The following is a 143644-nucleotide window of genomic DNA, read 5'->3' on the forward strand; positions in this document are numbered from 1 at the left end:
TTTCCTTTTTAATTTGGATTCTTTAGGATTTCTTGATAGATTATGATTTATGCTTTTGGATGCCTATATAAGCACCCTTATGCTTTGTACTAGAATCAGTTTATCATATCAAATTTAATAAAAATTAGAGATTTTTCTCTCTTTCTCTGGTGGATTCCAGAATTATGTCATTTAGAGTTTATCGCTTGTAAACCCTGTTACTTCCGACTCCGTCAGGTGGTATCAGAGCAGGTCTTTTCTGTCTCTTTTATTTATCTTTGTAGCAATGGTTGATGAACATGCTCCAATTACAAGAGCGGATTTGGATGCCCTTACCGCTCAGATGACTACTGCCATGAACGCTCAAGTGGCAGCCATGAATGCTCAAATGGTAGAATTTCGTAGGTTGTTGGAAGGAACGAACAACAACAACAACAAAGGCAGGGAAAGACAACGTACTAGAGCTCCACATGGTGGTGGAGGTGATATTAATTATGATTTCGAGGATCTCATAACCAAGGCTGATATTTCTTACTTTTCTGGTCACATGAGCGCGGAGGATTTTTTGGATTGGCAGGTTGAAGTGGATAGATTCTTTGAGATCATGGAGGTTCCAGAACACAAGCAGGCTAAGATGGTTTCTTGGAAGTTGAAAAAAGATGCTGCTTATTGGTGGGATAAGTTGCAGAGCTCTCGTCACAGGTAAGGAAAAGAGCGTGTTCGGACATAGCGCAAGATGAAAGGTCTTCTTAGTGAAAAATTTCTACCTAGAGATTTTTCGATCAAGAATTACCCTCTTAAGGTTTTTGAAGAGTTTTGTTTGCCCATTGAGATTAATATTTTATCTGAAGAAAAGCTAGAAAATTTTCTAATGGAAGAAGCTCCACAAGAAATCATCCATGATGATTAAGAAGATGTTAAAGATGAAATTGTTCATGAAGACATGGTTATTAGTAATGAAGAAGTCTTGAAGCCTGAACTAAATCTTTGAGAACTAGATGTCATTCAAGAATGCAACCATAAGAGCCAAGAAGAATCTACTAACGGTTGCTTATGAAAGCCAAAATGCATATGACAGACTCATCTATGGTGTTGAGTTTCATGATTGTGCCATCAGAATATGCAGAAGATCCGGCCAATAATCCACATGTTCAATTGTTTAATTTTTTCTCGGGTCTTTTATCTACCTATTCTTGTCCTTTATTCAAGAGGAACTCGAGGGCGAGTTCTTTCATAGTAGAGGAGAATGATGTAGGACGAGAATGGGCCCAATTTAGCCGGAAAACCATAAAAACAAATAAGCGGCGTAGAATCAAGAATAGTGGTTGGAAAATAGGTAATTCACGCGCAATAAGGTTATTAGCCGCTGAAATATTCAAGAAGATTTGGTTTTGGATCTTTCGGGTTTCTCGTATGAAAAGTCAGGTTTTGATTGTGAATCAGATTTGATCTCTAGAATGTCTGTTTGAGACGCATGATACCTTTCTGGAATGGGAACGACGAGATCTTCAAGACTCACTTAAGTGAGCCCTTACAGATTTAGGCCAAAATATATAGTTTTAATTATCCGATTCGGGATTTAATATTTGTAGGCTTGTCTTACATTTGTTTTACGATTCTTTTTATTTTAGGTTTTTAGTTTCCTTTTTAATTTGGATTCTTTAGGATTTCTTGATAGATTATGATTTAGGGTTTTGGATGCCTATATAAGCACCATTATGTTTTGTACTAGAATCAGTTTATCATATTAAATTTAATAAAAATTAGAGATTTTTCTCTCTTTCTCTGGTGGATTTTAGAACTATGTCTTTTAGAGTTTATCGCTTGTAAACCCTGTTACTTCCGACTGCGTCACTCATTTTAACACCTATCAAGAGTGCCAAAACTCTATCTTTTGTCTGTATCTTTCTCCTCTCTTCATTTCTCCTTCTAGCTCTCTTAACCATGAATCTCTCATCAATTGAATTTCTACTTCTTCCTTGTATTTGATCTAAATTTATATGCCCAATAGTAGATAGATTTTTTTTTTGGGTAACTAATTAGGGATTAGAGTCCTAATTTGCAATATCAATTCTTTCATCACTCAAAAGCCTAAGAGAGCGATCTTTAGATTATTCTTCCCCTACCAAAACCGAACTGGATCTTCACCTTCTCGTAGGGTCATCGTCCTTTCATATATGAATCGAATTTGCATTTGAAATAAATTAATCCCAAAAAGTGAACCCCGAACACCATCTTCTCCTCTCAATTATGAATCGAAATTGCATTTCAAAGAAATTCTTTTGTTACATGAAAACTATTCCCTTTTGCATGGGTATAGCCAGAAGGGTTCTTGGCAATTTGGATCATACCATTCGCTAATAGCTGAGAATCACAAAAATTTTAGTCACAACCTCCCACATATAAAAAGGAGACTTATGTCACTCACTACAAAAAAAAATTGCAATAGCCACGGCGCCTTGCCGTAGCGAAAAGCTATTTTGCCGTAGCAAAAAAGCATTTGCGACGGCTCTGCGACGGCAAAGCTTCCGTCGCCGTTGGTGGCGTCGCCAATATCTTTTGCCACGGCATTTTGCCGTAGCAGACCACTTTTGCGACGGCAAAGAGTTTTGCGACACTTACTCTGCGACGGTTTTATGCTACCCCTAATGCCGTCGCCATTACAAAATATACTACGGCAAATTGCCGTCGCAGCATAATTAATATTAAGATAATTATATTACTTCCCGCCAAAATTTGTTTCCTACTAAATTTTTTTCCCGCCAAATTGTTTCCCGCCAATTTTTTTTTGCTGCCAAACTAATTTGCTTCCCGCCAATTTTTCAATAGGAAATTTTACTACGGTCTCGTTGCCGTAGCTTCGGTGTGGTGTTATATAGAAAAATATTCTTGGCTACCGCAATTCACTGATGTTAGTAGCTAACCAATATTTTTTTTTAACAAAACCTGTATTTTTGCAATATCCAAAAATGGGATAAAAATATCATGAATACACAACACATATATTGTTCATTAGCTCATCTATTTCATTGCAATGTAATTAAATTGTTGCAGTGTCAGTATAGGTAATTAGAAGAAGTACAAATTAAGTTATATATGCCCAAAATCAAGTTCCTAATGAAGACAACTAAGAGTAACACTTAACAAAAATATGCAATAACATATTGAAACTCAGCCCATTGCTCTATCACTGCTTGAATCTGGATTCCTTTCTTCTCCTACAGACTCTCTCCGAATTTCATGCATGGTCACTAGTTGCATCTGGAACCTAAGACATCAAAAAAAAAAATTAAATATATCATGTATGGCTTTGCATATCACCCTTTTTCAATGTCACACCGTAACCCAATTTCAATAATGAACATCGCAGGTTACACCATTCTTTATAATCATATTACAAAGAGAATGGCAGTATGAGAGGAAATTTCAAACCAAGTGTCATCAAAGCTAGTGTTTCTTTTACAAGTTGATACTAGTATGTATATTCATCATTGATAAATTAATAAAGGTATATATATGTGAACAACAACAACGGGCAAACAGATGCTAACAAATATTGGCAATAATGTATCACTTGAAACAATTGTAGGACTGAGGACACAGACATCCAACACATGAAAAAGATAAGGGTTACCTGCAATTCCCCAAAAAACAAAATTCATGCAAGCTAGCTGAGTTCCTGTAGAAAAGAAAAAGAAACAAGCAAACTTTCCATCATTGCCAATTTTTTTATAACATCATTCAAGCATTAGGCATATAACTAATCTAATTAAAATTGAAATAACAAATAGAGGAAGATCCATAATGCTTTAATGAATGCACTAGTACACACTAAGAAGAACAAGTGAATAAGAATATTTACCTGTTCCCCCACCTAGCACGCAGCTCTAGAATTGCAATGATTGACTTATGGCATGGCAACAGAGATAATGAGAGATCCTGCAAGTATGAAGGGGCGTCTTCTTCCCATTTTCAAAGAGCAGTTGTCACTCCAAATACCACCGCAGGGTTGAACCTTAAAAAAACAATAAATTAAACAAATTAAGATAGAAGAGGTACAAGTACAATTGATAAATATCAATATCAGCATCAAAATAAACCCAAGTCCAGATAAAAAGAACACAACATATTAGTATGCAATGAGGACATTAACAACTGTATGAATGACAATCACAGCATATAGATGAATAACTAGTTCCCCAAAGTCATCACGTTATGCAGTAAATCCACTGATACGAGCACAAAAGAGGTGGTGAATTACAGCAAAGGCTACATATTCTCTCCTTATTCGTTTTATACATCCACAAAAGAGTCAGAATCGGAATGAAGTGAAGTTGCAACCTGAATTAAGTTGAACTTTTCTTGCAGTCTATATTAGTGTAGATTATGCAAGAAGTCATTATAAATCAGACTAGGTATAACCAAAATAAAAGCAAGATCCTATCTAATTTTTCTGAAGCAGATTGCAGTTTCTATAATTTCAAGTAAAATTGAATTCAGAAAAATGAGAGTTCATGAAGTCAAATTCTCAAACTCATATCGTTTGCTCACCAATTACTCAATTGAAAACCCTAAAATCACTTCAAATTCAAACTGACCCACAAATTGAGCACAAAACTTTCTAATTCAAGCCTTCAATTTACAAAACAATGTTTATATGAGAGATAGAACTTTCTAACCTTTTCAGTTAAAATAATGTCACTTCCTAGCTTTAGACTCAATGTCTCAGGATTTCCAGCCCTCTCCTTTCCTTGCAAGAAGATTGTTCCCAAATAAATGCTAATTACGTCATTGCCAATAGGCCTTGAACTGTTCAAAGCACAAGATATCACTATATAATCAGTAATTTATATATTCAAGACCTCAAACATATATAAATTCCTCATCCAACACATCCAGCACTAAATCAAGTAAACCATGAATCAAAAACTCAAACAGTATTCACCCCAAATAAGCTTACCTTATACACAGCTGATCCCTGCAATTCCCAAAAACAACAAAGCTGCAGGAAAAATGAAAGTAGGAAGAGACTACAGCAAACATTCTGTTATGCTGCAGCTTAGAATATATTGATCTCACATCACAATAGCGAAGACAATAACGAACAAGAACAAAACAGATAACTCTAATGCATTTGTAAATGAAAAGAAAAAGTAGTAACCCTTAGCATCCATTCCACTATGAAATCCAAAAATAAACAAATGACACAATTATCCATGGCATCTACCCCAAGTAAATAAGCACTAAGCAGAATCCCTAACAACTGATATTATAACTAATGACATACTTCAAGGTGGTGTTTGTTACGTGGGACTATTATCACCCACATTATTTTCTATAATAGTCTAGGACTCTTCTAACCTGGGATATGTTATGTTAATATCTGACCCATGTTTGGTACTGCTTAGGACTAAAGAGCAGAATAGTCAAAATAGTCTTATCCCATGTTTGTTTGTGTATTGGACTAAAAGTTGGTAATTTGCAGACATGAACAATTTTATGAGTTTGTGAGAAGAAAAGAAATTGGAATGAGAAAGCTGAAGACAAATCCAGAAATTGTATCCCTTACGTGACCAGTTACAGTGACATGGTCAGTTACGTGACCAGTTACTTGGTCAGTGACATGGTCAGTTACTTGACCAGTGACATGGTCAGTTACTTGACCAGTGACATGGTCAGTTACTTGACCAGTTACAGTTACTTGGTCAGTGACATGGTCAGTGACATGGTCAGTTACTTGGTCAGTGACATGGTCAGTTACTTGGTCAGTGACATGGTCAGTTACTTGGTCAGTGACATGGTCAGTTACGTGACCAGTTACATGACCAGTTACAGTTACTTGGTCAGTGACATGGTCAGTTACCTGGTCAATTACGTGACCAGTTACATGACCAGTTACATGACCAGTTACAGGTACTTGACCCAGAATTGATCAACATCCAAAATCAATGAAAACAAACAACCAAATAAGAAGATAAAAACACAGACGTTGTTGAAAGAAAGAAAAAACCCAGAATTGATCAACATTCAATTGAGTCCTCTAATCTCATTTAATTGAGTCCTCATGTGTGCCAAACGTGGGATGAGTCTTATTTTCTTACATAAGTTACTCCAATCCAGTCCAATCCCATGTAACAAACATAGCCCAAAAGTATAAACAGAAAAGCTAGTAAAAACAGAAACAAAATGAAGAAATTATACCATGAAATTAGATTGCTAGCAAGGTAAATATGCAGTTCCCCAACTTTAGATAACAGAATTCTCGTACAAGTCAAGCTTTAGATAACCACCGTCTTTTCCTTGTTTTCTTCCACACCAGAATTGTTTACCACTACCCTGTTCAGGAACCCCCAAAAAAAAAAAGGAAAGAAGAAATGCTTAATCACCACACAGAAAACAGAAAAAGTACAATTATAATAGAATCAACCACTAAACCTGAACCAAAGTATTACAATTAAGGAGTTACAATAGCCCATGGACAACGTATTAAAAAAAGAGATTATACAGACATTAGCCCATCGACACGAAAAAGAAAAAAAATGTGCAATTTGGGAAACCAAATTAGTTAAATGGAGAAGAACAGAGGGGTTACCTGGAACCATAATTGCTCAAATACCTGCAAATTTCAAAGAAAACCACAGGAAAAAATCAATTAGGTAGGAAACTCCATGGTATCTGGGTTTTTCATGTGAATCTAAATTCTTCAGTTACATAATCTCTGAAATGCCGCTTAGTGTCTTCTTTGGCAACGTGGTTCTTGACAGCTTTGAGAAGGTGGCGGTATGCCTTAGCAACTTGCAAAGCTTCAGCATTCATTTCCAACAACTCTCTAGCTTATACAACCTCTTCTATTTCTCCACCCTGCATCATCAATTGAGGGGTTTCTCATCATGAATGGGCATACTCATAAGTCAATTTTGAAAACTCCACGGTAACAACAGATAAACGAAAACCAATTCATAAAACACAGACTCTAATTTTGAGAAAGGCGAATACGAAAGTTAAAAATCAACAAAAACATTACTCAAATCTACAGGAGGAGAAAAACAACAGAAGAAGCAGAACCATTAGCAAAATTACACAACCAACAGATGCATACAGATGCTATAAGACATTAAGAGCTTAATTCGAAAAGAAGGGTTATGGGTGCCAATGAAACAAGATTGAAACTTGACTAGAGTCTAGAATCCAACAGTTCAAGCACAATGAATCATAAAAAGGGTTGAATTTCACAAAAACTCACAGAAATTAAATTAAAGCATGAAACTTTCTATGTTATCTAATTGAAAACTGCGAATTGCAAATCAAACGTATCAATTAAAGTTTGAAAGGGTTGAAATTTCATACCAACGAAGAGCGATTTAGGGCTAGATGTGAGAGAGGCTGAGAGAGAAGGCTTTGGGGGTTTTCTTTTGGTTCGGAAAGATCTGGTTTCAGTCTTCAGAGCAGCCGCGCGCGCAGAGAGAAAGAGAGAGCAAGAGCTACTGAGCGATGAAGAAGCTGAAGCCGCCGGTTCCGATCTGGTTCTGAGCCGCTGAGACAAAGTGATATGTATAAGAGAGAGAGAGAGAACGACAACAACTGAGCCGCTGAGCGAGAGAGAGAGAGGACTGAGCGGAGAGACTGAACACGGAGGACCAGCGACGGGAAGTTCTGATCCGATCTGCTTCAGTGAGATCGAGAACAGAGAGAAAGAGAAAGAGGGATGCGGTAGAGAACAGGGATTGAGAGAAATAGGCTAGGGTTTTTTTATGAGAAAATAGATTTAATAAGAGAATTGGGCTCGTAGTTGTTCTCTAGTTGCGACGGCATTTTAGACGCAGTCGCCAAGCATTGGAAGTTTGCGACTGCAAACGTTCGCCGAAGATAAATATTAAAGTTTGGCTACCCCATTGCCACGGCGTAGCAACTCAGTCGCAAGTTTTACGACGGCGTAATTTTGCCGAAGCAAAAAGTCAATTTTTTGCGACGGCAAAAGGGTGCCGACGCGAAACGGGGTAGCCGTTGCAATTATTTTTTGTAGTGACTAGATCAAATGGTACTGTGTTATCGGCTATTTTTTTTAGGACACAAAACAAGAGTCATTACTTAAGTAACATGATCAGATGCTGCTCTTATAAATGTAATAGCCAAGTTGATAAAAATCACTTGCTTTGGAATAAAAAAATAAATGTAACAAACCTTAAGACCTCCCACATACGAAGAGGAGACTAATGTCATGAGACCAAATGATACTTTGATATCGACTATTTTTGTAGGACACAAAACAAGAGTCATTATTTAAGTAATTAACATGATCAGATGCTGCTCTTATAATGTAGTAGCCAAGTTGATAAAAATCACTTGCTCAGAAATATTAAAAATTATTGTAACAAAAACTCGTAGACTCAGAATCCGGCCATATACTTACGTGCGAGGAAGATATAACTCTCAATATAAAATTTTAAACAAAGCTCAACTTAGGTCCCAGGCTTTAACACAAGAATGACCTAGATTCCAGAACTGAATCCAGACGATTACGAGCCCTGAAACCCAACCAAAACAAATTTTACCCAAGCTCACTATATATTTTGTAAAACACTGGCAGAATTTTTTCACCTAACAACCTGCAGCCGTCGTCATCAATTCTCGGTCTTAGACCACCGTCGTCATCAATCCTCGAACAAGACCAATACAATCTTCATCGGTTCCGCCACCAGCACCATAACTCGTTTTGAGTTAAAGAGCCGAGGAAAGCCTAAACCCTAAAGAACAGAGGCCTAAATTTAGGGGTTTAGCCATTGTATCCGGCCCGCTCTTTATTTGTCATATCTCTTCTATTTTAAGTTTGGCAACAATTTCTCCTATCCACAAACCAACAATTTTTGCTTACAAAACAGTGCTAACCTCATCGTTCATCAACATGACTCAGCCATATTGCTCCCAATGCTCCTTGCAATTACAACCAAATAATTGATTATTTCATAGTCCGGCAATAAATTTAGAATACAATGGACTACTGTGACCGTATGTATAAAGTAATATTCTTGTAAATAATTGAACCTTGTATTCAAATCGTGTTTTAATTTAGGAATCTTGATCAGACCACCAAGGTACCCAATGAATATGTACAAGTACACAACTAGGGCACCAACTTCCAGTTTGTCGTGGGGACAAAAGAAACTCTAAGATACAGTGGAAATTAAACAGTTTAAAATGGCAAGTTGATATTTCTCAGAACGAAATAGATTATGAAGGTTCATCTAGTCTGCGGTTATCAGTAGTTTATACATACGTAAAATAATTTTCTAGCTAGCTATGACCCCACATTACCCTTATAAATTGGAGGAACGTAGCCTCACCAAAGCATGAAAAACTCATCGATCTACTCGATCCATCTCCCTTAGGCCTTCATTCTCTGTGCTCTCCGCCCTCCGCTCTCCACTATTCTTAGCTAAAACACAGAAATGGCTGAGAGGATTAGTCCAGTGCTTATCAACCATAGGCCTTTTGAACCCAACGGTACCATCATCAACTCCCATCACTCATCCTTCCTGGACCAAAACCCTAATGTCGACACCATTGTGGCTGTTGATGATATAGAAATCCCCACAGTTGATTTCTCTGTGCTATTCTCTGATGATCTTGAAAAAAGATCCAAGGCCATTGAAAACATTGGCCATGTCTGCGAGGACTTTGGCTTCTTCTATGTATGTTACTTTGTTTGGTTTTCATCTTGCTAGTTAAATATTTTACTACTATTTATATATTAATATACCGTAACGCTAGCCACCTCTTCTTCCCAATAGCTTTGTATGAGAGGATGCGTTAAAGATGCCAGAACAAATTTTGAAACTTCTAATATCAAATAACTAATATGAAAATCTCTATCGTTTTCACTTGATTGCAAATGTTTACAATAATTATATGCTCTTTAATTAATCTCTCCCTGAACTTCAAGTTTCTCTTTTTTGGATGTAATCATATATGTTTCACATGTCGATCCATATATATGCACTAGTATTAATTGGACGGTTTCAATGTTTTCGATCAGCTGGTAAATCATGGCGTGTCAGAGAAGGTATTTGAGAGTGTTTTCAAAGGAATATCTGACTTCTTCAATCCAACGGAAATCGAGGACCGAAAGCAGTATGAGAAAAAGAACCCAACAGATAGAATCCGATGGGGACTTCGATCTTCTCCTGGGGAGAATAGAGAATATCTTAAGGTGATTGCACATCCTGAGTACCACTGTCCTACTAAACCAGCTGGTTTCAGGTATAAAATCACTATACATGATTACCTGTGCTTCTTCTAATTGTCTTTCATGGTGTTGGGGTTCATATGTATACACAAATCTAACTGCTATGTTCAGACTTCAGATGGGCATATAAATAATTATGGTGATTCATGTCGTGTTTGTCTACATGCAGTGAGGCTATGGAAGAATATTTCAAAAGACTGAGAATTATAGTAGATGGTTTGGGAAAGGCATTTTCAAAAGCCATGGGATTTGAAGAATGCTACATAGAAAAAGCTTTTAAGCTTGACTCGGGGTTCGATATGTCTGCGATGAACTTATACCCACCCAATTTCAGATCAAAAGGTTCAATTGGTGTGCCTAACCATACTGATCCTGGCTTCTTTGTTTCACTCATTCAAGACGTGAATAGTGGACTGCAAATACTATCCCATAAGGGAGACTGGATCAATGTTAACATGCCCCCTAATGCCATTTTCATAAACCTTGGGGATCATCTTGAGGTACATTATTTATTTATATGCTAGCCCGAGATATATAACTTCACATAATATATATTTTGTGCATGCCTATATAATTTGTATATGCATACTTATCGTAGTTCAGAGGGATAGATGCACGTACTTTGTAGGGGTTTAACCCTACATGCACGTGATTGGATCGATGATTTGAAATTACCCTAATTAATTAAGTCTCCTTCTAATGAGTATCATACTGTTGTGAAAAATCATCCAAATCTACTTTTGTAGTAAACAAATACTTAATAATAAACAAATGACTAAGCGATTATTGATTTAATTCATTTTAGATGATCTCCCTACCTTCAGGTGACCATAAAACGAACGTACAGTTTTTAATTTTGGATATGTGGACATCTTTCTTAATCTTTTCAAAAGAGAGTGATCCCTCATACTAAAGGTACTTATTAGTTGTTTATTGCTATAGATCTTAACAAATGGGAAGTACAAGAGCCATGTTCATCGTGTTGTTGTGGACAACAACAAAGTGAAGAGGATCTCAGTGGCCACACTCCATGGACCTTCGTTGGACTCGTTTGTGTCTCCGGCACCAGAGTTTGTTGATGAGTCTCACCAACCTATATATCGTGGAATGACTTACAAGCAATCTTTGGAGGTTAACGGCGGCGACGAGATAGATGTTCAATCGAGTCTTGAACAAATTCGGATAGAATAATATGTTGAAACCATCTGATATTAATTAAGTTGTATGTAATAGTCATGGAATAGTGGCGTACGTTGCAGTCAAATTATTGTGTGGGAATAAAGTCAACGAACTATAGTCCTTGGTACAGCCCAACTGATTATTGAAGGATGGAAACATAAGTCGATATTAAGATATGACATTTGATCATTTTCATTGTAATAAAATATAAAGTGGTTGATTACATGTAATTGCTTCTTTGTATTTGAATGAAAATAAAAGTGTGAGAATTGGAGTACTGGTGTCGTACATTAGAAAAATATAATTTTGCATAACAACTTACAAAGATTTTTTTTTTTTTTTGAATCAAAGAAATAACTCTTATATCAAAAGCCCTTAACTGGGCAGGTTACAATCGTAAGCAAGAAGCTCCAGAATGCTCTGGAGCCCTATCAAACCAGACCATATTTGGCCTGTCTTTATAAGCTATATTGGCTAGTCTATGAGCCACATGATTACATGTTCTAGGAGCAAAAACAATGGATACATTAGGCAGTATGTCATCAATTAAGCCTCATTCTGCTATGAAAGCATGATTGGAATTAAGTATATCATTTGTTGCCGCTTGACAATCAGTTTCGACTATTACATGCTCCAGCTGAAGGGTTCGTACCAGCTTTAGGCCTTCTTTCAGAGCTAAGAGCTCCACATGTTTGGCTGATGCAGCATTTGACGTCTGCAGTGCGAAGGCTGCCTTGAACTGTCCAGTCTCATCACGAAGGACTCCTCCCAGGCCCCCAACTGTACTACTAGGTAGGAAACTCCCATCGACATTTAGTTTCCACTTACCATGAGGTGCTGGTTTCCAGGTTTGCTTCGTCCTGGCTTGCTTAGGCTTTGTCTCAACCTCTCTTGCACTTTGAAATTCCTTCAACCAAGTTGTTGAACTCAAAAGGATGTCCGATGCAGTTTGACAAGTACCATTCCACAGCTTATTATTTCTGTTTTTCCATAACGCCCACAACACCATGAGAAGACGCTCAAACCGATCTTGTGGGAGATGTATAGCATGGTCTAGAATCCATTCCTTGAAATTAATAGATGGAAGTAGACTACGCTCCAAGTTGAGTGTGCAGCACTCAATATGTTCTTTGCAATCGGACATTGACAGAAGACATGTGCATGGTCTTCGAAGCTACATTGACATAGAAGACAACTTAGCTCTCCGGTGTATCCTTTGGTACTGAGTTTTGCTCTTGTAGGCAACAAGTTGTTGCAAGCCCTCCATAGCAAATTTGTACCTTGCCTGGCACCTGTGCTTTCCATAAACGCTTCCAAAGCTCTTTGAAAGGATCCCCTGAAGATGTGGAAACTACAACATTTTGAAGAACACTAGTTCTAGCCACCCAATAAGCAGACCTAACAGAATATAGGCCTCTCTTTTCTGGCCCCCAATACACGGTGTCCTGCAGCACCCTATGACTTAAGGGAATACGTACATAGAATCTGCGCTGCCACCTCCGGGTGAAAAATGCTCCCAATGAGTGCGGTCTTCCATTGCCTTGACTCTGCCTCAATGAGATCCGATACCGACAGTTGGGTACATGCCGTAGGCTTTTGAATGAGGTACTGAGGACAATTAGGCACCCAACGGTCATGCCATATATTAACCTGTTTTCCATCCCCAATTCTCCAGTGAACACCGGCCTTGAGTGTTGGTCTGCGGTCTGCCCTGGATAATACTCCGCCAAGAAAATGAGGGAGAGTCCCCCAACTCAGCCTCCCAAAAGGAACATTGTGGAAAATATTTTGCCTTGTATAATTTAGCAATTAAAGAATCTGGATTTGTGATTAATCTCCATCCCTGCTTGGCAAGCATAGCTAAGTAATAAGCATAAATATTTTTAAAGCCCATACCTCCTTCCTGCTTTGTGAGACAAAGTCTTTCCCAGCTTCTCCAGTGAATCTTATTCCGATCATTTGTGTCTCCCCAAAAGAAAGAGGCACATAGTTGGTGTATGTCATCACATAATCCCTTAGGCAACAGGTAGCAATTCATGGCGTATGTAGGCATAATTTGTGCCACTGCCTTAATGAGGATTTCCTTGCAGGCCGAACTAAGAATTTTAGTTTTCCAACTCACTAACTTTTTGGTGAGTCTCTCCTTGATGTATGCAAAGATAGCTATCTTGGATTTTCCAACTTGGATTTTTGTGTCTCCCCAAAAGATAGCCGAACTAAGAAGACCTAAGTATCTGTCATGTTCTTTCACACATTTAACTCCCAATAGAGAAACAAGTTCTAGTTGAGTGTCCTGAGCAACATTATTACTTAAGACAACACTGCTTTTCTGAAAGTTTACTTTCTGACCTGATGCTTTCTCATATATGTCAAGAATCCTCTTGTATTGGGAACATTCCTCCCTAGTAGCCGTCCCAAATAAAATATTATCATCTGCAAAGAAAAGATGATGAAGTGTAGGAGCTTGTGAACACATAGTAAGTCCCTGAATGACATTATTGTTCACTACTTTGGAAATCAAAGCAGATAATCCCTCACTACAAATGATGAATAGATATGGTGATAACAGATCTCCCTGTCTGATACCCCGAGAGGGAACAATTTGTGAAGTAGGTTCTCCATGCATCAAAATAGAGTATTTTACAGATGTGACACAAGTCATGACCATCTGCATCCATTGCGGAGCAAAACCCAATTTTGTAAGCATAGCTGATAAAAAGGACCATTCCAACCTGTCATAGGCTTTACTGATATCCAACTTTAAAGAAAAGAAACTTGTCTGTTGTTGTCTGAGCTTGTGCATAAAATGAGCAGCCTCTGTAGCAACTAAAGTGTTATCTGAAATGAGTCTTCCCGGAACATAAGCACTTTGTAAAGGGGAAATAATCTCCGAGAGTATCAGCTTCAGCCTATTATCCACCACCTTAGAACTAATTCTGCAAATGACATTGCAGAGTGCAATTGATCTAAAATGAGCAACCACCATCGGGTCTTTGATTTTGGGAATTAAACATAGATGTGTAAAATTCGATTCAGACAACATTTCTCCTTGCTCCAGTAAGGATCTAACTGCAGTACACACATCATGGCTAACAATATTCCAATATTTTTGGAAGAAAAATGGGGACATACCATCAGGACCCAGGCTTTTAGATGGGTGCATCTGGAAAAGGGCTTGTTTAATTTCATCATCAGAGTAGGACTTAGTAAGTTCATCATTCATCGAGGTGGTTACCTTGCTGGAAGTGGCATTTATAATCTCGTCAAGGGCAACACTATTAGTGCTCTCAGTGGAGAAAACCTCCATGTAATACTGCCTAAGCAACCACTGGACTTCCGTAGTAGCAGTCTGCCACTGTCCTAGCTCATCCGTAAGGCCCTTTATGGTATTCTTACTCTTTCTGTTGGTAGCACGGCGATGGAAGAACGCCGAATTTCTGTCGCCGTCCTTGAGCCATAAAACCATAGATCTTTGACGCCAGTATTTTTCTTGCAGGGTAAGCAATCGACTATAACGAACATGGAGTTGCCTCTGTTCCTCAAATTTCTCAATAGAAAAAGGCTGTTTCATAATATCCTGCAATTTCTCCTGGATAATGCTCATCTCGACTTTCTGCTTATCAAAATCAGTTGCCAAGCCATTAATCTCTGTCCTGCATTCTTGATTTTTTGCCCTAACTGCCTTAGTGCATTTCCCGTAGTTGGCCTTGCCCATTCCTGTTGAATAATGGAAGAACACTCTTCTCTGCCATACCAGGCCTCCTAAAAAAGAAACCTCCGAACCCATTTACAGTTAGGAAGCCTCGCTGCACTGACCTCTATCAGCAAAGGACTAGGGTCTGACTCAGATGGAGGTAGGGTGATTACCCGACTAAAAGGGTATCTGCTCTGCCAATGGGTTGTTTGAAATCCCCGATCTAGTCTCTCTTTCGTAAACCTGTTAGACCAAGTAAACAGGGCACCGACAAAACCCATATCAAGAAAACCACAAGCTGACATGGTTTGCCGAAATCTGGCCATAGCTGTAGCAGATCTAGGAGGTCCTCCTGACTTGTCTGCCTGGGACATAATTTCATTAAAATCCCCTGCCATCAACTATGGTAAGGTGCACTGTTGCGCAGCAAGGGTGCAAATAAGAGACCAAGTGCAATCCTTCCCTCCTCGTGCCGCTACTCCATAGATACCAGTAAATCTCCAGAGATCCGTTCCCGGCTTCGCAATCTCCTCATCAATATGATTTGGAGAGTATGTACGTATGTCCACATGTGTATCTTCACTCCAGAATAGAGCAAGTCCCTGGGATTCCTTCTCATGGGGAACACAGAAACCACCTTTGAAACCAAGTCTGCTGGTGAGCAAATCAATGAGATTCTTTCTGGCTAAGGTTTCCAACGGGAAAATTAGACTAGGTTTTCTAGCCTGCACCATATCAATGAGCGCACGTTGTGTCTCTGTGTTTACTATTTGTTGACAGTTCCAAACGAGGACACTACCCTGATGCATTTTGATGGGAGGCGGTGCCGGAAAAGATCCGGCTTTGATGGCTGCGCACAGCTGACTACGGCCTTAGGGTTTTTTTCTTTGCCCGTATAACGACTTCTCTTATAGATCTTGGGTTATGTTGAATGAATTAAAAAGAATAACAACTTACAAAGAATTGAGCCTCTCCACATATTGTTAATTGATTTTAAGTTAGATGCTTAATTTTCTTTATTAACAATCATATAGCTAAACATACGAATACCTTATAGAATGACCCATACTCTTTTTTTATTATTAATATAATGACCCATACGTAGACAATCCCAAATAACATATATGCACCGTGATCAATTATAGTTAAATTGAGATCAAAAGTAGACAACATATATAACTTTTTTTTTTTAGAGGAATTTATTTTTTTTCTGGGGTACAAATTAAATAGTTTGGAGAGATGAAGGCTATCCTACATCTCTGCGCTAAGACAGATCTACAATCTCAACCCTGTAGAACTGATGTGTGGGACACTTTTTGGTGAAAATTTTCTTTCATATTATATATATGTAAGTATTAAGCCCTTTCAAAAAATATGGTAACATAAAGAAAAGGGGCCAGGATCCTAGGACACACAATTTTTTACACTATTTCTATGCCCTTAAGATTTAAAGCATTCAATTGCTCAGATTAATTTTGTGAATAATGTCAGCATAGCGTAAGATGATTGGACAAATGACGTGGCATCAAATTAATTTAAAAAATTAGATTAAACTTTTCTTTTTATAAGAAGCTATAAAAAAAATGCAATTAGATCAACAGAAGAACACGAGTAGAAAAAAAAAGAGTAAAGGAACAATAAAGAACCCTAGCATAGCTCCATCATCTTCTCCAAGGTCCAAGTATTGAAATCAAGACAACCTTTTTTTAGGGAAATGGAATTAAGTTCCAATATATTACGACTTCACAACGTCAAGTTAGAGGGTTTCAAGAAACCACTCATATTACAAGTACAAGCACAATACAAACTGTGCAAAGCAGCCAAATTATTACTAGCCAACAAATCGAAAACCTAAAGAAACTGCTGAAAAGAAAAGAAAATAAATAAAACTTCCCTAACCCTACCTTATCTGAAGATGGAGCCATTGTCTTGAGCATCTTGACGCCTAAGACCCAAATAGTGTACGTCACAACACAACAACACAGAGCATGGTAACATCCTGAAGACAAAATAGGGCTAGAAAAAAACTGACTACCTCCCCAAAAGCCCAATCCAGCCCAAACTAAGTGAAAAGGAAAGAGGAGACCTGATCCAAAACAAGGCCCAGATCACTAGGCTGTAACCATAACCCAGCAAGGCAAAGGCCCAAGCCTACTACCAAAATCCAACTTTCTCACACCAGCCGGACCATACCCACCTCCCCGGAAGGCAACCCCGCCATTCACAGTTCTGGCGGCCTCCATCTCTCCTCCACCATCACTAGGTCCTCCTAGAGTCCGACCGGAACACCTACTTTAAAAAATGATCAACGGAGCTTGGGAACCTCCACCGTCGACTGACCTACACCAGCTCTCAAAGTCGCTCGAGCTCGCACCCTCAACCACAACTATCACCGTCGCGATCGGAGCCTCAACAGACTAAACCGCTAAGCCCTACACCGGAACACCACCATGATCGACTTCTTAGACCCAGATTGGAACAAATCCGGAACTAATTCTCCGCCGCCAAAGCTTGGAACAAACTCAGAAGCCGCACGGACCGGACGAAACTCCACACCTCTTCAGCACCGTCGTCGCACACCACCCAAGAATGCGTCGCAACCTTGCCTGGTCCAGGGAACGAAGCTTCACCATCTCCAGTGACACGAAACCCTGGGTTTCATAAACCGAGGTCGCTCCAAGAAATTCGGAGGCCTCCTGCCTTTTCAATCCCTAAATCAAGACAACTTAATTCCCCAAGAGATTACGGTATTCTATTGTAGCATTTGTGCTCTGGATTGGTTGGAATTTTGACACTTATATTTCATGATTGTGATCATAATGGAGTAGGAGGGTCAACTGGAGAACATTTCCATAGTCTTTTGGGTAATTAATTTCTTAATGAGTTTGGGATCTTCCCTTTCAAAAGATTTGAACCCAACTCTAGGTTGATGATGGATGTTAAGTTCCCAATGGAACTGGAAATTTCATGTAGAAAGATTTAAGGACTCAAGATGGTTCAAACTATACAACCACTCAGGTATCGGAAGATTAAGAAATTTCATGGAGAGATCAATTTCCCTAAGAGACGTGATATTGTGTGGACTCTTGGAAATAGGACCTTGGAACTCGCAACGCTTTAGATGAAGATAAACTAGATTTCTAAGACTAAAAACCCACCTTGGCATCAAAGAATAAAACTTGTTGCAAGAAAGATTGAGGATGGCAAGCGAAGTGAAATTGAAGATAGGTAAACGAGGAATGCTATGAAGTTGACAACCGACCATATGTAATTCTACCAAAGAGGGGAACGTGTTTATCAGTAGTAGTCAATGATCAGATGCTTTTCCAAAAGAAACATATAAACAATAGAATTCCATAGACTCTTGGGTAATTAAGTTATCTTGATTCCAATACTTGGACCTTGGAGAAGACAATGGAGATAGAGCTAGGGTTCTTCATTGTTCCTCTACCTTTTTTTCTAATTGTGTTCTTCTGTTCATCTCATTGCAATTTTTTTTTTTCAATTTTATGGCTTGTTATAAAAAGAAGGATTAAATACTGCTTACTCCCTATACTTATAGGGTTTCGTCGTTTCAGTCCCTAACCTTCGAATTTCACCTAAAAAGTCCTTGAACTCTCAATTTCCTCCCATTTCATCCCTGCTGTCAAGCTCCGTCCAAATTGTCCGTTAAATTGCTGACGTGACATTCCTCACACGCTGAAATGTCTAATTTACCCTCACTTATTATTATTATTATTTTTTTTTTAATTTATTTTTTTTCTTCTCTCTCTCTTTTTTGTTTGGGGAAATAATCATTTACCGGATTTTAGGCTAAAAATTGCCTACTTGCTCCACCAACTGTTTTTTAACCCCATTTACCCAAAACACTCTAAGAGATTATTTCCCCTTTACCCAATTAATTCTTTTTTATTTTTTTTTGAGACTTTTTTGCCCTCTCCTTCTTTTTCACTTAGAGGGAGAAGTCATATCCTCCACCTTGCCGGCCTCCGGTGACCAGTGGCAGGGCGCCGTCGACCGGTGACCGGTGACCGGAATCCGGCGACCGGTGACCGGTGACCGGAATCCGGCGACCGGTCCCTAATAATATCCAGTAACTATATTATTGCCCCCCAGTAATCATAATATTACCTCCCAAAAATCATATTATTGTCGTCCAGTGAATTGTATGAACTCCCAAAACCAAAATGAATACACTACAGGCACAATTGATCAATTTATAATCATATTATTGCCTCCCAATAATCATATTATTGCCCCCCCAATACAAAGTCCAATGTCTCTACTGCCTCCCAATAGACCACCAAAAATGCACCATTTTGTAGGATTCACAGATAATTTGACTTTCATAAACAGAAAACAACAGGTAACTTATCAAAACACCACACTATAGTGATCCTTGTCCCTCATATCAAAGTCTACTGGGGGCCAATAATGTGTCTACTGCCCCCCAAAAAATTACAAATATGGAGTTTTTCTTCAACAGTGTCGTTTCCAGCTGGCGTTCAGTAGCATCCAGACGCAAAACTCACCGGGTTGACTCGGCACCACCGCTTCAAAATTCGTCAGAGTTGAGCTGGACTAAGCAAGAGCCTTGGATTGATCTAATCGGATTTGTTCACCCGCGGCTACTCGGAATTGACTCACTGGAATCTAAGATTGGAAAAATAGAGAAATGACTAGAAAATAACCAATCTGTGTCACTCTGTAAACAAAAAAAATCAGAGAAATCCATCACTCAGCATCAGCCTCGGACATAAAGGAGAGTCAGCTCTGTCGTGGATGGAACCCAGCTCTCCTCCTCTGCTGGTGCGTAGAAGGACGAATCAGAGCAGTGAAGGCTCTCTCTTCACCCACTCGCCCTCGACTCCACTAATTCGAACCAGCGACTCCACTAATTCAAACCAGCGAGTTCGTCACGGCGAGCACATACACGCCTTCCTGGTCGCTGCGATTGGGCTGTTCTTCTTGGAAGTAGTGATGGATTGGTTTGGGGAGATAGAAAGTGCTCGATGAAGAAGCGGACAACTGGAGACAGAGCACTGGAGGTGTAGAGATTGACATGCGTCGGTGGAGCGGAGCGATGGTAGTGGTAGTGGCTATGGTGGTCCTGGTGGTTGTTGAAAAAGGTAGACGACGGAGATGAGAAGCTGGAGCTAGTGGAGGAGGCGAAAGCTGAAGCGGTTCCAGAGGGTGAAAGTGAGCGAAGATCTGGGTAGGTTTGTAATTGTTTGTCATGCTTTGTCTAAAATAGTCTTTTTCCTTTTAAATTGGGTAAATGAGGTTAAAAAACTCTTAGTGGAGCAAGTGGGTAACTTTTAGACTAAAATTGGGTAAGTGGTCACGGCCCCTTTTTGTTTTTGTTTTTTTCTTTTTACCTCTTCTTCTTCCATCTCTCTCCTCCTATGTTTATCCGGGTCGTGTAGGTCTTTGAGGGGGAGGTGGAGAGGGCCGACTAAGGGTTTGGGAGTGGAAGAGGGTTTGGAGTGGAAGATTTCGAGGGTGAGGAAGGAGTTGTGGAGGGAGAAGGAGAGGGGGAGAGCGAAGCGCTCATTCCAGACGGATCGGGTGGAGCCGGAGTCGTTGGATTTGGCGGCGAGGCGGAGGTCGGGGTCGACCTAGAAGACGGTGTAAGGGTTGAGGTCGTCGTTCTTCCGATTGACGTTCTTCAGGTGTTTGGCGAAGACGATCGTGAGGTCGAGATCGGGAGGCTTCGCCGGCAGAGGGCGAGATGAGGCCATGGTAGTGGTGGTGGTTGTGGCGCTAACTTGTGTGGGTGAAGCGCGTGAAGAGGATGGTGATGCCCGGTTTTAGAGAGCTGGAAGAAATGATATTTCAGATTCTCTCCTCCCTTTAATAGCTAAAATTTCAGTTGAAGAAGGAAGAGAGCGAGTCAGAGAGGGAGAGCTGACTCACTGAGTCAACTCGGAAGGAGAAGAAGAAAGATGTTCCAACCCAACAACAACCAGGTGAGTCGTAGCTCTCAAATTTCTCTTCAGTCTGAGAAAATGTGAGAATAGATTGATTAGGTTTATGTAATTCTCACTGTTTCTGTTCTTGAAGAATTTGAAAGAATCGTAGCATTGGGAACTTGATAATTCAAATGCATGTTGTTAATCTCGTCGCCATTGGTTTTTGGCGCGTTGAAATTCGTAGAAGATGAACTTGAATTGTTGTAATCGTTGCTGTAATATGTAATTTTGTGAATTCTGAGTGGTTTTTTGTGACTGGGTTTTCGTGAATTTCCTCTCTTTTGAGCTCTGGAATTTGATTTTTGAGTCGGTTTTTGTTTCGAAGGAAATGGTAGAAAGTTTGATTATTGAAAGATTGACATGCTGATTTTTATGTATTGGTCAGAATGTGAGGTTTGGAAATTGGACTAGGGTTTTGGGATGATGAAGTTATGCAGCTTCACTCTTGGAAGATGTATTACGAATTTGCTGTAGTGCAATTTTCTGTCAAAGTTGTAATTGCTAGATTTAAGTTGTGCATGGTTGACTCTGAATTTTTCGGTAGACATCGTCACTGTGATAGGAAAAAAAAGTTTATAGATGAGTTGATACTTGACAGTTGATTGCTTCTGCGTTGAGTGGAGATTGTTTAGAACTTTGCTTGCTTTTCTGTTTGGTTTGAAGATCCATCAGCACTGATGCAAGTGGATAAAAAAGAAAATAAATAAATTAAAAAAACCCAGAGGAGGATAGAGAGCTGGAAGAAGAAGTTGTTATTAAAAAAAAAAAAAAACAAACAAGAGAGAGAGAGAGAAGAAAATAAATAAATTAAAAAAAAAACTAAGTGAGGGTAAATTAGACATTTCTGCGCGTGAGGAATGTCACGTCAGCAATTTAATGGACAATTTGGACGGAGCTTGACGGCAGGGACAAAATGGGAGGAAATTGAGAGTTCAGGGACCTTTTAGGTGAAATTCGAAGGTCAGGGACTGAAACGATGAAACCCTATAAGTATAGGGAGTAAACAGTAATTAACTCATTTTAAAAACACACATTTTTATTTAGGGGCAAAATTTTGCATTGATAAATTAAATGTTGTTTAAGGAAAACTGAATTGGGTGAGAATTGAGTTGTGCTTTCATTGATAATAGAGGCCTCTTAATATAGAGGATTACAAGCATAGAGATAGAGTTGTATATGGAAATATAATCATACATTGATTGGATATCTCCTAAGATTCTCCGAGAATATCTCTAATATAAACCCTATTTCAACTAGAGCAAGTAACCTCAAGTTTGGGCCAGACACATATTCTCGATTTACTTGAACACTCCCCCTTGTGTCGCCCAAACGTGGTGCTCCTCTAGTTGCCTCATTAAAAACCTTACCGAGTAACAATAACCCAGTGAGACAAAAATAACCTCGGTCGAAGGGGAAAAAGAGCACAACACACCCTTCACGTTTCAAGACCATACATGTAGACATCTCCCCCTGATGTCTGCATCTCCCCCTGATGACTACGGTCATGGGAGTTCAGATAACTTCCGCAAACGATGCTACCAACATGTTCCTTGAAAGTGGAATTTAGGCAATGACGTAGTGAGAAAGCCTGCCACACTGTCCTCATATTGAACCTAGTTCACTTTGATCTTGAGGAGAGTTTGTTGTTGCTGATTATCCTTGGTGTTGTCGCTTTTGATGTAGCCTTGCTTCATTTGTTCAAAACAAGCAGCATTATCCTAAATGCTCGTAGGCTCATCTGTGGTAGACTTCAAACCACAATTTTTCGAACATGCGTAATTATGGATCCAATCCATATACATTCACGAACCACTTCATGAAGAGCAATGATCTCTGCATTGTTCAGAGATATAGCGACTGTTCTGTAGACCTCCAAAATATCGTGGTCTTTACCCATGGTGAACACTTAACCAGTTTGGGAATGACCTTTGTATGGGTCAGAGAGATACCCAATATCAGCAAAACCTTCCAAAACACATGTCGTTTTGGGATGGGGATAATGGACGCAGGCCAGTGTTGGCGACATTCCTGGTGTGTGATGGGTCCAAATCCATCATCTTTCTGTAGGGATAGAACAAGCTCATATCAATCGTACATCTCAAGTATCGAAAGATATCTTTTACACCAATCCAATGACGTCGCATTGGCGCGAAGTTATATCTAGCTAACAAGTTCACTGCAAATGAGATGTCTGGTCTTGTGCATTGAGCTAAGTACAATAATGCGCCTATTGTACTTAACTAGGGCATTTCTGCCCCTAGCGCATCTTCGTCATCATCCTTCGAACGAAGAAAATCCTTTTCAAGATCAAGACTACGAACGATCATGGGGGTGCTTGAAGGCTTGACCTTATAAAAATGCCTAAGCATCTATCAACACGATGCTCAAGTTCCAAACCGAGACATAATCGTGTTCTCCCATAATTGTTCATCTCAAAATCGGATTTCAAGTGTTCAGCGGTTTTCCTTAACTCTTTAAAGGCTTCCAATGAAGATCATGTCCAACATGAACCGCGATAGAATCCGGAACTTGTTATGAAAACGCGCAGGCATATCCCCTCCCAATCAAGTAGTCATCTTAGTGAGCGTTTCAAACTTATTGTAAACGCACTCCGTGGTCTAGAGCCACTTGACTTGGGTAAATGAAGTTCACCATGAACTTTCATGTACATTCCGTATCTAGATCCCCATAGAGATACGTAGTGACTACATTTGTAAGTTGCATGTTCAGTTATTCGGAAACTACCAAACTGACAAGGTAGTGGAGTGCAATGACATCCATTACGAGAGAATATCTCTTATCGTAGTCGATTCCAGGGCGTTTTGCGAGAAGCCTTGCGCCATAAGGCGAGATTGCCATCTCTTTTTCTCATCACGCTTTCTAACGAAGACCCATTAGTCAATACGTTTTATGTTAGGAGGTGTTGGCATCATTGGCTCAAAAAAGCCTTCCTCTTCGTTACAGAATCCATCTTAACCTGGATCGCATTTTTCCATTTAGGCCAAATTTCTCTACGTTGGCATTCATTCATCAACAGAGTGTGGTTTGATGTCATCAGACTCAACAAACTCATGCGCAACTACATCATCAATCATGATGGAGTTTCTATCCCACATCTCATGTATACTAGTGTAATTTTCATAGAGCTCTATATTCTCAGGAATAGGTTCTGACGTTGAGGCGTCCCCTAACGATAACCATAATTCGGAAGATTCTCATGAGATGGATTTTGAGTCTTGATGATCAAAGGATTGGAATGTGCCAAAGTATCCTTCGAACTCACGGGTCTCCCACGCATCCTAGCTGGGGCCATGGCCTATAACGCCAGAGTGCCACTCTCTTTGGCGTTGGCGCCCTGCCTACCTCAGTATAGTGTGGCGCTACATCCTCTCGTAGGGATGTACTTCCTTGCAGGCATATTTGCAGCAAATGTGTGTGATCTCGTCACTTTAACAAGGATCGAGATGAGACATAGTGGGGACAGAGCATGACAAATACTGTCGTTCCTGTTGAACATTCGTGTTCTTATCTTTCTCTAACGACGGGAAGACTGTCTCATCAAAGTGACATCCGCAAATCTAGCGGTAAGGAGATCGCCTTGCAAGAGCATTAAGTGGTGGACGATTGTTGGAGTCTCAAATCCAACTGAGTTGCCCATTCGTCTGTAAGGACCTATCATAGTACGCTGTGGCAGCGCAATTGGCACAGAAATGGCTCACTCAAATGTGCGTAAGTACAAAATACTTGTACCCAGTCACTGGCTGTAACGCAGAGATGCATTGAGTGGCTGTAGGTCGTAGACGAATTAGCATAGCTGCATGCGATATTGCATCACCCCAAGCGGATATAAGGAGATTGGTACTCATTACCAATGTTCGGACTACCATCGTAGTGATTTCTGCTAGACCATTTGGGTGTGTTTATGGGGATGTGATGTCCAACATCAGTCCCATTGCAATAACCATCGAAAGTCTTCGATGTAAACTCTCTAGCTTAGTCAAATACAGCTTAGTCAAATACAATTGACTGAATAAGATGATTCGGGGAGTGAGCCCGTTGTCATATGATATGTGCAAGGAGTGTAGCATACGCAGCATTTACAGGTGGACAATGGCACAACACTTGACCAGCGTGTTTGCGTGTCAACCAACATCATGAGATATTTAAACATCCGCAAATTGGTTGAATCAGTCCACAGAATCCCCACGGACTCTATGTAATAACAAAATGAGTATTTTCATATCCTTTGCATAGGACGGTCTCAGTCCTAGTTTCCCTTAGGAACGGGCTTTGTAAAACGAGCTAAAGGCTTTAGAAGTAACCAATGAGGATTTTGGTTAGGCATAAGCGTCTGAAAGGCTATTTGAAGCAAAGTTGGTGATTGCAACATCACCTGGGGCGTCATCGCCATGATGTACGCTATCCATGATATCATGGATAAGGACTATGCCAGCCCTAGGCTGGTGGTGGAAGGCAGCGACGGCGGTCACACTTAGTCCAGGAATCAACTTTTGATTCATGCTTCATTTCGCTCGAAAAAAATGATGTCCATGTGAAGTCTTTAGTAGACGGATCATCATATCATGACTAGGATGACATATCCTGTCGTGACAAAGCCAATATGTGTCTAAATCCAAGAGATCTTCTCTCAAGACATTATTGGATTTAATAGCTCGAATAGTGACATAGAGTCCACTAGAGAGACACATAAACTTCTCTAAGATGCCCTTTTTGTGAGACCTGGAAATTTCAAGTCTCTTTTGAGTTTCGGCGGATAAGTTTTTAGTTGTTTCCTAATCTTCAACATATCTCTTATGACAATTCTTGCAAAATTTGTTCAACTTCTATATTACTTTTAAATAATTATCTCTTTTCTACAATTTATATTCCTAACATATTATTTTCTAAAGTTTATTATTATCATCCCATATCATTAACCTCTTTTTAGAGAACTCCATCGAGACTAACCTTATTAAGCTCAATTCTCAAAAGTAGTTTTTTAAGAAACAAGCTTTACCTTTTTCTGCCAGAAAACAAAATCTCCCCTTTCTTCTCCTCCTGAAGCTTCTCTTAGACCTGTTTACGTCAGTCAATTTTCATGCCTTAATGCACTTAAATCGAAGCCTCTGATCGAAAAACGTTCTTCATCGAAGTTGTTCATCATCATCTCTTCTATAACATATCCAAAAATTAGTGCGATCAGATCTGTAATGAAGTCTGTACATCGATCTGAGTAGAGGTTGCTCAGAAATCAGCAGATTTCGAGTTTCAGCTTTTCTTTATCCTCTTTCCTTATCAAGATTCCTCAAATTCCTTTGGAAATAATTCTATTATGAGGTATTATCATTGTTCAGTTTATATTTCCTTCTCTTCCTACTGATTTTAGAACTCAATATACTTTATTGAGTATCCTACCCAATGAGGTCCTCTTATTTTACCTTGCATGTTTAAATCGGAAGTGGCATTCCTTGATATATGATTGGGCTTGGCCAAATTTGTCTTGTCTCCATCTTTTCCTGTCAAATTTCATGAGGGAACTCACCCATACGTTTAATTCAGTGGTGAGTGTCTTATTTTCTCTCAACTTTGTTCTTAATGTGGTTAATGATATGATTGGTTTGTTTCTGGTTTTGTATCTATATTCATACAACATGCTCTTGTATTGCTTAGCTTGTATTTGAAATTTGGGTTTATTTGATCAAACTCCCTGAGTTTTATATTAACCTCTTACAGAATCCTTTTTTGAATTGAATTCCTTGCATATCAAAGCCTATTCATGTGCATTTCAATTTGAAAGAGACTCCATTTGCTCTCTCTGAACACATCAAAATTGATTGTGTTTTCATTATGTTTTGTCTCTGGTTAAATAATTGGCAAATATTGTGAATCCTTCACTACAGCTCAATGATGTTATTAAAAGCTAATTATCCAAAGCTTGTTATTTTCAGTCTCATTAAGGAATCTGGAAACCAATTCAGTTTCATTCAATTTCTGACCAGCTGAAATGTTTTGAGCATAACTCTTTCAATTTTCATCCTTTTTACTTGATTCCTTTTGGGATGTATTCAGTACACCTTGAACTTTATTTCTGGAAATTTTAGCTTGATTGGTCAATGTTTACTATGTCTAAACCATCAGACTGTCCAGTTCCAAAATAATCCAGCTTTGTCATCTTTCACTTCCATATAGTTAGTGACACTTGCTTATTTCCGGATTAGGGCCTCCTATAACTCAAAGGAGATCAATGGACGATGGTGTTGCATCGATTATTCACCCAACGCCGCTTAGCTTTGGACTCCAGGTAGGTGGACTCGCCCTAGTTAGTGGTTTTCTATATTGTTTTATAGTTTGAAAATTGGTTTTCTATGATTATTCTTTTTTGAGATAATGAGGGTGACCTGAGAGTGAGAGGAGCATAGCGACTTCCTTGGGCTTCGATCCCCTAAACCTCCGGAGGGGCCATATGGACGGTAGAGTGTCTGACATCCTTTGAGGTGTGGCACTGCTTCTAGGTGATACGGCGTAAGTGGACACTCTCGCTACGCCTTGCCGGTTTAAACAATAGTAATCGTGGTAAGGGTGTAGTTGGCTTTATGATCGGTCGTCAGGTTTGTTAATCGAATATCCAAATTTTTGAGTTTACAGAAAATGTTTTCAATGTGGATTTTATCTATATATGTAGTTTTACTTACTTGCCGGCACCTATGTTTATATATTAGAATTGTTTTCAAACCTAGCTGGGGTTGAGCCCTCTACTGGGCTAGCGAGGACGATTGCTCACCCCTACAACAATTGTGTGATTGCAGGTACTGTGCACGAAGACGGGACAGCTAGGATTGGCGATGGGTGTGGCATGTTTTCTCTCAATTTCGAATTTGTGTATTATCGAAAAGTTGTTCCAATTAACAGGTTTTGGATTGTGGATTCCAAATCCTATTATCTATCTTATGATTCTACCTATTTCATAATTCCTTGTTTGGTAGTAAGTTTATAACAATTGATCAGAACATCTTCTTCAATTATTTTCTGCCGGTTATGTGTTTGCTATGAAGTTATTGATTCAGAAATTGCATGCTAAGTTCCTTTGGTATTCTACGTAACAAGTTATTGTACCAAAAATCTTCTCAATTTCACCTCATTCATATTCACGCTTCTAGCTCGATTTTACCTTCCATTCAAGAGTAATTTCAGTGTCAAATCTTATTTAAACGTCTTGCGTATCTTTAGGAGTGTGGCTGAACTGTCTTTAGCTTATGCTCCTAATAGTTCACGGCACTGTAACGTGACCGATTTGAGGAGGTGCAAATCGGGGCATTACACCTTTGTTCGCAATCGTTAGAGGCATTGCAAAGGAACTCATTTCCGTTCTCTACATGCGTTTTCGTATGGAATCTGTTGGCTATTCATATGTGCGATTTGCCCTAGGAGCGTAGAGAGTTTCTGTGAAAGTAATCAATGTGCCATTTGGCAAGGAGAACTTGAGTTATTCCATGTCCTTGAATTAATACCGATGGCCCAGCCATCGTAGTCACAAAGTCATATGCTCAGAATCAAAATAGAGTCATAATGAAAAGAACTTAAAATTTTATTCATAAGCCAACTGAGTTACATCATTGTCTCTTTGACCAAAGAAAATATAATCCAAAATGCTAGTTAATGCAAAACAATGGTAGTCGTCTAACTTCTTTCGGTAATTCCAAAATAAATGTGACCAGGTGAGTAGAGAGATGTCGGTGGAGTAAGGCTCGCTTAAGTACCACTAATCTCATAACCTTCCTAGACATCACACTTACTTTGGGTGAGCCTACTATGAAGAATGGCTAAACCATCGACATTTACTACTAAAATATATGGCAATTGTCTATTACATCTCTTGAAAAAATAAGGACTTAAACAGAATTGGCAATCTATTGATCCCAACCAGATTTGTAGTCTTTAACCCTTCACTCTAGATCATCTTCTTGATCTTCTTGTTTCACATCATGAGCTTCTCTTGCTTCACAATATGCTTTGTAGGCGGTGACAATTTCTTCACGAGCTCTACAAATGTGTGCCCAATGACCGGATACTCCATATCGAGAACATACATCTCTTCGCTCAAACTTTATTGATTGAGGCGCTTTGAAAGCGTCATTTAGATGTCTCTTAGTGTTGGTGGCGCCACCAACATGGTCAGAGGTGTTGCCTCCCTCTCTCTTTCCACGTTGACCTCTTCGATTTCGTGTTCGTCTATTTTAGCGATTACCTTTCCAAGTAGAGCTATTATATGGACCAGAAAATCCAGAAGTATCCCTAAGGTTAGAGTTTCGCTCTTGGCGCCTTCTCTTAGGGGCGCGACTATAATTGGATTCCGAAATATGCTCTATTTCCACGGATCTCAAATTATAGTTTTTCACAAGGATGTTGTCATGCTTTTCAGCGACATTCATAGCTCCAATGAGCTCATGAAACCTTGTGATCCATCCTGCAGTAACATCAATTCGATAGTTCTTAGCAACCATCAATGCAGAGACGGGGAAGGTAGAGAGAGTCTTCTCAATCAACATCGCATTTGTGATCTCTTTACCACAGAATTCCATTAAGGATTTAATGCGAAGTGCTTCCGAGTTGTAGTCAAGAACTGACTTGAAATCACAGAAGCGGAGGCTATGTCATCTCACTTCTAGGTCAAGAAGCAGGGAGTCATGGATGTTGCCAAATCTTTCTTCAAGTGAGACCCACAGCTTTCTTGGGTCTTCTTCATTCATACACTCGTATTGGAGCGAATCATCCATATGACGAGTCATTAGGATGATGGCTTTCACCTTATTTGCATCTAAGGCTGCTCTATTTGCTTCCATAGCTTGAGCTTGCTCAATAGTTAGCACGTCCTGGCTAGGCTCAAGAATCGTATCTAGGATTCCATCGGCCTTGAGATGCTGGCGGACATCACGAACCCACTTGTGATATTCAGGGCCAGTTTTTCCCAATGGAGCAAAGTCCAATTTGTTCAGGTTACTCATCCTGAAAGACAACAAGAAAAATGGTTAGTTTCGGAGCAGAAAAAGCTACCACGAAAACATATAAAATTTCTTAGCGTAGTCGCTTCCAAGAAATTAGGAATTTCTGAGCCTAATTGCTTCCAAGAAATTCAATTCCAAGAGGTATTGGATTAGATCAAAACAATGACGTAAGTGGTCGATCATAAATTCTCTACAAACTCTAAGTTTGGAGATCTCAACAAGCTCCAAGCTTGGAGTAAGCACGAACCCCCACAGTTCGGCTTAATTAGGTCTCTCCTATGATGACGAAAGGGGGATAGAAGAAGGGAGTTTGTAAGTCCCCGAAAAAAAGAGAAATTGAATTAAAAAACTCTAAAAAAATGGGAACGTTTAGTAAAAAATACCTTGAAATAGGTCGCCGGAAAAAGTGGCCGAAAAGTCTCCGGAAAAATCGTTGACTGGCGTTGACTGGATGTTGATTGTGGACTGATGTGGCGTGGTCCCTTGCTGAAGTGGCGTGGGCCCCTGTGCTGACGTGCCCTAGCTGATTATGTGGCTGCTGGTGTGGTAATCTGACGTGGCTGCTGACTTGGCAGAATCTGATGATGGGCTTGGGCTGTGTCAGTGGGCCTGTTTCTTCCTTCTCCCTTTTTTTTTTTCTTTTCTTCCACTCTTCTTCTGCTAGTCTTCTTTTTGCCTTTCGTTTCCTTGCAGACTTTGACTGAAAAGGTTGAAAACGTGGCCCCCCCCTTCGTGGGCTACTACCCACAGTTTTTTTTTCTTTTCTTCTCTTCTGCTTTTGATCGAGGAAGCCTTTTTCTTCTTGTTTTTTTTTTCTCTTCTGCCTTTGACCGAGAGCGTCTTTTTCTTAAGTTTTTTTTTCTTTTCGCTGGCAGGGGCTAACCAACTATAACGTGCAGAAGCTTTGTGGATGAGACTAACCGGCAGTGAATCGAAGCTAACGCGCACCTTTTTTTTTTTCAAGGGTTTGAGATTTTAGGATTTCAGGGTTAGAAGTTCGTGCTGATAACGTGTTTAAGGAAAACTGAATTGGGTGAGAATTGAGTTGTGCTTTCATTGATAATAGGGGCCTCTTTATATAGAGGATTACAAGCATAGAGATAGAGTTGTACATGGAAACATAATCGTACATTGATTGGATATCTCCTAAGATTCTCCGAGAATATCTCTAATATAAATCCTATTTCAACTAGACCAAGTAACCTCGAGTTTGGGTCAGACACATATTCTGGATTTACTTGAACAAATGTCCATTTATTCAAATTTGAGCTATACCTAACCCAACTTACCTATGAATCTTATAAGATTGCTCATTTACCTATTAAATTATAGGGTCCTTGACCAAAAGCCTCAAAATGAGCCAAAGTTATCCCACTTGCTCTAACAATAGATTTTTATTTCCATTAACCAAATTTAAAGAGAAATGACAACTTTACCCTTCATTAAAAAACTACATGATGCCACTCTAATCTCTCTCCTCCCTCAGATCTGCTCTCTCTCTCTCTCTCTCTCTCTCTCTCTCTCTCTCTCTCTCTCTCTCTCTCTCTCTCTCTCTCACACCAGACGTTGGCTCTCTCTCTCTCTATCCCCGTCGCTCCTTCCTCGTCGGAATTGGACAGACGATGTAACTGGCCAGTTTGCCTCCGTCGTCGTCTCCGTCTCTCTCATCCCTTCAATCTGCACACACTCTCTCTCATCCTCCGATGTAGATCGGAAAACACTCAGTCTCTCTCTCTCTCTCTTCCTCCCTCCCCCACAGCACGACGCCTGCACTGCCGCACCATGGAGGCTCCGGACCTGGAGGACGAGATTGAAGCTTTCTTCCAGTCTGGTTTCAGATGGTTTCGCCTTCGACAACCAAAGATCAAAAATGGAGCCACTGAGTTCGACGTCCAGCACAACACCAGAGGCTTCAGGTTCCGATTCTAAAGAGAGAGAGATGGATAAGAGCTTTTTGGCCTCTCTCTCTCCACCGCTATACCTGCAGCGACTCCGATCGGGTCCTTGATTGGGTCGGGTTTGTTGGTGCTTGACCCAAATCAGTTTCTTTTCCTTTTCTTTTTTTTTTGGTGGTAAAATATGGCAGAAGCCCATAAAGAAAGAAAAAAAGGTTTTATTGGGGCCAATAGACGTCTATTAGGAGGCGATAGATGTCTATTGCCCGGCAATAAATGTTTTAAATTGATGTAATCTCTTCATTTTTTTTTCTTTAATCAAATTTTTATTTGTCTAATTTTAGAAAGATTAGTTTTCATTATGCAAACGAAAGTTCTATTAGGGGGCAATAGATGTCTATTGGGGGGCAATACATGGCTGATAGTCGTCTATTGGGGGCCAATACATGGCTAATCACTACTACAGAAAATGCTTCACACGACACATCTCATACGACGGTAGACTGTTTTCCGTGGTGTGAATCATTTCTCATTATTGAGACGACGGTTGTAAAATTTCCGTCTTCTAATATGAATTCAACCAACGGGTGTTTTTAATGCTGAAATTGTATATTGTTTCAGAAGACGTTTATAAATGGAAGCGTGGTGTGAGTTTAAAATGGTTTTAGGGGTAGCAAGTTTCCCACCACTTAAATTTTCTTAGCATGTAGTGGCGATACAACAGTTAGTTTAAAACCGTGGTATGAATCCATAGATTTGCAAGTGCAACCATGTCCACCGACATTCCCTCCAACATTTCCCGCATTCTCTCCCCCAAAATTCGATTCCCTCTCAGCAGGCAACAAGAGGCGGCAAAACTGAAAATTTTTAAGTGACATTCAGACAACAGATATATGGAAAACCATGGTCTGATGCCTGCATGATAAAATTAATGGCTTATGTGGCTATGTGTCCTAGCGCTGGACAACTACACAATAGCATCTATTCATACCAAACTATTAGAACACTTTAGAAAAGACCAAACTAATGCCCACAGCTATACCCCGACACGGCATTTCTCCACACAGCTGACCCCGACTCTCTCTCTGACTCTCTCGCTCTTCAACTCCACAGCTGACCCCGACTCTCGCTCTTCGACTCCACAGCTGACCCCGACTCTCTCTCTGACTCTCTCGCTCTTCGACTCTCACTCTGGCTCACTCCACAGCTACCCCGACTCACTCCACAATCCTAAACCCTAAATCCACCGCCTGCAAGGTGAAGCCTTCGAAGCCCCAAATCGGAGATTTCTCTTAGAATCCGGTAAGCCCTAAAATTTGGGGTTTCTTGTTTCTCGTCCTCTCGTAATTTTGATTTCACAAATAACACTCTTGATTTCGGGTTCTTTACTTTTGTTTTTAGATTTTGATTAACTGGAGGATTTCGGGTTCTTCAGAAATCACACTTTTGATTTGGGTTTTTTTTTTCGGCTTTTGATTCCCCTTGAAGATTGGAACTTTGAGCCATCACTTGACTGTGTAACTTTGAAGATTTCGGGTTTATACTTTCTGTTTGTCAAGGTGAAGTTGCTTGTAATATGGATTCAGTTCTTTTAATCTGTGGTTATGTAGATTGGGATCTTATTTTGACGTGGATTCACATCGGAGCAGCCTTAGACTTGGATTCACACCGGAGCCCTAAACAATTTCGTCATCTTGAACTTCGATTCACACCTTTGATTCGATTTGTCTCGAACCTGGTAAGTTCTCATCGTCTCATTTACTGTTTTGATTCAATTTTGAATTGGATTTGTCAGCTTTCGCTCTTCTTTACTCATGCCAAAGCTCAAGCTCCTCCTCCAACTCCAGCTCTCTCCGAAGCCTCGACGACTCCGACGACTTTGAAGATGACCTTAATTGATTCGGTAACGCCTCTCTGTTTCTCTTCATTTTCATGTACATAATTTACTTAGATTTTGAGATATTGATCTGAGCTGAGTGATGTATGGGAATTGCAGAGCAAGGTGAAGAGTGATACATCAGCTTTGGAAGCTAGAAATGGAAAAGACATACAGGGAGTGATACATCAGCTTTTCATTATGTAAGTCCTTGCATATAGTTCATATGAAGGGTGTTTTATATGTTATATAATTGGTATAGATGGCATGTTGTCTGCAAAAGCTTGGAGTTTAGATTTCTTTTAACTTTCTTGCCTTGCTGCTACATACAAATACATAATCATAACCTTATTATATAGCTCCTCCTTGTGATTTGCTTAGCTCTACTGCATACATTTTCTGATTTGATTTTATCTGATTTGATTAGATCTTTTTATTGAGTGTGAGAACTGGTAGTGTTGTGTTCTTATAAGTTTCAAAGAGCCAACCCATAATTATGACAAAGAAAGCTGATGTTTTTTGGAATTTTGGGTTACACAACGTGGGAGTGTGCCAATAGCTATCAAGCTTTTTACAGGCATAAACTTGTTAATATCTATCTAAATTTGGTTAAGAAAATGTTCTTTTATTGGATAGTTGATACAGAGGGTCTAAATTTGAGCACAAAGTTAGGATCTCTGTATTGTTGTGGTTTCTGAGTTTCAATTGGATTCTGGTCACTTTAAATTGCTTGGATGTTTTTCCAATAATGTTGAAATCTTCTTGTTTGATATATAGGACGAGATTAAGAACAAGGAAGGTCTTGGTGAACAATGAGGTATGTATCTTCTGATGCAAAATGCATTCCTTAGTTCACCAACGTGCAAAATCCTATGTTAGTATATTTAATTACAAGGAAAAGGTACTGAGTAGCTGTTGTTATCAACTTTTTGTAGAATGAGTATCTTCAAAAGATGAATGCAAATTCTGGCCTATTGTAGTCCAAAGACAAGCTGAAAGAATGAGGTACATGTTTTGATTGTTGTTATTTCTATCTCTGCTACTGGTTTATGTTTCTTTGTAATGCATTGAACTTTAATCTTCTTGTATATACAAATATATATATATATATGCATACTTGTATGAGTATCTTTTGAGCTATAGTCTTATGCGTTCACACTTCTGTGTTCATAGAACTGCTGATTTAATAGCCTTGTGGTCTATATTTTTGATCAGGCAGAAATGTGGTTCAGCAAACTTTGCTTTAAGTTGGATTCTCTTTCTCATTTCCACTTCAGTCCAAAACCTGTTCTTAATCATAAGTTTTATCTATGTTTACGAAAGTTAATTTCTCTCTTTGGTATTTACTTGTTATCTGCTATCTATGGGATTGGTTACTGAGGAAAGGCAGCAATTGCTAATCTCCATCACTTTCATATATTGTGGTCCAGCAAGCCTAAAGCTTCAGGGCTTCATTCTTGTGCACAAAGGCAGCAGCTGCTAATCTCCCCCGCTTCCATAGACTCTAGTTTAGCTAGCCCAAAGCAGCCTATATATATATTTTGTTGGTTTTTTTTAAAAAAAAAACTGAAAAAACTTTCATGGCGTTTTGTAAACGTCATTAAATTTAATTCAATGGCATTTCTGAAACGTCATTGAAAATATTTTAATGACGTTTAATAATGGCATCAAGCTGGGATGTTTCCACTGGATCCTTTCTGGTAGATGTGTGAAGGCTGCCCTTCAGCCATTTCTTTTGGTCACTGACTGTTACTACTTACTTCTGTAACTGGTCCTTGTGTTTTGCTTTTGCTTGTAATTATATTGTTTCTGCCGTCTCTTAAATATAATTATATTGCTCTGTTTATTTCAGCTTTTAAGCAGGGTGGAGTTAGAGCTACTGGTGTGACTTTGGTTATATGGTATGATAGGAGAATATCTGAGCATTTAAGAGACCTTTGTAGCGAAAAGTCACCCTTGATTGATTTACCAAAAGAACATAAACCTGCTCACCTGTAGTTCTAGGTATTCTGTGAACAAATTGAAAAGCCAGGAATTTCTTACTAGTAATAGGTGTTTGGCAAAAGTCACCCTTGATTGATTTACCAATATTGGCCTTGTTTTCCATTAACTTGTTTCTTTAACTGATGGAATACCAAAATGCCAGCAGTACCCGAAGCAATATCTTCACAAAGCGGTATGTATTTTCATCTATATTGCTATGTTAGAACATAACAGTTCTGTGATTATCATTTACCAAAAATGTAGCAGGCAGGTAGTTACATTTCGGGTTTAGTTGCGCACTTGCGCTTAATTATGTAAAAAATTGAATAGTGGAGCATTCATTGACATGTACGTTTTGACTTTTTAGTTCACACTGATGATAATCATAATAATTCTGTTGGGTAAAAATTGATTAGTGTAGTATTCAAGTAGCGCTGCAGTCTGCACTTTTATCAATTATAAGAAGAGCTCCTTAGTTGCTGCTTATTTCTTTCCTTTTCTTTGTTTTCTGTAAGGTAGCTATCTATTTCAGCAAATAATTCTTTGTTCTTTTGGATGGAGTCTGTATAATATATGGTATGTAGTTTGTTTGTGTAATATGCACCTATATATTGTTTCTTTTAGATACAATGCTCTAGAGAGGAGAGAAGCTTGCAAGGGCGGTAAAGAAATAAGCAAGAGAGCTGCCCAATCACAATCAACTGCTAAGGGTACAGCAGCCTTCCAAAGAGCTCATTCCTCTCACAATTCTAGAAGAAATGATGTACCACATTTTGGGAATCAGTTAGTAACATGTCTTTACCTTTTATATTTCTTCCTAAGGATGAAGTCCCAACTAAGCCAAGATTACCATCAAGTCCCTGCCAAAAGCCTGAAATCAGTAATGCCACCACTGATTCCAATTAAAGATGAGCGGGAGAAGCAAGAAAGCATCAATTGTTATATTATTTAGCATGAGAAGAAAAAGAAAACAAGGTGATGAGCTCATGGCCTGTAAAGTATGCTGAAGCTCATGGCCTAGAAGGTCTGAAGTGCAATAGGCTTGAAATTTATGTTTGGGGCTGGCCTGACAATCTTTAAGTACATTTTTGGATGTATTTTGCTATGGGAGTTTATTGGAAATACTCCTTTTGTGCATATAGTATTAGCATTGTCAAATCCATTTGGGTACATTTTTGTGGATTATAACAATATTAGATATATATAGATAAATGACTATTTATTTGGTATTTTGATTCCAGCATTGAATATGAATAATTCTTGTCATTGGACAACAAAATGAAAATATGTCAAGCTGATGAGGTTTATAGGTTAAAATCAGACAAAGTTTTCTATAATTCACACGACGGTTTCTAATGATATCATTGTCTCAAATGTCATGGTACGACGGTTAGAGTTATATGTGTTGTATGAAAGCACATATACACTGAATTAGTCACACCACATTTATGTTGGAAGAACTGTCGTATGTATGCAATTTGCACAACGTCTTAAAAATAAAACTGACTTCTGAACAACAAAGAGACAAGGCTAGAATCCTAAAAACCGTGGTATGAATAGAAGTCACACCACGGCAAATTTCTGTCGACAGCTTGTCGACAGCATGTCGACAGATCTGCCGATCCATCAGACCACGGATTTAGCTACACACCGTCGACCCAATGATCGGTAAACAACGGTTGAAAACCGTCGTGTGACAGCCTTTCATCAGACGACGCCTCGATAGACCACGGAAATGCAAAACGTGAGATGACAGTTTTAAACCGTCGTGTGAAGCTATTTGTGTAGTAGTGAATAGTCGTCTATTGGGGGCAATAGACCTATATTGCCCCTCATAGAGGGTCAATAGATGTCTATTGGAGGCAAAAAACCTTTCCGGTAAAATTTTCAGCAAATTTCGGTGAGCGGCAATCGATGACCGGAATCCGGTAAGAAAGTTGACCGGATTCCCGCGGCCGGTGACCGGGCTCCAACAAAGTCTCATATGGTTTCTCTCTCTTCCATGTTCTCTCTCTCTCTCTCTAAGTAATAAAGGGATGAAGGTAAAATTTTATTAAAAAAAATTAAAAAACAAAAAAAAAATTTAATGAGATATTAGGGAAGACCTTTAGTGAAGACCTAATGAGGTATTATGGAAGACCTCCTTAGAGTGTTTTGAGTAAGAAGGAATAAAAAAAACTTAGTAGGGTTAGTGGGAAAAAAATGGGGTAAATGGACAAAAACCCTAAATTATATTTATTTTGGCTTACTACCCAATTAAGTATTTTTTTAATAGTTTTTTGTTTATTTTTGGGACAATTTTGCCCTCTCTCTTTTTCACTTGCAGAAAGAAGTCATTGGAGACTTCACAGGACTCCGGTGACCAGAGATCGGAATTCAGTGACCGAAGTCCTGCGTCCAGTTTTATTGCCTCCCAATAATACCTAAGAAACTTTCTATTGCCCCCCAATAAAAATATATGGGGTTTTATTAGGGGCTAATAAAAGTCTTCGGTGACTTCTTTGGAGACTTCCGGCAACCTCCAGACCAATGACCGAAGTCCGGCGTTCGGTTTTATTGCCTCCCAATAATTCCAATAAAAATTTATTGGGTTTTATTGGGGGTAATAAAAGTCTTTGTGACCTATAAGATCTCCAACGATCTTTTTGAGGACATCCGGCGACTAGTTACTTGTGATCAGAGTCCACGACTGGTTTTATTGTCCCCCAATAAAAATTTATTAGGTTTTATTGGGGGTAATAAAAGTCTCCGGCGATCTCTTTTAAAAATTCCGGTAGGTTACCGGATTCCAATGTCCGGTTTTATTGCTCCCAAATAATACCCAATAAATTTTTTATTGCCCCCACTAAAAATTTATTGTTTTTTTTTTTTTTTTATAAAAGTCTCCGGCAACCTCTTTGGGAACCTCCGGCCGATGACTGGAGTTCGGCGATTGGATTTTAGGGGCTGACAATCTGAGTCTGGCAACCGGCGACCGGAGTGTTGCGAAGTCTCCAATGACTTTTTAATTATTTGGAGGGCAAACTTGTCTTTTTATCTTTAAATTGGGTAAGTGGACACACCAATCTTTTAGTAAAATAAGTGGACATTTGTTGGGCTCAAATTGGGTAAATGGTCAAGTGCCCATACATAAAAATACACTTTTCTAATATAAGCCTTAATTTTTGTTACTAGGATTTGGATATCAAATTTTTTTTTTGAATAAAATCATATCGATTTGTCATCTAATTGAAGCTAGAATGGTCGTTACATACTCTTCGTCTATCATCTATGGATAGATATGAAGTTATGGTGGTACCACGCGATACATAGAAATAAGTCAACTCATTGAACACTACATGCCTCCCTCTGCCATCTATGGACAGATAAGAAGTTGTGGTGTTACCACGCGATACATAGAAATAGGTTCACTCATTGAATACTCCACGCTCACTTATTAAAAGCAAGCCTATAAACTATGGACCACTATGACATAGTAAATAGGCAAAGTAAAACTTAAATAAAACACAGCCTTAAAAAGACTAGCCCACTCCCTATGAGGGTTAAGATAAGGCCGAAATGCCCTATCCCAACCCCAAAGAGAGCAAGCCAGCCCAATAGCCTAGGCAAGCTTTGCTGCAGCATTGACCCGACGCCCTCAAGACCACATCGAGGGCACCATGCAATTCTTGGAAGTGCCAACATGCTGCACCTCCACTGTAAAGCTGATTTCCAACAAGGACACCTAAACCTGGAAATCCATCACTAAATTTGATCGGAATTAGATTGACGAGGGGAGCCTCGTTTTGAGGGGTTGATCATTCTTGTTCCAACCTTCACCGAAAAACGTCGAGATGTTCCCTAGATCATGTACAGTTGTACGCAGAGGACCACCAAATTCCTTTGTGTTTCCTTGGCAGGGTGCAAATAAGTCTGGTCGGAACATGGCTCGTGGCACTCACCATAGCTTAAAAATCCGCCTCAATCACGAGTGATCCTCATATCGAAGACCATGACTCTTTCGCAAAAAAACAACGAATACTTGAACGATAACTACTTAGGTCGCCATAGATGCCAACGCATGGACTGCACCCAAGAAGTAAAACGACAGTGGTGGTCAGGAGCGGTGAAGCTGATGGGTGGCTAGGATTTAGGGGAGCAGAAGCCATTAGTAATTTTAGACATCACACATGTTGATAAGTCGATGGTGACAATTGCCATGCTTATTCAACCTAAAAAGAGGAAGTAATTTCCAACAAATAACACTTATTAAGGTAAATACCTTATTGAAAAAGATAGAATAAAACAATAAAAAAAATCTGCTAAACAACATATTCACAACCAGCCTTTTTATTACCGTAAGGCAAGTTTAGCTGTTGCTCTGTTACCTGGTTTCCAATTTAGCTAGGTCACCAACTAAGCAAAAATACGAATTACTACTTTCCACGGGCAAATTGAAGGCTGGTCTCCTCTTAACCCAAATCAGAAGACTGACCCAGGTCATGACACAGTAAGACCGGCCTCCAGCATGGCGGAAGACAAAACAACCATGAATAGTAACCTTGATGGTGGTCAAAATGATTCAAAATACCAAATCTTTTAAACTTTATCGAATTTGAAAAGTGAAAACTAATTACAACGAAATGTAGAGAGTGAAGAGTAGATCAGTTTCCATACCTCATGCATTGCAACCTATCACTGGAGCCATAGGAAAACATCAAAAATACATCGGAATGGCCGAAGCTTTCAATTAAGCTTTGATCTCCTCCTACAGTCTACCGGTGTCGGGTTCCACTTCGCGCTATCCATCTAGACCAGTTGCTGCCGATGCTATGCCGGGAATCTGCCAGATGAGGGAGAACCAATTGTAATCGGGTCTGTGTCACAGCTCGGCGGGTTAAAGAAATAGGTCGATGTTGGGTCCTTCCAGACTGATTTTATATTTATATATATCAGATAAGAATTGGTTTACAAAATCTGCATTTTACTTTCTGAGGGGGATGACGAAAGCACAGCCATATAGGGAGATTCGTAAGGTAAATATTTATTAATGTTGCTTTTCATTATTCAAAATTTTGGGAAACAAAATATTTTGCAAAATAAAAGCACCTACAACATACTATTCGAAAAAGTACTAATTCTGTTATTACTTTAGGGAGGTTCTTATTGACGGGTCACTTATAGTAGGGTACTTTTCTTTGGGTTAGGATCCTAGGACACATAATTTTACATAATTTTTTACACTTCTTCTATTGTGTAAATTTTTTTACATAATTTTACACAATCTTTGGTTCATGCTTTACGTCCCCCCCTCCCATTGTATTCAACAATTTCATTAATGAAGGCTTGAGGGCGGCTGCACTTGTTTCTTAATCTTCATCGAAAGATGAAGAAATTTCATGGAGAGATCAATTTCCCTAAGAGACATGATATTGTGTGGACTCCTAGAAATAGGATGATAGGAGCATTTTAATGCGACATTTTGAATGTTATTTTCTCATATTTACTTAGTTATTTTCTTAATTAAATCGAATTTTAATAAAAGTTTCTATTTTTAGGATTTTTTACTAAAGTTTCTATTTTTAGGTACCATGGAGCAAATGGAGCAAAAATGAGCTTAAAAAAGAAAGAGAAGCAAGGAAATGTTCGAAATAGCTAAGGTAAGGCACAAAGGCTGCAAAAATTAGCTGAAACGAAGAAATGAAGTTTTCCTGGTCCAGCCAGGAAATCCTGTTCAAAATAGGAAACTTTGTCAAAGCAAGACTCCTGAGTCAACTAGGAAGCATGGTCGGAAAAATGAAGAAAAATGGTGAAAAGAGAGGAGTCCTGAAGGCACTAGGAGACCACATGGCTTGAAGATGACGCAAGAAAGCTCAAGATTCTTCTAGAATAATTGTGATTTTCGGCAAAAAGGAGGAGACCTAAGTATACTAGGGTTTCTTGGAGGTAAAAGGAGTGAATTTTAAGTGAAATAATTGTTTTTGCCATGAGATATATAAGGGGGTATAAAAAGTGACGTTTTGGGACTAAAAATATGTCCAGATACATTCCTGGAGAATTTCAAGGGATGGCAAAGTGTGTGCAACAAGAAAATGTCCAAAATAAGTCCAGATTCATTGTCTAGATTCATTCCTATTTCCTTGGCCGAAAAATGAAGAGAAAAATCAGATAAATCCTTATAAATTCAGCAAGAATATATTTTTGAAGAATTATGGACTTAATTCACTTAATTTTGGAGGTCTCTGATCGGTTGGATGACACAACAGGGCTGACACGACATTATTTGATTGGTTGAAGCTGTGTGGCATGACCAGATAATTCCTAGGAAATTAAAAGAAGATTCATGAAGCCTTGGTCGTTCCCTATATATAGCACCACTTCACACACCACTTCTCTCATAATTCTACACACCAAAAATTCTCTCCATTATCTAGTCTTCAGAAGCTTTGCGTCTCAACCAAGGAGGAGAAGAAGTCATGCAATACATCAAAATCCTAGCCGCCATCCACCCTTGTATCATCCCTAGAAGATTGCCTGCTTTCAAGGATCTTCAAGTTCTTTGTCTCAAAACTTTGTCATTCATCTTTCACGGTGTATTTCATCCTTTCTTTTGTTTTCCTTTGTTTGATTCGTAGAGTTATGAATTCTAGTTAACATGACATTAAGGGCAAAGTTTAAAGCCCGTTTATATGTATTGAAATAAAGTTGTGATTTCTATGTGTTGATTCCTATGTTGCTTATGTGAGATTGCTTGATTGATTTTGGATTACAGAAAACTTTTGCATGTTTGTGTTCTTTGGTGGCCAACTTAGGATATATATATATATATATATATATATATATATACATATGTGTGTGTGTGTGTGTGCATGTAATTAGAGCTAGATATAGGTAAACAATTCAGCTAATAGTTTTGTGAACCTAAACCATAAGTAGTGAAGGCTTTGGACAAAAGTCGAAATCAATTAAGGAGGATATTGCAAATAGATGAACTTCTTCATACTAGGTTGTGCACTTTGGTTGACATCATTTCTTTGTTCTTCATGCGTTGAATGTGTTCTTGAGTAACTAGCTTTCTAGACTATGATTTCATGTTCAATAGGATTAATTTAGGTGCTTTCACTTAGATTAAACATTCAAGGAAAGTAAAATATGAGAAATAGTTTGCTTATTAACGTTTCACTTGGTCAACTTCTTTCTCATGACATAGAAAATCAACTATAGGAATTGTAATTGGATTTCATTCATATGATTGTGGTTTTGATCTTTGTTCCTTGCGTTTCACCCCTTGTATATGTATTTTACATTTTTATTTTTGTTTCTTTTAATTTTTTATGGGTCTTTCTAAATGTACCCAGCAAATATCTAAATACACCTAACATATTTTTTACACCCATGATATGTATGAGATTTCTAACTGCACCCAAAATATTTTCCTATAATACCCTTTTCTTTTATTAAACCCAGCAATCCTGATCTGATTAATGCTACTGGAAAATTCATTACATTACCTATCACATATATACATGCTACCAGAAATTCATGAACGACAGCAGAATGATAGTTCAAGACTAAGTTTCAAAACTTGCGCTAGGATCTCAATTGTCTAATAATCTCTCTAGGCATAAACTCCATGAGATATCAATACAAGAGCCTAGCTAGCATTAAAAAAGGCCGATGAAAGAGGAACGGGAGAGGATATTAATTGCACCAATGTTTATATACACACTAGCGTCTATGAGGCATCAGTACAAGAGTCTAGCTAGCATTTTATGAAACAATAACCAAATATGTAGATAATTCAAGGGCTTAGTGGGGCGAAAAGAGGCTCAGAAAGAGGAAGACGAGCACAGCTTCCAAGAAATTTACAAACAATTGAGAAAGCAAAAACAAACCTTTCAGAAATTCAAACCCTAAACAAAGAAATTAAACTCCTAAAAGAACTTTGGAAGGAAATTTAAACCAATAAAACTATAAGAGAGATATGTTCAAAGTCTGCGGGTGCAAAAGGGCGAAGGAGACTGAGAAATTCTTGAGTTTGAGACCGGGTATTCATCCGTCATACCAAATCAAGAAGGTGAATATCAACGAAGTTTGGTATTCTTCATCTCAGAAGAACGAGGGAGTTTGCTGGGTGTTTGGTATTCTTTGTCAGGGTGTATGAGTTTTGCTCGGTTTAATTAAAGAAAAGGGTATTATAGAAAAACTTGCTGGGTGTACTTAGAGATTTTATAAATTTGTTGGGTGTAAAAAATTGCTGGGTGTATTTAGATATTTGCTGGGTACATTTAGAAAGACCCTTTTTTATTTATAATCCGAAAATCCCCCCTCTTTACGTTAACTTGTATATATCTTCACTCTTTGTTTTATTTTTGTAAATAATACTTTATATTTATATTAATTCTTTATTTATTTTTGCAATTACAAGTGTACCCTCAATCCCTGGTTTGAACGATCCCTACTTATTCTATACTGACAACTACATTTTGCAGGGTTAAATTGCGCGCTTACTTTTAGCGTATCATAGGACCTTGGAACTCGCAACGCTTTAGATGAAGATAAACTAGATTTCTACGACTAAAAACCCACCTTGGCATCAAAGAATAAAACTTGTTGCAAGAAAGATCGAGGATAGCAAGTGAAGTGAAATTGAAGATAGGTAAATGAGGAATGCTATGAAGTCGACAACCGACCTTCGTAATTCTACCAAAGAGGGGAACATGCCCCCATGAAATTGATCTCTCCATGAAACCCTAAACCAGCCCTTGTTTCAAAAAAAAAAAAAAAATTAAATTCATTCAATGGCTCGAATTAATTTTGTAAATGATGTCAGCATACCAGAAGATGATTGGACAAATGATGTGGCATCAAATTAATTAAAACAAAAAGATTAGATTAAACTTTTCTTTTTAGAGTTAATTACTGTTTACTCCATATACTTATAAGGTTTCATCGTTTCAGTCCCTGACCTTCGAATTTCACCTAAAAGGTCCCTGAACTCTCAATTTCCTCCCATTTCGTCCATGCCGTCAAGCTCCGTCCAAATTGTCCGTTAAATTGCTGACGTGACATTCCTCACGCGCTGAAATGTCTAATTTACCCTCACTTAGTTTTTTTTTTAATTAATTTATTTTCTTCTCTCTCTCTTGTTTGTTTGTTTTTTTTTTTTTTAACCCTCTTCTTCTTCCAGCTCTCTATCCTCCTCTGGGTTTTTTTAATTTATTTATTTTCTTTTTTATCCACTTGCATCAGTGCTGATGGATCTTCAAACCAAACAGAAAAGCAAGCAAAGTTCTAAACAATCTCCACTCAATGCAAAAGCAATCAACTGTCAAGTATCAACTCATCTATAAACTTTTTTTTTCCTATCACAGTGACGGTGTCTACCGAAAAATTCAGAGTCAACCAAGCACAACCTAAATCTGGCAATTACAACTTTGACAGAAAATTGCACTACACCAAATTCATAATACATCTTCCAAGAGTGAAAATGCATAACTTCATCATCCCAAAACCCTAGTCCAATTTCCAAACCTCACATTCTGACCAATACATAAAAATCAGCATGTCAATCTTTCAATAATCAAACTTTCTACCATTTCCTTCGAAACAAAAACCGACTCAAAAATCAAATTCCAGAGCTCAAAAGAGAGGAAAATCACGAAAACCCAGTCACCAAAAACCACTCAGAATTCACAAAATTACATATTACAGCAACGATTACAACAATTCAAGTTCATCTTCTACGAATTTCAACACGCCAAAAACCAATGGCGACGAGATTAACAACATGCATTTGAATTATCAAGTTCCCAATGCTATGATTCTTTCAAATTTTTCAAGAATAGAAACAGTGAGAATTACATAAACCTAATCAATCTGTTCTCACATTTTCTCAGACTGAAGAGAAATTTGAGAGCGACGACTCACCTGGTTGTTGTTGGGTTGGAACATCTTTCTTCTTCTCCTTCCGAGTTGACTCAGTGAGTCAGCTCTCCCTCTCTGACTGGCTCTCTTCCTTCTTCAACTGAAATTTTAGCTATTAAGGGGAGGAGAGAATCTGAAATATCATTTCTTCCAGCTCTCTAAAACTGGGCATCACCATCCTCTTCACGCGCTTCACCCACACAAGTTAGCGCCACAACCACCACCACTACCATGGCCTCATCTCGCCCTCTGCCGCCGAAGCCTCCCTATCTCGACCTCACGATCGTCTCCCCCAAGCACCTGAAGAACATCAACTGGAAGAATGACAACCTCAAGCCCTACGCCGTCTTCTGGGTCGACCCCGACCTCCACCTCGCCACCAAATCCGACGACTCCGGCTCCACCTGATCCGTCTGGAATGAGCGCTTCGCTCTCCCCCTCTCCTTCTCCCTCCACGACTCCTTCCTCACCCTCGAAATCTTCCACTCCAAACCCTTTTCCACTCCCAAACCCTTAGTTGACCCTCTCCACCTCCCCCTCAAAGACCTACACGACCCGAATAAACAGAGGAGGAGAGAGATGGAAGAAGAAGAGGTAAAAAGAAAAAAAAAAAAAAACAAAAAAGAGAGAGAGAAGAAAATAAATAAATTTAAAAAAAATAATAATAATAAAGTGAGGGTAAATTAGACATTTCAGCTCGTGAGGAATGCCACGTCAGCAATTTAATGAACAATTTGGACGAAGTTTGACGGTAGGGACGAAATGGGAAGAAATTGAGAGTTCAGGAACTTTTTAAGTGAAATTCGAAGGTCAGAGACTGAAACGAGGAAACTCTGTAAGCATGGGGAGTAAGCAGTATTTAATCATTTTAAAATATAGCAGGTGTCATTCATTCACTTTCCGCGAGAAACAGAAACGGAGAGGGTTTAGGAGGGTTTATCAGACTCTTCCTCTTCCGCCGATTCGCCGAGCTCTCTCCTTCGGTTGCCCATTCCGCCTATTCTCTCGACGCCCTTCTCGTCGAAGTCCAGGTGGGTCCTCACTCCTCTTAGTTACATGTATGTTAGTTTAGATTGCAGCTTTTTACTATTGAGGAGTGTATGTGGGGTCTAGGTTCTGGTCGCTCAGAATTTGTATGTGGAGAAAGTACCTGGTCACTACCCTTAGATTACTGTTTTCCGTTTCTGAGTTTGCCCTTTTGTGTAGAAATAACTGAAGCATCTGTAATCTCTTTCGAAATTTGATTTATTTTTCATTAAATTTTTGAGCAAGAAATTGATTATAACGCAAAGATGTAATAGATGTAATAGATGAAAAGATGTAATAGATGAAAGTTGGGCATTGGTAAAAGATCAACATTTTGCAAGAACAAGGAAGGTGGGTGTTGATAAAAGATACAACATTTTGCATCAACAAGGAATTTGTTATTATTATTTTCTTTTGGTACAAGGAATTTGTTACTTTTTAAATTATTTTCTGTTCATAATTATCTGTAATTTTAATTGCAATTCAGGGGGAAACAGAATTGTTGACTAAATAGAAAGCCTTAAATAGTAGCTGTAAGAAGTTTCTCTGCCAATCCAGAGAAAAGAGATAGGAAGATGGACAAGGTGAAAATAGAAGAGGTTCAGTCCACTACCAAGAAGCAGCGGATAGCCACTCACACCCACATCAAAGGCCTTGGTCTTGAGGTTTCTCTCTTTCTATTTCTATTTTTTTTGTTCTAGATAGACCGATTAAATCATGAAACGATACTCTTGTCAGTGGCATATTTCAAACTGTCTAAAAAATTCTATCTTTAATTCTTTATCTGCCGTAAAAGTGTTTGCTTTCTTAGGTTTTAAGGTCTGTTTGGTATGCTATGTTTGGTGACGTTCTTCTTAGATTGCCTGTAATATTACGTCTTCATTTTATTTTTTTTATGTTCACTCAATGCAATACTATTTCCTGCTTTACACTAGTACACACTCACACTCCACGTTGGATGCGGGTGTATTTGAAATTAGGGTCATTGCAAGATCAGATTATGTTTTATTGATGGTAGTTAGTAAATGGTTATACTTCTGCCTCCAAAGAAACCTTAAAATAAAGTGGAGAAGTTTATTAGGCTGTCCCTCCATACCCAGTAAAATGATTACCGAAATATTCTGTAGATTACAAATGCAATAGAATAATGGGGGTTTGAATACTTGGGGTTTCCATTGGGTGGGAATTCTAAGGCTGCCTTGGTTGGAACCCTGTGGAAGAGAGATTTGAGAAGAGATTTAAAGGATGGAAGAAAGCATTTTTATCCAGGGCGTTCATTCAAGCATATGGCAGTAGAGCCTTCTTATTATTTGTCTTTATTCTATCCCTGTTAGAGTGGCAAAGAGTTTAGAGAGGATGAAAAAATTTCTCTGTGAGGGAGTTGGAGAAGCCAAGAAGGGCCAGCTAGTTAGGGGATGCAGAATCCAAAAGTAGGGAGAGAGGTGGGAGTTTAATAGCAAGGGAATATTTCTCTGCTGGAGAGTTAGCTTTCGAGATTTTCATTGGAGAGTGATGAAAGTAATTTTGTGTACTGTGAAACTGGCTGGGATGTGAAACTGGTTTTTAAAGGATCAATTAGAATCCCATGGGAGGACACTTCTGCTGAATGAGTTTATCCAAGTGTTTTTAGCGTTTGGTAAAAGGGGAAGAATGAGATTTTGGGATAACTTTTGCACGGGGGACCAACCTATCCATTAATCTTGTCCAAGGCTGTTCAGATTATCAAAATTTCTTAGCAGAATAATAGTATGTATAGCTACACAGCACTTTTCGTCAGAAAGGTGAGGTGAGGTCTGTCATTGTTGGTGTTGCTAGAAAGAATCAGTTTCGTGCGTTCGATAATGAATGAGAGGAGATGGAAGCTACAGTTTACAGGTGCTTTCCCTTGTAAGCATTCTCACAGGTTTTTGATTGATAATAATTCAGATCCAGTTTTCTATCCTGCAACTTTTATCTGGAAAACTAAGGTTCCGCCCACGGTGAGGGTTTTAGGCTTTTGGTGGCTGATGGGAGGATGAAAACTTGCAATTTGATTCCATGGAGGGCAAATTGCTGCTTTTCTCCTCACTTGTCTGTTATGTACAAGATGCTGGGACAAGTTGTTAATAATGTTTTTCTGCATTGTGAAGTTGCTTCTCTTTTATGGCCAAATTTTTGTACTGAGGCTGGGTGAGCTGGGAGAGCCACCTGGAAGTCCTGCTCTTTTATGTTAAGTCCTGCTTTTGGAAAAAGGAAGAGGGACAAATTCTTTGGGGGTTGCAGTCTGTTGGCTATCATTTGGGTGCGTAGATATCATCATCTGCATCCAGCTGTATGTTATGGAACAAGCTTGTACAGTTTGGTTAGGGAATGTAAAGAAATGGAGGGATGTTTCAAAACTACATAGATACACAGGTGAAGGAGCCGTGGAAGAGAGTAATATTCTGGTTAGCTCTTTGGGGATGTGTTTCATTGGCGTTCAAATACTGATTCCTTATGTACCTGCTATTGGAAGGCAGCTAAAGTATAGGGGGTTTTTCTTAATTGGAGGGGGTGATTAGTTGCTTTTGTTATAATTTTCTGATATTTCTGCTGCTGACCTCTTGATCATCAACTGCGTTGTTCTTTTTGTTTATTACAGGTTGTTTCTCTTAAAACAAAAAGGCTGGTTTAATTTCAATAGTGCATAAATCATGAATTTTCTGTTTCTAAGAGGGATCTCAACCTGAATGAGTTACAATCTTTCTGTTCCAGGCCAATGGAAGAGCAGCACCTTGGGCTGCTGGCTTTGTGGGTCAGGGGGAGGCCAGAGAAGCTGCTGGTCTTGTTGTTGATATGATACGGCAGAAGAAGATGGCTGGTAAGGCACTTCTGATGGCTGGACCTCCTGGAACTGGAAAGACAGCACTAGCTCTTGGAATATCCCAGGAGCTTGGCAGTAAGGTAATTCTTACAGTTTTTCTTAGCTATCCATTATTTGATGTTAATTATTAACGCAAGTATTTTTAGGTACTCTGTATTAATGCTTTTATAGTCCTTGAGATAGATGTTTTGTTTTGCTCTGATTTTACATGGTCAATGGTCCTTATTTATAGGTTCCATTCTGCCCGATGGTTGGATCTGAAGTATACTCATCAGAAGTTAAGAAAACTGAGGTTTTAATGGAAAATTTTAGACGAGCTATTGGTCTACGTATCAAGGAAAATAAAGAGGTCTATGAAGGAGAGGCAAGTCTCTAATGATACATTTTGTTTTAGGAATAACTTGATGCGATTTCTAAACTGTAATTTGGTGTGATTATCTTACGTTACTTTGGCTTTTGACTTAGTTGGTTACAGTTCTTGATGCTTTGTTAGTGTCAGTGTAGGTGACAGAACTAACACCAGAAGAGACCGAGAGTGTTACGGGTGGCTACGGTAAAAGCATTAGCCATGTAATCATTGGATTAAAAACTGTCAAAGGAACCAAACAACTGAAGTTGGACCCCACTATTTATGACGCATTGATCAAGGAAAAGGTAAGTTCTCATCGTTAAAATTTTCTTTTGTGTACAAAAGAGGGATAATGTTTTGGGTTTTTGATTTTGTAAACTTGTAATTATTTCAAATTTAATATGAAGCTATTGTCTTTGGGATTTTTGTTCTTTTCATACAATTTTTCTCATACAACATGCAGGTTGCTGTTGGTGATGTCATATACATTGAGGCGAATAGTGGAGCAGTAAAAAGGGTTGGTAGAAGTGATGCTTTTGCCACCGAATTTGATCTGGAAGCAGAAGAGTATGTTCCACTACCAAAAGGAGAGGTTCACAAAAAGAAGGAGATTGTGCAGGTTCGATTCAATCTGAAATGTATTGTTCTTTGTAATGATAGCATAGCAACCTATTTTATTACACTAGTCTTGCAAGGGTTTCTTATTTGATAGCACTTTGACAAGTAAGTTGATCGGTAGATGCTCTCTCTTGCTCTGTCACCCTAGATTGATTGAAAAGGAACATCTGTCATGCTTGCATGATGCAGATGGTTTCCTAATAATATGACTATGTTTACTTAGTTTGATTAATCTAGGAATTGAGTTCTTGAGTCACGCTGAAAAATATACTGATTAAGCACCACCTGTGCAAATTATTTAGGATTTTTGGCCTGATAAGATTGTTAAAATGAACTTTTAACATTCTCTTGGAATAACTTCTGAACTTACTGTATATGGATAGCATTTCATCCTTAATCCACAAATAATATGGTGGCTCTTACCAAGTCTCCCTCATATTCTTCATAATATACATTATGTTCATGCTACACAGTAATATTGCTATATTTAATTTCAGTTTACAGGATTGAATTTTTATTGTTTCATAGTCTTCTCTCTGTTTTTGTTTAGTTCATGTTTACTTATGTATCTCTTTAACAGGATGTAACACTGCATGATCTGGATGCTGCAAATGCACGACCTCAAGGTGGCCAAGACATATTATCTCTAATGGGTCAGATGATGAAACCAAGGAAAACAGAAATTACTGACAAGTTGCGACAGGAAATAAATAAGGTACAGCTTTCTAAATGTGCAGGAGTGTCCACCAAGTTCAGTGTCTTTGTGTGGTAGCTTAAGATAAGGTTTACTGGAGAGAAATGTTCCGTGCAAGATTCTGCAATAAATTTGGAAAAGGCTGTTCTCAAACTCTATGATGTCTGCTAATGAAAGTATTTCTAAGACTTTGACATACTTCCACTTCAAACCAACTACAGCTTTATTCCATCTAATTAATCCCATAGTCAGTCATAAAGCTTTGAGAATCATGTGCTTTCTCTTCTTTACCCATTCCTTTTCATGCTCCAGTTAGCCTCTTCAAATATCCACAATGAATTAAGATACCAAGTATATTGTAATTCAATACAAGTTCTTTCTCAATGATGTGTTAAAAACTTAGAAGTATTTCTCAAGCATATGATGGTTCGCTTGCCATGCTGCTTTGTGTTTAGGGATTTATCCCTCCATTTGGGGTTAATATTCCCCTCAAATAATATTTTGATTAGCTTTAAAATGAAGGAAGAAGGTATGGGTTTCATTTACAGGAAAGTATGATTGATGGCAGGTTGTTAACCGGTATATTGATGAAGGTGTAGCGGAGCTTGTACCTGGGGTTCTGTTCATTGATGAGGTTCTTTTTTTTTTTTTCCAAATCCTTTACAACTATTACATGTTAAAATTACTGACAATTTTAAAACTTGATCAACAGGTACATATGCTGGATATGGAGTGCTTTTCGTACTTGAACCGTGCTTTAGAGAGCTCGTTGTCTCCAATAGTAATATTTGCCACAAACAGAGGAATTTGCAATGTAAGGTATGAAAGTTCAGTTGTCTCATATTAATTAACTTGCAATGTGAGGAATTTCCCTTAATTAACTTGTCTCATATTACCTTTTATGTTCAAGGAAAAGCATATACCAAGGCCATGCCTGTGTTTGAATGCTACAGGCATTGCCTAGATCTCTCAGTATGCTCACTGTTATGGCTTACTTTCTGAACATTGGTCTGTTGCTCTGCAGAGGGACTGATATGGCTAGTCCTCACGGAATACCTGTTGACTTGTTGGATCGGTTGGTGATTATCCGAACTCAGACGTATGGTCCTGAAGAGATGATAAAGGTGGATACAGTTTATTTGCTCCTGTCTTTCTTTTTCTTTCTACACTTACAATTTTTTAAATTTATTTTATTTGGTGTCAAATAATAACTCACTACTTGTTTGAGCCAGATTTTAGCAACCCGTGCACAGGTGGAGGAACTAGTTATAGAGGAGGAGAGTTTGGCTTACCTGGGAGAGATAGGCCAAAAATCATCTTTAAGGTCTGGCATGATTGTTGGATTTGTAACTCTTGAGTTCTTTTCCTCTAAAGGATGCTTACAATATTATATTTTCCTCTAAAGGATGCTTACAATATTATATTTTCCTCAGGCATGCTGTTCAGCTCTTGTCACCTGCGAGCATTGTGGCAAAAATGAATGGCAGAGACAACATCTGCAAGGTAGCTATAACTTTGACAATAATAGGTATGCTTGCAGCGTAACTGTTCATAACAAACTAAGGTGATAATTTGTTTGTTTAATAGGCGGATCTAGAAGAAGTGGATACACTATATCTGGATGCAAAGTCTTCAGCAAAGGTTCTCCAAGAGCAGCAGGAAAAATACATTTCGTAATCAGCACTAGCTGAGCAATGTGTCCGGGTCCCTTCATTGGAGTAGTTTTAGTCGTTGGTATTCCCATTTCCATCCAAACCTAATGTAAATGGTTTCACTTATTGACAATTATGGAATGGATCAATCCAACTACCAAGTGATAGAGTGGGGGGGCTAATGTATGTGAATTTTTAATCTGGATGATAAATTTTTCACAAATTTTAAAATGTGATAATGCTCTATTCGCATCGACTATTTGGTTTTCTGCTGTGCTGGAGACAATTTTCTCTCTAGCCTCACATAAATGAGTAGAGTCAGGAAACACATTCGACCAAAACCAAAGCCTAGTGGCTGGATTTTCGGGGTTACAGCTTTCTTTCTGTTGGCCAGAGCAATAGCTGAAAGCAAGAATCAATAGCAAATACATTAATGCTTGTAGGAATGACATTGATGTTCAGTCAAGCATTGAAAAAATTCTGCTTGAATACTGTTGGTCATAGTTGCCCTGTCGTTGATCTCCCAGTCAAATAGTGTGTTAAAAAAGTCGATCGAACGACCAAACACTTCAAAATGCAGTGCTCGCACAACAGTTCAACATCCAAGTTTATTGTAGTTCACCTCTATCTCCTGATCAAGCGAGATTTTTTTCCGATTTACGACAGTCCTGTTCAGACTAAAGGAAACTATCACATTGACAGTGGAAAAAAACCACTTTCATTGAGGGCAGAGGAGTGTCCACGAGTAGGTATGAAGCGTCCACATGCGGAATGTTCTTGCTTGCTTGTTGGAGTAAGACACTAAATCTCATGCCCAAAATCTATAATAACAAAGATTTATTTGGTACAAGGTTGGAGCACGTACACCATTCTACAATCTGGGAGCAATACGAGGAGCGTCCCATTCTGCCACAATGTGGTCACGCCTTATCTCCTTTAGCGAGCAGCAACCACTTAATGCCATTGTTAGCTCAAGCTCATCACGGAGCATTTGAAGTACTTTCCTTACACCAGCCTCACCGGCAGCAGCTAATGAGAACACCACTGGTCTACCAATCTGAAATGGAAATATAAATAACTGAATCGATACTAGCTTGCATAAGCGAAGGATGAGGGGATCTTTGAGCAACTAACTCTTGATTATGTGTCAGAATAGCAATAGCAGCATAACTATAACTATAAAAGAGACTTCTGCGGTGCAGTTCATGTTCTTTAAAACAAGGGACAGCTAGACTAAAATTTCTAGTTAAGCTCATTATGTGGAAATGTTATGTTATTGTACTGCTTTTACGTTAAATCTAAAAAATGATCCAAAACAGGTCAACTATCAGTTGCAATGTCTTTATATTTCTCTAAGTGCTTTACTTACAAACACACCCGATGCTCCAAGAGCCAAAGCTTTAAAAACATCTGTTCCTCGCCTCACTCCACTATCCAGAAAAACAGGAATTTGACCCTCTGCAGCTTTGACGACCTGTATAGTAAAGCCATTTCCATCAGTATAATGTATTACTACAAGTGTTCCCAAATCCTAACATAGGGTTTAACAGAAAATCAAACTAAGGGAAATACTAAACACTTGTAATGACTGGAACTTCAGGAATGCAAAGAATTGATAAAGGAACTCCTGCCCTTTCATATGTCAATAAAAAAAATTACGGGACATTCATAAGAAATAAATAAATCAATAAAAATCAGAAAGATAAATGAAGCATATATGTACCTCTTCCAAAGCCATAATAGTTGCAGGGACATAATCTAGTTGCCGAGCTCCATGATTGGATACAATTATTCCTGCAGCTCCAGCTTGTATGCATAACCTTGCTGCATTAATTTTAGCACATACATGACAAGTTTGTAACAAGGTATTAGCAATCAAGCACAGAAGTAAGTTTTGGATCGGAGGTTGAGGTTAGCAATGTTTTTACTTACTATCCTCGGCAGTAATTACACCCTTTATCAGAATTGGTAATGTAGTGATAGTCTGAAGCCATTTCACATCCTGTGTACCCATGTGACCCATAAAATATTACAAATTGTTACTTCAGATTGCTACTTCAAATTATCAAATTTTGAAGGAATCATGTTACCTTCCAGCTGAGAGAGCGGTCAATTAGTCCAGCAACATATGATGCTAATCCAGAATCATTGGTCTGCAATTTCATTTACACAATGCTGAATAACTAAGCTAAAATGAAAAGTAACTGCAGATATTTTTATTTGGTCTGATATCAGAAGTAAATGGGTCCAACCTCATCAATCTTTCCAAGATCCAAATTTTCGAAGTTTTTAAATGTCAAACTTGGTGACATGGTAAACCTGTGAAGAACCATTAGACAGCTTTAGGACCTCATTACGTAAAATGAAGTTAAAGAAGATATATCAAACCTTAAAATGATATTTGATTCCATATGGAACATAGAAGCAGTATCATGTACCAAAAGAGCCACATAGTAACAGTAGATATCACATGAAATTCTTTATCTCCACATGATATTCTTAAATTACCGCTCACCTGTTCTTGATATCAGCCTCCCTGCGTCCGAGCCTCGGAGTGTCAGCAGTGAGGACTATTGCCTTGTAACCAGCCCTCTCAGCCCTTCTGACAAGCTGTGTAACCAGATTCCTGTCTTTCAACACCTGAACAATAAGCACAGTATTCATTGGTAAGGCTGATAATAAAAGACAAAAGACAACCATGAAAGCAATCATTTAATAAAATCATTTCAAACTTGAAATGAAAATCCTGGTAGGAACTCCATACAAAATGCTTCAAAAGTAGTCTCGATTCATAAGAAGCACCATTCCACTTGATTGGAAGTCCAGAAACTCAAACTTCATAGTCTATAAAATAATTTTAGTTCATTCATTTGTGATAAGAAAAAATAGCTTTCTAAGGATCTTATGTGAATATAATTATTCCCAAATTCCCAGGATAATTATGCAAGCACTAGAGCTCAAGGTGTTATGTTACAGCAGGGGAATTAATAAGTGAATTTTGGCAAAAACACACATGACAAGAACAAAAGTAAAGTTGCAGAAATTGGTCAGGCATGAACTTTACTCACATAGAGTTGGAACAAGCGAATACCAGGTCCTGTTGAGGCAACTTCTTCAATGCTGGAATTAGCCATAGTGGGCAGTGTCTATAACAAGTTTAAGAATCAGTATCGCATTTAGTTGGATTTTAGTAAGCTAGACATTTAGAGCATTACATATACAACTTCAATGACAAGCCTCAGAACAAGGTTGTCCCCTATAGAGTATTGCACTTTAAAGCCACAAAGTGATAAAGAAAAAAAAACAACATTCAATTGTAGAATAAAAAAATGGGGATGAGTCAAACCATAATTGTGCCAGCTGCAGATGCTGCTCTTGCGGTTGCACACTCTCCTGAATCAGAATTACAGATTTAAATTCAGCTAGCTTTGTCTTACAAACAAAACTACACAAATAGAAGCTTTAGAAGAGTACTGCATCGATTCAACCATATCAAGATACTGAATATGACTTGAAGGGTTTTCTAAGTCAAAAATTTTCATGCAACTTATTTTATAAACAAGTATGTCACAGAAAAACAAAGTAAAACTCTCTTTCCAAAGGGGATTATACCTTCAGGGTGAGCCATCTTCTGCATGCCTGTAGGAGCAATCATGATGGGCATTGAAACTTTGAAGCCCAAAATAGTTGTGCTCAAGTCTATTGTGCTTACATCAATAAGAATTTGAGGTCGAAACCTATTTCATTTGAGTACAAAATATACATCATATCATTTGAGGAAAGAGCTTCAATTGAAACACTCTCTCTGAGCAACTGCACGTCAAATACCATGAGTAGAACTTACAAAATCCTGGAAAATGCAAGTAGATTCTCCTTAAGAGTCCACTGGTCCTCCGCACCTGATGCATAGTAGTCGTAAAGCATCTTCGGCAAATTCTTCTTTGCAATTGCTTCATACTCAGAAACATTGGTTATTTGATCCATCTCTCCAACAGTTTGTTCAACTATGCTATCCCCAGGATCCCTTCAATCTTATCCCTTGAATCCTTAGATATTCTTTCAAATGTAGAGATTTACATAAGTGACAGGAGAATCCTAATCTGTATGTGCATAACGAGATGAAAGGTAATATTTTTCAACGCAAATATTATTGATCAGAGTATTATAATCCACTTCCAACTATTACAAGTGATCCCTAACAAGTTCAGGAGTTTACAATTTGGCAACTTTAACCAGAAACATAAAGAAAAACCAGACAGTTTCTTAGCTTTTCTACAAAGCAAGCTAAAAGTTTTCCACAGCACAAGGGATCATGTTTATCTACTTTTCTTTTTTGATATTGGTATAAAGTTCTCTCTGATCCAAATGAAACATATTAATGAACTGAACAGAGTTGTCATAAGTCAGAGAAGCCTACCCTCTTGAAGTCTTGAACAAGTGAGGAACGGTGATGATGGGTCAATGAGACGCACTCGAGCACTGCCCGGCTAACTGAATCTGAGTACATTCACGGGTCAATGGGTATTATTGATTATTCCTATTCAAGGCACTGCTTGAGTCTGCTCTGTTCCTGATGAAACACACACTTCCAAAGACGTGGGCCACATTCGTGGAGAAAAGTCTAGGACTGTAAATAAATAATGAGACTATCTTAAAAATAAATAAATTAGAGACAACTGCAAAACGTATTAAGCGTCATTTTGTTTTAATACTTGCACGATGCACTTAGAGCAAGTTCACCCGTTGGGTCATCAGATCATCAACTATTCACTTCTTTTTAGTATTAATTTAATCCTCTAGGTCACGAGTACAGTGTATTTCGTGCTCTGGGTCATCCTGTACAGTGTTCTGGGTCACCATGGTGACCTGCACAATATATTTCGTGCCCTCGGTCACGGGCACAGTGTATTTCGTGACCCAGATAATGAAAATATACACTGAAAAACAGTGAATAGTAGGTGACCCGGTGACCCAACAGGTGAACTTGCTCTTATGAACAACTTGTACTTTATTACAAGACTGATTTAATTAGTTCGAGCACGACTTGTTTTCAACAGCTTTATTTTGAGTGAAGGATCTCGTGATAGGAAATAAATTTTGCTTATATTATTATTGTTAAGAGAGTATATTTGTTTATCTAATTTGTTGCGAGTTTAAGGTTGAAGCTCAAAATTGAGGCTCGGGACTCGAACAAGAGCCTGGCAAAAAAGTGACCAGAGGCCTAGTTTGAAGTTTGAACAGATTAAGGAATTTGATCTATTTTCTTAACTTAGGTTGAACGCTTTAGTGCTTGCCTTGGTTTGGCTTGTTTATACTCCTATAATTGACACCCCCCCCATGTAAGAATTTTTGCCCAATGATAATATGATGCAAGCATCGCTAAAAAAAATGGTGCAAGATGTTTGGCGGCAAATCAACTGGCTTCATTGGAGATTGCTTTTTAAATTCACAGAAAACCGATTTTGCACTATCAAAAGTATTTTTGGTATCATTTGGCAAAAACAGTTAATTCTTTTTTTCAATTCTAAAATTAATTTTTGGTGACTTTTAAAGAAACACTTCGAGTGCTTTTGTATGGCAAAAAAAAAAAATTCCACGTGCTTCTAGCAAAATTTCTAAAGAGATGTTATGTAACAAAAGCATTTATAGAAAACAATCTTAAACGAAGCTAATGTCTATGGTCACGGTTAGAGTATGGGTATAAATTGGACCTCTGATTAGGTTACAGTTTCACGAGCTAAATTTCAGTACTAAATAAAAAAAATTGTAAAAGTAAAATGACAATTGGAATTAGTCTACTCATTTCATTTCATAGTCCATTTATATAGGGAGAGAATTACAACGGAAATATCAATTACAATGATGACATTAAATGCTGATTGATCCGTAATTGTGCTGATTGATGGTAATCGCTGATTCATTGATTCCCTCTCCGTCAGTTGCTTTGACGAAGGCACATAATATGTTTTTCCTTTAACACTCCCCCTTGTGCCAAGTCAAAGACGAAATGGTGCATGAGTTGTTGCCTCACTAAAAACCTTGCCAAGTAACAAAAAACCCTAGCAAGATACGCTTTGTCCATGTTAAATTGCCTGACTTTTGGACATACGCAGACTGGTGGATTAGTATTCCACAAACTGGTGTTCTAGTTCAAGGCCTAGACAGAATTGAGTTTTCCCAAGATCCTTCATCTCAAATTCGGATTTCAAGTAGCTCGCGGTTTCTCTTATTTCATCAAGAGTACCTATTATGTTCATATCTTCGACATATACAGCTACAATTGCAAATCCGGAACTTGTTTTATTTATGAATACACAGGGGCATAATTCATCATTCTTATATCCCTTCCCAATCAAGTAGTCACTTAGACAGGTATACCACATCCGCCCGGATTGTTTCAATCTGTAAAGTGAGTGTTTCAACTTAATTGCAAACGCACTCTGTGGTTTAGAGTCACTTGACTTGGGTAATGTAAGGCCATTAGGCGCTTTCATATATATTTCTGAATCAAGATCCCTATAGAGATATGTAGTAACCACATCTATGAGCTGTATTTCCAGTCCTTCAGAAACTACTAAGCTAACTAAGTAGCGGAACGTTATAACGTCCATTACAGGAGAGTATGTCTCCTCGTAGTCAATTCTAGGGCGTTGTGAGAAACCTTGCTCCACAAGGCGAGCCTTGTACCTCAGGACTTCATTCTTCTTATTACGCTTTCTAACAAAGACCCATTTATGTCCTACAGGCTTTACACTTGATAGGGTTAGCACTACCGGACCAAATACCTGTCTTTTTGTCAAAGAATCTAATTCTGCCTGGATTGCTTCTTTCCATTTAGGCCAATATGCTCTTTGTTGACATTCTGCAACAGAGCGTGGTTCGATATCATCGTGCTCTATGATTTCTTGAGCAACAGTGTATGCAAATACATCATCAATGTGTATGGAAGATCTTTCTATCAACTCATACGCACTCTCATAATCCGTTGAGAATTCTTTGTTCTCTGGAATCATTTCAAACATCGGAGCGTCCTCCAGTATTGATTCATGGACATAACTATAATCAGAGACAATCTCATGAGAGAGATTCTCTATATTGATGATTAGTGGATCGGTTTGTGCCTTACTCCCCCTCTTCTTCCTTGGGTGAGTGTCAATCGAACCAAGTGGCCTCCCCCTCTTCCTTTGGGGAGTCACGGCCTCAACCACACCTCCATTAAGTGTGGTTGCAGTGCCTTTATCTGCAGCACCGTGCCCCTTGTTGGGGACTTCTAACCTTGCAGGTGATAGCTGAGCAAGAGAACTTGAATATTTGAGAGAGAAAAATGGAAATTATATATATGAGGCTATTCTATTACAACGCAAAAAGAGAGAGTACACCTCTATTTATACTAAGACAAGAGTCTCTATGTGAAGGACACATGGATAACAGCTGTAGGCCACTAACTGATTAACCATGCATAAACGTAATTAGCAGACCCAACTAATTAGCAACTAATTAAACAGGAAAGTAAGCCTATACTAATTAAACATGAAAAGTAAGCATATATTGTTAACACCTCCCCTCAGCCTGATGGGGAGTCATCAACATCAGGCTGTCACAAAAGTACTGATGCTTGGGTGAGCAAAGACCCTTGGTGAAGAGATCAGCAAGCTGGTCTTTGGAAGAGACAAACTGGAGTTTGATTGAGCCTGCTTTGACTTGTACCCGAGTAAAGTGCACATCAACTTCAATATGTTTGAGCTTGGAATGGTACACAGGATTAGTGGCCAAGGCTAGTGCATAGATATTGTCACAGTGCAAAGTTGGTACCTTACTAAGCACAATATGCAGATTTGTAAGAAGATGAAGCAACCATTGGAGTTCAGAGGTAGTATCAGCCATACTACGATATTCAGCTTCAGTAGATGATCGAGACACTGTAGATTACTTCTTACTACACCATGAAATAGGAGTTCCTTAAAGTAAATCAACAAAACCTGTGGTGGACTTCCTGTCATTGGGATCTCCAGCCCAGTCTGCATCACAGTAGGCATTAAGACTAAGAGAGATAGAGTCATGCACATTCTTTTTGAGCCAGATACCAACATCCATAGTACCCTTGACATATCGGAGTATTCTTTTAGCAGCAATAAGATGATCATCTGTAGGATTATGCATGAATTGACAAACAGAGTTGACACTAAAGGCAATATCTGGTCTGGTGAAAGTAAGGTAATGCAAACAACTCACAATACTTCTAAAGTGAGAAGCCACATGAGGGTCAAGAGGTTTGCATGTGTCCTTCAGTAATTTAACCCCAGATTGACAAGGTGTGAGATGAGTGTTGCAATCATCTAAACCTGCTTTGTGGAGTAAGTCTATAGCATACTTGCGTTGAGAGACAAATAGACCCCCATGTTTCAAAGTGAAGTCTGCTGCTTCATGAGGGCATCATATTCTTCCTGCATTGCACGTTTCCAAACAGGTACTTGCATTGAAATCTTGTATGAACTAGGTTCAAGTTCAGAAGGTTCAGTGCTAGTTGTGGACATAATGGACAGAAAACACTTTTTCTTCACAATTCCTCTTTTGCTCCTGGTTAACATTGGATGATCATTCTCTGTCAAGGTAGATAGGCCAGAAACTGAATGCACAATATTAGCAGCTGATATTTGTTGTGTAGGCCTGGATAGTGAGCAATTAAGAATGATAGACACAGACCCTCCTCCTGGTTGAGAATGAATGCTCAACTCGCCATTATCTTCTGCAAAGTGAATTGCTGTGTTTGAATTTGGATCAAAAGCAGGAACAGTAGAACTAGGAGATGAGGAACAAGGGTTTGCAGGAGATGTGACTAGCACAGGATGATTGTTAATAAATTGACACAATTGAGTGTCCTCAGTAGGTGGAGCAGTACTAGAGCCATGTGCATCATCACATGGAGCTACAACATTGTTGTCAGATTGTAGATTGCTTGCATTGTTAACTAAGAGAGTCAAAAGACTGACCTGGAATAGTTGTTGACGTGTGGGACAAAGATATGGGCAAAGTGGACTGAGCATAAGTAAAGCATGGCATATACCCCATTATCTGTCCATGAGTTTGATTTGATTGCTAAGAAGAAGTGTGAACAGGTCCCTTGTGTACTGTGGTTGAAGCATATGGAAAACAATTCTCTTTAAAGAACACATGTCTAGAGATAATATATTTTCTTGTGGCTAGACTATAGTAAATATATCCCTTGTAACCAGCAGCAAAGCCCAGGAACACACACCTCATTGTTTTAGGTTGTAATTTATTATGACTTGAGGGTGAAAGAAGGGGGTAACAAGTACAACCAAAAACTCTGAGGAGATCAAGAGATGGAACTGTGTAATAGAGCTTCTCAAAAAGAGATTGCATGTTAAGAGTAGGGGTTGGCATTCTGTTTATGAGGAAGGTTGCTATGGCACAAGCATGATACCAAAATTGGGCTGGTAAAGAGGCACTTTGCATTAGTGTAACAACAAATTCTCTAATGTGCCTATTTTTTCTTTCAGAAACACCATTCTAATGTGCCTATTTTTCCTTTCAGAAACACCATTCTGATGTGTTGAATAAGGACAGGCAATTTGATGAATAATTCCATTATGTTCTAGATATTGTGTGAACTTTAGACTCATATATTCTCCCCCACCATCACTCCTTAAACATTTGATTTTAGTAGAGAATTGAGTAGATACCAGTGCACAAAGAGACTGAAAATAGGTGATCACTTCAAATTTATTTTTCATAGGGAATAACCAGGTATATCTAGTACAATCGTCTATGAATAGAACATAGTACTTGAAGCCATCAATGGATAGATGTGGGGAAGGTCCCCAAACATCAGAGTGAACAAGATCAAAAGGCTTCAAACTCCTGGTACTAGAATCAACAAAAGGTAGTTTCTAAAATTTGCCTAATAAGCATGGCTCACACACACTAGAAGTAGAGTCAGGAATGCTCTTTATATTACATTTATTCAGCATGATTCTAACAATTTCATTTGAAGGTTGCCCAAACCTTTGATGCCACAATGAGTTCTTCACCATTGCTCCCACAAAAGCTGATTGTTGATCTAGTTTCTTGGCTGGACTTGAAACTTCACTTTCTGCAGATTGTTGAATTATCAGTGGCAGGTCAAAAGGAATGGGGTATAGCCCTTGTTTACTCAATCCATGGTAGAGGATTTTGCCCAACACCTTGTCCTGTATCACACTCATAAACTCATCAAACCATACTAAGAAATTATTTTGTTTACACAGTTGGTATATAGAGAGTAAATGAGCTGCAAGCTCAGGGATAAGGAGAATATTAATTATTGAGCTTGAGTGATCCCAACAATGCATTTCCAGTGTGAGTAATTTTAAGTTGAGTGTCATTACCAATTTGAACTGCATCAGTAGTAGGATATTGAACAAGGTTGTTAAGGACTTGAGGATCACTAGTCATGTGATTAGTGGCTCCAGTGTAGGTAAGCCAAAATTGAGGAGCATTGGTTGTGGCTGCAAGCATGGCTGTAGCATCAGAGTCATTGTTTTGCTGCTGTTGATTTGGAAACCCAATGATATAGTAACACCTATCAGCTATGTGATTCTTCTTGCCACAAAATTGACAGCAAATACCTCCACTATTAAAACCAGGATCTTGCTGAAAGGTTGAAAGTGATCGACAGGTTCTTGCTCCATGACTAACTCGATTGCAAAGCTGACAGGTGAGAGAATTGCCTGCTGCAAAGTTCCTTGTATTACTGCCACTAGCACCATTTGTATTAAAACCAGTATTGTTGAAGCCAAAGCCAACATTGGTAGCATTTCCAACTTGGTTACCAACTTGACCACCAGATGGGAGTCGAAAACCACCACCATTGTTAAACCTGTTGTTCCCACTATTGTTCTTAAATCTTGCCTGACCTCTTCTAGCAAAGAACCCAGTCATCCCATAAGAATTGTCATTCAGAACATAAGGATTAATGGATGGAAAACCATAGGGTAAAGTACGTATAGGAACATAGGAATGCTGAGTTGGAATAGGGAGGACAGATGTGACTGCTTGAGGGATGAAACCAGGTGGAACCACTGGAGCAACAGATGGAACAGCAACAGCTTGAGTAGCATAGCCTTAAGGTGCAAGAATAGTAGAGCTAGATGGTGAGCTGTGAATCATGCTTTGAACTTGAGACTGATTAGTGGATAAGGTAGGAGCTGCAACAGAAGAAGACATTGTGGATGTATGAGCATTAAGTGAAGTTGTTGCAGGACTGCTTCCAATTCCAAGTGAAGAAGAGGCTTGAGAGTTGTGTTTAGCCACTATTGCAGTAAGAGGTATGGAGCAGTGATTTTCATTCTCTATATCAACTTCCGCTGCCTTTAATAGAGTCTTAAGTTCTCTAAGAGAGCAGCTGACAAATTGAGCTCGAATTACTGTTTTGATAGCTGCAAATTCAATTGGAAGACCTCTAAGAACCATGACCACAATATCTTCATCATCAATAAGTACTCCAACTGTTTCAAGTGCATCCCTAGCAATTTTTTCTTTATCCAGAAAAGTCTCTATGTCATCACTTCCTTTCCTCAAATTTTGAAGATTAGACTTCAACTGCAGTATATTCTACCTATTAGGAGCAGCAAACTTTAGCTTTAGGTTCTCCCACATTTGTTTTGCAGACTTACTCCCTACTGCACAGGTCATAGCTACAGGACTAAGAGTTTGACCTATCATGTTGATGATGCTTTGATCCTGAATTTTCCATGTAATGTATTCCATAGAGGTAACACTAGTGACTCCATCAGAGGCAACAACAAGCTGTGGTGGACAAGGAGTTGTGCCATCCACAAAACCAAAGAGATTCTAACCTCGAAGAAATGACTCCATTCGAAACAACCAGGTAGGGTAATTACTTTCATTCAGTAGAATATTAGGCAAGTACACAGTTGTGTGAGTAGTGGTGGAAGAAGATGAACCAGTGGTAGCCATAGTTAACTTCTTTCACAACCTTTTCTAGATCGTATGAGACTCAGAAATTACTATGCAGAAATCTCAGTGAATACTCAAACACACAGAGCTAGAACATACTTCATCATCAAATTAGGGTTTCAGAGTTCTTCAATTTCAAAAAAATAGCAATAAACGAGTGCTCAAAGTTAAACAAGTATCAAAGTCTCAGATCTCAAGCAAAGTAGTCACAGATCTCAAGCTTAAGCTTCGTAATCAAACTTCATAACCTTCAAAGAAAAACTCAGATCTAGAATGAACTTATCTGAAAGAGACTGCAAAATAGATTGTATATGAGTAGTGATGACTAAAAACTGTATATGAGTAGTGATGACTAAAAACCCCACTGGAAAATGACGCTGGAGGTCAGCCCTAAACGAACCTGGCTCTTTGATACCATGATAGCTGAGCAAGAGAACTTGAATATTTGAGAGAGAAAAATGGAAATTTTATATATGAGGCTATTCTGTTACAACGCAAAAAGAGAGAGTACACCTCTATTTATACTAAGACAAGAGTCTCTATGTGAAGGACACATGGATAACAGTTGTAGGCCACTAACTGATTAACCATGCATAAACGTAATTAGCAGACCCAACTAATTAGCAACTAATTAAACAGGAAAGTAAGCCTATACTAATTAAACAGGAAAAGTAAGCCTATATTGTTAACAGCAGGCACATTTGCAGCTAGTATATGTGATCTCGTCACTTTTGCGATATTAGTAAACGCATCAGGCATCAAATCTGCTACGTTCTAAAGATCGATTATTCTTTTCACTTCAATTTCACATTGTGAAATGCGGGGATCAAAATGAGACAGAGTGGGGACAAACCACGATAATTCCTGTCGTTCCCTTGGAAAATCCTTTTTCCTATCTCCCCCTAATGACGGGAAGACTGTCTCATCAAAGTGACAATCCGCAAATCTAGCGGTAAAGAGATCGCTTGTCAAGAGTTCCAAATAGCGGATAATTGTTGGGGATTCGTATCCAACATAAATACTTAATCGTCTCTGAGGAGCCATTTTGATGCGTTGTGGGGGCGCAATAGGCACATATACTTCGCAACCAAATATTCGTAAGTGTGAAATGTCAGGCTCATATCCAGTTACCAACTGGTATGCAGAAAATGGTTGGCTAGTAGTGAGTCTGAAATGAATAAGTAAAGCTGCGTGTAATATTGCATAACCCCATGTAGATATAGGCAGGTTGGTGAGCATAACCAATGCCCTAACTACCATCTGTAGCCTTTGGATGGTGGTTTCTACGAGACCATTTTGTGTATGCACATGGGGTACAAGATGCTCTACATCGATCCCAATAGACATGCAATATTCATCAAATGCTTTTGATGTAAACTCTCAAGCGTTATCAAGTCTTATAGACTTGATAGGGTGATCAGGGTGGTGAGCCCTTAAACGTATAATCTGTGCTAGGAGTGCAACATTTCTTGTGGACAATAAATCGACATGTGACCAGCGTGTCGAAGCATCTACCAGAACCATAAAGTACTTGAATGGTCCGCATTCTGGATGGATAGGTCCACAAATATCTCCTTGTATCCTTTGTAAGAATGGAATGTTTTGTTTTGTATCTTTAGCATAAGAAGGTCTCGATCCTATTTTTTGCTAAAGAGCAGGCTTTGCAAAACGAGTGATGTACCTTTGAAATAGTCAATGAGGCATAATGGGAGGGAGGTCGTGCTTCTAGTACTTCAGAAGGCAATGACTGCATTTGAGCAGTACTAGGATCGACACCTTGCAGTGTGGCGGATTTTTCTCCCATTTTATTTTTCACTCGAAATAAGGGATGTCCGTGTGAATTCTTTGAAATACGGATCATCATGTTATGATCGGGGTGCCCTAGGCAGTCATGCCAAAGCCTGTATGAGTCAGTGTTCCACATTTCATTGTTGGTGACAGCATAGGATTCAATGATCCGAATCGTAGTGAGGTACAGTCCACTAGATTGACTCATAAGTTTCTCTAAAATGCGTTTCCTTCCACATTTATTAGAGGTAATATAAAGGTATTCAGTTCCATTCTCACAGTGTGTTTTTACATGATAACTGTTGGCACGAATATCTTTGAAACGTAACAAGGTTCGATTAACTCTTGGTGCATACAGAGCGTCTGTGACAATAAATATATCTCATATTCTTTAGAGTATTTCTATTTTTGGTAGAATGATAATCTTTTCATTCAAATAATTTTTCTCTAGATGTATTGCTTTACATCTTTATAGTGTTATTTCGAACCATGTAAATATGTGTAGTAAATAAATTTGAATAAATTCAGTGCTTCAGAATAAAATTTGAAATTTATTAATAAGCCAACGATAATGAAATCAAGGTCTTGTTCTAATTCATCAAATCATTATTGAAATAAACTTCAAGACCAAGCAATAGTCTAATTAAAAATGAGGCATTATGCCTTCACATCTGTCTTTGGAAAATAAATAAAGCAGATCAGTCAAAGTCTGAAGCATCCTTTGACAGAGCAAGTTCCTTGTTGCCATTGGAGTCTGCAATAGTGAGGTTGACATCTGGGTCATGATCTTCTTCTTCCATATAGTGAGCCTCTTGTTCTTTAGACTCCCTATACCTCTTGTAAGTGGCTGCAACTATGCTGCTTGCTTGGCAGTTCTTGTACCAATGCCCAATGACTCCACACCTATAGCATGGTTCATTGCCAACTGTATCCTGTTTGACTGAAGGGTTCTTAGGTGCCCTTTGCACCTTGTTTCCATGACCACTAGGGCCAACACCACCATCTCTGCTCCATACATTGGGAGGGCCTCTACGGCCCATACCACGACCCCCATGTCCCTTGCCACATGGTGTGTTGTTGCCACATGGATAGGGATCAGCACGTCTTAACCCCTTTGCATTGGAGTTTTTTCCACCTTTCATTGTTCCATAATTAGCCTCGGGAATTTTCTCTGTCCCAGTAGGCCTAGCATTGTTGTTCAAGAGAACCTTATTATGCCTCTCAGCCACTTGCAGTAGGCTGATCAACTTATTGAAGGTTGTGATTCTTTTGTTGTCATTGACTTGATACATAAACTCTCGCAAGCATACGAATCGTTGTCAAGTAAGGGAAGTATTAAAACCTTGATTATCGTACCTCGGGGATTAGGTGTTGGATCTAACCGAGGTAATTGACGCTAGAATAACTCAAATGCATACAATGAAAAATAAAAATAAAATAAAGTAAAATAATATTCACAAGGCACCAAGCCTCGGCAATGCTCAGCTTAGCTCACACTAAGCCTAATCAAAGCCACTAACTTGTAGCCCAAATGAGTTATGCACAATGGAATGTAGAATTTTGTTTGGGAGTTTTGAATTGAGAATTAACTAAATTAAATGCAAACTAAAATAAAAGCAAACAACTAATTATCAAGCAAGAAATTAAATTTGGATTTTCAAATTAATGGGAACATGGGGGTGTCGGGTGATTCACACTAACTAGCAAATATCGACGCCAATTTCACAAATGCATGCATTTCCTATATGTGTCGAGTCCCGTATCTAGTACCGGTTAAGGCTACTAAACCAATTATCCTTTCGGTGTATTGATTATGCCGGTTAAGGCCACAATCAACTCTCTAATTTGGGCATTAAGCCGGTTAAGGCCGCAATATCCACAATTAGAGGCCTAGAGAGCAAGATAATAGAGACCCAAGCAAGCTTAGCTACAATTAAGCTAGCTAATGGTCACCGCACTTAAATCCTAGATGCAACAAGACTAATAAGTTGTCAATTTATCAATCTATTAATCACAATTGCCCACAATATAATTTCAAAGGGTGACAAAGCCTAGAAACATGCTTCTAAGGACCAATAAATTCGGATTTAAAGCATACACAATGGAAATTGCATTTATTAAGAGTAAAGCATCAATATTTATACAAGATGAGTTAGGGCTTCACAACCCTAACTCCAAAAATTGAACTACTCACTCATAATTAAAACAAGATTTAACATCAAAACCATGTACAATTAAATTAGATGAGAAGAGAGAGGATAAGCTTTGCTTAATTTCAACGATGCTAGAAAGCAAAGAAAACTAAGCTAGCTTGAATCCTCCTAACTACCCAAGATGAAATTAAGGTCTTGATGATCTTCCTTGATGAAATTTGAGAAGAGCCCAATAATTTAATGTGGAAGAGTGAGTGAAATGGGAGAGTGAGTGAGAGAGTTATGGAAGAGTTGTAATTGGGGGTGGTGTGCGGCTGTAGAGAAGAATAAAGAGAAAATGGATCTGGGGAGAGGAAGGATGAATAATGAGGTGTGCGGCTATTGTAGGGTTGGTCAGAATAGAGAATGATGGGATATATGTATATATATGGAGATAGTGGAGAGAATGGGTGGCTGCTTCTTTCGTAACTAAGAGGAAATGATGGGATAGGGGCTGCCATGTGGCAACATGGGAGTGGGCAAGGGGAAAGAGAGGGATGGCCTGGCACTCTAGCACGTGGTAGCCTTCAATTAACAAGCAAGTAATTAAGGTTTAATTGCAACATGGGGCATTTGGCTGAGCATGATTAATTAATCTCTTAATTAATTATTACAAGGGTTAATTAATTAAATAATTATTTAATACAACTTTTTCTTTGCTTCAATTTTCTTCTTCTTCTTTTTGCTTTTTCCGAGCTCAAACCAATGATTTTCACATATTTGCTTGGGGCATTGACTCCTGACCATTGTTGACTTTTTGTCGATCACTCCAATTAGCTCTATTTTTGCGCAACTTCTTCCGAAATCCATAACTCCACTTATTTACCACAACATAAATAAAAATGGATTAATTACATAATAATTAGTTTGAGGATTAGCTTAATTCTAGTGTTTTAGATATAATTACATGCATATAAATGAATGTAATCACACCCCCACACTTGAACTTTGCTTGTCCCCAAGCAAACTAAATGAAACAAAATCCGAAAATCTACTAACTCACAAACATAAGTAAAATACGGTATTAGCCTTTCCAACCATAACCCTCGGAGAACTAATTATGTATATGACCATGAAGTAGATGTAAGCACAACATAAGATTTTTGAATTTGTAAGGAAATTAAGATGCACATGTGAAAAATACTCAAGTATATGCATGTGTTGACCATGTGTTAAATCAATCCACCATAATCAAATAGGCATATAAAAGACCTGACATAACCCACTAAACTCGCATAGGTTCACTAAGTATTACCACTCAAGTGTTTAGAGGCTATATGTGTTTCACTCAAGCAATTTCACAACATGCACAACCATATGCTTGCTTTTCGACCTCATCTCCGCTAGGTAGCCCACAACATTCAAGATCAAGAGGTCTTTTATTTGGTTGTAATGGGGCTAAGGGCAAGTGGCTAATAGAAATGAAGGATAAGGAAATACAAAGTCCATGTAAGCTGGTGAAGCAACTCTCTCTTATAGAGATTTAAGACTTTTGTTTAATTTCGAATGCTAAGTCACTCACTTTAATCCCGATGTACAACCTACACTACACTATACTATAAACAAAAGTAATACTAGCTAAATATATATATTTTTTTTCAATCACCTTTTCTCTCTCTCTTTTTTTTTTTTGTCATTTCTCCTTTTGAACTTTTTTTTTTTTTTTTGGAACTCTTTCGAAACTTTCTTTTCCATACAAAATCACTCACCCCCACACTTATTCTTTTGTAACCTCACACTTTTGACTTTTTCTTTCTTTTGAAGCACTCAAATATAAAGTCATTCTCTCGAATCGCTTCACCAACTACCATGGAAGGGTAGGATAAAAGTGTATAGGCTAGGTAGGAATTTGTGGTGGTAATGAACAAAAAGGCTAAAAATATAAATAGGCTCAAAGTGGCAATCTAGTGGTAAATATCTTTGGGTACATGCTTCTTTGGCCATGGTGGTATATAGTCCTAATGCCTCAATCCTTTCTATCAAGTCGCAAGCTAAAAGTAGCCTTGAGAGGTCTAAAGCAAGTTCTAGATACGCAATGTCAAGAAATTGTACACACATGAAAGAATAAGTGAATGAACGATGCACACACTATAGATATTAGGCTCAAAAGCTCACAAATAAGGCATGCAAGTTAATCGAATAATCTATATGCTTTTCTAACTATGATGAACGAACCTAACATAGGCTATGTGCACACATATAATCAAGTATAGATCACATATACAATTAATCACAAAACAAATTCAAAGTCCTAGATCATGCTTAATCTATCCACAATCATAACAAGTTAAGTCCATGTCTCGTCATTAGGGTTGGAAAAGGCATTAACCACTAAATTCTAATTACAAAAAGCTAATCTAATCTAATTTTTTTTTTTTGGGCACCCGAGCCCTCAACCCCACACTTAAAACTAACATTGTCCTCAATGTTGTAAAGTGAGCTCGTAAGCTAAAATCCGTGTCGGATTTAGGCATGAGAGTGAAGTCCAGGCGAAGGCACAAGAATTAAGAATGAAAATAAAAATCTAATTGTGGAGAAAAGATGCGAAAACCCCCTTTGTTGACCCTCCATTGCTCACGACCTTCAGAGAAGACAAAAATGAGACACCAACCTCAAGGCACAAGGCCTTGACTTCCTTCTGTATACTCCACAATAGCTCAAGGTGCTCATAAAATGATCGACTCAATTTTGAACATCGAATGTCCTAGAACAATGGGTCACCCAATAGGCCACTTCAAAGAATAAGGACATGGGTCCTTCATTAAGCTCATAGCCTTGATCTCATCAATGCATGACCCAAAATTGTCCTCCATGACCTCCATATAAGAATTGTAGCTCAAAATGTCTCCTTATTATCCACACCTTAAGCACCTCCCAACCTCCCAAAAATGATAAGAAAGAAACTACAACAAACTACCACAAACAAAGAAAACATCACAAGTATTGCTAGGGTTGCCTCCCTAGCGAGCGCTTTGTTTAAGGACTTCATTGCCCGTCCATAGAGTTTTTCATTATTCAAGAAGCATCATCGAGGTCAGTCACCTCATGATGAGAATCAAAAGTGGAGTCATGATATGGTTTAAGCCGGTGCCCATTTACCTTGAAAATTCTCCCATCATTCAAATTTCTTACTTCAATAGCACCATGAGGGAACACTTCCACTACTTCATAGGGTCCACTCCATCTTGATTTTAATTTACCGGGAAAGAGACGGAATTTAGAGTTGTATAGGAGACCCTTCTGTTTCGGCTCAAAGGCCTTCTTCACCAATTTTCTATCGTGTAGCTCCTTTGTCTTCTCCTTAAACAATTTGGCATTTTCATATGCCTCCTCCCGAATTTCCTCTAACTCACAAAGGTCAAGTTTCCGCTTGTCACCACTAGCTTCCGAGTCAAAATTTAAAAATTTGATAGCCCACCAAGCTTTGTACTCAAGTTCAACCGGAAGATGACAATTCTTTCCATAGCACAAACGAAAGGGAGACATGCCAATAGGAGTCTTATATGCGGTCCGATAGGCCCATAAAGCATCATCAAGCTTAATAGCCCAGTCCTTCCTAGAAGAGTTGACCGTCTTTTCCAAAATCCTCTTAATCTCCCTATTTGACACCTCTACTTGACCAGAAGTTTGAGGGTGGTAAGGTGTGGAAACCTTATGCTTGACCCCATATTTCCTCAACAAAGCATCAAAAGTCCGGTTGATAAAATGTGTACCACCATCACTAATAATAATCCTAGGAGTCCTAAATCGAGAGAAAATGTGCTCTTTCAAGAACTTGGTGACTACCTTAGAATCATTCTCCCTTGTGGCCTTGGCTTCAACCCACTTCGAAACATAATCAATCACCACTATGATATATTCATTCCCATGAAATTTTGGAAACGGTCCCATAAAGTCTATGCCCCAACAATCAAAAATCTCAACCTCCATAATGTTGGTGAGAGGCATTTGGTCCTTGGAGGAAATATTCCCAGTCCTCTGGCATCTATCACATTGAAGAACAAAAGAATGACAGTCTCGAAACAAAGTAGGCCAAAAGAAACATGACTGAAGAATCTTAAAAGCTGTCCTCTTCCCACCAAAATGTCCTCCACATAGAGATGAGTGACACGATGCAACAATCTCAGGGGCCTCCCATTGAGGAATACAACGTCTAATCACCTGGTCTTTACCCACCCTCCATGAGTACGGGTCATCCCAAATATATGACCGAGCATCTCTAAGAAACTTCTTCCTGGCCTGTGCATCATAGTTATCTGGAATGAAAGTACAATTGCTAGCCCAATAGTTCACAATGTCTACAAACCAAGGCATCTCAGTGTCTACATGAAATAAGTATTCATCGGGAAAATGCTCAGTCAATGGTATATCAGAAGAGTCTCTGCCAAACTCAAGTCTAGACAAATGATCTGCAACAAGGTTGTCTCGACCCGGCTTATCCTTGATCTCTATATCAAACTCCTGGAGTAATAACACCCAATGAATCAAACGGGGCTTGGCATCCTTCTTGCTCAATAAATATCTCAATGCCGCATGATCCGTGTGGACAATCACCTTACTCCCCAGAAGATAACTCCGAAACTTCTCCAATGCAAAGATAATAGCAAGGAGCTCCTTCTCGGTAGTAGTGTAGTGGACTTGTGCATCATTCAAAGTCCGGGAAGCATAATAAATCACATGGAGTGCTCGCTCAATCCTTTGACCCAAAACAGCTCCTATAGCAAAATCTGAAGCATCACACATCAACTCAAATGGTCTACTCCAATCAAGTGCAATCATGATAGGTGCATGAGTCAACTTCTCCTTAAGTAGCTCAAAAGCCTGTAAGCACTCTGAAGTGAACTCAAATGGCACGTCCTTGCTTAGCAAGTCACACAATGGCTTGGTGATCTGAGAGAAATCCTGAATAAAACGTCTATAAAAGCCTGCATGCCCAAGGAAACTCCTAACCCCTTTCACATTCTTCGGTGGTGGTAAACTAGAAATCAACTCAATTTTCTCCTTATCCACCTCAATGCCACGTGATGATACTACATGCCCTAACACAATACCCTCATCCACCATAAAGTGGCACTTCTCCCAATTGAGGACTAAATTGGTCTCCTCACACCATTCTAGAACAAGGGTTAAGTGTCGAAGACAATCATCAAAAGAATCACCATGAATCGAGAAATCATCCATAAATATCTCCATAAAGCGCTCAGTCATGTCATGGAACAATGCCATCATACACCTCTGGAAAGTGGCGGGTGCATTGCAAAGTCCAAAAAGCATCGTCCTATACGCAAAAGTACCAAATGACCATGTGAAAGTAGTCTTCTCCTAGTCTTCCTTAGCAATAGCAATCTGATTATACCCCGAATATCCATCTAGGAAACAATAATGGCTATGGCCTGCTAATCTCTCCAACATGTGATCAATGAAAGGTAGTGGAAAATGATCTTTCCTTGTCGCTCCATTAAGCTTTCTATAATCAATACAAACCCTCCATCCATTCTGAACTCGTTGTGGCACATCTTCACCCTTCTCATCTTGCACTACTGTAATTCCTCCCTTCTTGGGGACAACCTGAACTGGTGAAACCCACGGTGAATCAGAAATCGGAAAAATAACTCCAACATCTAAAAGCTTAATGATCTCTTTCTTCACTACCTCCATCATGGGAGGATTTAACCTCCTCTGAGCCTCTCGTGTGGGCTTACACCCCTCCTCTAAATAAATGTGATGCTGACACTTGGATGGACTAATGCCTTTGATATCGGCAATGGTCCAACAATAGCTCTCTTATGCTCACGTAACATCCTCAGAAGCTTATCTTCCTCAACTTTACTCAACTTCGACGAGATAATCACAGGTAATGTACTCATCTCTCCTAGAAATGCATATCTCAATGTCGAAGGTAATGACTAGAGGGAGGTAAAGGTAATGAAGGAATAGGTGGTGTACTAGAGGGAGGTAAAGGTAAAACTGGTGTAACACGTCTAGGAACATATGGTCTCAAAGCTTCCAAATGTGCAATAGCCTCAATGTGCTCCTCACTCTCAAATTTAGTTTCACCTTGAGCAATGCAAGTCTCCATGTAATCAGTCGATGGATGCTCAATAAAGTTCTTCCCAACAATATCATCCATAACATCAATCCAAAAACACTCATCAAGATGATATAACAAACTCCTCATAGCGTCGAAAATACAAAACCCAATAGTAGTGTCAAAGACTGTCATGGTGAGTAAACCCTTTTGAACATCAATCTTCACCCCGGCGGTCGCCATAAAAGCTCTACAAAAAATGACAGGTAACTCATCATCATCATCTTCACAAGAAGGAGAGTCCATATCGAGTACTACAAAATCAGTCGGCACATAAAGCTCATCTACCTTGACAAGAACATCCTCCACCACTCCACGAGGGTACTTAATTCTCCTATCCGCCATCTTAAGCTTAATTTTCAAAGGCTTAATTGGTTCCAATGACAAAGTCTTGTACAAATCATATGGCATAAGGTTGATGCTAGCCCCCAAGTCCAATAATGCTTGATCAAAGTTTCGTGACCCAATGGTGCATGGAATAGTAAAAGATCCGGGGTCACTAAGCTTAGGAGGCAACCTCCTTTGAAGCACGGCCGACACTTGCTCACTTAAGTATATATCTTCATTCTCAACAAACTTTCTCTTATTAGTGCACATGTCCTTCAAGCATTTTGCATAGGCCGGTACTTGCTTGATGGTATCAAGTAATGGGATATTGATGTTAACGGACTTGAATAGCTCAATGAACTCTTGCTTTTGTGTCTCCTTCCGCTTCTTTTGATCTTGAGCCCTCTTAACTTGTGGATAGGGAAGTCTAGGCTCCGATGGGTTCAAATCAAGAGGTGGAGAAAAAGTGAGACTCCCCCTTGAATCCCTAAGGGTGGTAACCGTCCCACTAGGGTTCTTAGCCCTCAAGGCCTCGCCTAGTATAGAATGGATCGGTCCACTCCTATCCCTAGAATCCAAAGGTACATGAGAATAGTCTTCCTCCTTATTACTTCCCCCTTGATGTTGTTCCCGATGCTCACTAGATGATGAAATAGGCGGTGAACCATTAGAACTCAAACCCGAGGATGAACTATGTGTATCAATAGAAGTAGATGAAGTAGCTTCCACCTTATTTCTCCCCCCCCCCCTGATGTAGATCCCTAGGTCATGATGAAGGAGTAGTGGGGCCAAAATGCACATGCTTAGGCGGTGTGGATGAAGAATTAGAGGCTTGAGATTTTGAAGATGTAGAATGAGATAAAGAGGCCTTCCTTCCTTGTGCACCTCCAGGAAGTACATTTTCTTCCTCCCCGGCTTCCTTATCCACCCCCTTATTTCTTCCTTTTGTATACAAAGTCACATCACCCACTCCAATTCCCCGGGGTACATTTTCTTCCCCCCGGTTCCCATCCTCCTTTGAAATAAAAGTACGATGCATATGCACATTATCATTAGCAACATAGCCAAGAGGTACATTTTCTTCCCCCTTGGCCCCATATGAATGCAACACATTATCATCATCATTATCAATGTAATCCTCAACTAACACATGATCATCATCATTAGAATATGAAAGTGAAGAATGGGAATCATGTATAGGGGTGGAAACATGTGTATCATAAGAATGCGATGTGGGGTAAGTGAGAGCATACATGTCATCATGCAAATTCAAAGGGGAGTTAGAAGATTTAGGCATGCGTACCTTATTGTCATAAACCCTTCCACTTCGAAGTGCAGTAATAGCCTTAGCTTGCTCATGTCTCGGATTTTGATCCAGTTGTGTAGGTAATGCACCATGTGGACGTGCTCCAAGCTCTTTAGCTAATTGTCCCATTTGGACTTCTAATTTTCCCACACATTGTGCAAGCGAACTTTGACCTTGAGCAAGAATATTAAGAGTTTGATCGGTCTTCGCTTGGCTTTGTGTAAGACAAGTATGACTTTGGGCTAGAGCGGCCAATATATCATCCATATGAGACTTCTTTGGTTCCGGTTGTGGTGCTTGCCTATTTTGAAATCCGGGAGGAGCATTTTGTGTAGGATTGGCACTTCCAAATGAATGGGAACTTTACCCTTGAGTATCATGTGGGGCTCCTCCATAAGCATGTGTAGCACCAAAAGATGGCCCTTGGCCTTGAGAATTGTAACTAGATGCTTGCTACCCATAATGATTTTGTCCACTAAATTGTGTGTTTCCATGACCGTGAGGACCAAAAGATGAAGAATTAGGGCCTTGATTCCCTTCATATGAATGAGAACCACCTTGGTGTGCATTAGAGGACCCTCCACCATCTCTCCATGAGAAATTTGGGTGGTTATGCCAACCCGGATTATATGTAGTAGGATAAGGATCATTTCGTGGTGGCCTTTGATAAGAATTAATAGCTCTAACTTGTTCCTCAACAAATTCCGGAAATTGTGAAGCCAAGTGACAATCATGAGTAGAATGATTATGGGACTCACAAATCAAGCAAAGATGTGAAGAAGTAACACTCTTGACATGTGAAGAAGGTGAACCACTACCCTTTTGCGCTTGAAGAAGCATCTCAAATTTCTTGTCAATCTTTGCTTCAAGCCTCTCAAGCTTGGAATTCATAACTCCATCATCTTTATCAACATGAGAAACATCGTACACGCCTCTACCATGAGGCTCCATATCAACTCGGTTTCTAGTATCATATGCTTGTGAATCTCGGCCTCTAGATGTGTGATCGTCTCTACCTCCTCTTCTCCTTTGATGATTATCCCATTGACCGGATTGGGTAGCCACTTCCTCACAAGTATTCCAAACGGCATTAGGACATTTCTTAAGAAAATTTCCACCCGATGCATTGTCCAATCTTCTTCTATCATCAATAATCAACCCATTGTAGAAAGATTCACAAATAAGCCACTTGGAAAGTCCATGATGAGGGCAACCTAACTCAATATCCTTGAAGCGCTCCCATGCATCATAAAAAGTCTCATTATCCTCTTGAAAGAACTTGGTCAAGCTATCCCGCATATAAGTAGTCCGATGATATGGATAATATACATTCAAGAAGACTCTTTGCATATCGGCCCAAGAGAGAATGGATCTTGGCTTAAGCTTATGAAACCAAGTGCGTGCTTGATCTTTCAAAGAAAATGGGAATAATCGAAGCTTCAAACCCTCCAAAGTTAATCCTCCCAAGTGCATAGTGGAACATATGGCATCAAACTCAATTATATGATCATATAGCCTCTCACTAGCCATGCCATGGAAAGTAGGTAGAATAGACAACATGTTTGGCTTGATCTCAAAGTTGGCATTTGTCGGAGGAAGCACAATGCAAGATGGAGCATTTACAATGCTAGGACATGAATAATGGCTCAACGGAATCTCCTCCTCATCTTGTAGTTCTTGACGCTCGTTGGCCATATCTACTACTCGAATAGGAGACCTAGAAGGTGCTTGTGAGCGATGTCTTGGTCTTCTAACTCTCCTTGTTGGTCTTCCTCTAGGTAGTCTTTGCAAAGCACGACCACTTCTCAAATTGATAGGTAGTAGAGTGTCGCTCATATACCTATGAAGAACCAATAAGAAATCGAGTATCTCAATAACCAAAATATAAGCAAGATAAGCACCAATTCAATTCACGAAAAATTGACAAGTAATTAGAGGGGTGAAGAGAGAATTAAACACAAGTAGTACTAAATTTGACTAAACTAACCAAATCAAAATGAAAAATAAATAAAGAAACTAGATATATGAGTAAAAAATAAAAAAAATAAAAATAAATAAAAGTATGCTAAAAGTGACCCAAAATGCCAATTACCAAGGGATTAAGATCCGAAGACCCTAATCCCCGGCAACGGCGCCATTGACTTGATACATAAACTCTCGCAAGTGTACGAATCGTTGTCAAGTAAGGGAAGTATTAAAACTTTGATTATCGTACCTCGGGGATTAGGTGTTGGACCTAACCGAGGTAATTGGCGCTAGAATAACTCAAATGCATACAATGAAAAATAAAAATAAAATAAAGTAAAATAATATTCACAAGGCACCAAGCCTTGGCAATGCTCGGCTTAGCTCACACTAAGCCTAATCAAAGCCACTAACTTGTAGCCCAAATGAGTTATGCACAATGGAATGTAGAATTTTGTTTGGGAGTTTTGAATTGAGAATTAACTAAATTAAATGCAAACTAAAATAAAAGCAAACAACTAATTATCAAGCAAGAAATTAAATTTGGATTTTTAAATTAATGGGAACATGGGAGTGTCGGGTGATTCACACTAACTATCTTGCAAATATCGACGCCAATTTCACAAATGCATGCATTTCCTATATGTGTCGAGTCCCGTATCTAGTACCGGTTAAGGCTACTAAACCAATTATCCTTTCGGTGTATTGATTATGCCAGTTAAGGCCACAATCAACTCTCTAATTTGGGCATTATGCCGGTTAAGGCCGCAATATCCACAATTAGAGGCCTAGAGAGCAAGATAATAGAGACCCAAGCAAGCTTAGCTACAATTAAGCTAGCTAGCTAATGGTCACCACACTTAAATCCTAGATACAACAAGACTAATAAGTTGTCAATTTATCAATCTATTCATCACAATTGCCCACAACATAATTTCAAAGGGTGACAAAGCCTAGAAACATGTTTCTAAGGACCAATAAATTCGGATTTAAAGCATGCACAATGGAAATTGCATTTATTAAGAGTAAAGCATCAATATTTATACAAGATGAGTTAGGGCTTCACAACCCTAACTCTCAAAATTAAACTACTCACTCATAATTAAAACAAGATTTAACATCAAAACCATGTACAATTAAAATAGATGAGAAGAGAGAGGATAAGCTTTGCTTAATTTCAACAATGCTAGAAAGCAAAGAAAACTAAGCTAGCTTGAATCCTCCTAACTACCCAAGATAAAATTAAGGTCTTGATGATCTTCCTTGATGAAATTTGAGAAGAGCCCAATAATTTAATGTGGAAGAGTGAGTGAAATGGGAGAGTGGGTGAGAGAGTTATGGAAAAGTTGTAATTGGGGGTGGTGTGCGGCTGTAGAAAAGAATAAAGAGAAAATGGATATGGGGAGAGGAAGGATGAATAATGTGGTGTGCGACTATTGTAGGGTTGGTCAGAATAGAGAATGATGGGATATATGTATATATATAGAGAGAGTAGAGAGAATGGGTGGCTGCTGCTTTCGTAACTAAGAGGAAATGATGGGATAGGGGCTGCCATGTGGCAACATGGGAGTGGGCAAGGGGAAAGAGAGGGATGGCCTGGCACTCTAGCACGTGGTAGCCAGCATGATTAATTAATCCCTTGATTAATTAATCTCTTAATTAATTAATACAAGGGTTAATTAATTAAATAATTATTTAATACAACTTTTTCTTTGCTTCAATTTTCTTCTTCTTCTTTTTGCTTTTTCCGAGCTCAAACCAATGATTTTCACATGTTTGCTTGGGGCATTGACTCCTGACCATTGTTGACTTTTTGTCGATCACTTCAATTAGCTCTATTTTTGCGCAACTTCTTCCGAAATCCATAACTCCACTTATTTACTACAACATAAATAAAAATGGATTAATTACATATTAATTAGTTTGAGGATTAGCTTAATTCTAGTGTTTTAGATATAATTAAATGCATATAAATGCATGTAATCAATCATACTCTAGCCTATACTGGTTTGCTAGTATAAGCGCTAAACTAGGAAAGGTGGAAAGAGTCTTGAAGATCATATCATCTTCTGTGATTTCCCTTCCACAGAAATTGAGACGTGCCTTTAAGCGCAACATGTCTTTGTTGAAGTCATTGACCCTTTTATAGTCAAGCAAGTGGATTCCATTCCACTGAACAACCAGTTCTGGGAGCAAAGTGTCACGAATGTTCCCAAAACGTCCCTTAAGGGCATCCCACAGTTCTTTGGGTGTCTTCAACTGAAGGTACTCCCAGCGTAGGTTAGGATCAATATGTCGCCTCAGAAACATTAATGCAATTGTTTTCACCTTATTAGATAGTTCATCATCTTTGGGGTCGGTAATGGTGGCAGTGTAGTCTTTTGCCACAAAGGCAGTTTCTACATCGGAAACCCAATGATGGTACTCAAGTCCTTCTGAGTCCAAGATGTCAAATTCAGGTTGAGTTGGATCAGCCATCTACATAAACAAGAGGGAATATATAAATTACGCAGTCATAAAGACATCCACGTGAAATTTTTTTCCAAACATATGAATTAGATTTCAAGACCAAGATTCGTAATGGTCACATTTTTTTTGATGCTATGTGAAAATACTTTATCACAGTAAGTGTGTGTGTATAATGCGCATGAATTTTCATTATCATGGCAAAGCTTATTGTATATGTTGCATTGTAAAAATAACCATAGCACATTTAAACATAGCATATATGAAAATAAACTACATGGCATGCTCAAATTTCACAAATATACAACAAATTATATACTACACATAATAATTAGCAATAATATATCATGAGTAAAATAAAATAAAATAAATCACGAAACATGTTTTAAATTTCATGATAAAAACATAAGCAATAAAATATAAAACATGCTAAACATATTTATAAATCATGCTTAAAGATAATCATATAAAACATAAATAACAAGGCATGCTTGAAAAGATCAAAATTATCTAACTAAACATGCTCAATAACAAAATATAATAAAAGCATAAACAATTAAAATATAAAGCATGCTTAAAAATAGTAGACATAAATGAAAATCACATGTTTTAGATTCCACGAATATTTATCACATATATAACAAGCAATAAAATAGCATGCTAAAAAAAAAATTCTAATTATAAATAATTAAATATACCATAGTATGAAAATAAAAGAGAACATACTTGGTTTCGAGAAAATAAAACAATCCTAGTGCACGCGTGTGTTGATGCAGGCATGCATAGCGATATTTTTGGACTTGAGAAAACTGGGCTACAATGCCTGTTTCTCTTTTTTTTTTTCCCTCTTTTTTTTCTTTTCCCTCTTTTTTTCTAGGCCGCCCTTTTTTTTTTTTTTTTCCTCGCGTCTTCTTCTTCGCAGTGTCTGTTCTTCGTGTTGGTGTGGAGGCAGCGCCGGCAAGGAGAGCGAGGAGGCTACGCAGCGATTGCAGACGGGTGGGCTAGAGGCTGCTGCACTGCAAGGTGGACTGCTCAGATTGGGTTGCTGCTGCAAGGGTGGGCTGGGAGGTAGGCTGATGCAGATCAGTTGCTGCTCGGAGGCAGGGCTGAGGTCGGTCTGGTGGGAGGCCGCACGCGAATTGCTGAGGCCGGGCTGTGGCTGCTGGAATCTGCGCAGGTGAGGCAGCGCGGGCCTGTGGGGATATGCGCGGCTATGCTTGCGCGCGGCTGAAAGGTTGCTACGACTGGGCTGCAGATCGGTTGCTTCCGGTGATGTGGGCGCGGCTGGGCTTGCGAGGGGATTGCAGGCAGGTGCTTGGCCCGTGTGGGCTGGCAGGTTGAGGCGTGTGCTCGAGGCTGCTGCAAGGCGGGGAGGGTTGGCTGGAGGCCGGTCTTCTGCAAAGGAGATGGAGGCCGGACGGGGCCGTTCTGGGGAAGAAGGAAATTATTTTTTTATTTTTTTTATAACGGTAGCGGCAGAAAAAAAAAAAAAAAAAAGATCTAGGGTTTTTTTTTTTTTTTTTTTTCAAAGATTGGAGTTATTTTTCTTGGCTATTGGCTCTGAGCGTGCTAATAACGTGTAAAAGTAAAATGACAATTGGAATGAGTTTACTCATTTCATTTTATAGTCCCTTTATTTAGGGAGAGAATTACAACGGAAATATCAATTACAATGATGACATTAAATGCTGATTGATCCGTAATTGTGCTGATTGATGGTAATCGCTGATTCATTGATCCCTTCTCCGTCAGTTGCTTTGACGAAGACACATAATATGTTTTTCCTTTAACAAAAATCATAAAATTCAACCAACGGGAATGCCAAATCCAGAAACACAGCAAAAATAACAACCCACAGGTAGAATAAAAGCAATACGAAGCTGCATTAACAACTATAATATCACCAAACTCAAGCATGATCCTTCACCAATCTCACATAATAAAAATAAAGGGCATTGACCCAAATCACTAAAATAGGTTACAATTAACTCACTTGCCCCAGCAAAAGATTTTTATTTCCACTTATCACAGTTTAAAGTAAAATGACAATTTTACCGTCGTTTTAATTAATGAATTACATCATGCCACACTCTCTCTCATCCCTCCGATCCGGTTACTCTCTATTTCCCTCTCTGATTGTTTCCTCTTCGCTCCAAATCGTCACAATCCTTGCTTCTATGGCTTTGCCGGTCGTTGGAAAAGAGTACCTCAAAGAAATTGTCGTAGTCCATGCTTCGATGGCGTCGCCAATCATTGACAAAGAGTATCTCAAAGAAATAGTCGCAGTCCTTGCTCCGATGGCATCGCTGGTCGTTGACAAAGAGTACCTCAAAGAAATCGCTGCAGTCCTTTCTCTGATGGCGTCACCGGTCGTTGACAAAGAGTACCTAAAAGAAATCGATAAGGCTCGCCGTGATCTCCATGCTCTCTGTGCTCTCATTTGCAGTAGAAACCGCTCTCCCTGGAGGATGTCATCGCTTGAGTGTGATGGCGACGGGTCCTCGTCGCCACAATCGGAACAGGTTGCTTGGACCTCTTGCTGAAGGTTGAGTAGAACCAATTGAATATGAACCGATTGCTTCGACCTCGCTGGAGGAGGATGAGTAGAAGTCGGTCGAATTAAGGCCTAGTCTCCTCTCTATTTTTTTTTTTTTTGAGTAAAATGGGGGTAGAAGGCCTAGAAGGAAAGAAAAAAGAAAAAAAAATGTTTTATTGTCTCCTAATAAAACATTTATTGGGGGCAATAAACATTTAATGTCCCCAATAAAAGTTTTGAATTGATATAATCTCCTCAATTTTTCCTTAATTAAAGTTATAATTGCCTAATTTTAGGGAGATTTGTTTCCATTCTCCCCTAATAAATGTGTATTGCTTCCTAATAAAAAGTTTTTATTGGGAAGCAATAAACGTTTATTGGGGATGGGGCAATTAAAGTCTCTGGAGACCTCTTTGGGGACATTCAGCAACCTACATTGATGTTTCAAACCAAGTCTGGCAACTGAATTCAAATTCAGGAGACCGACGAGCCCCCACAAGCTCCAGCAAAGTCTCATATGGCTTCTCTCTCTATGTGACAAATGGATGAGGGAAAAAAAAAAAATCATTGAATATTAGGGAACAACTTATAAGAGTTGTTATGGATAAGTGGGGAAAAAAAAGGGTTTTTGTCCATTTACCCCATTTCTAGAGATTTTTTTCTCATTTACCCCATTAATTTTTTTTAATTCCCTCTTACCCAAAACACTCTAAAGAGATCTTCCCTAATACCCTATTAAGTTTTTTTTTTAATACTATTTTACCCTCACCCCTTTGTTACTTAGAGAGAGAGAAACCATTGGAGAGTTCGCCGGATTCCGATCACCGGCAGCCGGCGGATTCCGATCACCATTGGAGACTTCGCAGGATTTCCGTCACCGGTCGTCGGATTCCAGTCATAGGTTACCGGACATGTTTATTACCCCAATAAACGTCTATTGCTCCCCAATGGAGGGGCAATAGAGGTCGATTGCCCCCAACAGATGTATATTGGCCACCAATAGATATCTATTGCTTCCAATAGACTATTGCCCCCAATAGATGCCTATTGCCCCACAATAGACGTCTATTGCAATAGAACTTTCGATCGCCGAAATATGAACTAATCTCTAAAAAATTAGACAAATAAAACTTTGATTAAAGAAAAAAAAATCTGATTATTATCAATTCAAAATGTATATTGTCCCCCAATAGACGTCTATTGGCCCCCAATACAACCTTCGGTAGTCGGAATAGGAACTTATCTTCCTAAAATTAGACAAATAAAACTTTGATTAAAGAAAAAAAATGAGGGAATTACATCAATTCAAAACGTCTATTGGCCCCCAATATTTTTTCCTTTTTTCTTTCCTTCTGCCCTCATTTTACTAAAAAAAAAATGACAACAAAATGAGGAACTGCAATAAAAAAAACAAAGCCCTAAAATGAAACTTATGGACATAAACAACAAAGTGCATTCAATCCCCACCCATTATTTAAGACTCAACTCAAACTTTTCAAAAAAAAAAAAAAGCCCTGACTCAAAATGGCCGGAATTTCATCTAGGAAGATCCGAACCCACTTTTGAGTGGAGGCGGTGGAGACCGACCTGACGCGGTGGGTGAGAGGACCTCTGCCAATGCATTCTGTGCCCTAACCTCCGCCATTGACGCCTCGAAGTCCATCTAGAACAAGTACTCAAAGTGTTTCGCCGTTCCTTCATTCGAGTCGCTCACCAGTCTGATCGGACGATTCCGGTGCGGCGAACGCCGATAGCACCTTGAACAGCACCGACATCCCTATGTCGTGAGAGAACAAGATGCTCGTCTTCGATGGCTTCGGAGCCGTGCTTGTTGGTTGTTGCGGTGGCGTTGTGGGCGGCGATGGGAGGGTTCATCTAAGACTTGACCCTAGAGTAGTGGTTGGAGATGTTGACCATGACCAGAGAGTGGAGCTTGAACGTGAGACCACTGCTTGACGACTTAACCATTCTTCACCGATTTGGGCGTTTAGGCTTTTTTGCCTTTTTGGTTTTCAAAGCTGATCGGATTAGAATGGCTTACTTGAGCCAGAGGCTGGAACGAAGCTTCGTGCAGGGATTTGATCTTCAACCCTACACTACCGTCACCGGTGAAAGAAAGGAGAGAGAGAGGGGGCGGAGGAGAGAGTGAGAAAGAGAGAGATGGCGTCGGTGATGGAGATAGAGGAGTTGAGTGGCATCTGTGTAATTCTTTAATTAGGCTGAGGGTAAATTTGTCATTTCTCCTTAAATTGGGTTAGTGGGAATAAAAATCTGTTGCTGGGGTAAGTGAGATAAATTTGGCCAATTTTGGTGCATTTGGTCAAGATCCCAAAAAAAAAATCCCTAGAATTAGTGGAAGGGTGTATCTATTTCCACTTTACTAAATACTTTGTTCACCCTATAACTAAATTTTTTCTTTAAAATCTTAAAATTGTCCTTAACAACAATTATTAACAGAAAAATAATGAAAATGAGAAATATGTTTTAGGGAAACGAGCTTTGAGAGAAAATTGCTGTGTATTCTCATTGATAATAGGGACCCCTTTATATAGAGGATTACAATGCATAGAATCTGAATTGTACAAGGAAAGGCAATCATACAATGAATGGATATCTCTAAGATATTTTTTGAGATTCTCTCTAATTAAAACCCTATTACCACAAGGTCAAGTAACCTAGAGTTTAGGCCAGACACACAAATAGAGATTTACTTGAACACTCCCCCTTGTGTCGCCCAAACGCAGTGCTTCTCTCATTGCCTCGCTAAAAACCTTGCCGAGTAACAAAAACCCAGTGGGACAAAAAAGAGCACAACACACCCTTCACGTTTCGAGACCATACATGTAGACATCTCCCCCTGATGACTACGGTCATGGGAGTTTGGATAACTTTCACAAACGATACTACCAACATGTTTCTCGAAAGTGAAATTTAGGCAATGACTTAGTGAGCAAGTCTGCCGCACTGTCCTCAAATTGAACCTAGTTCACTTTAATCTTGAGGAGAGTCTGCTGTTGCTGATTATGCTTGGTGTTGTCGCTTTTGATGTAGCCTTGCTTCATTTGTTCAAAACAAGCAACATTATCCTAAATGCTTGTAGGCTCATCTGTGGTAGACTTCAAACCACAACTGTTCGAACATGCGTAACTATGGATCCAAGCCATATACATTCATGAACCACTTCGTGAGAGTAATAATCTCTGCATTGTTCGAAGGTATAGCGACTAGGGTCTATTCTGTAGACCTCCAAGATATCACGGTCTTTACCTATGGTGAACACTTAACCATTTTGGGAATGACATTTGTGTAGGTCAGAGAGATACCCAACATCAGCAAAACCTTCCAAAACACATGTCGTTTTGGGATGGGGATAGTGGATGCAGACCAATGTTGGTGGCGTTTCTGGTGTGTGATGGGTCTGAATCCATAATCTCTGTATAGGGATAAAACATGCCCATATCAGTCGTACATCTCAAGTACCGAAAGATATCTTTTACACTAATCCAATGGCGTCGCGTTGGCGCAAAGCTATACCTTAGCTAACAAGTTCACTGCAAATGAGATGTCCGGTTTTGTGCATTGAGCTAAGTACAATAATGCGCCTATTGTACTCAAGTAAGACACTCCTACCTCTAACACATCTTCGTCATCTTCCTTTGGATGAAGAGGATCCTTTTCAGGTTCAAGATTACGAACGATCATTGGGGTGCTTCAAAGCTTGACCTTGTCAAAATGCCTAAGCATCTATCAACACGGTGCTCAAGTTCCAAACCGAGGCATAATCGTGTTCTCCCAAAATCCTTCATCTCAAATTCGGATTTCAAGTGTTCAACGGTTTCCCTTAACTCTTTAAGGGCTTCTAATGAAGATCAAGTCCAACATGAACGGTGATAGAATCTAAAACTTGTTATGGAAACGCGTGGGCATATCCCTTCTCAATCAAGTAGTCATCTTACTGAGCGTTTCAACCTTATTGTAAACGCGCTCCGTGGCCTAGAGCCACTTGACTTGGGTAAATGAAGTTCACCATGAACCTTCATGTATATTCCATATCTAGATCCCCATAGAGATACATAGTGACCACATTTGTAAGCTACATGTTCAGTTATTCGGAAACTACCAAACTAACAGGGTAGTGGAGTGCAATGACATCCATTACGAGAGAATATGTCTCATCGTAGTCGATTCTAGGGCGTTTTGTGAGAAGCTTTGAGCCATCAGGCGAGATTGCCATCTCTTTTTCTCACCACGCTTTCTAACGAAGACCCACTAGTCAATAGGTTTTATGTTAGGAGGTGTTGGCATCACTGGCTCAAAAAACCTTCCTCTTCGTTAGAGAATCCAACTTAACATGGATCACATCTTTCCATTTAGGCCAAATTTCTCTACGTTGGCATTCATTCATCAATGGAGCGTGGTTCGATATCATCGGACTCAACAAACTCATGCGCATGGGCAACTACATCATCATTATGATGGAGTTTCTATCCCACGTCTCATGTACACTAGTGTAATTTTCATAGAGCTCTATATTCTCAAGAATAGGTTCTGATGTTGAGGCGTCCCCCAACGATAACCATAACCCGGAAGATTCTTATGAGATAGATTTTGAGTCTTGATGATCAAAGGATTGGAATGTGCCAAAGTATCCTTTGAACCCACGGGCCTCCCACACATCCTGGCTGGGCCCATGGCCTGTAACACTAGAGTGCCACTCTCTTTGGCGTTGGCGCCATGCCGACCTCCATGTAGGGTAGCGCTACTCCCTCTTGTAAGGACTTCCATAGTCGCATGCATGTTTGCAGTATATTTGTGTGATCTCGTCACTTTAACGGGGATCGAGATAAGACATAGTGGGGATAGGTGACGACAATTCCTGTTGTTCCTGCTGAACATCTGTGTTCTTATCTCTCCCTAATGACGGGAAGATTGTCTCATCAAAGTGACATCCGCAAATCTAGCAGTAAGGAGATCGCCTAACAAGTGCATTAAGTAGCGGACGATTGTTGGAATCTCAAATCCAACGTAGTTGGCCATTTGCCTGTAAGGACCTATCATAGAGCATTGCAGCGGCGCAATTGGCACATAAATGGCTCACTCAAATGTGTGTAAGTACAAAATACTTGTACCCAATCACTAGCTGTAACACAAAGGTAGATTTAGTGGTGGTGGGTCCTAAACGAATTAGCATAGCTGCATGCGATATTGCATCACCCCAAGTGGATATAAGGAGATTGGTGCGCATTACCAATGTCCTGACTACCATCGCAGTCGTTTTCGCGAGACCATTTGGGTGTGTTCATGAGAATATAATGTCCAATATCAGCCCCATTGCAATATCCATCGAAAGTCTTCGATGTAAACTCTTTAGCATCGTCAAGGCCAATTGATGGAATAGGATGATCCGAGGAGTGTGCCTGTTGTCATATGATATTTTCTAGGAGTGTATCATAAGCAGCATTACAAGTGGACAATGGCACAACACGTGACCAACGTGTTTGCGTGTTAACCAATATCATGAGATATTTAAACGTCCGCAAGTTAGTTGAACTAGACCACAGAATCCTCACGGATTCTATATAAGAACATCATGAGTATTTTCATATCCTTTACATAGGATGGTCTCAGTCCTAATTTCCCTAAGGAACGGGATATGTAAAATGAGCAAAAGGCTTTAGAAGCAACCAATGAGAATTTTGATTGAGTCTGAGCGTCTGAAATGCTATCTGAAGCAAGTTGGTGATTTCAACATCACCTAGGGCGCCATCACCATGATGGACTCCATCCATGGCATCATGGATAGGGACTGCGCCAGCCCTAGGCAACAGCGTCGGTCACACTTAGTCCAGAAATCAACTTTTGATTCATGCTTCGTTTCGCTCGAAAGAAATGATGTCCATGTGAAGTCTTTAGTAAACGGATCATCATATCATGACTAGGATGACCTATCCTGTCGTGACAAAGTCAATATGTGTCTAATCCAAGAGATCTTCTCTCATGACTTTATTGGATTTAATAGCTCGAATAGTGACATAGAGTTCACTAGAGAGACACATAAACTGCTCTATGATGCCTTTGTTCGCAATCATTAGAGGTATTGCAAAGGAACTCATTTATGTTCTCTACATACTTTTTCGCATGAAATCCGTTGGCTACTCATAGGTGCGATTTGCCCTAGGAGCGTAGAGAGTTTTTGCAACAGTAATCACGGTGCCTTTTAGCAAGGGGAACTTGGGCTATTCCATGTTCTTGAATTAATACTGATGACCCAGCCATCGTAGTCACAAAGTCATTTGCTCAGAATGAAGTCATACTGAAAAGAACTCCAAATTTTATTCATAAGCCAACGAAGTTACATCATTGTCTCTTTGACCAAAGAAAATCTAATCCAAAATGTTAGCTAATGCAAAACAATGGTAGTCGTCTAACTTCTTTCGGTAATGCCGAAATAAATGTGACCAGGTGAGTAGAGAGATGTTGGTGGAGCAAGGCTTGCTTAAGTACCACTAATCTCAGAACTTTCCTAGACATCACACTTACTTTGGGTGAGCCTACTTTGAAGAGAGACTAAACCATTTGCATCTACTACAAAAATATATGGCAGTTGCTCATTACATCTCTTGGAAAAATAAAGATTTAAACAGAATTGGCGATCTATTGATCCCAGCCAAATTTGTAGTCTTTAACCCTTCACTCTAGATCATCTTCTTGATCTTCTTGTTCCACATAGTGAGCTTCTCTTGCTACACAATATGCTTTGTAGGCGGTGACAATTTCTTCACGAGCTCTACAAATGTGTGCCTAATGACCGGATACTCCACATTGAGAACATACATCTCTTTGCTCAGACTCCATTGATTAAGGCGCTTTGAAAGCGTCATTTAGATGGCTCTTAGTGTTAGTGGCGCTACCAACATGGCCATAGGCGTTGCCTCCCTCTCTCTTTCCACGTTGACCTCTTCGGTTCCGTGTTAGCCTATTTTGGCGGTTACCTTCCTAAGTATAGCAATTATATGGACTAGAACGTCCAGAAGTATCCCTAAGATTAGGGTTTCACTCTTGGCGTCCTCTCTTAGGGGCGCAACTATAATTGGATTCCGGAATATGCTCTTTTTCCACGGATCTCGAATTATAGTTCTTCACAAGGATGTTGTCATGCTTTTCAGTGACATTCATAGGTCCAATAAGCTCATGAAACCTTGTGATCCGTCCTGCAGTAACATCGATTCGATAGTTCTTAGCAACCATCAATGCAGAGACGGGGAAGGTAGAGAGAGTCTTCTCAATCAACATCGCATCTGTGATCTTTACCACAAAATTCCATTAAGGATTCAATGCCAAGTGCTTCCGAGTTGTAGTCAAGAACTGATTTGAAATCACAGAAGTGGAGGCTATACCATCTCACTTCTAGGTCAGGAAGCAGGGAGTCACAGACGTTGCCAAATATTTCTTCAGTGGTCTTTTTCATTCATACACTCGTACTAGAGCGAATCATCCATATGACTAGTCATTAGGATGATGGCTTTTGCCTTATTTGCCTCTAAGGCTGCTCTATTTGCTTCCAAAGTTTGAGCTTGCTCTACAATTAGCACGTCCTGACTAGGCTCGAGAATCATATCCAGGATTCCATCGACCATAAGATGCTGGGGACATCACGGACCCACCTGTGATATCCAGAGCTAATTGTTCGCAATGGAGCAAAGTCCAATTTGTTCAGGTTACTCATCCTGAAAGACAACAAGAAATTAGGGTTAGTTTCGGAGAGTAAAAAGCTACCACGAAAACATATAAAATTTCAGAGCATAGTTGCTCCCAAGAAATTGTGAATTTCTGAGCGTAATCGCTGCCAAGAAATTAGGAATTTCTGAGCGTAATCGCTTCCAAGAAATTCAATTCCAAGCGGTATTGGATTAGATCGAAACAATGACGTAAGTGGTCAGTCATAAATTCTCTACAAAATCTAAGTTTAGAGATCTCAACAAGCTCTAAGCTTGGAGTGAGCACGAACCCCAACAGTTCAGCTTTATTTGGTCTCCCCTATGATGAAGAAAGGGGGGTAGAAGAAGGGAGGTTGCAAGTCCCTGAGAAAAGAAGAGAAATTGAATTAAAAACTCTAAAAAAAGGGAAACTTTTAGTAAAAAATACCTCGAAATAGGTCACTGGAAAATTTGGTCAGAAAAAGTCACCGGAAAGTTGACGGGAAAAGTCACCGGCGGTGTTGACCGAGCTGCTGATATGGCAGATACTCTGACGTGGCAGTGGGTCCCGTGATGACGTGGCAGTGGGTCCCATGTGTCGTGGCAGAGGACCTCGGTTGCTGACATGGTGTGGGTCCCGCAAGATGACTTGTCGCTGGTCCAGTGCTGACGTGGCGCGGTCCGATTGCTGACGTCGCGCGGTCCGATGCTGACGTTGCTGTGGGCCTGCGTCAGTGGGCCTTTGCCTTGGGCTTGGTCATGTTGGGCTTCTGGGCTTCTTTTACTTTCCTCCTTTTTTCTTTTCTGCCGGACATTCAGTTGGCCGGTTTAGCGAGTTTTTGGCCGGTTTTTGTGATATTGCTTCTGGATCCTGAATCTTTAGATCGAGTAGCTTCTTATGACACAATTTGGTGGAAATTGGAGGTCCGGAAGAAGGTGAACTGGTGGAATATTTGCTGAGGATTGTATGTAGCTTCCGGTGGCCGGTTCGGTAGGTTTCCGGCCGATTTTGGTAGTTCTGCCGCCGGTTCTAGATTCCTGGGATTGAGGGCTTCATGTTGTGAGGTGGAGGTAGAAAAACTTCAAGGTTTTGTATTCGAATTGGGGGTTTGGCTATTTGTTTCAGGGTTAGGACGTTGTGCTGACAACATGTATTAGGGAAACGAGAATTAAGAGAAAATTTCTCTGTGTTCTCATTGATATTAGGGGCCTCTTTATATAGAGGATTACAATGCATAGAATCTGAATTGTACAAGGAAAGGTAATCATACAATGAATGGATATCTCTAAGATATTCTCTGAGATTCTCTCTAATTAAAACCCTATTACCACTAGGTCAAGTAACCTAAAGTTTGGGCCAAACACACAAATAGGGATTTACTTGAACAAAATCAATTTAGTTTAATTAAAACTTTACCGAACAGACATCCCAATTATCATATCACTATACCAAAAAAAAAAAATTTATATTCTTAGTAGGGCGTAAATGAGCCGAGTCAGAGCGAATACCAAGGCGATCATATTCGGCTCATTTGCTTTTTATCTAGCTCAAGCCAGGCTAAAGCTTGAATTTTTTTTTCCGTGCTGATGCTCGGCTCGACTTGAATATTTTTCTTAAGCCCGAGCTGGGCTGGGCTCGACTCGATTCATTGGACGAGCTCGAGCTTGAATAAGCTCGGCTTGGCTCATTTGACTTTAAATTTAAAAAATATAAAAGAAAGAAAGAAAATTTAAAATAATAATCCAAATTTAATTGTTGCACAAGTATTGTTCTTTATTGTAATATATTTTACTTAATTTCTCAGATTCTCTTCCAATTGAAAAAGAAGGTAATAAAACGAGTTAAAGATTTGAGATTTGAAAAATTATATTTTTATCTATACTATAAATTTTCATGAGTCAAGCTTTAACAAGCTCGAGCTGCTCACGAGCTAGACGAGCTGAATATATCTTTGTTCATGCTCGGCTCGTTTTTTTGTCGAGCTTAATATGGAGCTCAAGCTCAGCTCATTTATCTTACGAACACGAACCGAAGGAACTAAAACCGAGCCGAATATGAGCTGTATCGTGCTTATTTACAGCCCTACTTCTTAGCTTCTTCATCGCTAGCCAACCAAACAAATTATTAGACGAAATTTTCAAGTTATAGCAACAAGTGAAAAGAATTGTTGGTTAGTTTGTTCAACTTCATGTGACTCATGTTTGATTCTATGTCATAATAGTTGATGAAGAGAGAGGATAGTGAAGAGGGAAAAAAATGAAAAGAATAAAAAGAAACTAGAAGGCATGGGGTTGATGGTATACTAATTTTCTTTTTCTTTTTTCTTTTCCAGTTTCACATTTTCAATGGTAATATATTTTTTTCTTTTTAAAATTATTTGATGGTGAAATTAAAAGATTCAGGATAAAAATTTAATTGTAGTGTAAATAAAGCATTTGGTGGGGTGGAAATAACCTCACCCTTATGGTAAGTGGACAAAATCCAATATAACCCTGAACTTACCGATAAACCTAATAATGATTATTGCCACAAACTAAGGCAACACTATCATATAATAACCAATTATGTCTTACTAACAAGATATTGCAGAACAATGGTTGAATTTGAGAAGAAATCTGTTTCCAACAACCCAAATGCACATAATATGAAGAAAATGACCTAAAACACCCCAATATTTTACAGAAAAAAGTTTCTAACTCTAGAAGGGATCTAAATTTAGAGAGCAAGTTCTACAAAAATATTAGTGAGGAAAAAATGAAAGACAATTTTACAGATGCAAAGCTCACACCTTAAAACTATCCCTTTAAATATTATTATTTCAAAACTTACCACACTCAAAGAGATAAGAATTTCCATATTATTTAAGGAAAACTGAATTGGGAAAGAATTGAGTCGTGCTTTCATTGATAATAGGGGTCTCTTTATATAGAGAATTACAAGACATAGAATCAAAATGATACAAGAAAAGATAATCATACAAGTAATCGGATATCTATGAATATCTCCGAGAATATCTCTAATTCAAAACCCTATTACAACTAGGTCAAGTAACCTAGAGTTTGGGCCAGACACATATTCTGGATTTACTTAAACACTCCCTCTTGTGTCGCCTAAACGTGGTGCTCCTCTCGTTGCCTCATTAAAAACCTTGCCGAGTAACAAAAACCCTGTGAGACAAAAATAACCTCGATCGAAGGGGGAAAATAGCACAACACATCCTTCACGTTTCTAGACCATACATGTAGACATCTCCCCCTGATGAGTACGGTCATGGGAGTTCGGATAACTTCCGCAAACGATGCTACTAACATGTTTCTCGAAAGTGGAATTTAGGCAATGACTCAGTGAGCAAGTCTGCCATACTGTCCTCAGATCAAACCTAATTCACTTTGATCTTGAGGAGAGTCTGTTCTTGCTGATTATGCTTGGTGTTATCACATTTGATGTAGCCTTACTTCATTTGCTCAAAACAAGCAGCATTATCCTAAATGCTCGTAGGCTCATCTGTGGTAGACTTCAAACCACAATTGTTCGAACATGCGTTATTATTAATCCAATCCATATACATTCACAAACCACTTCGTGAAGAGCAATAATCTCTGCATTGTTCGAAGATATAGTGACTAGGGTCTATATGTAGACCTACAAGATATCGAGTCTTACCCATGGTGAACAGTACTTAACCAGTTAGGGAATAACCTTTGTGTGGGTCAGAGAGATACCCAACATAAGCAAAACCTTCCAAAACACTTATTGTTTTGGAATGGGGATAGAGTACACATGCCAATATTGGCAGTGTTCCTGGTGTGTGATGGGTCCGAATTCATCGTCTCTCTGTAGGGATAGAGCAAGCCCGTATCAATCGTACATCTCAAGTACCAAAAGATATCTTTTACACCAATCCAATGACATCGCGTTGGCGTAGAGCTATACCTTAGCTAATAAGGTCACTGCAAATGAGATGTCCGGTCTTGTGCATTGAGCTAAGTACAATAATGCGCCTATTGTACTTAAGTAAGGCACTTCTGCCTCTAGCACATCTTCGTCATCATCCTTTGGACAAAGAAGATCATTTTCACATCTTCGTCATCATCCTTTGGACAAAGAAGATCCTTTTTAGGATCAAGACTACGGTCGATCATGAGGGTGCTAGAAGGTTTAACCTTGTCAAAATGCCTAAGCATCTATCAGCATAATTCTCAAGTTCTGAACCGAGACATAATCGTGTTCACCCAAAATCCTTAATCTCAAACTCAGATTTTAAGTGTTCAGTGGTTTCCCTAAACTCTTTAAGGGCTTTCAATGAAGATCATGTCCAATATGAACTGCGATAGAATCCGAAACTTATTATAGAAACGCATGGGCATATCCTTTCTCAATCAAGTAGTCACTTTAGTGGGCATTTCAACCTCTTTGTAAACGAGATCCGTGGTTTAGAGCCAGTTGACGTGGGTAAATGAAGTTCACTATGAACCTTCATGTACATTCCATCTCTAGATCTCCATAGAGATACGTAATGACCACATTTGTAAGCTGCATGTTCAGTTATTCAGAAACTACCAAACTGACAGGGTAGTGGAGTGCAATGACATCCATTACGAGAAAATATGTCTCATCGTAGTCGATTCCAGGGTGTTTTGTGAGAAGCCTTACTCCATAAGGCGAGATTACCATCTCTTTTTCTCAACACGCTTTCTAACGAAGACCGATTAGTCAATAGGTTTTATGTTAGGAGGTGTTGGCATCACTGGCTCGAAAACCTTCCTCTTCTTTAGAGAATCCAACTCAACCTGGATCGCATCTTTCCATTTAGGCCAAATTTCTCTACATTGACATTAATTCATCAGCAGAGCGTGGTTCGATATCATTGGACTCAACAAACTCATGCACAATGAAATGCGCAACTACATCATCAATTATGATGGAGTTTCTATCTCATGTCTCATGTACACTAGTGTAATTTTCAAAGAGCTCTATATTCTCAGGAATAAGTTCTGTCGTTGAGGCGTCCCCCAACGATAACCATAATCCGGAAAATTCTCATGAGACAAATTTTGAGTGTTGATGATCAAAGGATGGGAATGTGCCAAAGTATCCTTCAAACCCATGGGTCCCCCACGCATACTAGCTGGGGCCATGGCATATAACGCTAGAGTGCCACTCTCTGTGGCGTTGGCGTCATGCCTACCTCCGTGTAGGGTGGCGCTATATCCTCTCGTAGGGGTGTCCTTCCTTGCAGGTATATTTGCAGCAGATATATGTGATCTCGTCACTTTAACAAGGATTGAGATGAGACAAAGTGGGCACAGACCACGACAATTCCTGTCGTTCATGCTGAAAATTCGTGTTTTTATCTCCCCCTAACGACGTGAAGACTGTCTCATCAAAGTGACAACCCGCAAATCTAGCGGTAAGGAGATTCCCTTGTAAGGGCATTAAGTGGCAGACGATTGTTGGAGTCTCAAATCCAACGTAGTTCCTTATTCGTCTTTAAGGACCCATCATAGTGCGTTGTGGCAGTGCAATTGGCACATAAAAGACTCACTCAAATGTGCGTAAGTATGAAATACTTGTACCCAGTCACTAGCTGTAATGCAGAGATAGATTGAGTGGCAGTGGGTCGTAGATTAATTAGCATACTGCATGCGATATTGCATCACCCCAAGTGGATATAAGGAGATTGGTGCGGATTACCAATATCTGGGCTACCATTGTAGTTGTTTCCACGAGACCATTTCAATGTGTTCATGGGAATATGATGTCCAACATCAATCCCAGTGATATGCAATAACCATCGAGAGTATTCGATGTAAACTCTCTAGCAATGTCAAATCCAATTAACTGAATAGGATGATCCGGGGAGTGAGCCCGTTGTCATATGATATGTGCTAGGAGTGTAGCATAAGCAGCATTACAAGTAGACAATGGTACAGCACGTGACCAGCGTGTTTGCTTGTCAACCAACATCATGAGATATTTAAACATCCGCAAGTTGGTTGAACTAGTCCATAGAATCCCCACAGACTCTATGTAAAAACAAAATGAGTATTGTACTATCCTTTGTATAGGACTGTCTCAGTCCTAACTTCCCTAAGGAACAGACTTTATAAAACGAGCGAGAGGCTTTAGAAGCAATCAATGAGGATTTTGGTTGGGACTAAGCGTCTGAAATGCTATTTGAAGTAAAGTTGGAAATTACAGTATCACCTAGGGTGCCATCACCATGATGAAAACCATCCATGGCGTCATGGATAAGGACTGTGCCAGCCCTAGGCTGGTGGTGGACGGCGGCGGCTCCGGAGGCAGCGGTGGAGGTCACACTTAGTCCAGGAATCAACTTTTGATTCATGCTTCGTTTCGCTCGAAAGAAATGATGTCATGTGAAGTCTTTAGTAGACGGATCATCATATCATGACTAGGATGACCTATCTTGTCGTGACAAAGCCAATATGTGTCTAAATCCAAAAGATCTTCCTTCATAACTTTACTGGATTTAATAGCTCGAATAGTGGTGGCATAAAATCCACTAGAGAGACACATAAATTCCAAGGTTCGAAAAATCGCTAAGCGCTAGTCGGGCGGTGGGTTAGGGAGGAGCACTCAGGCGCCTAGGCGGCTTTGTATTTTTTAATTTTAATTTTATTTTTATAGCTTTTATTTATGTAATTAAAAATATATAAACTTATAAACTAAATATTTATCCTCCTCCAAAAAAAAAAAACTAAATATTTATTTAATTAACTATTTATTTAATTAAATAGAGGTAGCAGAGAGCTATTTAAGGAAGTGTTCATGTGTTGTGTTTGGGAGAGGTATCTCCATGTTGGCATGTTTAACTGAAGCTTGGTCTTAATGATCATGACCGTTGGTGTTAATCTTCAAAAAGCCACTCTTTACATGAAAAAAAAAAAAAAAAAACATGACGTTGTATTCAATTATCCAACAGACAAAACTAGCTGCAAGTATGCTTCTTGTCTTCTTGTTCTGCTACACACGTGCCCATCCTTCTTCTCTCTCCAAGCCATGAATTATACTCTCCACAATTAACCACCCCATTCATTTTCACGGGTCTCTCTCTCTCTCTCTCCTTTCTGAAACCAGTAGCCGCCATCTCCACCGTCTCTCTTCATCTGTTTTTTCATTATTTAATCAATAACCAAGCTGAAGAACCAGAAACCATAACGAAGACCAGTAGGCCTCCATGAAACAACCTCCATGATCAGAGTCGACTCCTCCATTCTCTCTCTGCAAATCCTCAACCTCCATGAAACAACCTTTATATCCGCCTCCATGAGCTGTCAACCTCCATAAAACAACCTGCATATCCGCCTAGCGCCCAACTACCCCTGCCCAGGCGCCCAGTCGCCCGCCTAGGCCACCTAGGCGGCCGCCAAACCCACATCCGCCCAACAGAGCCGATTTGGCATTAGTCGACTCGGAGAGCTGCCGCCCAGCGCCTAGGCGGCCTGGGCGGCCGAGTTTTAGAACACTGATAAATTCTCTAAGATGCGCCTTTGTTCGCAATCATTAGAGGTATTGCAAATGAACTCATTTCCATTCTCTACATGAGTTTTCGCATGGAATCCGTTGGCTATCTATATGTGCGATTTGTCCTAGGAGTGTAGAGAGTTTCTATGACAGTAATCAAGATGCCATTTGGCAAAGGGAACTTGGGTTATTCCATGTCCTTGGATTAATACTGATGGCTCAGCCATTGTAGTCACAAAGTAATATGCTCAAAATCAAAATGGAGTCATAATGAAAAGAATTCGAAATTTTATTCATAAGCCAACAGAGTTACATCATTGTCTCTTTGACCAAAGAAAATCTAATCCAAAAATGCTAGCTAATGCAAACCAATGGTAGTCGTCTAACTTCTTAAAATAACGACTCCAAAATAAATGTGACCAGGTGAGTAGGGAGATATCGGTAGAGCAAGACTCACTTAAGTACCACTAATCTCAAAACCTTCCTAGACATCACACTTACTTTGGGTAAGCCTACTTAGAAGAAAGACTAAACCATTGGCATCTACTATAAAAATATATAGCAATTGCCTATTACATCTCTTGGAAAATAAAAAGACTTAATCAAAATCGCCAGTCTCTGGATCTTGGCCTTTGAAGTCTTCAACCCTTAGAGCGAGATCGTCATCTTGATCTTCTTGCACCACATAATTTGCTTCCCCTGTTTCACGATACATCTAGTATGCGTTAGCAACATTCTAGGTGCATTACATGCTTTGGCCTAATGTCCGGACGCTCCACACCGAAGACAAGCATCATCACGGTCAGGCTCCCTTGATCGAGGTGCGTTAGGGATGACTATGATCCTTGGTGGTGCCACCACCATAGCCGGAGGCTCTGCCTCTCTCTCTCTTCACACATTGACCTCCACGGTTCCGTGCACGCCTATCTTGGTGTGTCATACTATCATTGTTGGTGTTGCTAGAAAGAATCAGTTTCGTGCGTTCAATATTGAATGAGAGGAGATGGAAGCTACAGTTTACAGGTGCTTTCCCTTGTAAGCATTCTCACAGGTTCCTGATTGATAATAATTCAGATCCAGTTTTCTATCCTGCAACTTTTATCTGGAAAACTAAGGTTCCGCCCACAGTCAAGGTTTTAGGCTTTTGGTGGCAGATGGGAGGATAAAAACTTGCAATTTGATACCATGGAGGGCAAATTGCTGCTTTTCTCCTCACTTGTCTGTTATGTGCATGATGCTGGAACAAGTTGTTAATAATGTTTTTCTGCATTGTGAAGTTGCTTCTCTTTTATGGCCAAATTTTTGTAGTGAGGCTGGGAAGTCCTGACATGGCTAGTCCTCACGGAATACCTGTCGACTTGTTGGACCGCTTGGTGATTATCCGAACTCAGACGTATGGTCCTGAAGAGATGATAAAGGTAGATACAGTTTATTTGCTCCTGTCTTTCTATTTCTTTCTATACTTTCAATTCTCTAAATTTATTTTACTTGGTGTCAAATAATAACTCAATACTCCTTCTTTTGAGCCAGATTTTAGCAACCCGTGCACAGGTGGAGGAACTAGTTATAGAGGAGGAGAGTTTGGCTTACTTGGGAGAGATAGGCCAAAAATCATCTTTAAGGTCTGGCATGATTGTTGGATTTGTAACTCTTGAGTTCTTTTCCTCTGAAGGATGCTCACAATATTATATTTTCCTCAGGCATGCTGTTCAGCTCTTGTCGCCTGCAAGCATTGTGGCAAAAATGAATGGCAGAGACAACATCTGCAAGGTAGCTATAACTTTGACAATAATAGGTATGATTGCAGTGTAATTGTTCATAACAAACTAAGGTGATAAATTGTTTGTTTAATAGGCGGATCTCGAAGAAGTGGATACACTATATCTGGATGCGAACTCTTCAGCAAAGGTTCACCAAGAGCAGCTGGAAAAATACATTTCGTAATCAACACTAACTGAGCAATGTGTCCGGTTCCGTTCATTTGATTTTGAAGTAGTTTTAGTCGTTTGGTATTCCCATTTCCAACCAAACCTAATGTAAATGGTTTCACTTCTTATTGACAATTATGGAATGGATCAATCCAACTACCAAGTGATAAGAGTGGGTGGGCTAATGTATGTGAATTTTTAATCTGGATGATAAATTTTTCACTGTTGAAGGAATATCGATTTAGTGTGCCTTATCAAACTAGGAGTAGCAATAGGAGAGAAGGTTCTAGATTTCTCAATCCTACACGGATTGGTATTCCTTGTAACATTAGAACTAGTACTTTGTAATCCCTATATATAGGGCTCCTATTCTCAATAATAATATACACGATTCTCTCATCAATCTCTCTCAATACCAATATACTTAAACACGTTATCAGCACGACTCTAACCACAAAACAGAAAACCAAAACTCATTCACAAAGCAGCCCCTAGCCCGAGCTAGCCGAGCCTTCGCTGCAGCCCGCACGCCCGTGCGCTTGCAACCTTGCACAGCAGCCCCTGCTGCCCCCTCCCTGCAGCCCTGCGTTCCAGCCTGCTGCCATCGAAGCATCACTGCTGCGCAAACAAGCCAACGCACACCCACTGCATCTTTTTCCCGTTCCTGTGCACATCCGTCTTCTTGCAAGCCTCGAAACGTCTAGTTCGGAAGCTCAGATCGAAAAACTTTCTTCATCAAAGTTGTTCGTCTCTGTCTCTTCCATCTAACCTCCAAATTTCAGCCTTATCGGAGTTATATTGAGATCTGTACACCAATCAAGGTACAAGCTGTTCAGAACAGAATCTGCTCCGAATTTTCACCAAGTAAGTATTCAAAAGAGTAAGTTTTGAAGTTCCTATAATTCGAAATTTAAATGTTTCTTCTTTTCTCGGGGACTTGAAAACCTCCCTTCTTCTACATCCCACCTTTCTTATAACGTGGGTTCGATTCTTGAAAAGCGGAATCGTGGGGATTCACGCAATTAACGAACTAAGAGCGTTCGTAAGACTTCGGACTAAGAGCGTCCGTAAGCATCGATTTAACGAACTAAGAGCGTTCGTAAGCTACGGACTAAGAGCCTTCGTGAGCATAGATTTTGACCATTTAAACATCATTGTTTCGGTCTAATCCAAATTTCTTGGAAATCGATTTCTTGGTAGCATTACTGCTCAGAAATCTCATATTAGTTTTCGTGGAAGCATTGACTCCGAAACTAATACGTTCTTGCTTTCCTTTTTAGGATGTAAGACTTGAACGAGCTCGATTTTACTCCATTGGATTCTACGGGCACGGAATTTTCATGTGGACTCAAAATGTTGAGCTTCCCCTAATTGCCCTTGATTTATTGCCTACAATCCAGGAGTCTTGTTCTAAAAGAACCACTCAAGGCCCTCAAACTGAGATAGATAATTCCAGGGCATTTACCCTGATGAAGCGCCACATGAAGATGGCCCTCCAGTTTGAGTACATGAATGAGGATAACACTAACAACCTTTGGGTTGCGCCTCGTGAACGTTTTAGTAACATTCACAATTTTCCGGACTTAGAAGCATAATGGAATAATATCCGCTTCTCTAAACTTTGAAAGAGTTATGAAATATTGTTCGGAGGCTCTCTACATCATATTATTGATGCATGATTGTGAAAAACACAAAAGAACAAATTGATTGAGAAGACCCTAACATGACCATAGGAGTCATGACGTTGAGGGTATAGGGTTGGACACCATGGCGCCACTTTTGGCCATGGTTGCACTATTCCAATGCCATTGGTCCTAGGGACCATATGTATTGTGTTAATACATCTCAATCAAGAGAGCATCCTCTTCATGGTATTTTATGTAGTACCTGATCAATGGTAATCAAGATATCGAGCTATAAAAGACTTTAAATCTGGCGATGAGATAGAATGCCACAGATTTTTATTTAGAATAGTCTTTTAATTTCCAAGAATTATGTAATGGCAATTATGCCTTAATCAATAAAATGACTTATTGGATTATCTCTTTTCCTCTAGGCGTATTCAATTAAGTATGATGTCTAGGAAAGTAATTGAGATTAGTGGTACTTAAGAGAGCTTCGCTCCACCGACATCTCTCTCTACTTCCCTGGTCATATTTAATTGGAATTACCGAACGAATTGAGTGACTACAATTTGTCTAATGTTTGATTTTACTTTGGATTAGATTATGGTCACGAAACTTTGATGTAATCATTGGCTATTATTAATAAAGTATCGATTACTTAAAAGATATAAGAGCCAATGGTTTTCATGCGGAAACGCATTGTGAGAATGGACAAGAGTTCCTTTGCATCACCTCTAATGACTACGGACGTAAAAGAGTCTTAGAGAAACTTATGTGTCGATCTAGTGGGTTGTATGCAACCACTATTCGCATAATTGAATCCAATCATGTTATGAGAGATGATTTATGTGATTCTGACACATATAGGCTTTGGCATGACCGTCTGGGACACCTAGGTCGTGATATGATGATCCGTATATTAAAGACTTCATACGGACATCCATTCTTCAGAACGAAGAGAAGTAAAAACCAAAAATTGGTTCGAGGAGATGCACCTGCGCCTCACGGCGCCAAGACTGTGCAAGACCGGCCACTTAGGGCTGGCGCCGTCTACCCCCTACGGCAACAACATGGCATTGACGCCATGGATCATTGTTTGACTCCTCCTTCTACTTCTAAAGTCAATTGTGACTTCATGGCTAAACCAAAATCCTCATTGGTTGTCTCTAAAGCCCATCATTCGTTCTGCAAAGCCTGCTCTTTAGCAAAATTAGGATCGAGACCATCCTATGCAAAGGACACTAAAGAAAATATACCATTCTTGCAAAGAATCCACGGTGATATTTGTGGACCTATTCAACCACCATGCGGACCATTTAGATATTTTATGGTGTTGGTTGATGTATCGACACGCTGGTCACATGTCATGCTATTGTCCACAAGGAACGCTGCATTTGCTAAACTCCTAGCACAAATAATTAAGTTAAGGGCTCACCACCCTGATCATCCTATTAAGTCTATAAGGTTAGACAATGCTAGGGAGTTTACATCAAAGACTTTTGATGATTATTGCATGTCCATTGGGATAGAAGTTGAACATCCAGTTCCTCATGTTCACACCCAAAATGGTCTCGCAGAAGCCGCCATTAAACGACTACAAATGGTCGCTAGGGCATTGGTAATGCGCACCAATCTCCCTATTTCTGCTTGGGGCTATGCAATATTGCATGCAGCTGTGCTTCTTCGTCTGAGGCCCATTGCCACTCAACCCTTTTCTGCGGCCCAGATGGTGACTGGGTATGAGCCTAATGTCTCACACTTACGCATATTTGGGTGTGCAGTTTATGTGCCTATTGCGCCGCCACAGCGCACCAAAATGGGTCCTCAACGACGATTAGGCATTTATGTTGGATATGATTCTCCAACCATTGTCCGCTATTTAGAACCCTTGATAGGCGATCTCTTTACCGCAAGATTTGCGGATTGTCACTTCGATGAGACAGTCTTCCCGTCGTTAGGGGGAGATAAGAACATAAATGTTCAACAAGAAAGACAGGAATTGTCGTGGTCTGTCCCCACTCTGTCTCATCTTGATCCCCGAACCGCACAGTCCGAAATTGAAGTGCGGAGAATTCTCGATCTTCAGAACGTAGCAGAATCGATGCCTGATGCGTTTTCTCATATCGCTAAAGTGACGAGATCACACATACCTGCTGCAAATGTGCCTGCAAGGATTGATGTCCCTAAAATTAGAGGACATGACGCCACCTCAAGGGCACTTGAGCATGGCGCCAACGTCCACAGTGGTAGTGACGTTGTGGCTAGGCCCACGGCTCCTGCCAGGAAGCGCGGGAGGCCAATAGGTTCGATGGATTCTCGCCCAAGAAAGAAAGCGAGTTTGGCACAAAATAATCCATTAATCATCGATGTAAATAATCCATCTCATGAGAACATTCCGGATTATGGTTATGTCCAAGAGACATCATTGGGGGACGCTCCAATGTCAAAACCAACTCCAGAGAATAGAGAGATCTCCATAAATTACACTAGTGTACATGAGATGATGGATAGAAATTCTATGGCGATTGATGATGCATTTGCATATCATATTGCAAAAGGAATCATAGAATATGATGATATCAAACCTCGCTCTGTCGAAGAATGTCAACGAAGAGCGGATTGGCCTAAATGGAAAGATGCGATCCAGGCTGAATTGGATTCACTAGCAAAGAGACAGGTATTTGGGCCTATAACGCAGACACCCCCAGATGTAAAACCTGTTGGCCATAAATGGGTCTTTGTTAGAAAGCGTAATGAGAAAAATGAGGTGGTTAGATATAAAGCCCGCCTCGTGGCGCAAGGTTTCTCACAACGCTCTGGAATCGACTACGAAGAGACATATTCTCCCGTAATGGACGTGATAACGTTCCGCTACCTTGTCAGTTTGGTAGTTTCCGAAAAACTTGACATGCAGCTTATGGATGTGGTTACAGCATATCTCTATAGGGATCTAGATTCAGAGATATATATGAAGGTTCCAGATGGACTTCAATTACCCAAATCAAGTGGCTCTAAACCACGGAACGCGTTTTCAATAAGATTAAAACGCTCACTATATGGATTAAAACAATCCGGAAGGATGTGGTATAACCGTCTAAGTGACTACTTGATTGGAAAGGGATATATTAATAATGAAATATGCCCATGCGTGTTCGTTAAAAGAACAAGTTCCGGATTTGCAATCGTAGCAGTTTATGTCGATGACATGAACCTAATTGGAACTCTAGTTGAGTTGAAGGAAACTGCTAAATACTTGAAATCCGAATTTGAGATGAAAGATCTTGGGAAAACACGGTTTTGTCTCGGTTTAGAACTCGAGCACCGTAGTGATGGGATTTTGATCCATCAGTCTGCATATACTCAGAAAATTCTAAGGCGCTTTAATGAAGATAAAGCGAAGCCTGCGAGTACTCCCATGATCGGCCGTATTCTTGAGCCCGGAAAAGATCCGTTTCGTCCAAGGGATGAGGACGAAGAACCATTAGAGGCCGAAGTGCCCTATTTGAGTGCAATAGGCGCATTATTGTACTTAGCTCAATGCACAAGACCGGATATCTCATTCGCAGTAAACTTGTTAGCTCGACATAGCTCTGCGCCAACACGCCGCCATTGGATTGGTGTAAAGACCATCTTTTGATACCTAAGAGGTACGATTGATATGGGCCTATTCTATCCCTACAGAGAGAAAATGAATGACGGAAAGTTGGGATCGGACCCCAAAAGGCAAAACGCCCCCGTCCATGGAATGGCCGCCGGCCATGTTGCCGGCGCCGGCGCCGCCGCCGCTCATGGTGGCCGGTGTCCTCCTATCTCCCTCCATCAAAACGACAATGATGTCTTGATGGGTTTTGCTGATGCAGGGTACCTTTCTGACCCTCACAAAGGTCGCTCCCAAACAGGTTATGTCTTTACCATGGGAAGCACTGCGATATCTTGGAGGTCTACAAAACAGACCCTTGTTGCTACTTCCTCGAATCATGCAGAGATTATTGCTCTACATGAAGCCGTTCGTGAATGTATATGGCTAAGGTCTGTAATTAGACATATTCAAGGAAGTTGTGGTTTGAAGTCTACCACAGATGAACCTACATGCATTTATGAGGATAATGCAGCTTGTATTGAGCAAATGAAGTTAGGTTTCATCAAGGGTGACAACACCAAGCATATATCGCCTAAGTTCTTTTATAATCAGCAACAACAAGCACTTCTAAAGATTGAAGTGAATCAAATCCGATCAGAGGATAATGTAGCGGACTTATTCACTAAGTCGTTACCTAAATCCACATTCGAGAAACATGTAAGGAGCATCGGATTGAGAAAGTTATCTGAACTCCCACGATTGTAGCAATCAGGGGGAGATATCGACATCAGGGGGAGTTATGATGTCTACATGTTTGATCTCGAAGAGTGAAGGACGTGTTGTGCTCTTTTTGTCCTTCGACCAGGGTTATTTTTGTCCCACAGGGTTTTTGTTACCTGGCAAGGTTTTTAACGAGGCAACGGATGAAGCGTCACCACCAAGTTTGAGCGGCACAAGGGGGAGTGTTGAAGGAATATCGATTTAGTGTGCCTTATCAAACTAGGAGTAGCAATAGGAGAGAAGGTTCTAGATTTCTCAATCCTACACGGATTGGTATTCCTTGTAACATTAGAACTAGTACTTTGTAATCCCTATATATAGGGCTCCTATTCTCAATAATAATATACACGATTCTCTCATCAATCTCTCTCAATACCAATATACTTAAACATTCACAAATTTTAAAATGTGATAATGCTCTATCCGCAGTCTTTTTTGTTTTCTGCTGTACTGGAGACAATTCTCTCTAGACTATTTGGTTTGCTAGTTTTGTTCTGCTCACAGCCTCACATGAGTAGAGTCAGGAAACACTAGCGGCTGGATTTTCGGGGTAACACCTTTCTTTCTGTTGACCAGAGCAATAGCTGAAAGCAAGAATTAATAGCAAATACATTACTGCTTGTAGGAATGACATCGATGTTCAGTCAAGCATCAAGAAAGTTCTGCTTGAATACTGTTGGTCATAGTTGCCCTGTCGTTGATCTCCCAGTCAAGTAGTGTGATAATAAAGTTGATCGAACGACCAAACACTTCAAAATGCAGTGCTCGCACAACAGTTCAAAACCCAAGTTTATTGTAGTTCACCACTATATCCTGATCAAGTGAGATTTTTTTTTTTTCCGATTTAGGACAGCCCTGCTCAGACTAATCGGAAAAAACCACTTTCATAGAGAGGAATCGGCAAAGAAAAGTCTTTATGTGTATTTGAGGGCAGAGGAGTGTCCACATGAGTAGGTATGAAGTGTCCACATGCGGAACTTATTGGAGTAAGACACTATAAATCTCATGCCCAAAATCTATAATAAAAAAGATTCATTTGGTACAAGGGTTGCAGCACACCATTCTACAATCTGGGAGCAATATGAGGAGCGTCCCATTCTGCCACAATGTGGTCACGCCTTATCTCCTTTAGCGAGCAGCAACCACTTAATGCCATTGTTAGCTCAAGTTCATCACGGAGCATTTGAAGTACTTTCCTTACACCAGCCTCACCGGCAGCAGCTAATGAGAACACCACTGGTCTACCAATCTGAAACGGAAATATAAATAACTGAATCGATACTAGCTTGCATAAGCGAAAGATGAGGGGATCTTTGAGCAACTAACTCTTGATTATGTGTCAGAATAGAAATAGCAGCATAACTATAACTATAAAAGAGACTTCTGCAGTGCAGTTCATGTTCTTTAAAACAAGGGACAGCTAGACTAAAATTTCTAGTTAAGCTCATTCTGTGGAAATGTTATGTAATTGTACTGCTTTTACGTTGAATCTAAAAAATGAACCAAAACAGGTCAACTATCAGTTGCAATGTCTTTATATTTCTATAAGCGCTTTACTTACAAATACACCCGATGCTCCAAGAGCCAAAGCTTTAAAAACATCTGTTCCTCGCCTCACTCCACCATCCAGAAAAACAGGAATTTGACCCTCTGCAGCTTTGACGACCTGTATAGTAATGCCATTTCCATCAGTATAATGTATTACTACAAGTGTTCCCAAGTCCTAACATAGGGTTTAACAAAAAATCAAACTAAGGGAAATACTAAGCACTTATAATGACTGAAAATTCAGGAATGCAAACAATTGATAAAGGAACTCCTGCCCTTTCATATGTCAATAAAAATAAAATTACAGGACATTTGGAAGCAATAAATAAATCAATAAAAATCAAAAAGATAAATAAAGCATATATGTACCTCTTCCAAAGCCATAATAGTTGCAGGGACATAATCTAGTTGCCGAGCTCCATGATTGGATACAATTATTCCTGCAGCTCCAGCTTGTATGCATAACCTTGCTGCATTAATGTTAGCACATACATGACAAGTTTGTAACAAGGTATTAGCAATCAAGCACAGAAGTAAGTTTTGGATCGGAGGTTGAAGTTAGTAATGTTTTTACTTACTATCCTCGGCAGTTATTACACCCTTTATCAGAATTGGTAATGTAGTGATAGTCTGAAGCCATTTCACATCCTGTGTGCCCATGTGACCCATAAAATATTACAAATTGTTACTTCAGATTGCTCTTCAAATTATCAAATATTGAAGGAATCATCTTACCTTCCAGCTGAGAGAGCGGTCAAATAGTCCAGCAACATATGATGCTAATCCAGAACCATTGGTCTGCAATTTCATTAACACAATGCTGAAAAACTAAGCTAAAATGAAAAGTAACTGCAGAGATTTTTATTCGGTCTGATATCAGAAGTAAATGGGTCCAACCTCATCAATCTTTCCAATATCCAAATTTTCAAAGTTTTTCAATGTCAAACTTGGTGACATAGTAAACCTGTGAAGAACCATTAGACAGCTTTAGGACCTCATTACGCAAAATGAAGTTAAAGAAGATATATCAAACCTTAAAATGATATTTGATTGCATATTGAACATACAAGCAGTATCATGTACCAAAAGAGCCACATAGTATCAGTAGATATCACATGAAATTCTTTATCTCCACATGATATTCTTAAATTACCGCTCACCTGTTCTTGATATCAGCCTCCCTGCGCCCGAGCTTTGGAGTGTCAGCAGTGAGGGCTATTGCGTTGTAACCAGCCCTCTCAGCCCTTCTGACAAGCTGTGTAACCAGATTCCTGTCTTTCAACACCTGAACAATAAGCACAGTATAATTATTCCCAAATTCCCAGGATAATTATGCAAGCACCAGAGCTCAAGGTGTTATGTTACAGCAGGGAATTAATAAGTGAATTTCGGCAAAAAACACACATGATAAGAACAAAAGTAAAGTAGCAGAAATTGGTCAGGCATGAACTTTACTCACATAGAGTTGGAACAAGCGAATACCAGGTCCTGTTGAGGCAACTTCTTCAATGCTGGAATTAGCCATAGTGGACAGTGTCTATAACAAGTTTAAGAATCAGTATCGCATTTAGTTGGATTTAGTAAGCTAGACATTTAGAGCATTATATATACAACTTCAATGACAAGCCTCAGAACAAGGTTGTCCCCTATAGAGTATTGCACTTTAAAGACACAAAGTGAAACAAAAAGTGATAAAGAAAAAAACAACATTCAATTGTAGAATAAAAAATAAATGGAGATGAGTCAAACCATAATTGTGCCAGCTGCAGATGCTGCTCTCGCAGTTGCGCACTCTCCTGAATCATAATTACAGATTTAAATTCAGCTGGCTTTGTCTTACAAACAAAACTACACAAAAACCACTGCAAGTGCAAGTGGCCTAGTGGTTCTTGCCTAGTTGGGTGTGCTCCCCAACCTAGGTTCGAACCCTGAAGCTATCAAAGTGGTCAGTGCTGCAATGCATAGTTGGAGCATTTCTCATGCGCTGAAGGGGTTTATCTTGGGCCTAGAAAGCCTTTGGGTTCCCCTTGAAAATGTCAAAAAAAAAAAAAAAAACTACACAAAAAGAAGCTTTAGAAGAGTACTGCATCGATTCAACCACATCAAGATACTGAATATGACTTGAAGGGTTTTCTAAGTCAAAAATTTTCATGCAACTTATTTTATAAACAAGTATGTCACAGAAAAACGAGAGTTTTTTCCAAAGGGGATTATACCTTCAGGGTGAGCCATCTTCTGCATGCCTGTAGGAGCAATCATGATGGGCATTGAAACTTTGAAGCCCAAAATAGTTGTGCTCAAGTCTATTGTGCTTACATCAATAAGAATTCGAGGTCGAAACCTATTTCATTTTAGTACAAAAAAGAATATACATTATACCATTTGAGGAAAGAGCTTCCATTGAAACACTTTCTCTGACCAACTACATGTCAAATACCGAGAGTAGAACTTACAAAATCCTGGAAAAGGCAAGTAGATTCTCCTTAAGAGTCCACTGGTCCTCTGCACCGGATGCATAGTAGTCGTAAACCATCTTCGGCAAATTCTTCTTTGCAATTGCTTCATACTCAGAAACATTGGTTATGTGATCCATCTCTCCAACAGTTATGCTGTCCCCAGGAACCCTTCAATCTTATCTGTGCACCCAAAATCCCTTGAATCCTTAGATATTCTTTCAAATGTAGAGATTTACATAAGTGACGTGAGAATCCTAATCTGTATGTGCATAATGAGATGAAAGGTAATATTTTTCAACGCAAATAATATTGATCAGAGTATTATAATCCACTTCCAACTATTACAAGTGATCACTGACAAGTTCAGGAGTATACAATTTGGCAACTTTAACCAGAAACATAAAGAAAAACCAGACAGTTTCTTAGCTTTTCTACAAAGCAAGCTAAAAGTTTTCCACATGCAGCACAAGAGATCATGTTTATCTACTTTTCTTTTTTGATATTGGTATAAAGTTCTCTCTGATCCAAATGAAACATATTAATGAACTGAACAGAGTTGTCATGAGTCAGAGAAGCCTACCCTCTTGAAGTTTTGAACAAGTGAGGAACGGTGATGATGGGTCAATGAGACGCACTCGAGCACTGCCCTGCTAAAACTGAATCTGAGTACATTCACGGGTCAATGGCTATTATTGACTTTGCCATTTTGGGTTCCTTTTGAGTCTGCTCTGTTCCTGATGAGCTTATGAACAACTTGAAAATAAATAAATTAGAGACAACTTCAAAACATATTAAGCGTCACTTTGTTTTAGTACTTGCACGATGAGCTTATGAACAACTTGTACTTTATTACAAGACTGGTACAATTAGTTCGAGCACGACATGTTTTCAAGAGCTTTATTTCGAGTGAAGGATCTCGTGATGGGAAATAAATTTTGGAGAGGATCTTCTCCTAACTTCCTAATCTGCCTAACCTACCTAAGGTAGCGACACGTGGACATAATGCATCCAACGGTTCACAAGCTTTCTTTTTCTATCTTTCTTGTCTCTCTGTTCGTCTCTTCCTTCACACCTCTCTTTCTTCTGCCTCGATCTGTTCTTCTTACACTTTGGGTTTTGGTTGATTTCTTGAATATCTAAAGTAGGGAATTTGACCACGTTTATTTTTTATACGGGTCTTGCAGATAATGGCAGTCAAAAAATAGAGAACCAGCATAATCTATCAACCTGATGAATATAGAGTTCTTGCAGCAATAGAAGTGAAAACAACTCTATCTGCAGAAATCAAGTATCCAAATTGAAAGAACTCCTCCATTTATTAACAGCCCTCTCATCAAACCCAATAATTATAAGCAAATCCCTTTTTCCTTCATCTACTATTACTACGATAAGGCCTTCTGCAACTCTTTCATCAAAACCCATCAAGTCCAATGCTCTAGGAGGATTGACCACATGGTCAAAGAAAAAAACTTGAGCAATATGTTCTGTGTCATTGATGATCAGTCTGGGTTTTGAACAATAGCAATTCAATTGATAATCAGCAGTCAACCTCAATTTTGTGCCAACCAATTCCATCCCATCAATTAAATATTGGATTTTGATGTCACACACTACGTGGCATCATGTAAACCATTAGATGTTGTTTTTACACGTGTCATTACGTAGTTGAAAGTTTAAGTAGGTTAGATAGATTAGAAGGTTAGGAGAGGATCCTCTCCCAATAAATTTTGCTTATATTAGTATTGTTAAGAGTATATTTGTTTATCTAATTTGTTGCGAGTATAAGGTTGAAACTCAAAAATGGTTTCACTTCTTATTGACAATATGGAATGGATCAATCCAACTACTAAGTGATAAGAGTGGGTGGGCTAATGTATGTGAATTTTTAATTTGGGTGATAAATTTTTCACAAAGGGTGCTTTTATTCATACCTCCACATTTGGTATGTGGACCCCTCCCTAAATTTTTGTACAAATTTATTTCCTATTATGCCTTTTTAGAAAACTGTAAAAATATCTGTTTAGTTTAGTTCACCAAAACAAAAAATAAAAAGCTGTTTAGACCTCCACATTCCTTGAGCCAAAAAAAAGACATCTATATTCCAGCAGTCTTCTTTCTTTCTCCCTCTGTTTCTCTGATCTCTCGCAGCTCCTCTCTCTTTCTTTGTTTCTTTCTCTTTTATATTTGTATATTTTCTCTCACTCGCTCATGAGCAGATCACTGATTCTCTTCACGTCATTTTTAAAGTGGATATCATGTACAAGCAAGACAAAGAGCAATGCCTTAGATTGATGATTCATATTTATGTTTTGAGTTCAAATGACCTGGAATTGGGTTAACCTTGAACTGCCATATCAATTAATATATATTCTTCATTACAACAAATTGTTTACACAAAACTCCAACTCCAACTCGTGAATGCCAGCATTGATCTTTGATAAATATTTCACTCTAACACAGCTTGAAAACTTTCCCAATTCCTAACTTAAAATGCTTTCACTCCTTTATGAAAACCCAAAATCAAAGAAGATGATATCGGTGAAGATAGGGAGTGAGAGGTTTTTGTTTAGAAAAGACTATTTGGATTCAAAAGTGTTTTGGATAAATACCAGGACTTTTGTAAAATTCAATCACCCAATTCTATAGCAGTTAGTATTGACCAAGACACCACCAAATTCTTACTGGCAATTTTGAGGCAAACTAGTGAAACAACAGAGAGAAAGAGAAAGAAAAAGAATATGGGAGAAAACAAACATAGAAGGACAAAGAGTCATGGACACGTAGATGGAATATACAGGGATTGGGTTTTTTCATGTCAATTCTTTTAAGGTTTTAGAGGGTAAAATGGGAAATAAATGTTTACAAAAATTTAGAGAGGTCCAAATACTAAATGTGGAGGTATGAATAGAAGCACTCTTTCACAAATTTTAAAATGTGATAATGCTCTATTCGCAGTCTTTTTTGTTTTCTGCTGTGCTGGAGACAATTTTCTCTCTAGACCATTTGGTGTGCTAGTTTTGTTCTGCTCACAGCCTCACATGAGTAGAGTCAGGAAACACATTCAACCAAAACCAAAGCCTAGTGGCTGGATTTTCGGGGTAACACCTTTCTTTCTGTTGACCAGAGCAATAGCTGAAAGCAAGAATCAATAGCAAATGCATTACTGCTTGTAGGAATGACATTGATGTTCAGTCAAGAATAAAAAAAGTTCTGCTTGAATACTGTTGGTCATAGTTGCCCTGTCATTGATCTCCCAGTCAAATAGTGCGTTAATAAAGTTGATCGAACGACCAAACACTTTAAAATGCAGTACTCGCACAACAGTTCAAGACCCAAGTTTATTGTAGTTCACCACTATCTCCTGATCAAGTGAGATTTTTTTTCCGATTTACGACAGCCCTGTTCAGACTTCAGACTAAAGGAAACTGTCACATTGACAGTGGAAAAAACCACTTTCATCGAGAGGAATCGGCAAAGAAAAGTCTTATGTGTATTTGAGGGCAGAGGAGTGTCCACATGAGTAGGTATGAAGTGTCCACATGCGGAACTTGTTGGAGTAAGACACTATAAATCTCATGCCCAAAATCTATAATAAAAAAGATTCATTTGGTACAAGGGTTGGAGCACACCATTCTACAATCTGGGAGCAATACGAGGAGCGTCCCATTCTGCCACAATGTGGTCACGCCTTATCTCCTTTAGCGAGCAGCAACCACTTAATGCCATTGTTAGCTCAAGCTCATCACGGAGCATTTGAAGTACTTTCCTTACACCAGCCTCACCGGCAGCAGCTAATGAGAACACCACTGGTCGACCAATCTGAAATGGAAATATAAACAATTGAATCGATACTAGCTTGCATAAGCGAAGGATGAGGGGATGTTTGAGCAACTAACTCTTGATTATGTGTCAGAATAGCAATAGCAGCATAACTATAACTATAAAAGAGACTTCTGCAGTGCAGTTCATGTTCTTTAAAACAAGGGACAGCTAGACTAAAATTTCTAGTTAAGCTCATTCTGTGGAAATGCTATGTTATTGTACTGCTTTTACGTTGAATCTAAAAAATGAACCAAAACAGGTCAACTATCAGTTGCAATGTCTTTATATTTCTATAAGCGATGCTCCAAATACTTACAAATACACCCGATGCTCCAAGAGCCAAAGCTTTAAAAACATCTGTTCCTCGCCTCACTCCACCATCCAGAAAAACAGGAATTTGACCCTCTGCAGCTTTGACGACCTGTATAGTAAAGCCATTTCCATCAGTATAATGTATTACTACAAGTGTTCCTAAGTCCTAACATAGGGTTTAACAGAAAATCAAACTAAGGGAAATACTAAACACTTGTAATGACTGGAACTTCAGGAATGCAAACAATTGATAATGGAACTCCTGCCCTTTCATATGTCAATAAAAAAAATTACAGGACATTCATAAGCAATAAATAAATCAATAAAAATCAGAAAGATAAATGAAGCATATATGTACCTCTTCCAAAGCCATAATAGTTGCAGGGACATAATCTAATTGCCGAGCTCCATGATTGGATACAATTATTCCTGCAGCTCCAGCTTGTATGCATAACCTTGCTGCATTAATGTTAGCACATACATGACAAGTTTGTAACAAGGTACTAGCAATCAAGCACAGAAGTAAGTTTTGGATCGGAGGTTGAAGTTAGTAATGTTTCTACTTACCATCCTCGGCAGTAATTACACCCTTTATCAGAATTGGTAATGTAGTGATAGTCTGAAGCCATTTCACATCCTGTGTGCCCAAGTGACCCATAAAATATTACAAATTGTTGCTTCAGATTGCTACTTCAAATTATCAAATATTGAAGGAATCATCTTACCTTCCAGCTGAGAGAGCGGTCAATTAGTCCAGCAATATATGATGCTAATCCAGAATCTTTGGTCTGCAATTTCATTAACACAATGCTGAATAACTAAGCTAAAATGAAAAGTAACTCAGAGATTTTTATTTGGTCTGATATCAGAAGTAAATGGGTCCAACCTCATCAATCTTTCCAAGATCCAAATTTTCAAAGTTTTTCAATGTCAAACTTGGTGACATGGTAAACCTGTGAAGAACCATTAGACAGCTTTAGGATCTCATTACGCAAAATGAAGTTAAAGAAGATATATCAAACCTTAAAATGATATTTGATTGCATATGGAACATAGAAGCAGTATCATGTACCAAAAGAGCCACATAGTAACAGTAGATATCACATGAAATTCTTTATCTCCACATGATACTCTTATATTACCGCACACCTGTTCTTGATATCAGCCTCCCTGTGCCCAAGCCTCGGAGTGTCAGCCGTGAGGACTATTGCCTTGTAACCAGCCGTCTCAGCCCTTCTGACAAGCTGTGTAACCAGATTCCTGTCTTTCAACACCTGAACAATAAGCACAGTATTCATTGGTAAGGCTGATAATACAAGACAAAAGACAACCATGAAAGCAATCATTTAATAAAATCATTTCAAACTTGAAATGCAATCCTGGTAGGAACTCAATACAAAATGCTTCAAAAGTAGTCTCGATTCATAAGAAGCACCATTCCACTTGATTGGAAGTCCAGAAACTCAAACTTCATAGTCTACAAAATAGTTTTAGTTCATTCATTTGTGATAAGAAAAAATAGTTTTCTAAGGATCTTATGTGTATATAATTATTCCCAATTCCCAGGATAATTATGCAAGCACTAGAGCTCAAGGTGTTATGTTACAGCAGGGAATTAATAAGAGAATTTTGGCAAAAAAAAACACACATACAAGAACAAAAGTAAAGTTGCAGAAATTGGTCAGGCATGAACTTTACTCACATAGAGTTGGAACAAGCGAATACCAGGTCCTGTTGAGGCAACTTCTTCAATGCTGGAATTAGCCAGAGTGGACAGTGTCTATAACAAGTTTAAGAATCAGTATCGCATTTAGTTGGATTTTAGTAATCTAGATATTTAGAGCATTACGTATACAACTTCAATGACAAGCCTCAGAACAAGGTTGTCCCCTATAGAGTATTGCACTTTAAAGCCACAAAGTGATAAAGAAAAAAACAACATTCAATTGTAGAATTAAAAAATGGGGATGAGTCAAACCATAATTGTGCCAGCTGCAGATGCTGCTCTTGCGGTTGCACACTCTCCTGAATCAGAATTACAGATTTAAATTCAGCTAGCTTTGTCTTACAAACAAAACTACACAAATAGAAGCTTTAGAAGAGTACTGCATCGATTCAACCATATCAAGATACTGAATATGACTTGAAGGGTTTTCCAAGTCAAAAATTTTCATGCAACTTATTTTATAAACAAGCATGTCACAGAAAAACAAAGTAAAACTCTCTTTCCAAAGGGGATTATACCTTCAGGGTGAGCCATCTTCTGCATGCTTGTAGGAGCAATCATGATGGGCATTGAAACTTTGAAGCCCAAAATAGTTGTGCTCAAGTCTATTGTGCTTACATCAATAAGAATTCGAGGTCGAAACCTATTTCATTTGAGTACAAAATATACATCATATCATTTGAGGAAAGAGCTTCAATTGAAACACTCTCTCTGACCAACTGCACGTCAAATACCAAGAGTAGAACTTACAAAATCCTGGAAAATGCAAGTAGATTCTCCTTAAGAGTCCACTGGTCCTCTGCACCTGATGCATAGTAGTCGTAAACCATCTTCGGCAAATTCTTCTTTGCAATTGCTTCATACTCAGAAACATTGGTTATTTGATCCATCTCTCCAACAGTTTGTTCAACTATGCTATCCCCAGGATCCCTTCAATCTTATCCCTTGAATCCTTAGATATTCTTTCAAATGTAGAGATTTCATAAGTGACATGAGAATCCTAATCTGTATGTGCATAATGAGATGAAAGGTAATATTTTTCAACGCAAATATTATTGATCAGAGTATTATAATCCACTTCCAACTATTACAAGTGATCACTAACAAGTTCAGGAGTTTACAATTTGGCAACTTTAACCAGAAACATAAAGAAAAACCAGACAGTTTCTTAGCTTTTCTACAAAGCAAGCTAAAAGTTTTCCACAGCACAAGAGATCATGTTTATCTACTTTTCTTTTTTGATACTGGTATAAAGCTCTCTCTGATCCAAATGAAACATATTAATGAACTGAACAGAGTTCTCATGAGTCAGAGAAGCCTACCCTCTTGAAGTCTTGAACAAGTGAGGAACGGTGATGATGGGTCAATGAGACGCCCTCGAGCACTGTCCTGCTAACTGAATCTGACTACATTCAAGGCACTGCTTGAGTCTGCTCTGTTCCTGATGAAACACACACTTTCAAAGACGTGGGCCACATTCGTGGAGAAAAGTTTAGGACTGTAAATAAATAAATAAGTTCGAGACTCTATCTAAAAAATAAATAAATTAGAGACAACTGCAAAACGTATTAAGCGTCATTTTGTTTTAATACTTGCACGATGCGCTTATGAACAACTTGTACTTTATTACAAGACTGGTATAATTAGTTCGAGCACTACTTGTTTTCAAGAGCTTTATTTCAAGTGAAGGATCTCGAGATGGGAAATAAATTTTGCTTATATTATTATTGTTAAGAGAGTATATTTGTTTATCTAATTTTAGGCCTCATCATATGGCCCTTGGGCCCTAAGCCAGCCCGGCCCGACCCTTTCTCAAATAGGGTAGGGTAAGGGTCATGCAAATGAAACCCGGCCCTACCCTACGGCCCGGCCCGATTGAGCCCAAAAAGGCCAAGCCCGGCCCGGCCCGGCCCTAAAATTTATATTTTATTTTTATTATTTTTCTATATTACATATTTACATAAAAAGAAATAAGAAATATGTTATTTTAGAGAATGGGTATTAGATTGAACATTTGAACCCAATTAATTTATGTAAATCTAAATTTTATATCATACACTCCAAAGAGAATGGACACTAATTTTTTTATAAATCTATATCTATATATCATACACTCCAAAGAGCAACCTCTATCAATTCAAAGAAAATGAGAAAATCAACCGTTGGATGTGATTATTACAATAAATTATGCGTGTGGTTAAAAATTTAGTCAATTTCACCTTAGTTTCGAACCCAATCGGATTGGTCAACCATATTCACTTGTATGTTTTCTTGGTTGACCGATGGCGTGATAACCGCAAAACGTGCTAATTTTTTTACATCACATTTTTAAATATTTCATCAATGGATGTGCGTAGATATAAGATAAAAATTTCAAATTTAATTACAAATATGTTGGTCTATACCAATTTGCCTCCTAAAGTTGTATAACTTATACATTGCATTTAAATGATTGAGGTTACCCTCCATGAGCAAAATGGGGGACGAAATTGAATTTTTTTAAAAAACCGTTGGATGTTGTTTTCATATGAATATATGTTAGTGGTAGAAATTTCAGCGATTTCCGCCTTCGGTTGGACCTCGATCTACCCGGTCAACTCAATACCCTAAATAGAACATAAAACAAATATGCTCTTAACTGGTCCTTGGCAACTCACTTTTTTCGATCTTTCAGCTCCCACACTCTCATGGGTAGGGGGTCTACTTACGGATGTCAAAATTCCGCAACGTTTGTCCGCGCATGGTGCCGCTCCCCTTTGGGAAGTTTGCTTGTGCAAAGCGTTGACCGCTACGTTGGACACCTTATTCACGGCAAATCGGCCTAATTTCTTTACACAATACCTATCAATGTTGTATAAACATATGAGAATTTTCAGATTGGTCATTTTTCATTTCAAAATTTTTGGATCGCACATAATCCTTATACGCCTTGTAATGTAGTATAACTAGTTTATTAGGCTTGTTACCCTCCATGAGCAAAATGGGGGACGAAATGGAATTTTTAAAAATGAACCGCTGGATGTTGTTTTCATATGAATATATGTTAGTGGTAGAAATTTCAGCAATTTCCGCCTTCGGTTGGACCTCGATCTACCTGGTCAACTCAATACCCTAAATAGAACATAAAACAAATATGCTCTTAACTGGTCCTTGGCAATTCACTTTTTTCGATCTTTCAGCTCCCACACTCTCATGGGTAGGGGGTCTACTTACGGATGTCAAAATTCCGCAACGTTTGTCCGCGCATGGTGCCGCTCCCCTTAGGGAAGTTTGCTTGTGCAAAGCGTTGACCGCTACGTTGGACGCCTTATTCACGGCAGATCGGCCTAATTTCTTTACACAATACCTATCAATGTTGTATAAACATATGAGAATTTTCAGATTGGTCGATTTTCATTTCAAAAATTTTGGATCGCACATAATCCTTATATGCCTTGTAATGTAGTATAACTAGTTTATTAGGCTTGTTACCCTCCATGAGCATTGTCAGATTGATCAATTTCCATTTCGAAATTTTTGGCCCGCCCGAATAAGCCATAATTTTTTTTTTTCTATTTGTTAATTACTTTTCTCTTTTTTCTATAATATGCAATTTATCTCTTTCTTTGTAATTGATTTCATAAGTTTTGTTTTCTTTAATTTCTATTTTCTTTGTTACACAACAATTAATATTGGGAGATTTATATAGATAGTTAATTGAATATAACCACCTTAAGTAATATTAATAAATGTTATAAGTTACAAGTATTATATGAATATAAAATATGTTCAATAAAAAACAATGAGTCTTTTATCACCAATATATACCATTAAGCCATATTTTGAGAAGAAAAAAATAATGTTTTTTTTTTGTTAAACAAAATAAGGCCCTTTTTGGCCCATTTCGGCCCTATTTGGCCCTATTTGAGGGCCGGCCCGACCCGGCCCTTTCGGCCCTAATGAATCGGGCTTTTCGGGCAGGTAAGGGTTAGCATATTTAAGCCCCAGCCCGACCCTACCCAGCCCTAAATTTTGTTGACTTTGACTAGGCCCGGCCCGGCCCGACCGTAAGCCCTAAAATTTAGGGTAGGGCTGGCCCTAACCCGGCCCATGATGACCCCTATCTAATTTGTTGCGAGTTTAAGGTTGAAGCTCAAAATTGAGGCTTGGGACTCGAACAAGAGCCTGGAAAAAAAGTGACCAGAGGCCTAGTTTGAAGTTTGAACAGATTAAGGAGTTTCATCTATTTTCTCAACTTAGGTTGAACACTCTAGTGTTTGCCTTGGTTTGGCTTGTTTATACTCCTATAATTGACACCCACATGTAAGAATTTTTGCCCAATGATAATATGATGCAAGCATTGCAAAAAAAAATGGTGCAAGCTGTTTGGCTGCTAGGGGTCATCATGTGCTGGGCTAGGGCAATCCCTATCCTAAATTTTAGGGTTTAGGGTTGGGCCTGGCCAGGGCCTAGCCAAAGTTAACAAAATTTAGGGCCGGGTTGTGTCGAGACGGGGCTTAAATATGCTAACCCTTACCCTCCCTATAATCCCGATCTATTAGGGCCGAAAGGGCCGACCTTCCGAATAGGGCCTAAAATGGCCTTATTTTGTTTAATAAAAAAAAAACTTACATGATTTTTTTTCCTCAAAATGTGACTCAATAGTTATATAGGTAATATAAGACATTGTTTTTAGTTGATCATATTTAATATGTGTGTGTGTGTGTAGGAATTAAGTTATAGCATTTATTTTTTTTAACCAAATCAATTCTCATTCAACTCAAGCCAGAATGGCACGCATACATGTCTTCCCTTACCAACTCTATGGGTAAGTCTAGGACGTGGCATGCTAGCACCACTCATTAGACAACCAGTGGTCACTTATTTAAAAGCGAGCCTGTACACTATGAAAAAACATAGTAAATCGGCTAAGTGTAAAAAATAAAACTTAAAATTGGGCAACAAACATAGGTGCACAACAGTGCTTAGAAGCCCAAGACCCTAACTGCAAACCCTAGGCCCAACAACGAAAGATCAGATTCATCCGATCTTCACAACTTGCACACCGCTCATACGCCAACAGCTGCACACCCCCGCCGTAGACCACCACCTCGAGTTGTCATCCTGCCTCAAGAAAGGCTTTTAAAGAAACACTTCGAGTGCTTTTGTATGGAAAAAAATAAAATTCCACGTGCTTCTAGCAAAATTTCTAAAGAGATGTCATGTAACAAAAGCATTTATAGAAAACAATCTTAAACGAAGCTAATGTCTGTGGTCATGGTTAGAGTATGGGTATAAATTGGACCTCTGATTTGGTTACAGTTTCACTAGCTAAATTTCAGTACTAAAAAAAAAAAATCATAAAATGCAACCAACGGGAATACCAAATCTAGAAACACAGCAAAAATAACGACCCACAGGTAGAATTAAAGCAATACGAAGCTGCACTAACAACTATAATATCACCAAACTCAAGCATGATCCTTCACCAATCTCACATAATAAAGGGCCTTGACCAAAAGCACTAAAATAGGTTAAAATTAACCCACTTGCCCCAGCAAAAGATTTTTATTTCCACTTATCACAGTTTAAAGTAAAATGACAATTTTACCATCGTTTTAATTAATGAATTACATCATGCCACACTCTCTCTCATCCCTCCGATCCGGTTACTCTCTCTTTCCCTCTCTCTGATCGTTTCCTCTTCGCTTCTAATCATCACAATCCTTGCTTCCATGGCTTTGCCGGTCGTTGGAAAAGAGTACCTCAAAGAAATCGTCGTAGTCCATGCTTCGATGGCGTCGCCAATCGTTGACAAAGAGTATCTCAAAGAAATAGTCACAGTCCTTGCTCCAATGGCATTGCCGGTCGTTGACAAAGAGTATCTCAAAGAAATAGTCGCAGTCCTTGCTCCGATGGCATTGCCGGTCGTTGACAAAGAGTACCTCAAAGAAATTGCTGTAGTCCTTTCTCTGATGGCGACACCGGTCTTTGACAAAGAGTACCTCAAAGAAATCGATAAGGCTCGCCGTGATCTCCATGCTCTCCGTGCTCTCATTTGCAGTAGAAACTGCTCTCCCCGGAGGATGTCATCGCTTGAGTGTGATGGCGACGGGTCCTCCTCGCTGCAATCGGAACAGGTTGCTTGGACCTCTTGTTAAAGGTTGAGTAGAACCAATTGAGTATGAACCGATTGCTTCGACCTCGCTGGAGGAGGATGAGTAGAAGTCGGTCGAATTAAGGCCTCGTCTCCTCTCTATTTTTTTTTTAAAGTAAAATGGGGGTAGAGGGCCTAGAAGGAAAGAAAAAAGAAAAAAAATTGTTTTATTGTCTCCTAATAAAACATTTATTGGGGGCAATAAATATTTAATGTCCCCAATAAAAGTTTTGAATTGATGTAATCTCCTCAATTTTTCCTTAATTAAAGTTATAATTGTCTAATTTTAGGGAGATTAGTTTTCATTCTCCCCCAATAAATGTTTATTGCCTCCTAATAAAAAGTTTTTATTGGGAAGTAATAAACGTTTATTGGGAACGGGGCAATTAAAGTCTCTGGCGACCTTTTTGGAGACATTCAGCAACCTACATTGATGTTTCAAGCCGAGTCTGGCAACCGAATTCAAATTCCGGAGACCGACGAGCCCCGGCAAGCTCCAGCGAAGTCTCATATGGCTTCTCTCTCTATGTGACAAAGGGATGAGGGCAAAAAAAAAATCATTGGATATTAGGGAACAACTTATAAGAGTTGTTATGGATAAGTGGGAAAAAAATAAGCGAGTGGTGTAAGACGGAAAAAAAAAAGGGTTTTTGTCCATTTACCCCATTTCTAGAGATTTTTTTTCCCATTTACCCCATTAAGTTTTTTTAATTCCTTGTTACTCAAAACACTCTAAGGAGATCTTCTCGAATACCCCATTAAGTTTTTTTTTGTTTTTGTTTTTTTTTTAATACTATTTTACCCTCACCCCTTTGTTACTTAGAGAAAGAGAAAACATTGGAGACTTCACCGGAGCCAGTCACTGGTCGCCTAATTCCGATCACCGGCTGCCAGATTCCGACCAACTTTCCCAGGATTCCCGTCACAGGTCGCCGGATTCCAGTCATAGGTTGCCGGACATGTTTATTACCCCAATAAACGTCTATTGCTCCCCAATGGAGGGGCAATAGAGGTCTATTGGCTCCCAATAGATGTATATTGGCCCCCAATAGATGTCTATTGCTTCCAATAGTCTATTGCCCCCCAATAGAACTTTCGATCGCCAAAATATGAACTAATCTCTCAAAAATTAAACAAATAAAACTTTGATTAAAGAAAAAAAAAAGCTGATTATTATCAATTCAAAACGTATATTGCCCCCCAATAGACATCTATTGGCTTCCAATATAACCTTCGATAGTCGGAATATGAACTTATCTTCCTAAAATTAGACAAATAAAATTTTGATTAAAGAAAAAAAACGAGAGAATTACATCAATTCAAAACATCTATTGCCCCCCAATAGACTTCTATTGCTCCCAATAGACTTATTTTTTCCTTTTTTCTTTCCTTCTGCCCTCATTTTACTAAAAAAAAAAAAGTGACAACAAAATGAGGAACTGCAATAAAAAAAACAAAGCCCTAAAATGAAACTTGTGGACATAAATAACAACATGCATTCAATCCCCACCCATTATTTAAGACTCAACTCAAACTTTTCAAAAAAAAAAAAAAAAATTAGCCCAAACTCAAAATGGTTGGAATTTCATCTCTGAAGATCTGAACCCGCTTTTGAGTGGAGGCAGTGGAGACCGACCCGACGCAGTGGGCGGGAGGACCTCCGCCAACGCATTCTGTGCCCTAACCTTCGCCATTGATGCCTCAAAGTCCACGTAGAACAAGTACTCGAAGTGTTTCGTCGTTCCTTCGTTCGAGTCGCTCACCAGTCTGATCGGACGATTCCAGTGCGGCAAACGCCGATAGCACCTTGAACAGCACCGACATCCCTATGTCATGCGAGAACAAGATGCTCGTCTTCGACGGCTTCGTGTTTGTTGGTTGTTGCGGTGGCATTGTGGGCGGCGATGGGAGGGTTCATCAGAGACTTGACCCTAGAGTAGTGGTCGAAGATGTTGACCATGACCAGAGGGTGGAGCTTGAATGTGAGACCACTGCTCAACGACTCAGCCATTCTTCACCGATTTGGGCGTTTAGGCTTTTTTGCCTTTTTGGTTTTCAAATCTGATCGGATTAGAATGGCTTACTTGAGCCAGAGGCTGGAACGAAGCTTCGTGGAGGGATTTGATCTTCAACCCTACACTACCGTCACTGGTGAAAGAAAGGAGAGAGAGAGAGAGAGAGAGAGAGAGAGAGAGAGAGAGAGAGAGAGAGAGAGAGAGAGAGAGAGAGAGAGAGAGAGAGAGAGAGAGAGAGGAGTTGAGTGGCATCTGTGTAATTATTTAATTAGGCTGAGGGTAATTTTGTCATTTCTCCTTAAATTGGGTTAGTGGGAATAAAAATATGTTGCTGGGGTAAGTAGGATAAATTTGGCCAATTTTGGTGCATTTGGTCAAGATCCCAAAAAAAATCCCTAGAATTAGTGTAAGGGTGCATCTATTTCCACCTTACTAAATACTTTGTTCACCCTATAACCAAATTTTTTCTTTAAAATCTCAAAATTGTCCTTAACAACAATTATTAACAGAAAAATAATGAAAATGAGAAATTTGTTTTAGGGAAACAAGAATTGAGAGAAAATTGTTGTGTGTTCTCATTGATAATAGGGGCCCCTTTATATAGAGGATTACAATGCATAGAATCTGAATTGTACAAGGAAAGGTAATCATACAATGAATGGATATCTCTACGATATTCTCTGAGATTCTCTCTAATTAAAACCCTATTACCACTAGGTCAAGTAACCTAGAGTTTGGGCCATACACACAAATAGGGATTTACTTGAACACTCCCCCTTGTATAGCCCAAACGCGGTGCTTCTCTCATTGCCTCACTAAAACCTTGCCGAATAACAAAAACCCACTGGGACAAAAATAACCTCGGCCGAAGGGGAAAAAGAGCACAACACACCCTTCACGTTTCGAGACCATATATGTAGACATCTCCCCCTGATGACTACGATCATGGGAGTTTGGATAACTTCCACAAACAATGCTACGAACATGTTTCTCGAAAGTGGAATTTAGGCAATGACTTAGTGAGCAAGTCTGCCGCACTGTCCTCAAAGTGAACCTAGTTCACTTTAATCTTGAGGAAAGTCTGCTGTTGCTGATTATGCTTGGTGTTGTCGCTTTTGATGTAGCCTTGCTTCATTTGTTTAAAACAAGCAACATTATCCTAAATGCTTGTAGGCTCATCTGTGGTAGACTTCAAACCACAACTGTTCGAACATGCGTAACTATGGATCCAATCCATATACATTCATGAACCACTTTGTGAAGAGTAATAATCTCTGCATTGTTCGAAGATATAACGACTAGGGTCTATTCTGTAGACCTCCAAGATATCACGGTCTTTACCCATGGTGAACACTTAACCATTTTGGGAATGACCTTTGTGTGGGTCAGAGAGATACCCAACATCAGCAAAACCTTCCAAAACACATGTCGTTTTGGGTTGGGGATAGTGGACGCAGGCCAATGTTGGCAGCGTTTCTGGTGTGTGATGGGTCTAAATCCATCATCTCTCTAGGGATAGAACATGCCTATATCAATCATACATCTCAAGTACCGAAAGATATCTTTTACACTAATCCAAAGGCGTCACGTTGGCACAAAGCTATACCTTAACTAACAAGTTCACTGCAAATGAGGTGTCTGATTTTGTGCATTGAGCTAAGTACAATAATGCGCCTATTGTACTCAAGTAAGGCACTCCTGCCTCTAGCACATCTTCGTCATCTTCCTTTGGACGAAGAGGATCATTTTCAGGATCAAGACTACGAACGATCATGGGGGTGCTTGAAGGCTTAACCTTGTCAAAATGCCTAAGCATCTATCAACACGGTGCTCAAGTTCCAAACCGAGGCATAATTGTGTTCTCCCAAAATCCTTCATGTCAAACTTGGATTTCAAGTGTTCAACGGTTTCCCTTAACTCTTTAAGGGCTTCCAATGAAGATCATGTCCAACATGAACAGCGATAGAATCTGAAACTTGTTATGGAAACACGTGGGCATATCCCTTCCCAATCAAGTAGTCATATTCTTTTAATAAAAGATCTTTATCAACATGTCAATTTTCCTTGATTGAAATAAGAAATTTATTTTATTTTGATGTTTGATTTTAACTTCATATTTTACAATTTATAATTATTTGTATGAATTTTTATATAATAAATTAGTAATATTGTTAACAGAATTGGGGTGGGTACAGGGACCTAATCCCCAATGGGGATTGATACGCTAAAATTAAGCGCTCAACTTAACCCTGCAAGATGTAGTCGTTAGCAATATAGAGTAAGCAGGGATCGTTCAAGCCGGGGATTGAGGGTAACTTTATAATTCACACAAAAGAAAACAAAACTAAACTAACTAGTGTACAAAACAAATAACAATATTAAACTAAAGAAAAAGTCAAATAGTAGAAAAGAAGAAAGAAAGATGGAGGGTCAGAGAGGGGATAGAAGAGGGCATTGCAATCCTAAAAATGAAACTGATTTGGGGTTTTTTGGGTTTTTAACGAAAATAAACAGAAAATAAAGAAAAGAACACAAATTTGAATTTAGGGTTTTGAAAGATAATGATGAAGATGTTAGGAACTCGGAAATCCACCACCAAAATATGCTTGAGACAAATTTATCATCCTAGTTTCAATTACTAAATCGTGAAAAAGGTTTCAATCAAGAACAAACCATGAACGCATGCATAAGTTCTTATTACTTCCCTAGATTACTTAAGCAAGATGAACGCACCATTACTAAGCCTTTAGAATAAACAATCAAGGTATAGAACACTATCCTATCAACAATTCATTCTAAGCATTAATCACATGTGGAAGTTTGATCGAAACAAGTATGCAAAACTAGTGTGGAACGCCTACCTAGCATGCAATCCTTTTTATTTGGTTTCACCCATTGTCCTATAGGTTTTACTACCATTGAAACAAGCATTATTAACCGTTTAGGAGATTAAAATACCTATTTCTAGCCCCACTCACATGATCATAATATTTTATGTGCGCATTCATAAAACATAAACATGCAAGAGTTATCTATAAACCAAAACCAATTAAACAATTTCACCACAAAGCAATCACAAAACTAGGAATCAAAATATTGTCAAAAACATATCTTAGGGGCTTCAAACCTCGCCCCTAACAAAAGTAGATTAGCCACACATTGTCTTAAAATTCACAACTAAAAACATATAAGTTTGAATTACAAGAAAGTAAAAACCGTAAAGGGCAGAAGATGGCGCTGTAGGGTGGTGGTTTTCAACGTGTTCAGAGCCTTTATATGTGTAGAATACTCAGCCCAAGTTTCCTTTTCCAATTCCGCTTTGAAAGCCTCTCCTAGTTGCTTGAGGATTACTCTACTTGGTGCATAATTAAATGATTTTCAAGCTTTAATAATCTTCCTAAAATCTTGAGGAATAATTCTAGGACTCTCCTTCATATTTTCAGCAGCAATAACCTTCCAAAAATGCCCTGGAAATCCGTCCAAAGCAGAATTCTGCAAAACCGTCCTGTTTTGACTAGGATTCAATTTCTGACTCTGAAGCTTCCTTCTTGGACAAGGAACGACTTTTTCTTGACAAGTTTCTGGATGGTTCTTGACTCTCACGTGCTCTATGACATCATATCATCTAGAATGATCAATAACCTTCTGGAAAAACTCCAAGAAAATCGCCGGAAAAGATCTCCCAAAAAGCTTCGTGAAAAGCTGACAGTTTCTGCCTTATCGGGAAGCCTAGTTTGTGCTTGGTTTCCTACTGACTCGTTGACAATTTGACCAGTTCTTTAGCTCTTGTTGAAGTATAACATCATGTCTTCAATGATCGCTGGCCCTTTCTGCAAAGGTGCATCTGGAAGGATGCAAGAATTGCTCCTCAAAACCGTTCCCAGAAAGCTGATTCTGAAACTGCAGTTTTCTGCTTTGCAGCAACTGTTTTGCACAATGAATTCCGTGGACTTCCCTTGTAATTTCTGGCCAAAAGGTTGATCAAACTTGGTCCTTTGCATCAGTACTTCATTATCCATGGCTTATTTTCTCCCTTTAAGCTCCTATTTCTCTTGAATCACTTCACGAATAACCTAAAAAAAAAACAAAGTTAAAACTGACTTTTACAAGGAATTAACTAAGAAAAGTGTAGAGGAATGCACATTATATTTGTCGCATTTATGCTCCTATCAGGGATGGGGACGGGGAATCCCCAGTAGCATATTACTGGGATTGGGGAGGGTAAGGGGATGAGGAATGAAGTCGGGTATGGGGATGGTAATTTAATCTCATTACCCTACCCTCCCCACTGCCATCCCTATATCGACCTTAAGATGCTGGCTGACATCACGAACCCACATGTGATATCCAGAGCCAGTTTTTCCCAATGGAGCAAATTCCAATTTGATCAAGTTACTCATCATAAAAGAGAACAAGAAATTAGGGTTAGTTTCGGAGCATAAAAGGCTACCACGAAAACATATAAAATTTCTGAGCATAGTTGCTCCCAAGAAATTGTGAATTTCTTAGCGTAATCGCTTCCAAGAAATTCAATTCCAAGAGGTATTGGATTAGATTGAAACAATGACATAAATGGTCGATCATAAATTCTCTACAAACTCTAAGTTTAGAGATCTCAACAAGCTCTAAGCTTGGAGTGAGCACAAACCCCCACAGTTCAGCTTAATTTGGTCTCCCCTATGATGAAGAAAGGGGGGTAGAAGAAGAGAGGTTGCAAGTCCCCGAGAAAAGAACATAAATTGAATTAAAAACTCTAAAAAAAGAGAAATTTTTAGTAAAAATACCTCAAAATAGGTCGCCGGAAATTTTGGCCGGAAAAAGTGGTTGGAAAGAGTCGCCGGAAAAGTAGCCAGAAAGTTGACCAGAAAAGTCACCGGCGGTGGTGGACCGATGGTTGACCGACAGTGTTGACCGAGCTGCTGATGTGGTAGATACGCTGACGTGGTAGTGGGTCCCATGTGTGACATGGCAGAGGACCCTGGTTGTTGACGTGGCATGGGTCCCATAAGATGACGTGTCGGGTCCAGTGCTGACGTGCCGCGGGCCCAGGCGCTGGCGTCGCGAGGTCCGATGCTGACGTTGCTGTGGGCCTCTTCCTTGGGCTTGGGCTTGGTCATCTTGGGCTTCTGGGCTTCTTTTCCTTTCCTCCTTTTTTTCTTTTCTTTTTTTTCTCTTTTCTGCCAGACATTCAGTCGACCAGTTTAGCGAGTTTTTGGCCGGTTTTTGTGATATTGCTTCTAGTTCCTGAATCTTCATATCGAGTAGCTTCTTATGACATAATTTGGTGGAAATTGGAGGTCCGGAAGAAGGTGAACCGGTGGAATATTTGCTGAGGGTTGTATGTAGCTTCCGATGGCCGGTTCGGTAGGTTTCCGACCGGTTCTGGATTCCTGAGGTCGAGGGCTTCAAGTTATGAGGTGGAGGTAGAAAAGCTTCAAGGTTTTGTATTCGAATTTGGGGTTTGGCTATTTATTTCAGGGTTAAGACGTCGTGCTGATATCGTATTTTAGGGAAACGAGAATTGAGAGAAAATTTATGTGTGTTCTCATTGATAATAGGAGTCTCTATATAGAGGATTACAATGCATAGAATCTGAATTGTACAAGGAAATGTAAATGTAATCATACAATGAATGGATATCTCTAAGATATTCTCTGAAATTCTCTCTAATTAAAACCCCATTACCACTAAGTCAAGTAACCTAGAATTTGGGCCAGACACACAAATAGGGATTTACTTGAACAAAATCAATTTTGTTGAACCAATTATCATATCACTATACCAAAATATATATATATATATATATATATATATTCTTAGTAGGGGTGTAAATGAGCCGAGTCAGAGCGAATACCAAGACGATCATGTTCAGCTCATTTGCTTTTTATCGAGCTCAAGCCGGGCTAAAGCTTGAATTTTTTTTCCATGCTCATGCTCGGCTCGACTTGAATATTTTTCTTAAGCCCGAGCTGGGCTAGGCTCGACTCGATCCATTGGACGAGCTCGAGCTTGAATAGGCTCGGCTTGGCTCGTTTGACTTTAAATTTAAAAAATATAAAAGAAAGAAAGAAAATTTAAAATAATAATCTAAATTTAATTGTTGCATAAGTATTGTTCTTTATTGTAATATATTTTACTTAATTTCTCAGATTCTCTTCCAATTGAAAAAGAAGGTAATAAAACGAGTTAAAGATTTGAGATTAGAAAAATTATATTTTTATCTATGCTATAAATTTTGATGAGTCAAGCTTTAACAAGCTCGAGCTGCTCACGAGTTAGACGAGCCGAATATATCTTTGTTCATGCTCGGCTTGTTTTTTTGTCGAGCTTAATATGGAGCTCAAGCTCAGCTCATTTATCTTACGAACACAAGCCGAACGAACTAAAATCGAGCCGAATACGAGTCAAACACGAGCTGTATCGTGCCTATTTACAGCCCTACTTCTTAGCTTCTTCATCGCTAGCCAACCAAACAAATAATTAGACGAAATTTTCAAGTTATAGTAACAAGTGAAAAGAATTGTTGGTTAGTTTGTTCAACTTCATGTGACTCATGTTTGATTCTATGTCATAATAGTTGATGAAGAGAGAAGATAGAGAAGAGGTAAAAAAATGAAAAGAATAAAAAGAAACTAGAAGGCATGGGGTTGATGATATGCTAATTTTCTTTTTTCTTTTTTCTTTTCCAGTTTCACATTTTCAATGGTAATATATTTTCTTCTTTTTAAAATTATTTGAGGGTGAAATTAAGAGTCTCAGGATAAAAATTTAATTGTCGTGTAAATAAAGCATTTGGTGGGGTGGAAATAACTTCACCCTTATGGTAAATGGACAAAATCCAATATAACCCTGAACTTACCGATAAACCTAATAATGATTCAGATTTGCTCACCTAAGGGACTGTGAGGGACAAATGCATATCAACCACATGTATTAAATATAAAGGCAGAAATTATAACAACTTAAAACTGTGCATTTATTTTCAGCCGTCAGATTTACTTGTCCCTCACAGTCCCTTAAAAACTGTCCCTTAGGTGAGCATGCCTTAATAATGATTATCGCCACAAACTAAAGCAACACTATCATATAATAACCAATTATGTCTTACTAACAAGATATTGCAGAACGCAAAGTTCTACAATGTGTTAACGTATAACATGCATATAATTGCTTTAAAAGTGGTAAAATGAGTCCTCAAAATAGTAATATTAGTCCTTAAAGTAGTAACATGAGTCCTTAAAGTGGTAAATTTTCTTAGTTACCACATGAGTCCTCAAAATAGTAATATTAGTCCTCAAAGTGGTAACATGAGTCCTTAAAGTGGCAAATTTTCTTAGTTTACCATATGAGTCCTCAAAATAGTAATATTAGTCCTCAAAGTGGTAACATGAGTCCTTAAAGGGATAAAAATAGTTGATGTATGAGAAATGTTAACATACCGTAACTTTACCCTTGCAGAACAATGGTTGAATCTGAGAAGAAATCTGTTTCCAACAATCCAAATGCACATAATATGAAGAAAATGACCTAAAACACCCCAATATTTTACAGAAAAAAGTTTCTAACTCAAGAAGAGATCTAAATTTAGGGGGGTGTATTCAATTAAGAGTCTACAAGATTTGTTTGTATTTTAGAAGTTTATGGGTATTCAATTGAGATTTTAAACAGTCCTTTAAAATCTTGATGTATTCAATTAAGATTTAAAATTATCCATTTAAATCTGTTGATATTCAAAAGTATACGGATTTTTAAGGATTTCATTAAATGCTGGATTTTGGAGGATTTTATAGTGCTTTTTATACATATCAAAACTCAAAAACAATCCAACCACTTCCCAAAATATTTTGATGGATTCTTTATCGCTCAAAAAATAAAGAACCTCTTCACCCAAAAAAAATAAAAAAAATAAAAAGCAGGTCTCAATAGGTGACACTCATCCATTTTGTCTTAGACCTATTTTCCCACTATCTTCCTCTGCCTCTGCTCTCATCTAATAATTATTTATTTATTTTTATCACTATAGCTCTAGAAGCCTTAATCCTTCTAGCTAATGAAGCTCACTTTCAATGGTATTATTATTAGATATGAAATAAATTATGTCATTAGTTTACTACTTTATTTTTGTGTAACATTTTGACTCATTAATTTTCTCTTATTGTTCATATATCATTATACACAACATAAAGAATGGTAGATTGCCATACTTTCTTGTCATTGATATAGCATTATAGTTGGATCCATACATGCATCCATTGCTTAATTAAAGAAGAAGAAGAAAACAAAAATTAACCTACCAAAAACATCATAAGGATTTGTAAAATCTAAACAAATACTAGTAAATCAATCCATTAAAATCAATCAGAGTCCATATAGAATTTAAACAATCCGTAGATTAAGTAAATCCATGGATTATAAAAACTCAAACAAAGTCTTTTAAAATCTGAATTGAATACACCCCCCTTAGAGAGCAAGTTCTAGAAAAATATTAGTGAGGAAAAAATGAAAGACAATTTTACAGATGCAAAGCTCACACCATAAAATTATCCCTTTAAATATTATTATTTCAAAACTTACCACACTCAAACAGATAAGAATTTTCATATTATTTAAGGAAAACTGAATTAGAAGAGAATTGAGTCGTGCTTTCATTGATAATATGAGCCTCTTTATATAGAGGATTACAAGACATAGAATCAAAGTGATACAAGGAAAGATAATCACACAAGTAATTGGATATCTATGAATATGTCCGAGAATATCTCTAATTCAAAACTCTATTACAACTAGGTCAAGTAACCTAGAGTTTGGGCCAGACACATATTCTGGATTTACTTCAACACTCCCTCTTGTGTCGCCTAAACGTGGTGCTCCTCTCGTTGCCTCATTAAAAACCTTGCCGAGTAACAAAAATCCTGTGGGACAAAAATAACCTCGGTCAAAGGGGAAAAAGAGCACAACACACCCTTCACGTTTCGAGACCATACATGTAGACATATCCCCCTGATGACTACGGTCATGGGAGTTCAGATAACTTCCGCAAACGATGCTACCAACATGTTTCTCGAAAGTGGAATTTAGGCAATGATTCAGTGAGCAAGTGTGCTATACTGTCCTCAGATCGAACCTAATTCACTTTGATCTTGAGGAGAGTCTGTTCTTGCTGATTATGCTTGGTGTTATCGCATTTGATATAGCCTTACTTCATTTACTCAAAACAAGCAGCATTATCCTAAATGCTCGTAGGCTCATCTGTGGTAGACTTTAAACCACAATTATTCGAACATGCGTAATTATTAATCCAATCCATATACATTCACGAACCACTTCGTGAAGAGCAATAATCTCTGCATTGTTCGAAGATATAGTGCCTAGGGTCTATATGTAAACCTCCAAGATATCGCGGTCTTACCCATGATGAACATTTAACCAGTTTGGGAATGACCTTTGTGTGGGTCAGAGAGATACCCAACATCAGCGAAACCTTCCAAAACACTTTTCGTTTTGGGATGGGGATAGAGTACATAGGCCAGTATTGGCAGCGTTCCTAGTGTGTGATGGGTCCGAACTCATCGTCTCTCTGTAGGGATAGAACAAACCCGTATCAATCGTACATCTTAAGTACCAAAAGATATCTTTTACACTAATCCAATGACGTCGCGTTGGCATAGAGCTATACCTTAGCTAACAAGTTTACTGCCAATGAGATGTCTAGTCTTGTGCATTGAGCTAAGTACAATAATGCGTCTATTGTACTTAAGTAAGGCACTTCTGCCTCTAGCACATCTTCGTCATCATCCTTTGGACGAAGAAGATCTTTTTCATATCTTCATCATCATCCTTTGGACGAAGAAGATCCTTTTTAGGATCAAGACTACGGTCGATCATAGGGGTGCTAGAAGGTTTAACCTTGTCAAAATGCCTAAGCATCTATCAGCACAATTCTCAAATTCTGAATCGAGACATAATCGTGTTCGCCCAAAATCCTCAATCTCAAACTTGGATTTTAAGTGTTCAGCAGTTTCCCTTAACTCTTTAAGGGCTTCCAATGAAGATCATGTCCAACATGAACTGCGATAGAATCCGAAACTTGTTATAGAAACACATGGGCATATCCCTTCCCAATCAAGTAGTCACTTTAGTGAGCATTTCAACCTCTTTGTGAACGAGATCCGTGGTCTAGAGCCACTTGACGTGGGTAAATGAAGTTCACCATGAACCTTCATGTACATTCCCTATCTAGATTTCCATAGAGATACATAATGACCAAATTTGTAAGCTGCATGTTCAGTTATTCGGAAACTACCAAACTGACAAGGTAGTGGAGTGCAATGACATCCATTATGAGAAAATATGTCTCATCGTAGTCGATTCCAAGGTGTTTTGTGAGAAGCCTTGCTCCATAAGGCGAGGTTACCATATATTTTTCTCAACACGCTTTCTAACGAAGACCGATTAGTCAATAGGTTTTATGTAAGGAGGTGTTGACATCACTGACTCGAAAACCTTCCTCTTCTTTAGAGAATCCAACTCAACCTGGATCGCATCTTTCCATTTAGGCCAAATTTCTCAACGTTGGCATTCATTCATCAACGGAGCGTGGTTCAATATCATCGGACTTAACAAACTCATGCACAATGAAATGCGCAACTACATCATCAATTATGATGGAGTTTCTATCTCATGTCTCATGTACACTAGTGTAATTTTCAAAGAGCTGTATATTCTCAGGAATAGGTTCTGACGTTGAGGCATCCCCCAACGATAACCATAATCCGGAAAATTCTCATGAGACAGATTTTTACTGTTTATGATCAAAGAATTAGAATGTACCAAAGTATCCTTCGAACCCACCGGTCCCCCCCGCATCCTAGCTGGGGCCTTGGCCTATAACACCAGAGTGCCACTCTCTGTGGCGTTGACGCCATGCCTACCTCCATGTAGGGTGGCGCGACATCCTCTCGTAGGAGCGTCCTTCCTTGCAGGCATATTTGCAGCAGATATGTGTGATCTCGTCACTTTAACAGGGATCGAGATGAGACATAGTGGGATAGACCAACACAATTCCTGTCGTTCCTGCTGAAAATTGGTGTTTTTATCTCCCCCTAACGACAGGAAGACTGTCTCATCAAAGTGACAATCCGCAAATCTAGCGGTAAGAAGATCGCCTTGTAAGGGCATTAAGTGGCGGACGATTGTTGGAGTCTCAAACCCAACGTAGTTCCTCATTCATCTTTAAGGACCCATCATAGTACGCTGTGGCGGCGCAATTGGCATATAAATGACTCACTCAAATGTGCGTAAGTACGAAATACTTGTACCTAGTCACTAGCTATAACGCAGAGATAGATTGAGTGGCAGTGGGTCGTAAACAACTTAGCATACTGCATGCGATATTGCATCACCCCAAGTGGATATAAGGAGATTGGTGCGCATTACCAATATCTGGGTTACCATTGTAGTCATTTTCACGAGACCATTTCAGTGTGTTCATGGGAATATGATGTCCAACATCAATCCCAGTGATATTCTATAACCATCGAGAGTATTCGATGTAAACTCTCTAGCAATGTCAAATCCAATTGACTGAATAGGATGATCCATTGTCATATGATATGTGCTAGGACTGTAGCATAAGCAGCATTACAAGTGAAAAATGGTACAGCACTTGACCAGCATGTTTGCTTGTCAACCAACATCATGAGATATTTAAACGTCCGCAAGTTGGTTGAACTGGTCCATAGAATCCCCACGGACTCTATGTAAGAACAGAATGAGTATTGTCATATCCTTTGCATAGAACAGTCTTAGTCCTAACTTCCCTAAGGAACAAGTTTTGTAAAACGAGCGAGAGACTTTAGAAGCAACCAATGAGGATTTTGGTTGGGACTAAGCGTCTGAAACGCTATTTGAAGCAAATTTGGTGATTACAGCATCACCTAGGGTGCCATGACCATGATGGACACCATCAATGGCATCATGGATAAGGACTGTGCCAGCCTTAGGCTGGTGGTGGACGGCGGCAGCTCCGGAGGCAACGATGGCGGTCACACTTAGTCCAAGAATCAACTTTTGATTCATGCTTCGTTTCCCTCGAAAGAAAGGATGTGATGTGAAGTCTTTAGTAGACGGATCATCATATCATGACTAGGATGACCTATCATGTCGTGACAAAGCCAATATGTGTCTAAATCCAAAAGATCTTCCCTCATAACTTTATTGGATTTAATAGGTCAAATAGTGGTGGCATAAAATCCACTAGAGAGACACATAAACTTCTCTAAGATGCACCTTTGTTCGCAATCATTAGAGGTATTGCAAAGAAACTCATTTCCGTTCTCTACATGAGTTTTCCCATGGAATCCGTTGGCTATCTATAGGTGCAATTTGCCCTAGGAGCGTAGAGAGTTTCTGTGATAGTAATCAAGATGCCATTTGGCAAAGGGAACTTGGGTTATTCCATGTCCTTGGATTAATACTGATGGCTCAGCCATTGTAGTCACAAAGTAATATGCTCAAAATCAAAATGGAGTCATAATGAAAAGAACTCGAAATTTTATTCATAAGCCAACGGAGTTTCATCATTGTCTCTTAGACCAAAGAAAATCTAATCCAAAAATGCTAGCTAATGCAAAACAATGGTAGTCGTCTAACTTCTTAAAATAACTCCAAAAGAAATGTGACCAGGTGAGTAGGGAGATATCGGTGGAGCAAGACTCGCTTATGTACCACTAATCTCAAAACCTTCCTAGACATCACAGTTACTTTGGGTAAACCTACTTTGAAGAAAGACTAAACCATTGGCATCTACTATAAAAATATATAGCAATTGCCTATTACATCTCTTGGAAAATAAAAAGACTTAATCAAAATCGCCAGTCTCTGGATCTTGGCCTTTGAAGTCTTCAACCCATAGAGCGAGATCGTCATCTTGATCTTCTTGCTCCACGTAATTTGCTTCCTCTGTTTCACGATATATCTTGTACGTGTTAGCAACATTGTAGGTACATTACATGCTTTGGCCTAATGTACGGACGCTCCACACCGAAGACAAGCATCATCACAGTCATGCTCCCTTGATCGAGGTGCGTTGGGGATGACTATTATCCTTAGTGGTGCCACCACCATAGCCGGAGGCTCTGCCTCTCTCTCTCTCTTCACACGTTGACCTCCACGGTTCCATGCATGCCTATCTTGGCTGTTTTCTTCCTCTTTGGGGCAAGAATCTGGACCAAAACGTCCAGAATTATCCCTTTTCTTAGGGTTTCACTCCTTGTGCCCTCCCTTAGGGGGGCGCGACTATAATTGGACTCTGGAATTGGCTTTGCTCCCACGGGTTTAGAGTTATAGTTCTTCATAAGTATGTTGTCGTGCTTTTCAGCTACGTTCATGGCTCCAATAAGCTTATGAAATCTTGTGATGCGTCCTGCATTTACATCGATCCGATAATTCTTTGCAATCATCAATGTAGAGATAAGGAAGGTAGAGAGAGTCTTCTCGATCAACATCGTATCAGTGATGGTCTTGCCACAGAACTCCAGCAAAGACTTGATATGAAGAGCTTTCGAATTGTAGTCAAGTACGGACTTGGAGTCACAGAAGCGGAGGCTATGCCATCTCACTTCTAAATCTGGAAACAAGGAGTCACGAATGTTACCAAACCGCTGCTCGAGTTCTACCCACAACTTTCTAGGGTCTTCCTCATTGAGGTACTCAGTCTAGAGCACGTTATTCATGTGTCTTGTCATGAGAATTATGGCTTTAGCTTCATTGGCCTCTCTCGTAGCTCTATTCGCTTCATAAGCGGCAGCTTGCTGAGGAGTAAGCACGTTCTGACTTGGCTCTTGGATCGTTTCTAGGATCCCATCAGCCTTAAAATGCTGGTGCACATCACAGATCCACTTGTGGTATCCTAAGCCTGTTGTTTCCAATGGAACAAAGTTCAACTTGTTCAAGTTACTCATCCTGAAAAACAACAAAATATTAGGGTTAGTTTAGAGCGAAAAAGGCTACCACGAAAACAATAAAAATTTCTGAGCGTAGTCGCTTCGAAGAAATTCGATTCCAAGAGGGGTCGAATTAGATCGAAACAATGATATTTGTGGTCGATCGTTTCTTGGCAACAAACTTTAAGTTTGGAGGACTCTACAAGCTCCAAGCTTAGAGTGAGCACGAACCCCCACAATTCAACTTAATTACACCTTCTTTATGATGAAGAAAGGCGGGTAAAAGAAGAGAGTTTGCAAGTCCCCGAGAAAAAGAAGAGAAATTGAATAAAAACTCAAAAAAGAGAACTTTTAGTAAAAAAAATACCTTAAAATAGGTCGTCGGAAAATTTGACTAGAAAATGGCCGGAAAAGTGGCCGGCGGTGGCCGAAAAAGTGGCCGGAGCTGACGTGGCTGGATGACGTGTAGCCGAGGTGGGCCGAGTCGGTCAGTGGGCCAAGTCATCAGCGGCTTGGGCTGCGGCTTAGGATTCTGGCCTTGGGCTGCCTCCTCCTTTTTTTTTTTTTCCTTTTCTTCTTCTGTTGGTTTTTCTGCAGTAGGTTTTGGCTGCCGGTTCAGTAACTTCTAGACCGGTTTTTGGGTTGTTTATTAATGTTCCTGAATCGTTGGATCGAGGAGCTTTTGCTGGCCGAAATTGGCATCAATCAGAGGTCCGGAAGGTGGTGAACCGGTGGAGTATTTGCTGTGGGTGATTTGGAGCTTCTGGTGGTCGATTCGGTAGGTTTTTGGCAGATTATGGTTGTTCTGCTGCCATTTCTGGACTCCTAGGATCAAGCTCTTTAAGGTATGAGGTGGAGGTAGAAAAGGCTTCAAGGTTTTGTATTCGTATTTAGGGATTTAGCTTCTTGAATCAGGACTGGCTATTTGGTTCAGGGTTAGGGTTTCGTTCTGATAACATATTTATGGAAAACTGAATATGGAGAGAATTGAGTCATGCTTTCATTGATAATAAGAGCCTCTTTATATAGAGGATTACAAGACATAGAATCAGAGTCGTACAAGGAAAGATATCGTACAAATAATCGGATATCTATGAATATCTCTAATTCAAAACTCTATTACAACTGGGTCAAGTAACCTAGAGTTTGGGCCAAACGCATATTCTGGATTTACTTGAACACATATAAATTATTTCTTTAATACATAATTGCCAAAGCCAATAATCCACAGTGACTATTATGAAAACAAGATATAAGAAATCAATTGAGAAACATCCTTTAAAGCTTTAGCTAGCGTTTATGTGGGATTGTTAGGTCTCTCATTCCGATAAAGGCAATGTGAGTATGTGACAGTTGGTGCTGTCGACGAAGTAATGCGTCGTGACTTTGGTAGGTTTTGGCCTAATTGGCCCTAATCTTCCTATCGCTAGACATCATATGTTGGTTCGTGCATGATGGCTACATCAATGTTGGCATAAGTGTTCCCCTTAGTGGATGCGTTCTTGATCTATGTGAACAAAGAGTTTGACTATCATGTGACAAATCTCTTGTCACATAGTATGACTTGATACAAATTTATGCAAACATACGTATTGTTGTCAAGATAGGGAAGTATTATGCCCAAAGTTATCGTACCACGGGGATTAGTGGCTAACCCACAATCCTTGGGTAATCTGAAATGACGACACTTAGCAAACAATAGAAAAAGAAAAAAGAAAACAAATAAAAATACTACTCTAAGGCACCAAGCCTTAGCAATGCTCGGCTTTAGTTTGCGCCAAAGCCTAATCAAAGCTATGAACCTAGTGATGACTATTAACAATGAAGTAGAAGGTGTCACTGAAAATATAATTTGCATTTCTAATAACTAAAGTGCAAGAATTTAAATGAAAACTTTAATTAACAACTAAATTAAATAAAGCAAAGAAAAGTAAGAAATGATATAGACATGGGATTGGTAGTTAGGGATGAATCCTAACCCTAATTCAATTCTCTCGATGCTAATTTGATTTACGTGCAATTTATTAAAGATGGTAGAAGCCGTACCCAAGGCTTTTCAAGGCTCAAGGGTTGAAATTCTCTTTTATAGTATTCCTACTCCGGTTCAAGGGCCGTAGGAACTCACTTGACATGAATTAGAGCCGGTTCAAGGGTCACTAATTCACATCAAGAGGCCTAGAGTTCGAGGAATTAGGCAACCAAACTCACCATAATTGTGATCAAGCTAAACATGTAGTGAACCATGCTTGTACTTCCCACGAATATTAAATTGGAGTTCTAGCTCTAAAATCTAAGGATGTCATCCCCTAAATTTTAATCTAGAAATATTAAAACACATACCCAAGAGTTGACAATTCCTAAGCATGCATTCTAATCAATTATCACAAAACACAAGCATTCAATAGTTAACAAATTCCATATATAAATTAAATTAAACATCCATTACATCAAATTTGAGTTAGAGCACACAACCCTAACTCCCAACAAAGAAATTACTCACTACCCATAATTAAATTAACATCAACAAACATCAATAAAGAGGAAAATGTGAAAAGAAGTGAGAAGTAACAAGAACAAGTCACAATTGCTATGAAGCAATTATGACAAGCCTCTATTTATAGCTCCCCACTTTTACTCAATCTTCAAATCTTGATGATGATGAAGTCCTTTGATGCTTAGAATCTTTGAGTGAGTAATCCTCAAATACCCAAAAGAAAATTAATTAAGAGAATGGAAAACGGAAGGGGAGGAGAAATTCTCCTCCTGAGAAGAGAGTGAGAGTAGCCCAAAGGCTGCCCCCTGTTTTTGGTATGGGCGGCGTTGTAGAAGGGGATCCGAAAAAAGGGGTCGTGGCTGCATATATATATATATATATATATATATATATATAGACACACACACACACACACACACATACAGATCCTATCCAGAGCGGAGCTCCGCTTTGAAATTAACTTGTGAAGTTCGAGTTTTTGGTCACTTTTCGGTCGCATATCCACATCTCGACCATTTAGTTTTTAGGTACTAATGTATAGATCATCTCTGCAAATTTTCAGCCAAGTTGATGATTGTTAAGGTATCTAACTCGCTTAAACCAATGGACGGACTGAATGTCAACCTGAACCGTGCTAGCTTTAAGGCAATTAACAATGCCTTAATGATCATCATTTTGGCTGAAAATTTGCAGAGATGATCTATACACTAGTACCTAAAAACTGAAAGGTCGAGATGTGGATGTGCGGCCGAAAAGTGACCCAAAACTCGAACTTCACACGTTAATTTTCAAAGCGGAGCTCCGCTCTGGATAGGATCTGTATATATATATATATATATATATATATATATATATATATATATATATATATATGGGTGAGAGTGTATGATTGGGTTTAATTGAGTGTGTGGCTGGCGTGATAGGGAGAATGAGATAATGTGATGGGTGAGGTGGCAGCCCATTATTGGTTAGAGAGAGAGAAGAAAAAAAAATAAAAGAAAATAAAATTGAAGAAGAGCACGTGGGCTGGTCTCAGTGGTCTGAGATAGGGCTGGGCATCCAAAACCAAAATCCCGGTACCGTTCCAAAACAGTCCCAAAATTCACCGGTACGGGCCGGGATCAAAATCTGAAAATTACTATTTGGGCCCGTCCCGTTCCATCCTGTAGAAACGGGCCTGGTACCGGTACTAGCCTAGTTGATCCCCGTTGATCCCTTCCCGTCCCGTTTAAATTAATTAAATTAAATCTTTAATTTTTTATATTACTTAGTTGATTTTGATTGGGTAGTTTAGTCAAATATGTGAGAACACATATTTATGACCACAACTGATCAAAACATTTTGACCTAAAGTCCTAAATGGCCTAAGGCCCTAAGCCGCTAAACGAACTAACGAAGACCCCCAAGTTCTCTTCGAGTCTTCTGCTTCTCCACTCTCCAGATCTTCTTCAGTTCTTCTCGTTCTCGATCATCTAAATCCCCGATCCCCCTCGATCAGTCGATCCCCAATTCACTAACCCTAGTTCTAAGCTCTCTTCGAGTCTTCTCCACTCTCCAAATCTTCTTCTGTTCTTCATCTAAATCCCCGATCTTGAATTTCTTTCCAATTCCCCTTCATACAGCAAGCATGATGAGATGAGAGTGGAAGTAGCCTCAAGCCCTCAACCTTACTTTATTCAGTTTATTGTGAGGATTTGATTTTCAGCTTAAGCTTGTTCAAGCACCATCCAAGACTCTAACTCTCTTAGTAAGTAGCCTCAACCTTTCTTTGTTGTGTTTCTTGTCGGGTTTACTGAAAATTGAAATTCACAAAAAAAGATCGGAAATTTCCTGTTCTTAATCATCTGTTTCTGTCGAATTTTATTTTGAATCATATGGTAGGAGCGATGGTTGTTGCTATTATATCATGTTAATGGTAGGAGCGATGGTTGTTTGTTCCAGATTTATACACTCTTAGATTTTTCGCCAACTGGTAATACTGTGTGGTAAATTGGATTTATACACACTTAGATTCTTCGCCAAATGGTAGTGCAATAAGCTTTGGTAGTTTATATGTTCTTTTGCAGAATTTGAAAGAAATTTACTGCTTATATATTCAGTATTTTAATCATTTGGGTGCTGCGTAAATTACCCTTGCTTATGTATCCGTTGATTGGATTGTGTTTATAGTCGAAGAGAAAGGTCAGAGAGCCGAAGGAGGAGCATGTCACTCTTGGATAGTTGGACCTGCTGTTCATGATGGAGAGCATGTTTTTGGTGTCGCTCACATATTTGCCTCATTCAATGATACCTTCATTGTAAGTTATGCATCTACTTGAATTGAACTGTCATTCGTAATTTGCAGAGTTTGGAGTTGTAAATGAGTTTTGTGTATTCTAATTGCAGCATGTGACTGATTTGTCTGGGAGGAAAACTCTTGTTCGCATCACTGGTAGTCTGGTACAGTGTTCTACTCATCTCTTTGTTTACAATGGAATAATATTGGGTACAATTTTACTAAATGGTGTTGAATTGCCTAGTAAATTTAAAGACTGAT

General features: G+C 39.1%; 7 protein-coding genes, 3 long non-coding RNA genes and 1 other non-coding gene across 24 annotated transcripts; 5 read left to right on the forward strand and 6 right to left on the reverse strand.

Moving 5' to 3' along the window:
- Positions 1-2965: 2965 nt before the first annotated feature.
- On the reverse strand, positions 2966-7884 carry LOC112169688. Of its 3 annotated transcripts, none has more exons than XR_005801195.1 (8): positions 7327-7884; positions 6572-6840; positions 6181-6315; positions 4940-5009; positions 4659-4788; positions 3842-3994; positions 3614-3658; positions 2966-3247 (listed from the first exon to the last, which is right to left on the reverse strand). It is a non-coding gene; the product is annotated as an uncharacterized LOC112169688 (long non-coding RNA). The 3 variants fall into 3 exon arrangements; XR_002924832.2 differs by having other exon boundaries at positions 4940-5031; XR_002924831.2 differs by lacking the exon at positions 4940-5009 and having other exon boundaries at positions 7327-7881.
- Positions 7885-9408: 1524 nt separating this feature from the next.
- On the forward strand, positions 9409-11554 carry LOC112174549 (2-oxoglutarate-dependent dioxygenase 19). The gene is made up of 4 exons (XM_024312336.2): positions 9409-9668; positions 10013-10236; positions 10392-10722; positions 11165-11554. Exons 1-4 carry the CDS (start codon positions 9426-9428, stop codon positions 11411-11413), a joined length of 1047 nt encoding a protein of 348 aa, XP_024168104.1. The 5' UTR covers positions 9409-9425; the 3' UTR covers positions 11414-11554.
- Positions 11555-32425: 20871 nt separating this feature from the next.
- LOC112170169 lies at positions 32426-35746 on the forward strand. 2 transcript variants are annotated; one of them, XR_005802034.1, is made up of 6 exons: positions 32426-33266; positions 33575-33702; positions 33788-33867; positions 33961-34043; positions 34618-34657; positions 34776-35746. It is a non-coding gene; the product is annotated as an uncharacterized LOC112170169 (long non-coding RNA). The 2 variants fall into 2 exon arrangements; XR_002925024.2 differs by having other exon boundaries at positions 33812-33867.
- Positions 35747-39128: 3382 nt separating this feature from the next.
- On the reverse strand, positions 39129-40754 carry LOC121050209. Its single transcript, XR_005802365.1, has 2 exons — positions 40480-40754; positions 39129-39888 (listed from the first exon to the last, which is right to left on the reverse strand). It is a non-coding gene; the product is annotated as an uncharacterized LOC121050209 (long non-coding RNA).
- A 5867-nt stretch (positions 40755-46621) lies between these two features.
- Positions 46622-53166, forward strand: LOC112174853 (ruvB-like protein 1). Of its 2 annotated transcripts, none has more exons than XM_040507624.1 (13): positions 46622-46760; positions 47243-47420; positions 49489-49677; positions 49830-49961; positions 50102-50251; positions 50410-50565; positions 51145-51279; positions 51827-51892; positions 51971-52077; positions 52283-52382; positions 52491-52591; positions 52633-52761; positions 52846-53166. In XM_040507624.1, exons 2-12 carry the CDS (start codon positions 47331-47333, stop codon positions 52736-52738), a joined length of 1332 nt encoding a protein of 443 aa, XP_040363558.1. In that variant the 5' UTR covers positions 46622-46760; positions 47243-47330; the 3' UTR covers positions 52739-52761; positions 52846-53166. The 2 variants fall into 2 exon arrangements, with proteins under 2 accessions (XP_040363558.1, XP_024168443.1); XM_024312675.2 differs by having other exon boundaries at positions 52491-52582; positions 52692-52761.
- A 143-nt stretch (positions 53167-53309) lies between these two features.
- LOC112174854 ((S)-2-hydroxy-acid oxidase GLO1) lies at positions 53310-111311 on the reverse strand. 6 transcript variants are annotated; one of them, XM_040507628.1, is made up of 12 exons: positions 111241-111311; positions 56755-57010; positions 56523-56647; positions 56257-56303; positions 55979-56056; positions 55426-55550; positions 55163-55229; positions 55001-55063; positions 54843-54912; positions 54634-54734; positions 54280-54384; positions 53310-53967 (listed from the first exon to the last, which is right to left on the reverse strand). In XM_040507628.1, the coding sequence occupies exons 2-12, from the start codon at positions 56892-56894 to the stop codon at positions 53782-53784; spliced, it is 1107 nt and encodes a 368-aa protein (XP_040363562.1). In that variant the 5' UTR covers positions 56895-57010; positions 111241-111311; the 3' UTR covers positions 53310-53781. The 6 variants fall into 6 exon arrangements, with proteins under 6 accessions (XP_040363562.1, XP_040363560.1, XP_024168448.1 ...); XM_040507626.1 differs by lacking the exon at positions 111241-111311 and adding an exon at positions 57328-57520 and having other exon boundaries at positions 56755-56946; XM_024312680.2 differs by lacking the exon at positions 111241-111311 and adding an exon at positions 57328-57520 and having other exon boundaries at positions 56755-56966.
- Positions 77044-78285, reverse strand: LOC112171340. The gene has a single exon (XM_024308539.1). The coding sequence runs from the start codon at positions 78283-78285 to the stop codon at positions 77044-77046; it is 1242 nt and encodes a 413-aa protein (XP_024164307.1).
- Positions 77785-77891, forward strand: LOC112174969. Its single transcript, XR_002926275.1, has one exon. It is a non-coding gene; the product is annotated as a small nucleolar RNA R71 (small nucleolar RNA).
- Positions 100056-100837, forward strand: LOC112174858 (ruvB-like protein 1). The gene is made up of 4 exons (XM_024312689.2): positions 100056-100161; positions 100274-100365; positions 100444-100513; positions 100598-100837. The coding sequence occupies exons 1-4, from the start codon at positions 100072-100074 to the stop codon at positions 100685-100687; spliced, it is 342 nt and encodes a 113-aa protein (XP_024168457.1). The 5' UTR covers positions 100056-100071; the 3' UTR covers positions 100688-100837.
- Positions 107433-111376, reverse strand: LOC112174857 ((S)-2-hydroxy-acid oxidase GLO1). Of its 2 annotated transcripts, XM_024312685.2 has the most exons (12): positions 111241-111376; positions 110658-110840; positions 110421-110545; positions 109954-110000; positions 109664-109741; positions 109365-109489; positions 109102-109168; positions 108940-109002; positions 108783-108852; positions 108574-108674; positions 108218-108322; positions 107522-107905 (listed from the first exon to the last, which is right to left on the reverse strand). In XM_024312685.2, exons 2-12 carry the CDS (start codon positions 110795-110797, stop codon positions 107720-107722), a joined length of 1107 nt encoding a protein of 368 aa, XP_024168453.1. In that variant the 5' UTR covers positions 110798-110840; positions 111241-111376; the 3' UTR covers positions 107522-107719. The 2 variants fall into 2 exon arrangements, with proteins under 2 accessions (XP_024168456.1, XP_024168453.1); XM_024312688.2 differs by lacking the exon at positions 111241-111376 and having other exon boundaries at positions 107433-107905; positions 110654-110769.
- A 2415-nt stretch (positions 111377-113791) lies between these two features.
- LOC112174855 ((S)-2-hydroxy-acid oxidase GLO1) lies at positions 113792-118002 on the reverse strand. 4 transcript variants are annotated; one of them, XM_024312682.2, is made up of 12 exons: positions 117843-118002; positions 117271-117482; positions 117039-117163; positions 116773-116819; positions 116497-116574; positions 115944-116068; positions 115681-115747; positions 115520-115582; positions 115362-115431; positions 115153-115253; positions 114799-114903; positions 113792-114479 (listed from the first exon to the last, which is right to left on the reverse strand). In XM_024312682.2, the coding sequence occupies exons 2-12, from the start codon at positions 117408-117410 to the stop codon at positions 114294-114296; spliced, it is 1107 nt and encodes a 368-aa protein (XP_024168450.1). In that variant the 5' UTR covers positions 117411-117482; positions 117843-118002; the 3' UTR covers positions 113792-114293. The 4 variants fall into 4 exon arrangements, with proteins under 4 accessions (XP_024168450.1, XP_040363559.1, XP_024168451.1 ...); XM_040507625.1 differs by having other exon boundaries at positions 117271-117525; positions 117843-117980; XM_024312683.2 differs by having other exon boundaries at positions 117271-117462; positions 117843-117965.
- Between the last annotated feature and the right edge of the window lie 25642 nt (positions 118003-143644).

Source organism: Rosa chinensis, chromosome 6 (assembly GCF_002994745.2).
Source record: "Rosa chinensis cultivar Old Blush chromosome 6, RchiOBHm-V2, whole genome shotgun sequence".
NCBI classification, from domain to species: Eukaryota; Viridiplantae; Streptophyta; class Magnoliopsida; order Rosales; family Rosaceae; genus Rosa; species Rosa chinensis.

Excerpts from the sequence above, each read along its gene's own strand:
- LOC112174549 (XM_024312336.2), top strand. The coding sequence starts at position 9,426 with ATGGCTGAGAGGATTAGTCCAGTGCTTATCAACCATAGGCCTTTTGAA. Across the intron at positions 9,669-10,012 it reads AGGACTTTGGCTTCTTCTAT|CTGGTAAATCATGGCGTGTC; the intron begins GTATGTTACTTT and ends GTTTTCGATCAG. Across the intron at positions 10,723-11,164 it reads ACCTTGGGGATCATCTTGAG|ATCTTAACAAATGGGAAGTA; the intron begins GTACATTATTTA and ends TTATTGCTATAG.
- LOC112174853 (XM_024312675.2), top strand. The coding sequence starts at position 47,331 with ATGGACAAGGTGAAAATAGAAGAGGTTCAGTCCACTACCAAGAAGCAG. Across the intron at positions 51,280-51,826 it reads TGCGACAGGAAATAAATAAG|GTTGTTAACCGGTATATTGA; the intron begins GTACAGCTTTCT and ends GATTGATGGCAG. Across the intron at positions 52,078-52,282 it reads AGAGGAATTTGCAATGTAAG|AGGGACTGATATGGCTAGTC; the intron begins GTATGAAAGTTC and ends GTTGCTCTGCAG.
- LOC112174854 (XM_040507628.1), bottom strand. The coding sequence starts at position 56,894 with ATGGATCAAATAACCAATGTTTCTGAGTATGAAGCAATTGCAAAGAAG. Across the intron at positions 56,648-56,754 it reads CTTGCATTTTCCAGGATTTT|GTTTCGACCTCAAATTCTTA; the intron begins GTAAGTTCTACT and ends CAAATGAAATAG. Across the intron at positions 55,551-55,978 it reads TTCGCTTGTTCCAACTCTAT|GTGTTGAAAGACAGGAATCT; the intron begins GTGAGTAAAGTT and ends CTTATTGTTCAG.
- LOC112171340 (XM_024308539.1), bottom strand. The coding sequence starts at position 78,285 with ATGGCCAACGAGCGTCAAGAACTACAAGATGAGGAGGAGATTCCGTTG.
- LOC112174858 (XM_024312689.2), top strand. The coding sequence starts at position 100,072 with ATGGCTAGTCCTCACGGAATACCTGTCGACTTGTTGGACCGCTTGGTG. Across the intron at positions 100,162-100,273 it reads GTCCTGAAGAGATGATAAAG|ATTTTAGCAACCCGTGCACA; the intron begins GTAGATACAGTT and ends CTTTTGAGCCAG. Across the intron at positions 100,514-100,597 it reads GCAGAGACAACATCTGCAAG|GCGGATCTCGAAGAAGTGGA; the intron begins GTAGCTATAACT and ends TTTGTTTAATAG.
- LOC112174857 (XM_024312685.2), bottom strand. The coding sequence starts at position 110,797 with ATGGATCACATAACCAATGTTTCTGAGTATGAAGCAATTGCAAAGAAG. Across the intron at positions 109,742-109,953 it reads CTGCAGCTGGCACAATTATG|ACACTGTCCACTATGGCTAA; the intron begins GTTTGACTCATC and ends AACTTGTTATAG. Across the intron at positions 109,003-109,101 it reads ATATTGGAAAGATTGATGAG|ACCAATGGTTCTGGATTAGC; the intron begins GTTGGACCCATT and ends ATGAAATTGCAG.
- LOC112174855 (XM_024312682.2), bottom strand. The coding sequence starts at position 117,410 with ATGGATCAAATAACCAATGTTTCTGAGTATGAAGCAATTGCAAAGAAG. Across the intron at positions 115,748-115,943 it reads GAGGCTGATATCAAGAACAG|GTTTACCATGTCACCAAGTT; the intron begins GTGTGCGGTAAT and ends GGTTCTTCACAG. Across the intron at positions 115,432-115,519 it reads ACCGCTCTCTCAGCTGGAAG|GATGTGAAATGGCTTCAGAC; the intron begins GTAAGATGATTC and ends TTGGGCACACAG.